The sequence below is a fragment of the Lontra canadensis genome, unplaced genomic scaffold, assembly GCF_010015895.1.
Source record: "Lontra canadensis isolate GAN:19392208 unplaced genomic scaffold, GSC_riverotter_1.0 scaffold16, whole genome shotgun sequence".
In the NCBI taxonomy this organism is placed as follows: Eukaryota; Metazoa; Chordata; class Mammalia; order Carnivora; family Mustelidae; genus Lontra; species Lontra canadensis.
Window position 1 is genome coordinate 6,195,723 of NW_022631010.1, and position 106,482 is coordinate 6,302,204.

General features: G+C 49.6%; 6 protein-coding genes across 11 annotated transcripts in view; 4 read left to right on the forward strand and 2 right to left on the reverse strand.

Moving 5' to 3' along the window:
- The first annotated feature begins 419 nt into the window (after window positions 1-419).
- On the forward strand, window positions 420-57,711 carry EBF4 (EBF family member 4). Of its 5 annotated transcripts, XM_032859039.1 has the most exons (19): window positions 545-648; window positions 1,159-1,280; window positions 11,218-11,374; window positions 11,598-11,661; window positions 11,766-11,821; window positions 13,400-13,473; window positions 14,449-14,517; window positions 22,557-22,607; window positions 48,705-48,786; window positions 49,588-49,705; window positions 49,793-49,926; window positions 50,022-50,148; window positions 51,727-51,815; window positions 51,969-52,034; window positions 52,136-52,313; window positions 52,392-52,580; window positions 55,121-55,318; window positions 56,575-56,650; window positions 56,898-57,711. In XM_032859039.1, exons 1-18 carry the CDS (start codon window positions 646-648, stop codon window positions 56,643-56,645), a joined length of 1,848 nt encoding a protein of 615 aa, XP_032714930.1. In that variant the 5' UTR covers window positions 545-645; the 3' UTR covers window positions 56,646-56,650; window positions 56,898-57,711. The 5 variants fall into 5 exon arrangements, 4 of the variants coding, with proteins under 4 accessions (XP_032714932.1, XP_032714930.1, XP_032714931.1 ...); XM_032859041.1 differs by lacking the exon at window positions 22,557-22,607 and having other exon boundaries at window positions 420-648; window positions 49,588-49,926; XM_032859040.1 differs by lacking the exons at window positions 545-648; window positions 22,557-22,607 and having other exon boundaries at window positions 1,144-1,280.
- A 9,503-nt stretch (window positions 57,712-67,214) lies between these two features.
- On the reverse strand, window positions 67,215-73,702 carry CPXM1 (carboxypeptidase X, M14 family member 1). Its single transcript, XM_032859042.1, has 14 exons — window positions 73,442-73,702; window positions 71,988-72,149; window positions 71,700-71,809; window positions 71,438-71,577; window positions 71,242-71,332; window positions 70,500-70,650; window positions 70,091-70,179; window positions 69,643-69,766; window positions 69,341-69,537; window positions 69,081-69,260; window positions 68,701-68,998; window positions 68,386-68,525; window positions 67,680-67,782; window positions 67,215-67,576 (listed from the first exon to the last, which is right to left on the reverse strand). The coding sequence occupies exons 1-14, from the start codon at window positions 73,623-73,625 to the stop codon at window positions 67,335-67,337; spliced, it is 2,211 nt and encodes a 736-aa protein (XP_032714933.1). The 5' UTR covers window positions 73,626-73,702; the 3' UTR covers window positions 67,215-67,334.
- Window positions 73,703-78,734: 5,032 nt separating this feature from the next.
- CUNH20orf141 (chromosome unknown C20orf141 homolog) lies at window positions 78,735-79,762 on the forward strand. The gene is given in 3 exon segments (XM_032859379.1): window positions 78,735-78,925; window positions 78,928-79,072; window positions 79,166-79,762. Coding segments are annotated over 3 exon segments (501 nt in total). The 5' UTR covers window positions 78,735-78,807; the 3' UTR covers window positions 79,404-79,762.
- Window positions 79,763-79,922: 160 nt separating this feature from the next.
- On the forward strand, window positions 79,923-80,651 carry TMEM239 (transmembrane protein 239). The gene is made up of 2 exons (XM_032859380.1): window positions 79,923-80,011; window positions 80,144-80,651. The coding sequence occupies exon 2, from the start codon at window positions 80,155-80,157 to the stop codon at window positions 80,611-80,613; it is 459 nt and encodes a 152-aa protein (XP_032715271.1). The 5' UTR covers window positions 79,923-80,011; window positions 80,144-80,154; the 3' UTR covers window positions 80,614-80,651.
- Window positions 80,652-92,568: 11,917 nt separating this feature from the next.
- PCED1A (PC-esterase domain containing 1A) lies at window positions 92,569-97,595 on the reverse strand. 2 transcript variants are annotated; one of them, XM_032859045.1, is made up of 8 exons: window positions 97,225-97,595; window positions 96,766-96,910; window positions 96,164-96,243; window positions 95,816-96,054; window positions 95,565-95,715; window positions 95,200-95,446; window positions 93,301-93,576; window positions 92,569-92,956 (listed from the first exon to the last, which is right to left on the reverse strand). In XM_032859045.1, the coding sequence occupies exons 2-8, from the start codon at window positions 96,887-96,889 to the stop codon at window positions 92,709-92,711; spliced, it is 1,365 nt and encodes a 454-aa protein (XP_032714936.1). In that variant the 5' UTR covers window positions 96,890-96,910; window positions 97,225-97,595; the 3' UTR covers window positions 92,569-92,708. The 2 variants fall into 2 exon arrangements, with proteins under 2 accessions (XP_032714936.1, XP_032714937.1); XM_032859046.1 differs by lacking the exon at window positions 97,225-97,595 and having other exon boundaries at window positions 96,766-97,161.
- Window positions 97,596-97,719: 124 nt separating this feature from the next.
- VPS16 (VPS16 core subunit of CORVET and HOPS complexes) overlaps window positions 97,720-106,482 on the forward strand; it is a 27,375-nt gene continuing 18,612 nt past the window's right edge. The window contains exon 1 of the mRNA XM_032859043.1: window positions 97,720-97,838. Coding sequence (XP_032714934.1) covers window positions 97,786-97,838 — 53 coding nt within the window. The 5' untranslated portion in view covers window positions 97,720-97,785. The remainder of the gene's footprint in view (window positions 97,839-106,482) is intronic.

The window sequence follows — 106,482 nt, forward strand, 5'->3', positions numbered from 1 at the left end:
GCGGCTCCCTCGCAGCGCAGCCCTGGCTGCCCCCTGCCCGGGCCTCCCAGGGCCCGAGGGTCCCTCCAGCTCCTCCCCGAGGCCTCGGTCAGGCCGCAGCCCCCAGCCCCAGCGACCGACTCGCCAGGATCCGCCCCGCCGCGGCGGTCCGGGCCCCGCCGCTCCTCCCCCGATGATGTCACGTCCCCGGCCGCCCCTCGGCCGGCCGCGCCGCCCCGCCCCCGCCTCCCCCGGCCCCCAGTCCCCTGGGCCCGCCCGCTCCCGCCATCCCTCCTCCCGCCCGCTCTCCCTCCCTTCGACTCCCGCTCCCCCGGGAGCGGCGGCGGCGGCGGCGGCGGGATGGCCCGGGCCCGCGGCCAGGCCCCGGGGAGCGGCGGCCGGCGGCGGCCGCGGCGGGGCGGCGCGGGAACCGGGCCCCGGGGGGAGTCGGCCGGGTTGCTGCTGCTGCTGCTCCAGGTGCTGCCGCCCGGGGCTGCGGCAGGGCCGGGGCGCCGGGGCACGCGGGGCTCTGGCGGCGGCGGCGTCTGCTGGCCCGGCGCTGCCCCTGCCTTTCCCCGGGACGCGCGGCTGCTGCTGCTCCTGCCGCCGCTGCCGCCGCTGTCGCCACCGCCGCGGAGCTCCGCGCCCGCAGCCTCCGCCTCCCGGATGGTAATCAGCGCCCCGCGCCGGCGCCACGGGCGGGCGGGAGGTTGGGGGGGGCGAGGGGGAAAGGGCGGGCAGCCCCGCGCCCCCGCCTCGCCGGAGGCAGCTCCCGGGGCGCTCGGGCCCCCCCTCCGACGACCGCGGCCCTGGGCAGCCGCCAGAGCGCGCCTCTGGGGCGCCTCCGTGCGGACCGGGTGCCGGCTCCGCTCCCGCCCTCCCCGCCGCGCTCGCAGTCCGCCCGCCGGCGCTCAGGCCGCGGGGGAATCCCTCCATCTCCCCGCCCCGCGCCCCGGGAGGGGAGGGGACAGCGCCGGCGCTCGCGGACCCGCTTTCTCCGAGGGAGCGCCCGGGAGGCGAGCGCGCACTGAGACGCGGGGACCTGGAGCTGCGCTGCGCTCCTGGAGGCGCCCGCTGCCGTCGGGTCTGGCTGAGCCGAGCCGCCCGCAGCCTCGGCGGGACCGCATTCCCGGAGGCGGGGGCGCCCACCGACCGCGCGCCCTTATGTTCCCCGCGCAGGACACTCTGCCCCGCGGCGGGCTGAACCTGAAGGAGGAGCCGCTGCTGCCCGCCGGCTTGGGCTCGGTGCGCTCCTGGATGCAGGGCGCGGGCATCCTGGACGCCAGCACCGCGGCGCAGAGGTAAGCGCTCGGGTTGGACGACTCCGCGCCGCCTTCGCTCAGCCTGCTGAGCTGCTGGGGCGAGGGGTGGGGAACCCTGACTCTGGACACTCGCGGCAAGCTCTCCCGCCCACCCTGCCCCGAGCGCCTCTGCTTGCTTCTGAGGCTTTAGGGCGGGCCGGGGCGGGGCTTCTGCAGCCTCTGCCGCTGTCCCAGCTCTGATTTCTGATTTCTAACTGTCGCTCAGGGGGCCCGGCGGTCCATGACTCTAGAGTAAAAGGTGTCCCCGCTGCCCGCAGTCCCTGAGCCATGACCCACAGCCACCGGCCGTCAAGTAACAGGCAACCCCTCCTTCGTGGGCAGTCCCAGTGCCTCTCCTGGTCCAATTCGAGGCTCTCTGCCAGGAAAGGCACAAAAACCAGCCCCCTTTCTGCTTTCCCACGCCCCTCAGAGTTGAAGGAGGGGTGCGTGTGGAGCCAGAGAAGAGGCTGGGGGGCTGAAGAGTGGGGAACAGGCGAGCTGGACAGTCACCTTGGCTGGAATGATTGGGGCTCAGGCCCCGCGCTCAGGCCCCGCCTCTCCTCAAAGTGGTTTCCTGGCCGGCCCTGGAGGAGGCAGAGGGTCCCTGGGAGCCCGGCATCTATGCCAACGCCTTTGCAGGAGTCTGGGCAGAGGGCCTGGATAGGGAATGGACTCCTGGGTTGGAGAGGAAGTTTAAATGGTTTGTTGGCCTGCCCCCACAGCACCTGACCATGGACTTTTTTGTGCCCCTACTTGTGAGCGGTCATGGGGCGCTGGTATTGGGGGCGGGGGGAGTCAGATATCCTACTGGAGTTCTCAGTGGTTAAGACTAAGGTGCTGCAGACTCTGCAGACCCCTGGGGACCTGGGAACTGGGCTTCCCCGAGGTCTGAGCCGCTGCTGGAGCAGCAGCCTGAAGGGATTCTGCAGGAGGGTCACCTGGGCACATGGGCCCAACAGTCCCATCCCTGGGCCTGTTCCTCAGTGGTGGCTTCTAGTCCAAGTCCAACCTCAGCCCTTAACAGACACACATCTTGTTTCCTGCGCCAGCCAAACCTGTTTCTGCACTCCTGTCCTTTGATGACTGTCAGAAGGGAATGCTGGGGGGTTCTTCCTGGAGCTCATCTCTTCAAGAGGAGAGGGGCTTGCTATGAATTAATTTACATAGTTTTACTCATGATATAAGTATATTCCAGAAAAATTGGTAAGCAAGAAACAAAATTCTACCTTTCTGATACAACTACTGTCAACACTTTAGTGTATTTCCTTCCCATCCTTTTTCCTATTCACGTGGGTTTTTTACTGGGCTGTGCAAACAATTCCGTATCCTGCCAGATTTTCTGTTGCTTCTGTTTTTGTATTTAATTTGAGATGGTCTGTTCCTTAATGGGGGCTCCGTCATTTTGTCCACCACCAGCTGTGGTGAGAGCTCCTTGTAAGAGTGGGTGAAGAGTTCCAAGGGGACCCCTGAGGCTTAGGGTTCCTGTTTCTCTCTGACCAGACCCTCTGTCCCTGTGTCAAGCCAGCAGGTTTGATAAGGGGGGAGCAGATACGAAAGAAGTGGTGCTCTTGTAGCCTGTATGGGTTCAGACGTGTGGGGATGGGGCCCTTTCCCAGAGGATCTGACCATCAGCAGTGTTGTCTGCACGTGGAGGAGGGGGTTCTTGAGAGGCATTGAGATGTCCCATCTGAGTCCTGGGGACCACATCTCTGGGACTCAGAAGGCTTCCCCAGTTGGAAGAGGGGCATTTCTTCAGGCCTGGGCTTCTTATTTGCAAGTCAAGAGACTTCTCTGCCTCAGAACACAGATTGGGAACACACCCCCGCCCCCTTTGGTTGACTCTGGACCACCTCCTTCCACTGAAGAGCAGGCTAATCCTTTCTCCTCATTCTTCCCAAAGTGGCCCATTGTATCTCCCATTTGTGTCTTGATCCCCGGTCAGTCCAGCCGGTCCTCCTCGGCTCAGGTCTTTCCATCCTGAAACAGCAGCAACAAACATTCCTTTCCCCATCCCTACCTCCCTCTTCAACCTCTACCTGACTTCTGTCCCTCTCACCTTTGGGAATTTTGCCCAGGAGCGCTTTTCCCCAAGCCTGCTTGGGATCTGACAGTCATCTTTGATGCCTTGCCCCACAGCCCCCTGATGGTCAAGGCTCCTAGATGTTTCTTCATGTCTGAGGTCAACTTTTAACAATGGCTCACCCCTCTCCTTCACCTCTTTCCTCCCTGGCTTGAAGGTTAATCTATCCCCGTTTACCACTGCAGCCTGCTATCCCACTGCCCCAGCCCCAGGCTCTCACCTCTCCCCCAAAACCATCTGCCATGTCCCAGGGGGACCAGAGCAATATTTTTGAAGAACTCTTCTCTGATCATGTCCTTCTCTGATTAAAAACTTCAGTCACCCCTGCTTCCTCCCAGGTATTCAGCACTCAGGGCTTACCACTGTCTAATCCCAAACTCCCTTCTAGCCGTTGGCACAATACTTGGCATCTAACAATGCCTCTTGTTGGCCCCAGCACCCACCTACCCACTGAATAAAGTCTTACAGTCTTGGGGACCCACTGCACCCCAGCACCTTCTGTATGTGTGCCCTCCCACCTGGACCTCAGGAACAGTTCTCAGCGCTGCCTAAGGATCCTGGCCACAGCCCAGAATCAGCAGTGCCCCACCAGCCCATGCCTTTCTTTAGGGCAAGGATGGGGGCTTATTCGTCCTTGTGTCCCCAGCACCAGGACAGGCTGGAGCAGTCAGCAGAGAGGGGGGCAACGAGTATCTGCTGAAGGAAATAGGAGTGCATGTTAAAAAGTTCCCAGATCCCTTTTTGTTGGGCTCCCCTCCCTATGTTGGTGGTCGCCAGCATCTACCTGACTCCAGGAACCAGATACTCATTTCCAGCTTTATGACGCCAAGTTTTACAGAAGGTGGAGATGGAGGAGACGGCCCCAAACCTGCCAAGATCAGTGAGGGAGGCTCTGCCAACAGAAAGGGAAGTTCTGAGCAAAAGAAGGGTAGGGGAAGAGAGGGGCTCCATGCCCTTGCCCTGGAGGCAAGAGGGGAGGGAAGGGAAGTCTGGCACCTCCAGGGCTGGCAGGATCTTCCCAGTGGGGAGCTCTAAACAAGGACCCCATGCCAGCCCCAGCCTGTGTTCCTCTTGCTGGGGTGCTCAGCCCAGAAGCAACTCTCCTCTCCTGATGGGATTCCCAGCCCAGGGAGACCCCTGCAGGACCCAAACCCGCCCTCGCCCTCCAGCAGGTCCCAGCACACAGACAGGCCCTGAGAAAGCCAGCTGGGCTGCCTTTCCTGTAAGCAGCTGCACGTTAGCCTCCCTGCTAGGAAATGCTTTTGTTTGCTTTAATAATTAATAGCCGCTCCTCAGCCTGGGACCTGGCAGGCAGGCCTGTGGGTGGGTGGCGAGGGGGTGGGCAGAGAGAAGCAGAGTGGGCAAGCTTTAGGTGGAATGGAGGGCAAGAAGAAGGGTGGGAGAGCTAGCTAGTGAGATCCTTTCCCTCCCTCCACCCCACTGGGGGGGCCTGGGTGGCTGAGATAACTTCCTGTGGCAGGTGAGCCTACCCACTGCCCAGCAGCGGAAGTAGGGAATATGAAGCAGCCCAAAGCCTCGCCTCCCGCAGATCCCTCCAGACACAGATTCAGAGCCTCCAGTTCCTCTCTCTGCCCACATGGTCAATGTGGGTGTGCCCCAGTGGGTTGCTGCTTTTATCTTCCTGGTTTGTAGCACAACTAGGGTCTGGGCCTGTCGGGCTGGGCAGGGTTAGGCCAATGGATCTAGGCTGGTGCCAGGAAGGCCAGGCCCAGTTTGATGGCTCCCAGCAGTCCCAGGGGCCCAGGGGAGGCCTGTAGGGAGCAGGGCCAGTGGGACACTTGGAGGAATAGTGGACACAGAGATAAAAGAGACCTATGTAGTGGGCTGGGATAGGGCTGCAATTATTAGCAGAACTTGTAGGGAAAGGTGAGACAAGGGATGAGATGCGGGAGACATATGCTTTTTGTTCCTTCTACCTCGTGGGGGAGCCTTCCCCCACTGCGGATGAACTTAGGGCTTGTCCCCATTTCCCCAGCATCCCAGATTCCCAGGCAGATAAGGTCCAAGCCGAGGCACTGCTCAGAAACTTGGGCTATCAAGGCAGGCAAGAGTTAGGTCAGTGGGGGGCTAATGGGAAGGGAGAAGGTCCAAGGATGCCTTTGGGGGGAGGCAAAACTCCAGCCTGGGCCACTGGTCCTCTGAGGGACTTGGGATGCTTGTTTTAAATTATTTGTATTTTTTATAAGCATATAGTCAGGCATGTAAGGAGCCCCAAGTGACCTCGTGAGGACAGAGTTGAGTGGCGCAGTGCTCTCCATACTAGAACCCCGTGGCAGGGTCCAGCAGCTGCTCTGGTGGGTCCTGCCCTGCCCTGAGAAGGAGCGTCTCCAGGGACCACTGGGACCCCCACAATAGCAGCCAGACAACCCTGCAGCCCCCAGCATGTCCCCACCCACATCCCCCAGACACAGGCCACCTGATGGCCCCGGCCGGGAAGGTCAGGTTTGTCCTTGTTGTCAACTTTAACCTGGATTCCCAGCACCGTACTCCAGAAGCCCATGCACACCCACGCTTGCTACAGAGCACGTGTCCTCAGACCATAAAGTAGCTGCGCACGCCAACGCTCGCCTGCCACTGTCACCTTTTAACTCACGGGCCATTCCAGAACAGAAGATGGGAACGCGGGTGAGCGGGCCAGGGTAGAAATATGAAAATGAGCGCTTTCCCCTCCTGTGTCTGGGTTCTTTGGTACAAGAGCAAATGCCCCGCCCTTGGCACACTCCAGAGTGGATGGGAAACTGTTTTGAGCATTTTGTTGAAAACGATCTTTTTAAGAAAGCCAAGAGATGTGTAATTCTTTTTGGAGCCTCACAAAAGTGATGAATGTGGCAGTTCTCGCCATTCAGCTGGCTTTATCTGAGAAAGGCGTCTGTGTGGCATGCTTCGTGCTCTAGTGATGGTAAGGGAACGAGATGTCTCTGAATTATAGGCCCCAGCAACTCATATACCTGGTGAAGCCATTCTTATACCTGTCTGCCAAGTTGCAGTCAGTCCCTTGGGCTGTAGTCTTACCGGCTTCTAACACACTGCAGGCCTCTGGATGGCTGGTGGTTGGTACCCCGCCATCTTGGTGAAAGGTCTGCTTCTGCTGCCAGCACCTGGTTCTGGAGACTTCCTTAGGCTGCCGGAGCCTGCTCTGCCCACTTGCATACAGGGCCAGGTGTACCTGAGAAATGACTTCCCAGGCCCCCCCCCCCCCCCCCCGCCACCCCGCCTTCCACCAATGACTAACTGGAGTTGGTGGATAACTACCCCAGCTCCCTCCCCCAAAGCGCCTGCTCTATTCTAGACTGTTTCCAGAGCTCCCAGCAGGACTGAGAAGCTGCAGTGGCCCACAGCGGTGACTTGCGGCACCCTTTTACGGAGTGCCTCTCCTTCTCTTTCTCATTCCCCAACCCCAGCCCTGTGTTTGCTGGAATCACTTCCCACTTAAACTGTTTGCATTTGAACCCTTACGTCTCCAGACTTCAGCGACTCTACTCCTGCTTCCCTTTTCCCTTTTAGATAAGGGATTCTTATCCATAGACATCCTTGCACTTGCTCCCTACAGCCCAGTGGGAGACTGCAGAATCAGAGACACCGGCCTTCATCCACATCTCTCTGTCTCTAAGCTAGCGTGAGAGCCGTGAGAGCCGACAGCAGCCACACCTCCCGCCTCCCACACGTCTGCACCCAGCAGGGGCTCTCTGACCTCTGGGCGTCCCCTGTGTCCATTTTCTGAGCTGTCTGCGTGTATCTCTCTCTCTCTTTCTTTCTGTTCTTTAATCCTGGTTTGTTTTCTCATTACAAGAGCATCAGCTCTTCCCAAGGGGGAGAGGAGCTGAAGTCTCTCCCCTCCCCAGCCCTCTCCCTCTGGGCCTTGTCCTTTATTTAGGCGTGCAGATTGGTCCCCTACTGCATGGTGGGGGTGGAGGCACACGGGGGACCCAGGACAAGGAAGGGATAGTCCAGAGCTACCCCCACATTCTTGCTGAGGTCCTGATCCTTCTATCATTGTCCGTCTCCTGTCTCTTGTTCCCAGGAAATACGATAATGACTTTCCAAAGCAAAACTTTTCTATTTCACCTTGAGCCTCTCTCACTGGTCCAGCAGGAGTATGAACAGGGGAGACTGGAGACAGTCACAGACCAGGAGCGGCCCTGGGTGTGCCCTGGGTCTTGCCCACTCTGCAGTCCTCTCCTGGTCTTGTGGTTTGGTGGGGGGAAGCTGGAGCTGTAATACTCATATTGTTCTGTCCTTGATCTTGATGGTAACCCTGTCTGGAAGCTGGAAGCTAGCCACCTGTCCCGTTGTTTTGCCGGGATGGGTGTGAGCCCCAGAGGATGAGGGTGCCTCAGACCCACTCAGCAAGGTGGGGGGAAAACAGGATGATGCCAATGCCGGGCTGCCTTAGAAGAAGCAGAATGAGCTTCCCCCAACCCTCCGGCTTTGGGGTGGGACAGGCACGTGAAGCAATGCAGCCCCCTCCCCATCCCCTGGCCAGCAGCACTGGATACTGGTCCACAGGCCCCAGGCAGCAGGCAGTGGTACCTGCCCTCTTTCCTCTCCCTGGGTTTCCTGACCTCTCCCCCCAGGAATCCCCTCTTGTATGGAGGGCAGCCCTGTAGAGGGAGTTCAGCTTGGGACCTGGGCCAGACTCCCCAGGTCTGGTCTTTAGAAGCCTGGCAGGAGCTGGCAGGCAGCCAGGACCCAGGACAGACTGATATTTGCCAAGAGGGATGGTTGAGAGAGGGAATTCCTGCCAGCATCACTAATTTACTCTTGGCCTGGAAGTCCAGGGATGTCTGTGAAGGAAGGGTGTATAGAGCGGTGTAGGGGATTGGGTTGTTGCTCCGCATCGACCCCTCCCCTGTGAAGGCCCCTTTCTCTGTACCCTTCAGCCCTGCCATCTGAGAGCCTTCCAGGCACCTCTCCTGGTCTAGCTGACGGAATAAAGGGCAGAGTGAGAGATCTGGGAGGGCTCCATGAGCCCACCCCCTTCCGCCTTTTCTCCCCTCAGGTGGTCCTGGAACCTGACCGATGGAGCTTCTCTCCCCCCTCCCCCCAAACTGGTCCTGGGGCCAGAAGGAGGAGTCAGGATTGCTGCCTCATTAGCATATTCATCAGCAGTAATCAGGGACCTGCTGTGATCAAAGCTCTCCAGGCTTCCCTGCCTCTTGGCAAAAGGGAAGCTGGAGGGTCAAGGCTTGGACTTGAAAGTCCTTCTTGCCCTAAGGGGGAGGGGAGGAGAGGGCAGAGGAGGTGGGAAGCTGGAGGGAGAAAGGGGCACCTGTAGAAAGAACTTTTGGTGGGGAAGAGAGAAGGTGACCGTGGTCCCCTCCAACTTCTCTTGATCAGAGACCAGCAAGACCCATCACCCGATCCTGAAATCAGCATTTCACCAGGACCAGCAAGGCTCCCAAGCAGGCTTAAGGAGGTGGAACAATTGTTCTTTGAATGTTTATGTATTTACTGTAAGATGTATGAGTAAAAACACAAGCGTCTCAAGCCAGGATAGCCCAGTCATTATGGTTTTTGCATGAAGCAGAGTAAGAGTAAGTTGATTTAAAATTATAAGAACAGCATTAAGGAGTGATGCATATGGCGGATGTTTCCACAATGGCATGTCCCTGATGGGACTCTGGTCTGAATGGTTCAAGGCAGCTGTACCATCCTCATGCTCTCCTCTGCATCCCTGCAGGGGCTTCTCGCTTTCCCACCCCACTGCACCCTCCCCATGGGTAGCATCTTCTAAGCCCCGCTGGGCCTCAGAACCTTCTGGTGGCCTTTCATTGTATTGCTCAAGACATCCCTCAGCAAAATTGGTGCAAAAAAAGAAAAAGAAAAAGCTCAAAACTCAGGAGTGTCAAACAACAAACGCCCATTGCCTCACATAGTTTCTCAGAGTCAGAAGTGAGGGAGCAGCTCGTGCTTCTCCTGAGGCTGCAGTCATCTGAAGGTGTCGCTGGGGCTGATTTTCTTCCAAGGTAGCTCATTCATACGGCTGGCAAGCTAAGTGCTGGCTGTGGGCAGGAGAGCTTGGTTCTTCTCCACAGAGACCCTCCACAGGGCTGCTCAAGTGTCCTCACAACATGGCAGCCAGCTTTGCCTCCGGGGGCTGATCCAATAGAGCAAGGCAGAAGCCACCATGTCTTTTATGACCTAACCTTGGAATCATCTGCCATCACTTGTGCCACATTCTATTGGCCGCAAAGACCAACCCTGATACAGTCTGGGCGGGCACTACACAACAGCAGAAATACCAGGAAGTGGGGCTCATGTAGTGCCATCTTGGCTACCACGCATGAGGAGAACCAACCTGAGTGAAGTTATGGAGGGTCTACTCTTGGAGTGTGTCCCAGGGCCCCCTACACACACTTGCACATGCTGTGAAGCCTCCTTTCCCAGCAATGGTGGCCATAGTTGCCTTTTGTAGAGGGAGGGTCTAAAGCCATGAGAAACCTGAGGAACCGTCTTTTCAAGACCTTGGCCCAGAGGAGATAGTCTAAACTCAGGACCTGGTTTTTGTGTCTCTCCAGACTTGGCACTTCCAATACAACTTTTTCTTCTCTTCACTTAACTTTCTAGAATCCGTGGTCCAGCCACACCAACCTTCACACGTACAGCCATTCCTCAAGCTCTTTGTTCTGCCCCTTTCCCTGTTCTAACTGTTGAGCTCCCATTCATTCCTCAAGAACCAGGGGGAAACCTCCACAAAGGTTTCTGAACCTCATTTCTCACAGAAAGAATTCACTTTTTTCTTCCTTTGTTTCTAGAGTTGTTTTGTTTGTTTGTTTGTTGTTATTGTTGTTTGTTTGTTTGTCTTGTGTCATAGCCTTCTGTATCTGTCTTCCCTCCTTTCCAGGCATTTAATTCTAATCCTACTCAGTGCCTTGGGTCCGGGACTTGGTACATCGCTGGGGCTGAGGAAGTATTTGGGGAATGGGGCCTTTGTTTTTCTCCTCCTGCTCTTGCCTGGTGCTGGCTTGTAAGAATCATTTCTTTTTCTTTCCTTTTTTTTTTTTTTCTAAGATTTTATTTTTAGGTAATCTCTACACCCAACATAGGGCTCAAACCCACAACCCCGAGATCAAGAGTCCCATGCTCCACTGTCTGAGTCAGCAGGACACCCCTTCTAGGAATCATTTCTGATGAGCCAGGAGACAGCTCTTGGCGAGGCTAGACCAAAGGGTCCTCCTGCCCAAGGGAGCCAGGGTATATCTTTCCCACCTTGTGAAGGCTGGTCCCTGTACTCCTGAGGGGTGCACCCTCTGCCTTCAAACATAGCCCAGGGTCCGGGCTGGGCAGAGCAATGGCCCTGAGCCAGTTTAATGTCTCTGAGAGCCTGAGGGACATCACCATCATCTCCCAGATGATGCCACAGGCTCACGAACACAGTCGTGGGCTGGGGTACCATGTGGGACATTTGGTCCAGAACCTCCTAGCTGCCCCCTGATGCTCTAAAGGGCAGTCACAGGAGCCTCTGGTCAGTTAGATGGGCGGTCCATACCTTTGGTTTTAGAGATAGATCAGCCTTTCAAAATGTGGGGCCCAGGGAAAAGCTTGGGAGGGGGCCGGGCAGGGGTGGGTGTCTCGGCAGCTGCCCACTCTGCCCCTTGTTCCCAAGGGAGCAGGCAAGGGTGACGTCAGTCCGGGGAGCCGTGTCTGGAATTGATATCCCGGGCAGGGATGGAAGGGCCCCAGGCCACCTGATTTCTGGTCTAGACTCTTGCCGCGGCAGGACGGTAACCTGACCAGCCTCCCCCCAAAACCTGGTAGAGGTGCTGGGGTCTTTCTCCCCGTCCCCCAACCCCCCGAGTGTGTCCGGTGGTTTGGCAGCCCCTTTCCTCCTCACAGCGGCGTGGGCCTGGCACGCGCACATTTTGAGAAGCAGCCACCCTCCAACCTCAGGAAATCCAACTTCTTCCACTTCGTGCTGGCCATGTATGACCGCCAGGGGCAGCCTGTGGAGGTGGAGCGCACGGCCTTCATCGATTTCGTGGAAAAGGACCGAGTGAGAGGCTCGTGGGCTCACAGCACCAGAGCAGGGGGGAGGAAGGGGGTGGGTTCAGGGAACCCCCTCCCATAGGGTAGATGGATGGACCATGGTGGAGGGGTGAAGTGGGGGGGGTGGGATGGATGGAAGGGAGGGAGGAAGGGTGGGATTAGGCAGGAGGTGCTGAGGGGAGACTGGAGGAGCCAGGGGAAAGCTGAGCATCCCCATCTTGGCGCTGCAGGAACCTGGGGCTGAAAAGACCAACAATGGGATCCACTATCGCCTCCGGCTGGTGTATAACAATGGTGAGTAAGGATCACTCCTTCCTGTGGCTCCTGGTGGGGAGGGTGTTGAGTGTGGTTCAATCACTAGAGGCCACAGCAAGCCCTCTCCACCTCCCCACCCTTAGGACTTCGGACAGAGCAGGATCTCTATGTGCGCCTCATTGACTCCATGTCCAAGCAGGTGAGCCCGTCCAGGGGATATTCAGGCCCGTCTTGCCCCCCTCTTGGACCCCATCTGAGTGAGCACCCTCACCCCTGGCCCCACCTCCCCCTTGCTCCTCATCCCCACTGGTCCAGCTCCTGTGGCAGGAGGCTGTGTGGCCTCGCCCTCCAATCTGGAAAAAAGGCCCTGTCTTAGGTGACCTCCCCTACAAGGCCAAACTAGACGGGCATGCAGGTGTGTGTACTTTATTGAGAAGCAGGAGTGAACCTTTCAGGAGAAGGCAAGGGAGGGAAGCAGGACAGAAAAGGCTGAGCAGGGCTCAGCCAGGATGTGGTTCCAGCTGGAGTCTAGTCTCAGCCTGATCCCCAGGAAGCTCTAGAGAAGGGATAGCAACAGAATCACGCCCCCTTGAGGCAAGGAGGCCAGGATTCTGTACCCTGTATCAGTCAATGGTTGTCTGGGAACCACTCCCATGGGGAGAGTAACCTTCCAGACATTTCCAAGCTAGGCAACTCCTATCTGCTGAGAGCAGTTCTCAAGAGAAAGCCCTCACCAGCCTCCACTAACCACAGCTGGGGGATGGTGCCCTGGTCCACTAAGGGGGACTGGGTGGGGCCACAGAATTTCTACTGCAGACCTTTAGTGCTTGCTGGTCTAGAAGGTCACAGGAGGCTGAGAGGGCAGCATAAGGAGCTTGGGGAAATTGAAACCTGAGTAAATCCTGATGGATCCTGCACAAGACAGGGTCCCAAGTGTCAGGGCGTTTCAGAGAAGTCGTGCGTGCTGGTAAGGAGCAGGGCTGGGTCACAAATGGGCCCATTAGTGGCCCGGAATGCAAGGTGGAGACGGGCTTTCCAACAGTCTTCTAGCAGCCTCCACCCAATCTCAGGGCAGGGGAAGAAATGGTTTCTTTCTAGAAAGCCTGTGGCCACTGTGGTCTGGGAGGTAAATGAGGCAGCGGTCAGTGGGACTGTGTGGAGATAAGTGTGGAACGGGTGGGAGGAGGTCTGGAGAGAGAGAGGGACCCCACCAATGAGGGATGGCCTGGAGGCACAGGGGGGACATAAAGTGGGAAACTGGAGCTACAGTTTAGGGAGCTCCCTCCTTGCTTCGGGGCAGAGTAGAGGCCAGGGAGCTGGTGGGGAGGCTGATCCAATAGCACAAAGGAGGCACACTGGCCTGGGATGGGGAGCGAGACTGGTGGGGAGAGCCCAGAGGAACAGTGCTTGCGAGCAGGAGGCAGAGATCACCTAGGGCCTTGGGAACAGTGGAGATAGGAGTGTGTCTACCCAACCAACAGCCCGACCTTTTGGTCTGGGGACCTCCCCAGCCCCAAACAGAGCTGGCTCTGGAAAAAGCTGCCTGTGGACAAACAGAATCTATAGACCCACCTCATGCCACCCTTGCCCACCGCAGCCCCCGTTGGGGTTCCTGGTTTGGGGAGCCCGGTCCCAGCTCCTGCTCTGCCTTCTTGGGTGCCCCAGAGCAAGTTGGAGGGCAGGATCTTCCCTGGGAGTAGGGCCCATCTCTCCCCTGCACTTGGACTTGAGAACAACCTCCTTCCTCTTGAGTCTGTGCATTCCTCCTCTCCCCCAGGCAATCATCTATGAGGGGCAAGACAAGAACCCCGAAATGTGCCGCGTGCTGCTCACCCATGAGATCATGTGCAGGTGAGAAGGTTTGGGACACTTGCACCTTTGTCTCTGGGTCCCCACCGGGCCCTGCCCGGAACACTGCCGACACAGCCCGGCTCCTCGAAGCTCCCTCGGGAAGCCAGATGGGGGGAGGCAATGCGGGAGGAGGGAGGCCCTTGAGCACAGTGCTGGCTGAAGAGAGGATCCTTGAGGCCCCATTAGCCTGGCCTGTTTATGTGGCTTCTCCAAGTGTTTTTGTAAGACAGGCCTCCTGCCACCACTGGAAAGCTTAACTAATAAAGCTCAGGGGAGGCTTGCTGAGGAGGGGGGGCAGGGCTGGGCCTCCCGGATTAGCTTAGAAGCTAGAGAGAGGAAACTTTGCTGCCTCCTGGGTGAGCCTCAGGGTGCTCCCTAGGGGAGGTGGGGGTGAGGCGGACACAGCTCTTGGCTTCCCTTCCCCATTACCCCCAGAGCTTGGCATTTCTAAGTAAGGTCTCCCCAGGAGATGCCCCTCACACGGGGTCCTGAAAAGCAGTTCCTCCTGAATGGAAAAGAGAACAGTGTTCAAAAATCTGGTTGGGACCCTGGCTGCCCTTGGGAAGAGTAGTGACAAGGAAGGGGCGTGGGGAGGCTTCTGTGGCACTGATTGTGCCGTCTTTCTTGACTGGATGCTGGTTACACGGGTGGGTTCACTTTCTGTTAATTCCTGAGCTGCATGCTAAAATCCAAGCCCTTTGCTATGTGGGAGAGACCCTGTAGGTGGCCTGCAGCCTGCCTTTACTGAATCCTCCAGGAGTAGCATGCCTTTGGGACAAGGGTCTCCTGGCCAACCTGGCTCTCCAGGTCCCGGTGAAGGACCCTTCTCCCGAAGGCTCCTGGAAGTGAGGCCCCCAGACAGGGATTCCATACTCAGAGACAGGACGCAGCACCTTCAACCGGAAGCACGTGTGCACACACACTTGCGCACACGCATGCGCACACAGACACACCTTCTCTCTCCTCTTCCTCCAGCCGGTGCTGTGACCGGAAGAGCTGTGGCAACCGGAATGAGACGCCTTCTGACCCGGTCATTATTGACAGGTAGGTGCTGGGAAGGAGGTCCCCGGGAGACCAGGGCGCAGAGCACGGGGGCACACGCACCGCCCCCCATTGGTGGCTGTAAGCAGAGAGAAACTACCAGACACGAGGAAGCTGCCACCCCTGGCCTCTACAGGAAGCCTCTGGTGGTAGACTTCCTGGGGCTGGGCTTAGGAGTTCTGCTCCCTGGGGAAGAAAGCCGGAGGGCCAGGGCCTGGGGTGAGGGCGGGGAGGGAAGGAGATGAACCAGACCCCAGAGAGGGGCTGGGAGGACGGCTGGGAGGATGGACGGGCTGGCATGGGAAAGGCAGGGGAAGCCCGGCTCTAGTCCCGGGTCCACCTCCACCTCTCGCTGCTTGCCTTGACTTCTCTGCACTTCCGTTTCCTTCCATTGAAAAGTGGGGACATACTTGGCGCATTTCAGTCACAGGACTGTCAAGGTGATGGGTGTAAAATGCATTCTCCCACCATGACTTCTTTAAAATTATTTTTTCTTTTTGAAGAGCAAATGCATAGGTAAGGTACAAAATTCAAAAGGTACAAAAGAGGATCCCATCCTTATGTACCAGGGACTTTTGTACCGTTATGTTTTTAAAAAATTTGTAACTGTATGTCTTAAAGATCACGCCATATCGGAACATAAACCCTGCCTTACTCCTCTATTAGAGAGAGCACATTCACAGGAGCAAAAATTCAAGTTTAAAAGAGTTTAAAGCAAAAAGGCTGCCACCTCGGCGTCTCATCCATCCATTGCCCTCCAGATAAGCAGCCTTTGTTAGCAGTTTCTTGGCCATCTTTCTTGACATTGTCTACCCCTAGACAAGAAAATACAGATACATATTCTTTTAGTACCTTTCCTTTTATGTTTCTAAAAATGCTGGCGTCCAAAATGTACCTTTCAGCACCTTTCCTTTTCTCTAAGAAACGTGCCTATCTGGGAGGTTATATCAGGACACAGGAAGTCTCTTTCCTCTTTTTTGCTACTGCAAAATATTCCACGGTATGGATGAACTATAATTCCTTTCAATCGTCTGCCATTGCTGGATGCTTTGGCCATTTTTGTTCCTTTTAGGAGATCAAATATACTGCAGTGACTTACTTTGTCCCTGTGTCACTTTGCACATAGGTGCGTTCATAAGAAGGATATTATAGCAGCAGAATTGCTGGGTCAGAGGAGATGTGCGTTTGTAATTTTAATAGTTACTGTCAGTTTGCCCTCTGCGGAGATTACACCAGTTGGTATTGGTACCAGCAGTTTTGAGAATGCCTGTTGTCCACACTCTGGGCGATTAGAGATGTTGTTATTCTTTCAACAAAAATTTTTTTTTATATTCACCCCATGCCAGTGTCTCTTCTATATTCTGTGGATTAAACAGTGACCAAAACCAAGACAAAATGCTTGTGTTTATGGGCTTAACAATCTAGTAGGGGAGATGGACGTGAACGGAATGAATGAAACGTAGATTCTGTTAGATGGTGGTAACAGCTAAGGAGAAAAGGCAAGCATCAGGAAGGATCTGAAGTGCCCAGGAAGGGAGGGGGTGCAATTTTAGAATGTTTACAGAGAGCCTCCCTAAAAAGATGACATTTGAGCCAAGACCTGAAGGAAGGAAGGGAGTGAGCCATGTTTGAACCCGGGGGAAGAATATTCTTGGCTGGAGGGGACCTGATGTGTTTAAGGAACAGTAATAAAGCTCAGGTGACTGGCGTGAGGGGGACTGTAGGAGGAAATGGTGTCAGGAAACCAACAGAAGGGTTAGAGGAAGGCAAGACATGCAGACAGGGCCATGTAAGTTGCATATAGACCATTATAGGGAGTTTGGCTTTTATTCTGAGTGGCATGGAAACCAGGGGTGGCGGGGGGGTGTTTGAGAAGAATGAAATGACCTGATTTATATTTTAGCAAGATCACTCTAGCTCGTGTGTTGCCGATGACCTGTAGGAGGCAAGGATGGAAGCACAGAGGTGAATTAGGAAGCCAGCACAGTTATTCAGGTGAGAGAAAGTAGAGGCTGTTAAAGAGGGGGTGTTAGGAGGTGGTGGCAGGAGGTGATCGAATATATTTTGTGGACAGAACTAACAAGATTTGTTATGGAAGGAGAGACAAAGTGACAGAGAAGGAGGGGGAGTCAGAGATATCCCAGATGTCCGACCTGATCAAGCTAGAAGGACAGAGTTCCTATTTACTGAGGAGAAAGAGATTTCAGAACAAGCAGGTTTGGGAGCAAGGAAGATCAGGAGTTTGGTGTTGAGATGCTTAGCAAACATCCGGGGTGCGGGGGATTAAAAGCAGGTGAAAACATAAGTACAGATCTCGAGGGAAAGGTTCAGGCTGCAGATCTAAATCTGAATGAATGAAATCATCAAGGGAATGAATGCTGAATGAAAACAGATGAGGTCCAAGAACTGAATCCTGGGCTGTTCAGTGTTTAGAAGCCATGGAGATGTGGAGCCAGTGAAGGAGAACAAGAAGGAGTGGCCAGGGAGGCAAAAGGGGAATCAGAGGATTGGAGTGTTCTAGAAGTCCAGGTAAGAAACTATTCCAAAAAGGAGGAAACAGTCAACTTCAACAAATGGTTCTCATGGAGATGATAAAAAGACTAATTTGACCATCACATTTAGCAATGAGGGGGACAATGGTGACCTCAACAATAGCTATTTCAGTAGAGTGGAGGGGCAGGAGTCTGGTAGGAGGCTGTCTGAGAACAGAAGAGAGACTGGAGGCAGTGAACAGAGGAACTCTGGGAGTTCTGCTCTAAAGGGATCAGAGAAATGAGATGGGGACAAGAGCACAGTGTAAGGCCCAGAAAAAAAAAAAATATAGCTTCTTCATATGCTGATGAGAAAAACCAGTGGGAAAGAGGGGAATGATGATGCAGGAGAGGAAAACTGCTGGAGCCATGTCCCGTAGCCAGCGAAGGGCATGGGATCCAATGCACCGGTGGAGGACTGGTTTAGCTGGGAGTATGGACAGCTACCCACGGACAGAGCAAGGAAGTCAGGGAGCCTGGGCCCAGAAGGGGGCAAATCAGGACACCCAGTGTGGGAGCTTGCAGATGCCATTTCCTGATTGCTTTGTTTTCTCAATGAAATGGGAAGCCAGGTCAACAGTTGAGCATGGAGATGGTGAAGGAGACACTAGGGCCAAAAACAGGTGTCCAGGAGATTGAGTGGACCATGGAAATGTTGTGTGATTGCCAAGCAGCACTAAGGGCCTGCCTGAGGTTTGGGGTCATGAATTTGAAGTGAGAAATTTCTCCAGCCATGCTGAGCAGTGGGAGTACAGGTGCGGGACAGGTGAGTGGCTGTGTGTATGCAGAGATCAGGGTTTGCCAGGTGAGTACAAGGAGATATGAGAGGGCAGGAGAGTAAAAAGCATGTGCAAATGGTGTTTGCAAAAATGGAACAAGAAATTTAAGGGATAGGGAGAAGGATATGGGAGACTGAAGAAAAGGCCGGATGAATGGAATGTAGGTTCTGATGGAGCCAAACAATTTTTGAAGTTGTGGTACCAGAAAGGGGTTGAGCTGGATGTTAGAAGATGGATGGTTAGACCATGGGTTGTCTATAGGTAGACTTATTCGGGGAGATTGCATCAGTAAGATGTAGCCAAGGGAAGGTAAACACGAGGTCAGTGGAGGAAAGATGCTTACGGAATGCAGAGGACAATGTTTTGGAAGAATTCTCTATCTATGTTCATACTGAAATTACCACAAATTATGACAGGATCATTGTTCAAGTGTATATATAGTGATGCAGCAGGAAAATCTTCAGAGTGAAGGCAAGTGACCTTGGGGTTGAGAAATGACTGCAACAAGCAGTGGTCGCCATACTTTTTTGTCTTTTTCCATCATCGAAGTGAACTGTGGTATCCTGGTGAGTTTCATTTCTCTTACTGTAAGGTTGAGCATGCTTTTAGGTACCTAAATTCTATTTGTTTTTCCTTTTCTTGGAACTCTTTTGTTTCCTTTGCTTCTTTTTCTATGAAGGACTGGCTTTTGTTACTGATTTGTAGAAGTATGTATTAAGGAAATTAGCCCTTTACATGAGTTGCAAAAATTTTCTTTCTAGTTGATTGTTATCTTGTAACTTTTCTTAGAGTGAAACTTGCCCAACCTCTCAATCTTTTAAGTACTCCCAATTTTTGTCATATTTAGAAAGTCCTCTCTCACACCAAAATTATTTTTAGAACTTCATCCTGTGGTTTCTTCTGGTCCTTTTATGGTTTCATTGTTTACACTTAAATATTTGGTCCATTTGAAAAAATATATAAGTTGTTATGTCTCATATCATACATACAAAAGAAAAATACAACAAAATGGAAATTGAGAAGCATTAATAATTATTGTACACATGTGAACTGACCAACAAACTTAAAATTAGAACATTAAAAATATTACTGAAGCCCTCTCTATATTCCTTCACCATCTCATCATACCACTGCCTACCCCTCTTCTAAAGATAATAAGTAAATTGAGCTCTGTGTTCACACACAACTCTAAAAAATAATTTACGACATATTGTAAACACTATGTCTGGTCGAGCTTGTTTTTAACTTTATAAAAAGGATATTATGTTGTAGTAGTCTTCTAAAATGTTCTTTTTCAATTCAGCATTATATTTTTAAGATTTTTCTGTGTTGCTATATTTATAGTTGGTTGTACTTTGTTTTTGCTATTATAAGCAAAACTGCCCTGAACATTCTTGTCTGTCTCTCATGATTTGAACAGGTACAAGTGTGTGTTTAGGATGTAAACCTAACACTGGAACTGCCAGGTCATAAGGTGTGCCCATGATTAACGTTAGGAGTCAACGTCAGACCATTTCCAAGATGGTTGTCCTGAGCAATGCTCCCATCTAGAGTGACTGAGTTCCTGTGGCTCCACCTCCTCACCAGCCCTTCCTAATGTCAAATTTCTTAATGTTTGACAGTCTAGTGGCCACACAGGGACTTTTGTGGACACCTTAATTTGCATTTTCTTGATTATTAATGTAGGTTGAGCATCTTTTTTTGTTTGTTTGTTAGTATTTGCCTTACTTCTCCTACTAAGTATATGCTAGTCTTTTTTTTTTTAAGATTTTATTTATTTATTTGACAGAGATCACAAGTAGGCAGAGAGGCAGGCAGAGAGAGAGAGGAGGAAGCAGGCTCCCCGCTGAGCAGAGAGCCCGATGTGGGTCTTGATCCCAGGACCCTGGGATCATGACCTGAGCCAAAGGCAGAGGCTTTAACCCACTGAGCCATCCAGGTGCCCCTAAGTATATGCTAGTCTTTTGCCCATTTTTCTTTTTGAATTGTTTGGAGGATTTATACTGATTTAAATGGATCTTCATAAATCCTAGGTACTGATCCTTTGTCAGGAAAGTATATTTGAAGTATCACAGTGTAGTTGAACTTACCAGTATTTTCCTCGTGGTTTTTACTCTGTGCTTTATTTAAGAAATCTTTCCCTATTCTGAGTCATTAACTTATTCTTCTATATTTTCTTCTAAAGGTTTTACAGTTTTTCATTTTACATTTAGGTTTATAATCCATGTGGAACTAATTTTGGGGCATGGTATAAATTAAGGAATCAATGTAATTATTTTTACTCATGAATCACTAATTATTGTAGTATCATTTATTAAGTAGCTCACCCATTCCTACTGAACTGTAGTACTATATTTATTCTAAATCAGATTTCCTTCTACTCATGGGTCTGGTTCTAGACTATTTCTTATGTTCCTTTGATTTATTTGATAATACCTGTGCCAACATCACCTTGTTATAATCACTATAGCTTTTTTTTTTCTCAAAGATTTCATCTATTTATTTGACAGACAGAGGTCACAAGTAGGCAGAGAGGCAGGTGGAGAGAGAGGAGGAAGAAGGCCCCCCGCTGAGCAGAGATCATGACACTAGCAGAAGGGAGAGGCTTTAACCCACTATACCACCCAGGCACCCCAATCGCTTTATAAGAATGATATAAACAAGTGTGTAGGGCAAGTCTCCTATCCTGTCTTGTTCTTGAGGAGAGTATTGCATTTTTTTGACCTTTTGTGTTTCCATATAAGTTTTAGAGTCCACTTATAAAATTACACACACACACACACACACATCTTTTTTGGGGCTTTGATTAATATTACAGTTAACTTATACATTACTTTGGAAAAGAATTCACATCTTTATGCTACTGAGTCTTCCTATCCATGAATATGGTTTATCTCTCTACTTATGTATATTTTCTCTAATGCTTTCGGTAAAGTTTATAATTTTCTCAATAAAGGCCACATGCACTTAACTTTGTTTCATTTAATTCACGCATTAAATAAATATTTATTGAGCATCTACTATGTACAAGACATTGCTCTAGGCTCTAAGAATACTAGAGTAAATAAAGCAGACAAAAATATCTGTTCTCCTGGAGGGAGAAGACACAGGGGAGATAGGCAACAACAATAATTCTAAGTATGTCAGAATGTGATACGTGGAAAAACTAGAGAAAAATAAAACTGGTCAGGAATTTGGGGATTAGGCAAATGTGATTTTTAAGTAAAATGATCACAGGAGGCCAAACTGAAGGTGGAATTTGAGGAAGGATCTGAAGAGAGAATGAGCCTTTCAGGTGTATGGGCAGCTTATTTATGTTTATATTTATATTTTGTTGCAATTACAAATTATATCTTTTGTTATATTTTCTAACTTGATAGTGTACAGAAATGCAATTGATATTTGCATGTGAATCTTTGTCTTTATATTTGTTTTGCTTTTTCTGTGTAGATGGCCATCTTATGCAAACCATAACTTTTTTTCCTGTCCAATCCTTTTTTTTTTTTCAATATTTTATTTATTTGAGAGAGAGAGAGTGAGAAAGAGAGCATGAGCTGGCAGGAAAGGCAGAGGGAGAGGGAGAAGCAGGCTTCCCACTGAGCACGGAGCCTGACATGGGGCTTAATCCTGGGACCCTGAGATCATGACCTGAGCTGAAGGTAGACCCTTAATGGATTGAGTCACGCAGACACACCCCCTTTTTTTTCCTTATTTTATTGCTCTGACTAGAACCTCAAGTACAGCATTGAATATAAGCAGTGCCAATGGCATTCTTGTCTTGTGTTTGATTTTAAAGAAAATGTTTCCAGTGTTTCACCAAAAAGCCATTTGGTAGCTATACTCTATCAGGTTAAAAAAGTTTGGTAAGCAATTTTTGTTTGGGTTTTTTTTTTTTTTTAAAGATTTTATTTATTTATTTGACAGAGAAAGATCACAAGTAGACAGAGAGGCAGGCAGAGAGAAAGAGAGGGAAGCAGGCTCCCCGCTGAGCAGAGAGCCCGATGCGGGACTCGATCCCAGGACCCTGAGATCATGACCTGAGCCGAAGGCAGAGGCTTAACCCACTGAGCCACCCAGGCGCCCTGTTTGGGGGGTTTTTAAATCATGAATGGATACTGAATGTTACATGTTGCTTTTCTCTGTATGTATTGAGTTGATGAGATAGCCTTTCTCCTTCAAACTATTAATGCAGTGAATTTCATTAACAGTTTTCCTAATCCTGAATTACTCCTGGTATAAACCTAACTTGATAATGGTTTACTATATTCTCTATATGCTGCAGGATTTGCACTTTAATAATATTTTTAGAGTTTTTGCATTTATGTTCAATAGTGTTTGGCTTGTGATTGTCTTATAACGTCCAGGTATGAGTTTGACAGTTAGTGATATACCAGCCTCAAATAATTAAAAGGGGAATGTTCTTCCTTTTACTATTTGCTGGATGAATTTGTATGAGTTTGAATATATCTATTCCTTGTATGATCTGTTCCTTGAAAATTTGTTATAATTTGCCTTGAGTTTTCAGGGATGAAAAGGAGAGAATTTTTAAACAGTTGACTCATTTTTTTTTTTTTATGGTCATGGACAATTCAGGCCTTCTGTTTCTTTTTTACTCTGTTTTGGTGAGTTATATTTTTTAAGGAATTTGTACATTGTACCAAAGTTTTCAAATTTATTTACATAAAGTTGTCTGTAATGTTCTCTTATTTTTTGATCTCTGTTGTATTTTTAGTTATGAACTTTTTCCATTCCTGATATTGTTTGCAGCATATCTTTCTCCTTGGTAAGTTTTGCCAGCAATTTGTCACTTTTATTCGTCTTCTAAAAACAGTTTTTGGGGCACCTGAGTGGCATAGTTGGTTAAGTGTCTGCCTCTTGGTTTCGGCTCAGGTCATGATGTCAGGGTCATGAGATGGAGCCCCACATTAGGCTCCACACTCAACGTGGGATCTGCTTGAGACTTTTTGCCCTTCTCCCTCTGCCCTTTCTACTCATGCTCTCTCTTTATCTCTCAAATGAATAAATAAATCTTTAAAATATATATATATATATATACATATATATATATATATATATAAACAGAGTTAAAGTTTTATCAATCTTTTTCTAATGTGTGTTTGCTTTGCATTACATTAATTCTGCATTTATCTTTATTTTCTCCCTTCTTCATTCATTGGATTTATTTTGTTCTTTCCTAATTTCTTGAGTTAGATACTTAGCTCATTAACTGCTTACCTTCTTCCTTATGAATACAATCATTTAAGTCTGTCATATTTCCTTAAAATACTACTTTTCCTGCATCTCACCTTTTCACATCTCACATTTTTATTACCACTCAGTTTCAAGGATTGTTAAATTTCTGTTATGACTTCTTTTTCAATGCACGGGATATTTAGTGTTGTGTTTCCTTATTCTTCATTTTTCAATTAACTTTATGAGGTATGATCAGTATGCAATAAAATGGACATAAAGGGGGTGCCAGGGTGGCTCAGTGGGTTAAGCCTCTGCCTTCGGCTCAGGTCATGATCCCAGGGTCCTGGGATCAAGCCCTGCATCGGCCTCTCTGCTCGGCAGAGAGCCTGCTTCCCCCTCTCACTCTCTGCTTGCCTTTCTGCCCACTTGTGATCTCTGTCAAATAAATAAATAAAATCTTTTAAAAAATGCACATAAAGTATACAATTTGAAAAGTTTTGACATATGTATATACTGAAGAAACCATCACCACAATTAAAATAGTGAACATATCCTTCATCCCTAAAAGTTTCCTCATGCCCCCTTGGAATCTCTCCCTCTCTCCCCTTACCTCTATCCTCAGGCAACAATTTCTCTGCTTTCTGTCAATATAGGTTGGTTTTCCTTTTTTAAAATTTTATATAAATGAAATTATACAGTGTGTGCTTTTTTTTTTATCTAGGTGTTCTCACTCAGCGTAATCTTTTTTTGTGTGTTTCATCCACGTTTTTGCATGTATCAATAGCTCATTTATTTTTATTCCTGAGTGGTTTTCCATTGTATGAATATAACAGTTTTTGTGTGTGTGCCATCATCTCTTGATAGACATTTGGGTTGTTTCCAGCTTATAACTATTATTAATAAAAGCTTTACAAACACTTATGTACAAGTGTTTTTATGGACAAACATATTCATTTTTCGTAAGTAAAATCCTTGGAGTAGAATGGTTGGATCATATGGTAAAAGTATGTTTAACTTTATCAGTAATTACCTAACTGATTTCCAAAGTGGTTGTGCCATTTTACATTCCCACCAGCAGTGTATAAGAGTTGTAGTTCCTGTGCATTCTCATCAGCATGAGAATAGTCTATCTTTTAAAATTTTAGCCATTCTAGTAAGTATGTGGTGGTATCTCATTGTGATTTTTAATTTGTACATCCCTAATGACTAACAATGTTGAACATCTTTTCATGTGCTTATTTGCCATCCATATATTTTCTTTGAAGAAATATCTGCTCAAATATTCCACCATCATCCCCCCTTTATATTGGATTGTTTTATTACTGAGTTGTAGGAGTTCTTTATATATTGTGGATACAAGTCCGATATCTATTTTATAAAAATTTTTTCCCAGTGACTTGTCTTTTCATTCCTAACAGTGTTATTTGAAGAATACAAGTTTTTTAATTTTCATGAAGTCCAGTTTATAAATTTTTTCTTTTATGTATTGTGCTTTTTATGTCATAGCTAAAAAATCTTAAATCAATGACCTCAGCTTTCATTCAAGGAAACCTGATAAAGGAAATGAAATTAAATCAAAAGTAAGCAGAAGAAAGGAACTAATAAATGTCAAAATAGGAAACAGATAAACAGATAAACAGGAAACAAATAAACAATAGAGAAAATCAATGAAACCAAAAGCTGTTCCTTTAAGATCAATAAAATGGTTAAACCTATAGCCAGACTGATCAGAAAAAAAAGAGAATACATAGTTTGCCAATATCAGAACTGAGAATGGTGACATCACTACAGATTCTAGATTATTCAGTTGTTTTTTAATTATTTCATTTATTTCCTTTGTTGGCTTATTAGCCAAACTATTTTGTTACTTTAGTGATTGCTTTAGGGCTGAAAGTACACACCTTTAGGTTAGTGTAGTCTACTTTTAATTACATTACTTCATGTATAGTATGCTATTCTTGTCATGAATTCTATTTTTTTTAAAGATTTTATTTATTTATTTGACAGAGAGAGACACAGCAAGAGAGCGAACACAAACAGGGGCAGAGAGAGAGGGAAAAGCAGGCCTCCCGCTGAGCAGCAAGTCGATGCGGGGCGCAATCCCAGGACCTGGGATCATGATCTCAGCCAAAGGCAGATGCTCAGTGACTGAGCCATCCAGGCATCCCAAGAATTCTATTTTTATATGATATAAAAATCCATAATACATGGATATTTTTGTTTAAATAATTATTTTTAGAAATTTTAAAAATATGAAAAATATACATTTACCTATGTAGTTACCATTTCTACTGCTCTTCATTCTTTTCTGTAGACCCAGATTTCCATTTTTCTTATGTCTGAAGGGCATCCTTTAATATTTGTTTGTATTTTAACTGGATATGGAATTCAAGGTTGACTTTTGTTGTTAAGGTGTTGTTCCACTGTCTTCTCTTTTCCATTACTCATGAAAAATCTGGTACCATCATTGTCTTTGTTTCTCTGTGCATAAACATGTCTTTTATCTCTGGCTGCTTTTCATATTTTTCTCTTTATTATTCATTTTTTAAAGATTGTATTTATTTGGGGCAGCTGAGTGGCTTAGTGGGTTAAAGCCTCTGCCTTTGGCTCAGGTCATGATCTCAGGGTCCTGGGATCGAGCCCCACATGGGGCTCTCTGCTCGGCCGGGAGCCTGCTTCCCCCTCTCTCTCTCTGCCTGCTTGTGATCTGTCTCTCTCTGTCAAATAAATAAATAAAATCTTTTTTAAAAAAGCTAAAAAAAAGGTTGTATTTATTTACTTTAGAGATAGAGAAAGTGAGTGGGGGAGCAGAGGGAGAGGGACAGGCAGACTCTGTGCTGAACCCAGAGACAAAAACAGGGCCCAATCCCAAAACCCTGAGATCATGACCAGAGGCAAAATCAAGAGTTGGATGCCCAATCTACCGAGCTACCCAGGTGCCTCTCTTTATTATTCATTTTTAACAACTTAATTATTATATGCCTTGGTATAGTTTTTCTTCATATTTCATGTGTTTGGAGCTATTGATCTTTTTGGATCTATGAGACTACAGTTTTCATTATACTTGGAAAGGCTTTTTTAAAAGATTTTTATTTATTTATTTGAGAGACAGTGTGAACAGGGACAGGGCAAAGGAGAGGGAGCAGCAGACTTCCCACTGAGCAAGAAGCCCAATGTGGGGCTTGATCCCAGGACCCTAGGATCATGACCTGAGCCAAAGGCAGATGGGTTAACCAGCTGAAACACCCAGGTGCCCCGTTTTGGACAGTTTTTTGCCATTATTTTCTCAAGTATTTTTCTGTACACCATCTACCTCTCCACTCCTTTGGGAACACCGATTACTCCAATTACAAATGCTAAACTGCTTGAGGTTGTCCTGCAGCTCACTTTACATTTCATTTTAGAGGATTTTGTTTCGTTTTGTTTTTCATTTTGGATAGTTTCTACTGCCATGCCTTAAGTTCACTAATCCTTTCTTCGGTCCTGTTTCATCCATTGTTAATCCCTTCCAATATATATATATATATATTTTATTTAAGATTTTATTTATTTATTTACTTATTTGACAGAGAGAGAGAGAAAGAGATCACAAGTAGGCAGAGAGGAAGGCAGAGAGAGAGGAGGAAGCAGGCTCCCTGCTAAGCAGAGAGCCCGATGCGGGCCTCGATCCCAGGACCCTGAGATCATGACCTGAGCCGAAGGCAGAGGCTTAACCCACTGAGCCACCCAGGCGCCCTCCAATATATTTTTTATCTTAAATGTTGTGGTTTTCATCTCTACAAGTTTGATTTGTATATTTTTTTTAATATCTTCCACATCTCTGCTTAAATGTTTTAATTTGCCAAATTCTGTTGTAATTACTTTTAATGACTTTTTCTGCTAATTCTAATATCTGTGTCTATTCTATTTTAATTGATTGATTATTCTCATTATGGGCCTTATTTTTTTGCATCTTGGCATGCCTGGCAGTCTGTAATTAGATGCCAGACATTATGAATTTTTCCTTCTTGGGCTATGGATATTTTTGTATTCCCATAAATCTTCTTGAGCTTTGTTCTGGGATGCAGTTAAGTTACTTGTGAACAGTTTGATCTTTTTGAGTCTTGATCTCATGATTTATTAGATGGTTCCACAGCAATACTCAATCTAGGACTAATTATTCCCCACTACTCGAGTAAGACCTTCTTGAGTACTCAACCCAATACCCCATGAACTCTGAGTTTTTCAAGTCTAGCTAGTAGAAACAGGCACTAGTCCCATCTCTATGCAAGCACCAGGACTGTTCTCTGTATTCCTTTTGGGTAGTTCTTCATATGCACACACTGATCAGTACTCTACTAAATACTCGAGGGGGACCCTTCACAAGTTTCTGGTTTTTCTTTCTATGTACTTCTCTCCTCTATGAGGCTCTGTCCTATAAGTCTAGCTACCTTGGGACTCTTCAGTGCATCTCCTCAGTTCTGGGGCCTCCTAGCTCTGCCTTAGTTCCCCCTCCTGTGCTGTGGTCTGGAAACTCTCAAAGCGATAGTGAGACATTTGTTATGTTCACCTCATTTATTTCCCATCTTTTGGAGATCACTGTCTTTTGTTATCTGATGTCTATTACCTTGAAAAATGTTTTGTACATTTTGTCTTGTTTGTTTTATTTTTAGGCCATAGGTAAATGTGGTCTCTATTACTCCATCCTGGTTAGAAGCTGAAGCAGAAGTATGGTTTTTAATTCCCAAACGCGGTATTTTAAAATTTATTTTTGTTATTAATTTCTAACATAATCGTGTGTCTAATAAGTCTAACACTTTGTATATATGTCCATTTAATCAATACTTTTTAAAGATCTTATTTATTTGTTTGAGAGAGAGAGTGAGTGAGAGAGAGCACAAGTTGGGGGAGGGAGAGGGAGACACAGACTCCCCACTGGGCAGGGATTCCCAACCCAGGGCTCCATCCCAGGACCCTGGGATCATGACCTGAGCTGAAGGCAGATGCTTAACTGCCTGAGCCGAAGGCAGATGCTTAACTGCCTGAGCCACAGGTCCTCCTAAATCAAGATTGAGTGGTGAGTGGCTCAGTTGATTGGGTGTCTGCCTTTGCCTCAGGTCATGGTCCTGGGGTCCTGGGATCAAGCCCCACATTGGGCTCCCTATTCGGTGGAGAGTCTGTGTCTCCCTTTCTCTCTGTGGCAACCCCTGCTTGTGTTCCCTCTTTCTCTGTGTGTGTGTCAAATAAGTAAATAAAATCTTTAAAAAAAAAAAAAAGATTGTTAACTGTATCGTCCAGTTCTGTCTTTATTTATCTTTTTCTGCTTGACCTATTAAAAATTGAGAGCTGAGATTATAATCTTCACTTGAATTTTCAGCTTATCTTTATCTTTCAATTTTATATATATGTGTGTGTATATATATATATATATATCAATATTTATATATAGTAATATCAAAAATTGATGGAACCCACAAAGATAGGCCAAAAGTTCATGTGGAAGATTAATATATACAATATGTAATTAATAATATATATATTGGTGACTATTTTATTGAGTGTGGAGAAGTTTTAGAATCTTATAACTTTTTTCTGGGTTGAACTTTTTATTGGCATTTATTGGTCCTTTATTTCTAATATATATTTTGCTTTAAAGTTCATTTTATCTAATACTATTTACAGACTCTCTTAACTTACTTTTGGTTCTATTTGGATCATATACGTTTATTCATCCTTTATTTTCAACCATTATGTGTCCTTATGGTTCAAGTATTTCTCTTTTAACAGCGTATTGCTGGATTTTTTTTTAATTGTATTTATTTATTTGAAAGAGAGCGAGTGAGAGAGAGCATGAGAGGGGAGAAGGTCAGAAGGAGAAGCAGGCTCCCCATGGAGCTGGGAGCCAGATTCAGGACTCGATCCCTGGACTCTAGGATCATGACCTGAGCCAAAGGCAATCACCTAACCAACTAAGCCACCCAGGTGCCCCGGATTTATTTTTTAAATCCAGTCTATTTTTTAACTGACAAATTTAGTACATTTTCTTTATTGAGATTATTGATTTATTTCAACTATCTTACTTTGTGCTTTTTATTTGTTCCACCTCTTCTATGTTTGTTTTCCTTTCTTACTATATACAAAAATTGAGAATTTTGTTTGATGTATGTGTTTCTTATGCATTTTTCCCTCTACTGATTTAGAACTTTATTCACTTAATTTCCATTCTTTTAGTTATTACCCTTGAAATTTAGTATGTATTCTTAACAAAGTCTTAATTTCTTTCCTAATATTGGAATCTTGGATGGTGGTGTGCTGGAGCTGGCTCATATCAGTTCACAAGAGCTAATTATTAGTATCTCTTCTCAACTCCATATTCAATGACATCACACTGGTAGCTTGAAATCAGTCATGGAGGGAACATATATAGTCATGGAAATCAACAAACGTTATAATCATGGGTTCCCCCACCCGGAAATTATTGTTGAATATTTACCAACTCACCACTGATCTTAGACAGTTCCATTACCCTGCCCTATTTATAAGACATGTGGTCCAGAATTTTAATTCTTTTAAAATTCCACACATTGGGGGCGCCTGGGTGGCTCAGTGGGTTAAGCCTCTGCCTTCCGCTCAGGTCATGGTCTCAGGGTCCTGGGATCAAGCCCCACATCAGGCTCTCTGCTCAGCAGGGAGCCTGCATCCCCCTCTCCCTCTGCCTGTCTCTCTGCCTACTTGTGATCTCTGTCAAATAAATAAATAAAATCTTTTTAAAAAATTCCACACATTGTTATTATTTTTAATTATGCATGAATTTTTTTTCTTTAGATTTATTAGGGTTTTGTTTTTTGTGGGTTTTTTTTGTTTTGTTTTTGCTTATCTTTTTTTTTTTCCTTGTATCTTATAACTATCTCTGGGGTCCCTTTCTCTCCTTCTGAAGTACATCTTTTAGAGGTTCCTAATTTAATAAAGATCTGTGGTGGTAAACACCATGCTCACTTTTGTTTTACTATCAGTGTCTTTATATCACTGTCTTTCTTGAAAGATGGCTTTCCTGGGAACCTAATTCTATATTGATAGTTAGTTTTTTACTTAGCACTTTGAAAATGTTTCCACTGTTGCTGTTGAAGAGTGCAGCATAACTGTCATTCTTTTGCCAGCAAATCTTCTTTTCTCTCTGTCTGTATAGAAGAGCTTCTCTTTGTTTTTTGTTTTTTTAAGATTTATGTATTTTTTTTTAAGATTTTTATTTATTTATTTGACAGACAGAGATCACAAGTAGGCAGACAGGCAGGCAGAGAGAAGGAGAGGAAAAAGCAGGCTCCCCACTGATCAGAGAGCCTAATGTGGGACTTGATCCCAGGACCCTGGGATCATGACCTGAGCCAAAGGCAGAGGCTTTAACCCACTGAGCCAGCCCAGGCTCCCCTTCTCTTTGTCTTTGGAGTTCTTCAGTTTACTTTAATGTGCCTGGTTGTGAATTTTTTTTATCCTTCTTAGAGTTTGTTGATCTTGTTTCTATGGATTTATATCTTTCATCACTTCTAGAAATTGCTCAGCCTTTGCCTAATTTTACGTCTTGGTTGTATTCTCTCTTTTCTCCTTATGGCACTTTTTATAAATATCTAACTGTACTTTCATTTTTTAAATTAACATATAATGAATTATTTGTTTCAGGGGTACAGGTCTGTGATTCATCAGCCTTACACAATTCACAGCACTCACCATAGCACATACCCTCCCTAGTGTCCATCACCCAGCCACCCCATCCCTCTCACCCCCCTCCACTCCAGCAACCCTCAGTTTGTTTCCTGCAATTAAGAGTCTAATATGGTCCATCTCCCTCTTTGGTTTCGTCCTATTTTCTCCTTATGGCACTTTAAATGAAACTCCAATTTAGATCTTTAATCCTATCCTCCACATATCCTAAACAATTGTGTATGTCTGTCCTATTTTTCTCTTTATACTGCATCCTGGGTAATTCTTTTTCATTCATCTCCTCACTCACTAATTCCCTTTAGCTGTATCTAAACTATTGTTTAATTTATCCAATGAGCTACTAATTTCAGTGATTTTATTTTCCATTTCTAAAAGTTTTATTTAGTTCTTTTTCAAATATGTCTGTTTACTTGTGGGGGGTGTCTCTTGGTGCTTACTAATTTTTTTAATTAACTTTTTGTTTCTTTAAAATGTTTGTGGTTATTTTAATTCAGTACTTGGTAATTCCAGTATCAGAAGTCCTTGGGTTCTATAGCTATTGTTCATTACTTCTGCTGACTCTTATTTGTGATGGCTTGTTTCTTTCTTTGATGTTTTTGTTGTTATTATTGTGGTAGTGATTATTTTATCTTATTTTAGCTCACATTTGGTTGAATCACATCAGGACCAGAACAGGCTATGCTCTCCTCTGGAAGGATTTGTTTGATTGTACCAGGAGGAGGCAGTGCTACCAAACTGAGACCTTTCTAGGATCTTCAGAGGATTCAGGGACCTCATCTGAAGTGGTCCCTATTCTCCATCCCAGTGTGTTTGTATTGCCATTTGACACCAGTACAACCCTAATATTTGTGCTAGCTCATAGTTCATAGCTCCCACTTAGATTTCAACTTCTTTTTTTTTTATTTTTTTTTTAATTTTTTTTTTTTTTAAAGATTTTATTTATTTATTTTTACAGAGAGAGATCACAAGCAGGCAGAGAGACAGGCAGAGAGAGAGGAGGAAGCAGGCTCCCCGCTGAGCAGAGAGCCCGATGCGGGGCTCGATCCCAGGACCCTGAGATCATGACCTGAGCCGAAGGCAGCGGCTTAACCCACTGAGCCACCCAGGCGCCCCTCTTGTTTTTGGTTTCTCTCTTTTTTTTTTTTTTTTTTTTAATCCTTGGATTTTCCTTACTTTTGGCTAAAACTTCAGGATATGGTCATATTGGGAAGGCACTTTATTTATTTATTCATTTACTTATTATTTAAGTAGACTCCATGCCCATTGTGGAGCCCAGTGCAGCACTTGAACTCATAACCTTGAGATCACCTAAGCTGAGATCAAGAGTTGGACACTTAACTGACTGAGTCAGCCAGGTGCCCTAGAAAGGCACTTTAAAGATATGTAGTCTAGGGCGCCCGGGTGGCTCAGTGGATTGAGCCTCTGCCTTCGGCCCAGGTCATGATCTCAGGGTCCTGGGATCGAGCCCCACATCGGGCTCTCTGCTCAGCGGGGAGCCTGCTTCCCCCCTCTCGCTCTCTCTGCCTGCCTCTCTGCCTACTTGTGATCTCTGTCTGTCAAATAAATAAATAAATAAATAATTTTTTAAAAAAAAAGATATGTAGTCTACCATAATACTGGAAGAGGAAATCATCCATTTGGAATTTACTCTGGTTAAAGTTAGGAAGTATGGGTTCACCTAAGACACCTGAGTGGCTCAGTCAGTTAAGCATCTGCCTGTCTCAAGTCCCCTGCTCAGTGGGAAGCCTGCTTCTCCCTCTCCCTCTGCCTTTCCCGCCAGCTTGTGCTCTCTCTCTTGGTCACTCTCTCTCTCTCTCTCTCAAATAAATAAATAAAATCTTAAAAAAAAAAAAGAAATATGCGTCCACCTGTATTTTTTTCTGATAGCTCCTGTTGTCCCAACAACAATTATTGAATAATCCATCTTTCCCCTACCAATTGTAAATATCACCCATGTTGTATTCTAAATGCAATTATTTGCATTTCTGGACTTTCCATCCTATATCATTATTCTGTCTATTTATTTATGTGGGAGTACAATGCTTTTAAATTTTTGAATATTTATAATACTTTTTAGTAACAAATCTAGTGCTTCTCTGAATTACTCTTATGTTTTAGAATTTTCTCAACTATTCTTTTATTCTTTTTTTTTTTCTTTTTGAGAGAGAGAGAGAGCACAAGTTGAGGGGGGAGTAGTGGGGGCAGAGGTAAAAAATCAAGCAGACTCTGTGCCGAGCATGAACTTGACATGGGGCTTGATCTAACAACCCTGAGATCGTGACCTGAGCTAAAATCAAAAGTTGGATACTTAACCGACTGAGCCACCCAGGTGTCCCCCCAACTGTCCTTAACTATTTTTTATATTAACTGTATAGTCAGATTGTCTAGGCCATAAAAAATTACTTACTGATATCATTTTTTAAGTTGTGGTAAAAAAAAAAAAAAGAGTAACAAAATTTACTATCTTTATCATTTTAAAACATACAGTTCAGTAGTGTTAAATATATTATCATTGTTGGGCAACAAGCTTCCAGAACTTTTTCTTTCTGCAAAACTGAAACTCTGTATCCATCAAGCAACAACTCCCATTTTCTCCTCTCCCAGTCCTGGTAGCCACAATTCTACTTTCTGTTTCTCCAAATTTGGCTACTTTACATACCCCATATAAGTGGAATCATACAGTATGTCTTTTTGCAACTGGCCTGCTTCACTTAACATACTCTTCTCAAGCTTCATCCATGTTGTAGCATATGACAGGATTTCCTTCCTTTTTAAGGCTGGATAGTGTTCTGTTTTACATACGTACCACATTCATCCATCAGTGAACATTTGGGTGCTTCTATCTTTTGGCTATCATAAATAATGCTGCTATAAATATGAGTGTGAAAATATCTCTTTGAGACCTTACCCTTTGGATATATAACCATAAATGCTATTGCTGGATCATATGACAGTTCTTTTTAAAATTTTTTAAGGATCCTCATACTGTTTTCCATAACAGGTGCACCATTCTACCATTTCATCAAGAGCGGACAAGTGTTCTAATGTCTCCACTTCCTCACGAACACTTGTTTTTATAGTAGCCATGCTAATGGGTGTGAGATGATATCTTATTGTCTTTTTTTAATATTTTTTTATTTTAAATAATCTCTACAACCAACGTGGGGTTCAAACTCACTACTCCAAGATCAAGAGTCACATGCTCTACTAACTGAGCTAGCCAGGTGCCTCAGTATCTCATTGTTTTGATTTGCATTTCTCTAATGATAAGTGATGTTAAGCATCTTTCAAAAGATGGCTTATTGGCTATTTCTACATCATCTTTGAAGAAATCTCTATAAAGTCATTTATGCGTTTTTGTCACTGGGTTATTTGGTTTTTGTTGTTATTGAGTTTTAGGAGTTCTTTATATATTCTGGATATTAACTATTTTTCAGATATGTGATTTGCAGATATTTTCTCCCATTCTGTAAGTTGCCTTCCACTCTGTTGATTGTATGTCATATTTACTGAGATTGTGTTTAATTCAGATTAACCTAGGTGGAAATGAAATCTTTACAATGCTAAGTCTTGAAAGTATCGTGTGAAATGTAGCTCATTTATTGTATAAGTGGGAATAAGGAGGGTTATTCAAGTCTCCTATTCCCCTGTTGATCTTCTGCCTAGTAGTTCTGTTATTGAAAGTAGGGCGTAAGAGTCTTCAATTATTGTTGAATTATCTATGTCTTCCTCCAATTCTGTCATTTTTTTATTTCTTGTATTTTGGAGCTCTATTATCAGGTGCATATAGGTTTATAATTATTTCTTTCTGACAGATTGACATTTTAACATAAAATGTCTTTATCTCTTATAATAATTTTGTCTTAAAGTCTATTTAGTATGGTATTAATAAAGTTGCTCCTGCTGTCTTCTGTTTGGTTTTCTTGATATCTTTTGCAACCCTTTTATTTTCTTCCTATTTCTATCTTTGAATCTAAACTGTGCCTTGCATAGATATCATATAGTTAGATTATGGGTTTGTTTGTTTATTTATTTATTAAGATTTTATTTATTTATTTGACAGAAAGAGGTATGGCAAGAGAGGAAACACAAGCAGGGGAGTGGGAGAGGGAGAAGGAGGCTTCCCACCAAGCAGGCAGCCCAAAGCAGGGCTTGATCCCAGAATCCCAGGATCGTGGCCTGAGCCAAAGGCAGATGCCTACATGACTGAGCCACCTAGGTGCCCCTAGGTTATGTTTTGTAATCCATTCTGCCAATCTCTGCCTTTTAATTTGAGTACTTGATCCATTTGCATCTAATGTACTTACTGATAAAATAAGATTTATGTCTGCCATTTTGCAGTGTGTTTCCTATCTGTCATATTTCCCTATTCCTCTATTATTGCCTTTTTGTGTGTGTTAAATTGATATTTTCCAGTGTACTGTTTTAATTCTGTTATTGTTATTACTGTATTTTTAAGTAATATTCTTAGTGGTTGTTCTGGGAATTACTATTAATATCTTGATTTAAAACAATCTAATTTAGGGGTGCTGGGTGGCTCAGTTGGTTAAGCATCTCATTTCAGCTCAGGTCATGATCTCAGGGTCCTGGAATCAAGCCTAGCATCAGGCTCCACTCTCAGCAGGGAGTCTCTTTCTCCCTCTCCCTCTGCCCCTCCCCCTACTTGTGAGCACCAGACTCTCTCTCAAATAAATAAATAGAATCTTTTTTCTTAAGATTTTATTTATTTATTTATTTGACAGACAGAGATCACAAGTAGGCAGAGAGGCAGGCAGAGAGAGGGAGGGGAAGCGGCTCCCTGCTGAGCAGAGAGCCCAATGCGGGGCTCGATCCCAGGACCCTGAGATCATGAACCGAGCTGAAGGCAGAGGCTCAACCCACTGAGCCACCCAGGTGCCCCTAAATAGAATCTTTTAAAAACCAATCTAATTTAGGGGCATCTGGGTGGCTCAGTCGTTAAGCGTCTGCCTTCAGCTCAGGTCATGATCCCAGGGTCCTGGGATCAAGCCCCGCATCAGGCACCTTGCTCAGTGGGGAGCCTGCTTCTCCCTCTCACTCTGCTGCTCCTGCCTGTGCTCTTTTGCTTTCTCTGTCAAATAAATAAATAAAATCTTTAAGAAAAAAAAATCTAATTTAGACAATATCAACTTAGTTTCAATATATGTAAAACAATGCTCTAATACAGCTCCATTGCCTCAATTCTCCTTTGTTAGAGCCTTGTCAGTCAATCACATTGTATTTTTACACATTATAAACACATCAGCACAGTTTTATAAATACTGTGTCTATTAATATTTATTTTTTTAAAGATTTTATTTATTTATGTGAGAGAGAGAGAGATAGAGTCAGGGAGAAAGCATGAGCAGAGGGGAGAGGCAGAGGAAGAACCAGACTCCCAAGTAAGCATGGAGCCTGATGTGAGCCTTGATCCTAGGACCCTGGGGTCGTGAACTGAGCCGAAGGTAGATGCTTAACCATCTGAGCCACCCAGGTACCCCATCCACATTAATACTTCTTGCAAGAAAGAACTAACTTCAAGAAAGATCACTAACAAGTCAGGAATTCTCTCAATTTTTGTTTATCTGAAAATGTCATAATTCATCTTTCATATTTATTTAATTTTTCAAAAATTGATGCTTCATGTTTAAAGGATAGTTTTGCTGGATGTAGAATTTTTTGTTGACAATCATTTTCTTTCACAACTTTGAATGTCATCCTTCTATTATCTGACCTCCATAGCTTCTGATGAGAAGTCAGCTCTTAATCTCATGAGGATCTCTTGTAGATAATTGTTGCTTCCCAGATTCTGTCTTCAGCTTTTGACAGTTTGAGTATGATGTGTCTACATTGTGGATCTCTTTGAGTTCATATTACTTGGAGTCCATTAAGTTTCTTGGATGTGCAGGATAATGTTTTTCACCAATTTCAGGAAGTTTTTGTCAATTATTTCTTCAAACCTTCTTTCTGCCCATTTCCCTTTCTTCTTTCCTGTTGGGGCTTCCATTATGAATATGTTAGTATGCTTGATGGTTTTTCACAACATCTTAGATTCTTTTTACTCTTCTTTGTTCTTTTTCCTTTCTGCTCTAGAACTAGATAATCTCAACTGACCTATCATCCAATTCATTGATTTTTTGTTTTTGTCAATTCAGATATGCTGTTAATTTTATCTAGAGATTTTTCACTTCAGTTATCCTTTTCAGCTCCTGAATTTTTTTTTAAGATTTTTTTAATTTATTTATTTGAGAGAGAGACAGAGGGAGCACAAGCAGGGGGAGGGGCAGAGGGAGAGGGACACGGAGAGTCCCCACTGAGTGGGGAGCCCAGTGCTAGGCTCAGTTCCACAACCCTGAGATCATGACCTGAGCCAGAGTCAGACACTTATCAGACTGAGCCACCCAGGTGTCCCATAGTTCCTGAATTTAAATGTGGGGGGTTTTAAAAAATAATTTATATCTCTTTATAGGTGTTCTCTATATGGTAAGGTATTCTCATACTTTTCTTCAATTCTTTTAAACATGGTTTTCTTTAATTCTTTAAACATGTTTAGAATGGCTGATTAAAGTCTTTGTCTAGTAAATCTAATATGTGGACTTCTTCAGGGACCATTCATATTAATGCTTTATTTCTTGTGTATGGGCCATACTTTCCTGTTACTTTGAATATCTCAAAATTATTCATCAAAAACTGGGCATTATAATAATATAATGTAATAAATGGAAATCAGTTCCTCCTTCCCAATGTTTGTTGCAGTTAATCTTTGTTTACTTAGTGACTTTTGTGGACTAATTCTATAAAGTCTTGTTGTGTGTGGCCACCAAAGTTTTTGTTCAGTTAGCTTAGTGGTCAGCTTATGATTGGACAAGCATTCTAAATGCCTTAAACCAATTTGTCTTTAATCATTTGCCAGATCATTTGCTGCATATGTTTTGCATCATTTCCTGCATATGCATGTTGTCATTGTTCTAGCAATTTACAGCCCTGACTTAAACTCTACTTCCTGTTTGTGCAGGTTTTAGGATCAGCCAGAGATGAGAGACTAGGGCATTCCAAGATCTTTCCTGAACATGTGCTCTTCCTTGCACATGGACATGACCTCCTAGATCTCTAGGAATATATGAAAGTTTCTCAGAGTCCCCCTATGAACATGTCATTCCCACTTTTTTCCTTTACAGGTTTTGGCCAGACTCTTGTTTGCCCCAACTACTGTCACTGCCTCCAGCAACAGCAATGTTAAACTATTGCCAACGGTTGTTTTCAACAAACACCCTCAGGATAGGGATTTTCCCACTAAGCAAGCTCTGGTGCAGCTCAAATGACTATTCCTGTGAATGGGGTTGTCAGGGAGCTACCAGACAGATCAAATAGTGACAGTTGTCTGAGAATACATATTGAGAAGCTCTAGTCTTTTTCTTGTAGTAGCTACTAGGCACTAGTTTTCCCAGCTGCCATGGTTGCAATGCTGCTAATTTTCAAATCTACTACAGAGCTAGAAAGAAGGGGATGATAATAGGGCAAATGAAAATACTGCAAAGCTCTCTGTTATTAAGATTCATTAGTTTCTCTTGAGTAAATACTCCTTGGTTTGTGCAAAACTTTTGTTATTTCAAGTTCTGAAAAAGTTTATTTCAACAGTTTTAGTAGTTTTTTTTAAGATTTTATTTATTTGACAGAGAGAGATCACAAGTAGGCAGAGAGGCAGGCAGAGAGAGAGAGAGAGAGAAGTAGGCTCCCCGCTGAGCAGAGAGCCCGATGAGGGGCTTGATCCCAGGACCCTGAGATCATGACCTGAGCTGAAGGCAGAGGCTTAACCCACTGAGCCACCCAGTCACCCCTATTTCAACAGTTTTTGCCTTTGTTCCTCTTGGTGTTATCAGAGAATAGATTTTCACAGCTCCTTTCCCTGCAATTCTCAAAGTTCTATGTCTGCAACTGACATTTTTTATCTAAGTACAGGATTTTACTTTCCTATTAAATGTGATTTGGGGGCTTTGGTCCAGTATTCATCCAGTCAGAGTTAATTTTGACTGTTGAATTCCATCATGAATCAGTGAGCACCAGGTGTGAGGCAGGTACTGTGATGGATGACTGGGGAAAAACAGGAAAGTTTAAACAATGATTCCTGCCCTCTGAGAGCTTACAGAGCAGTTGAAGAGATGAAACATAATTGTTTAAGCCTTTACATATGATACAAGGAAATAGAGATGAACGTAAAGCTTAAAGACAACACTGTCAATAGAACTCTGTCCAAAGATAGAAATATTCTGCACTGATGAATGTGGTAGCCAACAGCCACATGTACCTTGGGCACTGGGCACCTGAAATGTAACTACAATGACTGAGGAACTGGATTTTTAATTTTATTTAATTTTAATTAATTCAAACTCAACCACACGCAGCTACCATGTTGGACATCACAGCTCTAAGACTAATGATTTTCTTGATCAGCCTAGTGTGAGAGTGGGTGGGAAGCCTACAGCTCTTCTCCTCTGGCTCAGAGGGGTGGACTGGAGCTGTGGGCTACGATGCATTCTGGCATGTAACTGTGCCTGGTGCGCAGTGATTTTGTAGTGATACTGTTGAAACAGGCTGTGTCTGAGCCACCTGGAGGAGATAAGCTTTAGTTTCCCCTGTTGTGGGCAAACTTAAACCCCAGTCTCTAGGTCAGGCACAACCTGACAAAGGCAATGATAACAAGGGGTTGTGAAGGCTGCAAAAGAATCAACCTTCCTTCTTAACCCAATGGTCAATGCAGGATTCACTGTTTTTCTCCACAGCCAATAAACAAGTTCACAGTAGTGTCCATCTCCTTCCACTCTTTCCAGTAGGGTCTCTTTGCATCCACGGTGATGCTGCAAGTACATGCTTCTGTCTGGGGCCCATTCTGGCAATTCTTCTTGGGGTCCTGGAACCTCACTGCTGGGTCAATGCTGAGGTGGGACTGAGGTTCCCCTCTTGCCTGCAGAGTGAACTGCACTTCCTTCCCCACCCCACTCCTTTCAGAGCTGGGAGCATTTGAGAGAGAAGCAGAGAGGGTTCATGTGAGACTCCCCCATGACCCTTAGGGCTCCCCAAACCACCCCCGAGGGGCCACCCAAGGACAAGGGTCTCCAAGCCACCCCCTAATTCAGAACGGGATTTCTGGAAAAACCTCACCCAGGCTAAGGCAGGAGGGGAGCTATGGACAGTGCCCCCAGAGGAGGAGAGAAGTGCAGGCATGAGGAAGTCGGGGGGACCACAATAGGTGGAGTGGAAGGTGGCTAGCAAATTACCTGTCTGCAATTTCAATGATAAACTCTCTCTGTAAATTTAAGGGTTATTCAGAGTTGGGAGATTCAAGCCAATGTGGAATGTCTGGCCAGATGACTTGGAGCAAGGCCCCCACCTCCCTCAGCTTCAGTTTCCTCATTTCTAACAGGGAACTGACTCTTAACCCACCCCATAGGGATGCTGCGAAGTTAAGTCCGATGTACTTATGCAGGGCCTGCCATAATATCATATCTTACCCCAGCCCACCTTCACCCTGATGGCCCATCTCAGAGAACTAGCCTCAACAGCACCAAGAAAGTCACTTAGAGCTAACTGACCACAGTCACAGATGAGCAGGAAAGGAGTCTGAGCCTCTGCCAGGGGTCCTGGGAGGTCTGGGGCTGGAATGGAATTGCCTCTGAATGGGAAGGGAGCAACACTCAGCCTTCTGTCCTCTCTGTCCTGGGTAGCTTGGCACATTAAGGAAAGTGTCAGGCCTTGCTGACCTCCAGCCTCTGCCTCTCTCATGATTCATAAATAGGAGGTACCAAGGTTTCTGCTCACCCACCCAAAAAGCCGGAAGAACTCACAACTTCTCTTCAGTCTATGGGACCCCTCCGTTCCCCTTCATATTCCCAAATTACTTACAAGCACATCTCCCTCCTCTATGGATTACATATCTGTCCATCCCTCCCGTTCCCCATCCCTCCCACCTTTTCTCCATCCCTGCTCCTCTTCTGTTCTTCCCTTGGAGTCTAGCATCCTGCATTCACAGAGGACTCCCAAGGCTAGGGGGTGGGGGGGATGCAGGACATGTGTGTATGTCTCTGTCCACATGGGCACAAAATGGGCTTCATGCTCAGGTGACCCATGGTAACTGTGCTCCTGCCTGGATCTGGTGCTTCACGTGGGGTGCCCAGAGACCTCCCATTAGCAGCCCCTCTATCCCACCATCCCTCCCTCGGGAAGTGGAGTCACCACCGCACTTCATGGGCAGCTGGGGGCCCCATATCAGTCTCTTTACCACCTCTCCCCCTCTCCTCAGGCCCCATGCCCAGCCCTGAGGTTTGGAGAGCCTAGTAAGTGCCCTATCAACATGTTAATCAAATTACTTAGGAGCTAAAATTGACGCTGTTCATTAATTATACAAGATTATGCTAATTGCGCATGCAAATGCATGCAGGGGAACAGAAGGTGTTCAGGCGCATGGTGGGCCATTAGCATAGAGGATGGGGTGCGGGTGCATTGGCATGCTAATGTATGCGCCCCAGCTATTTATAGTCCCCCAGCCCATCTGCACTGCAGCCACCTCTGCCCCAAGTAGGGATCATGGTGGAGAGGCCAGGTCTAGGCCTAGCAGGTGGCTGTGGCCCTGGGGACACTCGTCGTTGGCTGCTGCCCCAGGCCAAGATCAGGAAATAGCATACACCATCCCCATCTGGGCCACCCCAACCTGGGCCTGGATTATCACACCAACCCCCTTGCTTACCATCCCTAGGTGCCCACTTCCCTGGAGGCAAGACACTTCCCAACGACACAGGCAATAAGGCACCCTCTGCTGACTCCGCATCACTCACAGTTTCCATAATCCCGCAGGATTTGATGCCAAACCCCCAGACCATGGTCCATACCCATTCTGCTCCACCTTGTCAGGTACCACGGGGAAAAGTGTGCCATGCATGCCCCCAGTCCTTGGGCGGGACTGTTTATTCCCTTTGCAGGAAGGGCCCTTGCCTCTTCCTCCTCTTTCAGGGAAAATGCCCCTGGTCTTTCAAGACCCCAGATGCCCAAGATGAAATGCGACCTGTAGGAGCCCGCCCAGCTCTACCAGGCACAGTGGCTGGGGCACTTACACTGGGCAAGTTGTGTCCACCACTCTGTGGTATTGACTGGGCTTCAGGTTTCTCTCTTTCCTGCTGGATTGTAGTTTCCTTAAGACCTTGTTCACCTCTAGATTGCACTGCCTGACTCATGTAAGGTGGTTAATACATCTTTTTCAGTGGGTGTGTTGAATGAATGAGGGAATGAATGGTCCAGTCCTCTAGAAATTCCTAAGCCCTTGAGCTGGGGTCAGGGAGCAGCAGACAGGGAGGGACAACAGGGCACAGACCCTGCCTCGAGAAGATGTTCTGTTTCTTCGGAGGTTCATGGGCTCAAAGGCAAGCCCTTTGGAGTCCAAATGAGCAGAGGATTCCCCTGGCCCCCATTCCCCATCCCAGGCTGTAATGCCAGCTGTAGACTTAGAAATAAATATCCAGGTTTATTCTACGCTTTTCTCCCAATCTGCTTTTTCTCCCAAGGTATTCTCAGGACGCTTGTTTGGAAGATGCTGCCCCAACCTGTGTATCTGTTCACATCACTTCCTCTTTCTTGATCCGTACTATCCCATAGAGTCAGTAGCCCTGAGGCACATGTGACTCTCAGTTTAAATTAAAATGAAACAATGGGGCACGTGGCTGGCTCTCAGTGGAGCATGGGACTCTTGATCTCGGGGTTGTGAGTTCAAGTCCCACGTCGGGTGTAGAAGATAACGTAAAATCAAAATCTTAAAAAAAAAAAAAAGCAAAGTAAATAAATTAAAATGAAACCAAACTGGAAACAGTTTCTCAGTCACACTGGTCATATGTCAGGTGCTCAGTGGCTACATGTGGCCAGTGGATATCATTTTGGGAAAAGCTCCGTCGGACCGCGCTTGTGATCTACGCGTCCCTTCCCCCACTCCGGACAGTCCTGTGGTTGTGAGCATCCTTGGGCTTCATCCTGCTCTTTCATTTACTAACAGCTTTGTCTCTGGAAGTGGGAATGTGATTCCTGCTCTAAGGGAGTCTCCTGTGGGACATCAGGAGGACAAATGTGGTGCAAAACTGTGACATGGTATCTTAGGATGAGATTCCAAGAAGCAGAGCTGGAGATGAGGGCACTCATGAAAGGGGTTTATTGGAGGAGAGCTCTGGGAAGAAAAAGAGGGAAACAGCAGCTACAGGAGCAGCTTAGCAAGGAGACAGTCTCCGCTGGAGTCTGGCACCAGCCTGAGCCCTTGGGGAGTTCTGGAATATGAAAAGCACAGGGAGTTGGTCCCCCATGTGATGTCAGTCTGTCTTTGGCTGGGGGCTGCTGGCGAGGAGCTTACGCTTCTGGCTGAGGATAACTTGAGGGGAGTTGGGGGAGCTGTGAGCCCTTTAACAGCCAAGGCTCACAGCGTTCGGGGGATAGGTAATCCAGCAGGCATCCCCCACCATGGTGCCTGGACACTGCTTTCCACCCCCTGAGAACCCAGAGTTTGCAGGTGGACTCCCATCACTCACCTCCACGTGTTCCTTCATGGAGTGTCTTCTGAGGAAAGCACAGTGCTGAGGGGCTCTCCTTATGAGGGGAGGGGTGACACCCCTGAGAAGTTACAATATACATCAGATGTTTGCACCAGAGTCACATTCAACCCAACATTTGCTTCCGTGGTAGGGATTATTCCATTGACAGGGAAGGTTCATTTCCATTTCATCTCACGTTGTTTGTACAGGGAGGAATAAGAAGCATCTATAGGAATGACGAGGGAGGCGAAGCTACGTTCAGGACGCGGTAAGGGCAGGTGTGCGAGGGAACTGCTCTTACCTTTCGCTGAAATCATAGGCGCCCGAGGCATGATGCTTAACTACCACCCTTGAATTGCCTTATTAGCTGGATGACCACAGCTCTTCCTCTGGTCTTGTATTAAACTTTTAATAATGGGAATGTTGAACATCTAGGCCAGAAGAGAATAACGAGCCACCAGTACCCTTCACTGAATTTCAACTCTTGGCTCGTCTTGTGCAACTGGTCTTTAATCTTGGACACCTGCTCAGACTGAGAGCAGCGGTCACAACAGCCAGAGGCCTCCAATTAGGAGCAAGGGGTCCTGAGTCTCTTTTGCAACCTTGCTGCATTTGTGACCTTGGGGAAATGGCCACGAAATGGCTAAACATGTCCCGGTACAGCCTGCCTCTCAGGGCTCCTTTTGAATGAGGCTTGCTCGCCAGCCCCAGGGCTGGGGCAGGGTTGGACTTCGAGATCCCCAATTAGAGGAAATTTTCCATGACTCTTGTCAGTATCCGGGGTTCACGGAGTCCCGAGCTGGTATCCAGACTTTGGCCTTTATGTGACTTTGTAGTCTATTCTCGTTTACCCTTGGTTTCCTTATCTGTAGAGTGGGGATGATCGCCGATCTCCACCACCTCAGGGTTATGAGAAGATTAGACAAGGTAATGCCAATGGTGAGCTCAGCAGAGTTCCAGGCTCTTGCTAAGTGCTTGAGAGATTAGGCCTGGATCACTTTTTACTTCTGCCTGTGTGTAGTTTTGTATTTTCTTTGTAACTCATGCTTGTATTTTTAGTATTTTTCTTATAGTAATTCTAATGACCTAATGGCAGGTCCCGGAACTTCACCTCTTTCTTGTTCCTCTTCCTGTGAGGCCCAGATGAGGAGTCGTGCCCTCTTAGAGCCTCTTGGTCACCGTGGGTCTGGGCCTGGGCACAAGTCCTTCACTGACCCAGAGAGCATCCTAAAATGCTCACTCTCCTTGGGGATACTTAGGTCAGCCAGGGCTGTGCACTTGACCAGGGTCCTGGGATCGACCCCCACATCAGGCTCCCTGCTCACAGGGAACGTGCTTCTCCCTCTCCCCCTGCCTGTGCTCTCACTAGCTCTGTCTCTCTCTCAAATAAATAAATAAAACTTTAAAAGAAAAAGTTGCCAAGGTAGCTACAAAGCTAGTTAATGTCTATAGAATGATACAATTACAAACTTCAGGGCAAATTTCTCTACCAAAGTATTTACTTCTCCCAATAAAAATCATTTGCATCATATCATTTTCCTGCAAATTAGCACCACCTTTACAGAATCTAGACCCGATCAATAGCAAAAACTAGTCAAAGTTACATTCCCCTAGAGAATTAGACAAGACTTAGGTGGTTTTGGGAACATAATACTCTCGAGCAGCACTGTCCAATATAAATGCGCAATCCACAAGTGTAATTTTAAATTTTCCCTAGTAGCCACATTTTAAAAACAAGAAAAGGAATTGGTAGTATTAATTGTGACAATATATTTTGTTTAATTCAATATATCTAAAATATTATTTCAACATGTAACCAATACAACAATGTTCCTAGTCAGCTATTTTATATTCTGTGGGTTTTTTTTTTTTTTCGAAGTAAGTCATTGGAATTTGGTGTGTATTTTATTTTATTTTTTTTAAGATTTTATTTATTTATTTGACAGAGAGAGAGAGATCACAAGTAGGGAGAGAGGCAGGCAGAGAGAGGGGGGGAAGCAGGCTCCCCGCTGAGCAGAGAGCCCGATGCGGGGCTCGATCCCAGGACCCTGGAATCATGACCTGAGCTGAAGGCAGAGGCTTTAACCCACTGAGCCACCCAGGCACCCCTGGTGTGTATTTTATACTCACATCTCAATTCAAACCGCACTGCAAGGGCTCAATGCCACACGGGGCTAGTGGCTGACGTATTGGATAGTGTAGCTCTAGGAGGCATCAGAATCTCAAATTTAGGAGGCATCAGAATCACCTGGAAGCCTCATGAAAACACAGATGGCTGGGCCCCACTGGAAGCGTTTCAGCTGGGTCAGGGGTAGGCCTGAAATTCTGCATTTCTAGCAAGTTCCCAGGTGTTCCCACGGCTGCTGAGCCAGGAGGCACACTTTGAAAACCACTGTTCCAGGATGACTCGGAAAGGACTCCTGCTCATCATTGTGCCTTATTTTCCTCTTGTGGGTAATTTTTCTTAACACCCCTGAGGCTGGTGCAGATTCAGGGGGTACACCACGGTAGCATCGGGGGCCCTGGGGACTGTTGACATTGGTTCATCCCCATCTGGCTGGGAGCAGCCTCACGGCCCATCAGTGGGCAGTGACTAAGACCAGTTGCTGGTGTTGACTGAGTGCAGCTCTGAGCTAGAAGTTCAGGGGGAAAGACTCACCTTCGACACAGCCAGGGAGGGCCCAGGCCTCGTGTGGCTAATTCTTCCTCAACACCACTGTGCACCAGGCAGAGATGTCCTGGGGCAGGTCCGCAGAGACAGAGGCACAGGCTGGACCCTGGGGCTCTTGGGGGGGGGGGCACTTCCTGAAGTCTAGAATGGCCAGAAAAGGCCGGTCAGACAGGGAGTGGGAACTGGTGTAGACCCAGAATAAATACCACCTGTGACTTATTTCTGGAAGTGAATGATACTGGAAAGAGAAAGGATGGGAAGACCTGCTGAGGAAAGGTTGAGGGGGCTCCCGGGAGGCAGGTGGGGGGACAAGCCGCTGCAGGAAACAGCAGTGAGGCCCTGGGAGGTCAGAAATAGAGGATGTCCCAGAGGCTGTCCCCGGAAGGCACCTCAGGAGATCAGCTGCTACTCTCCTGGTTCTCCTGGTGGCTGGAGATGGAGGTTAGAGATGTCACAAAGTGAGTCAGCACGCGGGCCAAAGCCCACATCTCGGGCCCTATCTCAGGAACCTGAGACCTGGACCTTGGAGGTTTGGGAGTGGGGTTGGGTGCGGCAGGAATGTGTGTGGATGTAAGGGAAGTGTGGGACACTCCCACGCTTGCATCATCAGTGATATCCAAGGGCTGGCATGAATGCCCCTGAGGACAGGGACTGCTCCTCTCCTGATGTCTGCCCTCCTCCTTCTAGCACCTTGTAAAGGACTGAGCCCATGAACGTGGAATTTAAGCGAAGTGGTCTGCACCACGTGTGATGGGGGGGTGTCTACATTTTATGTCATGTAAATGCAGGGCACACATAAAACGGTTACTGTAGACACGGGTGACACCATGAGGTGTCTCTCATGGATATTGGAAACCAGTACTGTGGCAGATTATGAGAGATAAATGGACTGTCTGTACTGAACAGGTGTGCTGTTGGGGAGCACTCGAGGTGACTGCACTTTGGGGTGACATTTTGGGTGTGCAGGGCATCTGCACTGGTCTGGCTACTGTTTGGGGGCATGTAAGCTGTCTGCACTGCATTGTATCCAGTAGGGGTGAGTGTGGAGGGTCTACATGGTGGGTGTGCCCTGTTTGGGGTCATAGGAGTTAAACGCATCTCACAATCCTCCTCTGTAGGGGTGTATAGAAGGTCTACACTACGTAAGAGTATTTTGGGGGGCGGGTGTTCGCTGTGGATGGAAATGTGTGCGGATGTAGCGTCCCTATAAAAAGGAAAACAAAGTGGGTTCCCAGAAGCGTATTCACTCCGTGGGGGGATATGACGGGCGGTCAGGTGTCAGCATTGTGGACAAGAGGCCGGGCCTGGGCGGAGGCGCATCTCAAGGAAATGACTGGTTCTGACTCCCATGAGGGACTGTCCTTTTGGACACCCCAGCCAGCCCTTGGGGACCTCCTCTTTGGGAACTTGCTTTTAAAACCAGTGACAAATCCTCTGAATGTGAAGTTCATGCTTGTGGGCTTTGGAGGCCACTTTAGGTAGTTAAGTTGGATATTCAGATTTGGGGTTCAAAACTAGGGGGTGGTGGTAAAATGAGGACATGCACTGGCAGAGCTCATGGAATGGCCCAGGAGGCAGGCCACATGCCGGGACCCCAGCCCCCGCAGACGTTTGCCCTGCATGCCGAAGTTGGTAAAGGGCATCTCCCCGGATGCTTGTGGGGTCCCGTGGGCGCAGAGGCAGAGAGTGATAGTATTTTGAGCTCACTAAGAGCACAGATCTGGAGTATTACACTTGTTTACCTCCCTGGTGGCTGGTAAGGCCGAGTCCCGCCCCCCTTCCCCCGCCAACTTCAAGGACCAGAGGACCAAGTTCTCATGTGCTTGTCTAAAAACCAGTCTCATCACTGCACATACTGTGCTTTTTTCCAATTACCATATGTGAAAAGAAGGTATTCCTTGTGCATCTGTCCAGTGTGTCTGACAGGTACACCGCGTGTGTGATGGGCATAGGCTCTTTCTGATGAGGTTATTGCTGTGTGTATAATGGGGTGTACAGTACATGCATGGGCGATCTGTTTGGGCAGGATGTGCCGTGGCAGGGAGCCTGCTATGTGTGAGCGAGATCTGTGCGCAAGAGGGCTGTGTTGGGGTGGGGGGGTGGGGGGCGGGTGGAACCTGCTGAGAAGGAGGAAGGGCAATCTACTTGCTATTTGTGATGACTGGACAGCATTTGCCATGACTGTATTTTGGGTAATCATATACAACATAAAGGGGTATATTAATAGATACACTCTTTCTGTGCATATACTGTATGAGATGGGCATACGCTGCACATATGGGTATAGACTCTGTGTGGGGGTAGTATACCATATGGGTACGATGACTATAGCCTCTATGTGGACTATGTATTGTGTATGCTCTGTGAAGGGTATACACAGTGCGTGATGGCTGTATTTTGTGAGTGGTCATATATAAGTCGTATACAGTATATAGGATGGATGTATTATTACAAGTATACACTGTGTGGGAGATAGTATACTCGGGAGGAGGGGTATGCTGTGTGATGTGGGTGCACAGCACGTGTGATGCACACATAGTATGCCACATGGTGTGGGATAGTTGTTGGGAAGGGCCTCCCTGGTGTGTATCAGGCATCCTGTGTGGAGACAGCCGGTGGTGGGAATAGGGAGTGTGCGCCTGGTGTGAGCAGGCAGAGGGGAGTCGCCCTGCTGGGAAGGAGCATGGAGACAAGCCGTTAGATCTTCATCCGTTTCCAGACCCCCCTACCCCAGCCTTTGAACTCTCCTACCACACCGTTTCAGGTTCTTCCTCAAGTTCTTCCTCAAGTGCAACCAGAACTGCCTAAAGAATGCAGGGAATCCCCGAGACATGCGCCGCTTCCAGGTGGGCCTGGGAGAGGGGTCCCCTTGCAAACCCAGCCCTTCCTGATGGGGTGAGTGGGGAAAACTGTGGTCCTGCCACCCCAGGGAAAGCCCCAGGGCAGCTCTCTGCCCAGCCCTGTGCTTTAGGGCCCAATGCCTGCTGGGGGTGGGGCAGTTCCATCTCAGCTTATGCTGGCTGCCAAGGGAGGCTTCATTAGAGTCCCACTTAAGGAGATGCTAATTGTGACATTTTTACATGATTAACGACCCAGCTAATTTGCATAGCGTGAAGCAGAGAGCAGCTGCCCTTAGTACATCCCCAACCTGCACACCCCTCTCAGGGAAGGGTGGGAGGAAGAGAAGGAGGCAGCCCCAGTTTCCTCCCAAGGGCGGGGGCTCCTGCTGATGGTTTCTCAGGCTGAGGCTGCCTCCCCCAACTCTCACTCCCACTTGCCTAAGACACATTCCTGCCTTGGAGCCTTGAGGATACAGTGCAGGATGCAGGTATGCCCCCAAAACAGTAGCCATTCTGCCCAAGGAGCCAGCGATTTTTTCAGGACTCTGGATTTTTCTAGTTCCTGGCGATCACTTCCCCTGGGCAGCCCTAGATAGTGCATCTGGGCTGTCACTTGACCTAGCTGCCTGTCCCCCCCCCCCCCCCCCTTCTATCAGTTCAGCCCCTGGGGGAATCTCTTTCCCACACCCATGATTCTGAGCTCCAACTGCCAGCCACCCTGGCCAAGTTCTTCAGAATTGCCCACAGTAGTTCCCTGCAGGTGGCCCCTGAGGGCCTAAGCCAGGCGGGCTTCCGCTCTCCTTGCAGGTGGTGGTGTCCACGACAGTGAGTGTGGACGGACACGTGCTGGCCGTGTCCGACAACATGTTTGTGCACAACAACTCCAAGCATGGTCGCAGGGCGCGCCGGCTGGACCCCTCTGAAGGTCAGGACCCCTGGCCCTTGGGCCCAGCCAGCCCCCAGTCCCATCCTTGGTGCAGGCCCCTGACCTGTCTCTTCTCCTGCCTGGCAGCTGCCACCCCCTGTATCAAGGCCATCAGCCCCGGGGAGGGCTGGACCACAGGAGGCGCCACCGTCATTGTCATCGGTGACAATTTCTTCGATGGATTGCAGGTCGTGTTCGGGAACGTGCTCGTGTGGAGCGAGGTGGGCCACCCCCGCCAGTCTCCCTTGGGGCCTCGCGGCTGGGCCCTCCCCTCGCCCCGGGCTGGAACCCGCAGGCCTCCCCTCTCCCCTCGCAGCTCATCACGCCCCACGCCATACGGGTTCAGACGCCCCCGCGGCACATTCCCGGGGTGGTGGAGGTGACCCTGTCCTACAAGTCCAAGCAATTTTGCAAGGGAGCCCCCGGCCGTTTTGTCTACACAGGTAAGGAGTCAGGCGGGGGACAGGGGTTGGGGGCAGACAGGCCCAGGGTTGCTGGAAGGAGCCCCACCCGGTGCCGCAGAGCCTGGGTCTCTGAGTTAGCCAGTATCTCAAGTTCGCCGCTGGATCCCTTAACCTCTCCTCCTTCACTGAGCTTCTCCGTTTCTCTCTTCAGCCTGACTCCTCAATCCCCTCCCAGGCTCGGAGTCTCAGCCCTGCCGGGACTTTCTCCTTGCCTATGGTCCTCCTCACCAAGGCACTCTTCACTCTTCACCCTCACAAATCACCCCCACCGCACACACACACACTCCTCAGGGTCTAGAATATCTTCCGGTGGCACATCTGTTTCAAAGATTCTCCAAAATGGGCTCGATGCTCCCCAATCTACCCTCGGTCTCTTGGTTCCCCAGCCACCCCAGTCTTCCCTCTGTGTGGGCATACACAGGTGAGCGGGCACGCGCACGGGCACACGCACGCATGTACACACACACTCGCACACACACACAGCCCCTGCAGAAAGCCAGGGCGAGAAGTTAACAGAGACCGGAGTATAGAATACCCCATCCCCTCTCTGTCTGACCACCCGCCAGGACCCTCTCCACCTTCCTTCTCCTGCCCTGCCCCAGCCACCCACTTGTCCCCATCCTACTCTCCACAGACAATCTCCTAGCCCTTCCCTGCACCGCACCAGACAATCGGTAGCTATCCTAACTTACTGGTAGGGAGTTGCTGTCCAAGGGGGTGGGGGTGGGGTGGCTGGAGCTGGGAACAAAGTGTGAGGTAGGTGAAGTTACAGGTGAAGGACCTCTAGGAGGCAGTGTGGGCTTCACTGGTCTAAGCCGAGACTGCAATGATGAATATGGAGGTAGAGCTGGGAAAGGAAAGGCAGTCCTGGAGAAGGAATGGCAAATGCAAAGACCTGGGAATGAGTGCTTTCCCTGTCCCGGGAAACAGAAGGAAATTCACCAAATCTGGAGTTGGTTGTGAAGAAAATGGGTAGGACTTTGAGGCTTGGTGAGTTGGTCCAGACCTGCCTGGAGAAGGAGGTCATGGGGATGCCTAGTCAGGAGTCTGCCCCCTGGCCCGCAGAGCCCTGGATGTGGGCCAGAGTCCCTTCCCCGGGGGCCCACACACACCTCTAACGACCAGATGCTGCTGGGAGCCCACCTGATTGGTGATAAATGGAGACTGTTGGAGTTTTTAACTTTTGTAATTAATATGTTACTCCTGATCATGCAGACAGAAAGCTCTCCCTCCAGTCCTACCCCTAGGAGTATAGAAACTAATACGTCTGTATGGTTGCCCTTTTTTCGAACCACAGATGGGATGGTATAGTGCTTGTGTGTTAATGCCAAGCACCTGGCACAGGGCCCGTCTCAGTAAATATTTGTTGAATCAATGAGCAAAGAAAGGAACAGAGAACACTCAGCGAACCGAACGTCGCTGACCCGTGTGTCCGAGAGTTTTGGGCTGGGCTGGTTGAAGGGGGTCTGTAGCGAGGCTCCCAGATTGGTTGCTGGCGGGCTTGGTCCTGCAGCAGGCGCGGGGAGGGGGTCCTCCAAACGCCGCCCTTTTCCCCAGCCCTGAATGAGCCCACCATTGACTATGGATTCCAGAGGTTACAGAAAGCCATCCCCAGACACCCCGGAGATCCCGAGAGGCTGCCCAAGGTACCCAGAGGGGCGTGGGGACAGGGATGAGGGTGACCTGTGGCCTCCGAGGGGGGGTGGTTGGCGGGGGTGAAGGGGCAGAGGGGACCCCGGGCCCCTCGGCCGCCCCCTGGGGCTGGCCCTCCGTCCCGCTGTCTCCTCCCCCGCCCCCAGGAAGTGCTGTTGAAGCGGGCGGCCGACTTGGCGGAGGCCCTGTACGGAGTGCCCAGCAGCAACCAGGTATGGAGCCTCCGCCTGCCTCCTCGCGCCGCCAGGCCGGGGACTCTCCCCCTCCCGGCGCCTGAGGCTTCCCCGGCCGTGCCCAGCTCTTGTCTTCGCAGGAGCTCCTCCTGAAGCGCGCGGCTGACGTGGCCGAGGCTCTGTACAGCGCCCCACGCGCGCCTGCGCCGCTCGGACCCCTGGCCCCGAGCCACCCGCACCCCGCCGTCGTGGGCATCAACGCCTTTAGCAGCCCGCTGGCCATCGCCGTCGGGGACGCCACGCCGGGCCCGGAGCCAGGTGCGTCCCGCTGCCCCAGCGCGCCGCTCCCCACCCCGCGCCCGCCCGCGCTGCGCGCCTGACCACCCTCTCCCGCAGGCTACGCGCGCAGCTGCGGCAGCGCGTCCCCGCGCGGGTTCGCGCCCAGCCCCGGCTCGCAGCAAAGCAGCTACGGCAGCGGCCTCGGCGCGGGCCTCGGCGGCTACGGGACACCGGGCGTGGCCGGCCTAGGCGTGCCCGGGTCCCCTAGTTTCCTCAATGGCTCCACGGCCACCTCGCCCTTCGCCAGTGAGTGTCCCCGGCCCGGAGAGCTGCATGGGGCTCGGCCCTGCCCCCTCCCAACCCAGGGCGGGTGGGGGGCTTCCGGCGACTCTCTCACCACCGTGGTGTGACCCGTCTCTGCTGTTGGAGTTCTGTCCCTCAACCCCACCCCTCGGCAGGATCCTGGACCCTGGGGCCGGGGCAGTTCTAGCACCTTTCGTCTCTTTGCCGATTTCAGCTGCACACCTAGTTTCTAGCCCTCCTCTCCTCCTGAAAGGGACCTTAACGGGGCTCCGGGGTATCCGGATGAAACCAGGCGGACCGCCACCTTTCCGTCTTTCGCCAGGACTTTGGGGGGGAGGGTGGCGCCCCCTGCCGGAGGCCCTAGGGAACTAATGGCTCAGACCAAATGGGCTTCTACCTGTCTGGGGGCGGGGAAACGGGTCGGGTGGGAAGATGTGGCTCCCTGCAGTCAGCTAGGGAAGAGCAAAGGAAGTCCGTGTGGTCGGACAGCTGGATTCAGGATTCAGGGTTTGAAAGCCCAAGGAGCTGTCATTTAACAAGTTACTTTATTTCTTTCAGCTTCGGTTTCCTGTCTGTAAAATTAGATCAGTGTCCCCCTGCCTAGGGTTGTTCTCAGATCTGAATGCGCCACTGTGCGTGAAATGCCCAGACTTAGAAAGGGTGCATGATTTCACATCGTGGGTACTGCTCTTCCTGGCTGTGGGTTTGAGCCTGACTCTCTCCTGGTGGCCTGGGCTCAGCTTCTGGGACCCAAAATCCCATATGCCCATGTTTACACAGGCCATGAACCTCTGCTGTCTCTACCTAAACCCCTGTGTCTCCTGGCTCTCTGCTCAGGCCAGACTCCTCTTCTTCCACTTCCTTCAGATTGGAACAGCATTCTTAAGGACTCTGGGTGCCCCTTGAATTCTAAACCCTCTCTTCCATCATACACACAGTGCAGTCAGAAGTGGGGAACCTACTGCCCCGGGGGGCAGAAGCCACCCCATCTGGGATCTCCCTGTTAAGCCAGAGGATCAAGAATTCTAGAGTAGCTTGAGCCCTGCTTCCAGCATCAGTTGGGAACACCCTGCACTTGCCTAAGTGTCAGTCCCATCTCATACCAGGTCTTACCCAGGTCCCCATCCATTCCCTGTGTTCTTCTCATTGAGTTGGCCAGGAGATGCCTGAAATGACATCTGTCTGCTTGGGCCTCCTTTTGGTTTTCTGCTTTGGCCACCAGCAACTCCCATTTGGACCCACAAATCCCAGTACTACCCAAGCTACAATATGTGGCCGTGAGCTCCCAGCTTTGAAAGATACAGTACATTTTCTGACATTCATCTCCAGCCCTCCTCGGAGCTCCACGGACCTCATCCATTAGCCGTGAGCACTGTCTTTGGGAGTGGGTGCTCCATGAGGCTGAGAACATTTATTTGGAACAGGGGTAGCCGTTGAAGGCATCACTTTATCCAAGGGGAATTGGGGGTGGTGTGCTCTGATGCCAAAGGCAGCCTTCTCGAGCCATTGGTTTCTTTCAGAAATCCCCCACCTCATGCCAGCTGCTTGGACAGCACTCAAATCACAGCCTTATTTGTATTCAGAAGAGAGAGACAGGGAAAGGGGTTTCAATGAGAACGTAGAAAGGAGGATCCAGAGGGGCCCAAAGCCCTAGGAGAGGAGGCCGCAGGAAGGAGGGGCAGCCAGAGCCTGGTTGCAGGAGGCTCCCTGGCTATTCTCAGAGGAGCGGTGAACAACCCTAGGTGCCCAGCAGGTCTCAAATAGGAAGATGTAAGGATGTGGATCTCTGTGTTTTTGTTTAAACTTGACTGGCTGGAGGAGGGAGATACAGGAGGCCTCCAGGCCCTGGCTAGGGGTGACAAGGACCTGTGTTAAGCTGGCAGAGAACAAAGTGCCCAGTGCAGGTGTGTGGGGAAGGTGGGGAAGGGAAACATATGCGTGGAGGAAGTTAGGGTATTTGTGTGAGTTAAGATCCTGGGCAACGACGCCATATAACAGGAAGCTGTGCGTAGCCCCCAAACATCCCGCATCCCTTGCCCCAGCTCTGGTATGAACCCTGATCTTTGACTCTAACATTGGTACCCCAAGGCCCACGAATGTTCCTTAGCATCTTGGAATCCCAGCTGCTTCCAGCAGGAACCCTGACCTGTTCTATTCCATCTGTTCCACATCGTTCACTTTTCAGGGTACCTCCCAATATTTGGTTTTGTTGTGCGTTCTGCTTTTGCTTTGATTTTGACCTAGTCTGGCCCTGGCGTTTGCAGCCCCAAGAAAGGGTCTTTAGAACCCCCAGAAGGCAATTACTGGCCCAGGACCCCAGGGCCTCCTAGTCGGCCTCTATACCCTGCCCGATACTGGTCTCCCCAGGACCCTCACTGCAGCCCCCTAGTGAGGTCTGAGCCTGATGCCTGGGTTAGCAGCCCCCCTGGGGCCCACTGCCCAAGCCAGGGCTCCAACCGAGCTGCTCACTCTGGTGCTGTCTCCCTGTTGTGTCTCCCACCACCTTCCCTGCTGCACCTGCCCCTCCCTGCCCCGCCCCGGAGTCATGCCCTCTAGCCCCCCGCTGGCCGCTGCCTCCTCCATGTCCCTCCCGGCCGCTGCCCCCACCACCAGCGTCTTCTCCTTCTCGCCTGTCAACATGATCTCCGCTGTCAAACAGAGGAGCGCCTTCGCCCCCGTGCTGCGCCCATCCAGCTCCCCACCCCAGGCCTGCCCGAGAGCCCACGGAGAGGGACTTCCAGGTGGGTGACCCGTGCTGCCCTGCAGCGGCAGGTGGACCGGCTGGGCTTCGGGGGCTTACTCTGTCCACATGTCACCAGAGCCTCAGGCTGGTTGGCCAAGTGTCTCTGGAGGGTGTAGAGCAGGGAGCTCTGCGGGGGTCCCAGGGTGTCCATCTGGATCCCACCTCCCTGGTCCCCATCGCTTGGGGTGGTCACCACTCCGGAGACTGTCCGTTGGATCCTTGACCAAGGAGGAGACTGGAATCCTGTTGGAGAAGGCCTGGAAACCACACCAAGGCCCCATCCCCACCTGGTTGAGCCCAGAGCAAAGATCCTCCACTCAGAGCTGGAGAAACCCTACACAGACTGCAGGCCTTTGACCTGGGCCTCCCAGCATGTGCGGGAGGGTAGTATACACCCTTGCGGGGTCTGGATCACTTAGGGGGTGGAAGGGGACTGACTTTAGATGAGGTTTAGCCCAGTTCCCACTTCCCCACTTACGGGTGTAGAACTGAGACGATGTTACCCCAACCACATGCCATTAGTGAAATGGTGGTCATTTGTCAGTTATTGATCTCCTTCAAGTCCACATCCAACTTAGCAAAGCCTGGGCTCTATACCAGGGGTATAGAGTGAGTCAAGGAGTCACCTGCCCTCAAATAAGATGACTCTTAGGGTGGGTTCATTAGGTGATTTCAAAGGACGCACAGTCTTTTGGTCTTTGTTTGGGGGGGGGGTTTGCCTTGTTTCCAAGTATTGGATAATTTTTCTTAACCTCAGTGTGTCTGGAGCTTCAAATATGAGTTTTGGGGAGCAGGGGGCCACTGATGTCTCCCACCAGCAGAGAGAACCGGTCGGGGGCAGAGGTTTCGGCAGGGGAGGGGAGGATGGAAGTGATGAATTTTGTGGATGTCTGAGAGGGAGACGCGCCCCTGCTGCATGAGGGGGGTCCATTCTCCAAGATGCTGACCTCTTTTCTGACCTGGTGCTCTGTTTCCTTTCCTTGACACAGGCCCTGCAGAGGAAGCAGGGCTGGAAAGAGGAGCCCAGAGTCACCTCTTTCCAGTGAGGGAGTTAGGCAGGCAAGGGCCTGGGGCTGCACCTAAGAGATCCAAGGGGCTCGCCTCACCTAACTAACTGTCTGCCAGGACCAGGAACAGCCCAGCACCTGCCAGGCTCTCTGCAGCTCTGCGTGCTGTCTCCAGCCCAGAGGCACACAGGCAGAGAAGGTCCCCAGGCCACACAGAGCTTATGGTTCCTGTCTTTGCTTACCACAGACCAGCCTTTTGAGGATTCCGACAAGTTCCACTCTTCAGCCCGGGGGCTTCAGGGCCTGGCATACTCCTAATCACGGTAGGTCTCCAGCTGGGCCTTGCTTCCTCTGGCCCAGGCCGAGACTCTGCAAAAGACATTACCCAGGGCGGGGCCCTGAGGTCTAATTCTCTCTCTCCGGGGCCTGTCTAGACAGCTGTCAGGGCCACACAGCCAGCTACCCCTGCCCACCCCAGCAGCCCAAACTGAACAGGCAGAGAGAAGGGGTTTCCTGTCCCGTTGCAGCCAGCCTTTTTCCAGAACCTTCTTGTCTCCCTCTCCCCACCAGGTCTGCCAGTGTTGCCCCCATTGAACCCGGACTGGAGGTCCCTCTGGGATACACACTCAACGTCCTGGACGGCAGCACAGACAGACGCTGAGCCAGGGCTCCAGGCGGACATCCACCCAAAGGCCTAAACAGGCCACCGTGTGCTTGAGGCCTCCAGTCCCACAGGCTTTTCTCACCTCCCTTCCTCTGGGCTGGTCGGAAGCCTTAGCACTGTGCTGATGCTCTCGGCAGGAGAGCATCCCAGGGGGGGGGTCCCAAAATGCTGGGCTTTCCTCACTGGGTCAGTTCCTCTGGAAGAGATGGACCTTGTGCAGACCGGACCATCAGGCGACAGGAGCAGGGGATGGGGACCATGGGGAAGAGGACAGCTCAGGGAGAAGTGGCCTGGGGAGGTCCTGTTTGTGTCTGACCCATCTCAGCTGGCCCAGCATCCCGACCTTGCTCCAGGGCAAGGGGTGGTGCCCAGCAGCCTCCCGAGGCCTGCCCAGGCTCCCATGGAGCTTCCAATGGCTGCTCGATCCCTGTGGCTGCCCCCTCCGAGGCCCGCACACTCATGCTTGCCACATATGAATCCCACCGGGGGCTTTGGGCATGGAATGTGCAGAGGAGGGAGTGCCAAGCCCCCTAAATGGTGGGTCTTCCTCCCAACGGCTATCTCATGGACTCTGGCCCCACTCACACATGACTCTGGCTGGCCCCGTAGTACCATGGAATGGGCCTAGCTGCCACTGGCCTCACATTCTGCTCTGCTGAGGTTGGAGAAAACAGAATAATAAACACAGCTGCAGGTGGCCACCTGGCCTCTCTGGCCTGCTTCCTTGGCGTGGGTCTTCTTTTCTCAGTGGTTCTGCTGCTCTCCCGGGGCCCCTCCCAGCCATGCCCCTGGGTGGCCTTCTCACATGTCAGGCTTTTTCAACAGCCCCAGAGTTCAGCTGAGCAAGGATTGCTTGCCCCACATCTGCTCGCAAGGACCATTGGGGGTGGTGGGCCAGCTAGCAGGCCTGGGGTCCCAGGATGTGGGCTCCACCCCAGGAGCTTAGACTGGGAGCATAGTCTGGCCAAAGAGGACTCCATCCCCCAGCTGTTGTCTGGCCAGGGCCAAGGCAGGGGTTGTCAGAGGACTGCCCAGGAACGAGAACGGCACAAATAAAGCGCCAGTCGGTTACACAGAGGTTCAGAAAAGAGATCCACTCTGAACGTAGGTCATGAGGCCAAGGCAGGGTAGGACGGCTTTTGGCCCTAAGGTTGCCTGTTTGAGCAGATCTCCACCACCTCTGCCCCCAGGCCTAGGCACCTCTGTCTCTCCTGTCTCATTTGGGAGGAGAGGTAGTAAAGAGGCTGGATTCTTGGGCTCATTTACCCAGCCCCCTTCTGGAATGAATTCCTGCCGTCCCCTGAGATGCATCTCCCAGATCTCAAAGGTCTGGCTGGCTGACTCTGGAAGCCACTCTTTCGACCCACTGTCCAGGGAGCCTAGCATCCAGCTCCAGGCCTCAGGCTTTACTCTCTTCCTGGTGGTCCTCTTTGGCTTTGGCCTCCAGAAGCTCCACAGCCCATGACCATATGCCCCGGGGTCCTCTGGACAAAATACACTTGCCAAGGCAAGATGGGCTGGTCATGCCCTTCAGAGGCCTCCACTGCCTTCTCTTGTGTTCTTGGTCAATACCTGGGGATTCAGCTCACTGGGGGCCCATGACCGGGAGAGGCTTCCATTCATCTCCATGCTCCCCTAGCCTCCCCATCTGTTCTTGCTTCTAATCCATGTTGCAGAGTCCCAGAGCCCGCCAGCCCACGCCCTGCTCCACACAGGCTCCAAGCGATTCCTGGCCCAGGTCCCACCCAGGCTAAACACCCAAAGAACTATAATATGCCCTGGATGCAGGGGGTAGCTGGGTTGTGGTCACACTCTGGTCCCTGGGGTGGGTCAGGTGCACAGTTGATAGAAATGGGATGTGAGATCTGTCTTCAAAGATCTCAAAACTGTCCTCAGGGGGCGCCTGAGTGGCTCAGTGGGTTAAAGCCTCTGCCTTCGGCTCAGGTCATGATCCCAGGGTCCTGGGATCGAGCCCCACATCGTGCTCTCTGCTCGGTGGGGAGCCTGCTTCCTCCTCTCTCTCTGCCTGCCTCTCTGCCTACTTGTGATCTCTGAGTGTCAAATAAATAAAATCTTAAAAAAAAAAACCTGTCCTCAGGCCACCATCCAACTCAACACTGCCCATCACCTCGTGCACAGAAGGTAGGATTAAATCAGTGACTAAATGCTGGATTTGGACGGAGCTGTGTCCTCCCTAAATTCATACACTAAGCCCTAACCCCTCCCTCCATGTGGTGTTTTTGGACCTAGGACCTTTAAGGAGACGATTAAGGTTAAATAAGGTTTAGTTTAGTCTGACAGAACTAGCATCCTTGTATGAAGAGGAAGAGACTCTAGAATCTTCTCCACTATGAGGGTACAGTGAGGGGTCCATCTATGGGCCAGAGAGAGCGTCCCCACCTGGAACTGAATCCACTGACCCCTTGATCTGAGACTTCTAACTTCCAGAACAATGAGAAAATATGTTTCTGTTGTTCAAGACATTCAGTCTCTGGTATTTTGTTATGGCAGCCCAGGCTGACAAATACAGTGTTCTTTCCCACGTGTCTCAGTTTGGATTCCCCTAGAAGCAGAACCTGAGACAAGTTCCCTGCTGGAGAACTCTGGGAGACAGTATAGAGCACACTTCAGAGCTTCCCCACCGAGTGGCAGAGAATCTGGGGTATTGATCCTCCAGCCCTCTGCAGTTGCCTGAGGACTAATCCCAGGAGATAAACTCTCTGGCACTTCTGGCCTGCCCTCCCACCTGGAGAGAAAAAGCCACCAATTAGGGTTTTGTTCTAGAATGTTGTGAGCAAGTACCAGAACCGAACTGTAAGTCCAAAGGGATATGGGCAAGGTGCCAAGAGCCTCTACTTCAAGCCCTTTAGAGAGAGCATCTTTCCAGAAAGTTCTCTGCCTTCCTCCCTCATATATTTTCCAGCAGAAGCAGGCTGTTGTGTTCTGCATCCTCTCCTGGGGACCTGGTAGCCCTGGACCTGGCAGCTGTTGGGGCTGCATTTAACTCAGGACCCACTGTGGACAGGCTCCACTGACTCAAGCAAAGGTAGACAGCAGCTTGGACAAGCCATACAGCTGAGTATTCTGCAGAATGCCCTTCTCCCCCACCCCCAACCCATATGAGTGGGGTCCCTCTTCTTCCCCCAAAAAAATCTCCCAGAAAAAATGGGAAGGGCCATGCATCAGGGGAAAGATGGTCTTTTCAATAAATGATATTGAGTCCATCGCATATTTATATGAAAAATTAAACTGGACCTCTACCTCACACCATACACAAAAATTAATTCTAATGGGTTGTGGATCCCAATGTGAAAGCTAAAACAATAAATTTCATGCCTTTCAAGGTGGACTAGAAGCCTTTTGCCAGAGTAACCTCCAAGGTTTGTTTTCCCACCGCATGATCAATTTTATTATTTTTTAAAGATTTTATTTATTTATTTCACAGAGATCACAAGTAGGCAGAGAGGCAGGCGGTGGGGAGGGGGAAAGCAGGCTCCCTGCTGAGCAGAGAGCCCGATGTGATTCAGGGCTCGATTCCATGACCCTGGGATCATGACCTGAGCCAAAGGCAGAGGCTTTAACCCACTGAGCCACCCAGGAACCCCTGCATGATCAATTTTAGAATGAGTCAAGTATTGAACATGTTTGAAGTGGTTAGAATGGACCGTCAGAATATCTTTTCTTTCCTAGGATGACTTCTCTAAATGGGAAAAAGTTCATGCATCATAGGGTCTTTCCCCCCTAGAATAGACAGGCTCTTCACAATGATTCGCCGAAGCTCCTAGCTCCTGAGCCTAGGGTGGCCCCCTCCTGCCTTCCTACCCACACCTATACCCTTGAGCTTCCTTCCTCTGCCACCGCTCAGTGGCAGAAACAAGACCCATCAGAGGATGGAAGGAAATGAGCCACCATCTTGAAGCTTGAAGTCTGTTGTTCACAAGAAGACCCCCAACATGAGGGTCCTAATGGGTATGCAGCAATGACCATCCCTGTGGACTCATCTTCCTGTTACTTCCTGAACCTTCTTCTCTTCACACTCATTGTGAGATTTAAAGAAGATTGGTTTTATTTAACTAATCTCTACACCCAATGTGGGTCTTGATCAAGAGTCACATGCCCTTCTGGCTGAGTCATCCAGGCGCCCCTCATTAGGAGATTTTTACCAGAACTTCTTAACTGAATATAGTCTAAGTTGTCAATCTTTTCTTTATGGTTAGTGCTTCCTGTATCCTTTTAAGGAAACTTACCTACCTATAAATCAAGAAGATATTTTTGAGTATGGTATGAGCTAGGAGTCAAGTTTATTTTTGTCCGGATAGTTACTTGGCTCAAGTCCATTTATTTGAAATGACCAACTTTTACCCCCTGCTCTGCAATTGGCACCTTTATCATGAATCAAGCACCCATATGTATATGGGTCTGTTCTGGATTCTCTGTTCTCATCCATTGGTCTTTTTTTTTTTTTTTTAATCTTTACCCCAATACTATCTTAAGTACTTACCACACTATCTTAAGTACTGAACTACTTGAGATTTGTAGTAAGTTTTGAAATCTAGTATGGCAAGTTGTCCTATTTAGTTCTTCATGATTATCTTGGCTACACTTGGTCCTTTGCATTTCCATATAAATGTGATATTCAGTTTACTAACTTCTATTTTTCAAAACATATTGAATTTTCCTTGGCATTGCATCTGTAAATTTATAGGTCAGTTAATGGAGAATTGACACCTTTAATATACTGACTATTTCAATCTATGGATATGGTATATCCATTTATTTCTATCTTTTAAAACTTCTCTAAATAGTACTTTATAGACCTCTGTCTTATACATCTTTCATTTATTCTTCAGTATTTGATTACTTTATGCTATATAAATAACATTTTCTTAATTTCGCTATTTGTCATGTGTATACAATTGATTTTTGAACAATAACCTTATATCCAGCAAACTTTCTTAACTCATTTATAGTAATACTTTATCCGTAGATTATCTTGGGTTTTCCTAACTTAATCCAATTTCTTGGATTTTCTTAACTACAAAGGACAATTTTATCTCTTCATTTCCAGTCCTTGTTTCTTTTTCTTGCCTAAATGCACTGGCTAGACCAATTTATTGGTCATAGACAATTCATTGTTGAATAAAAGGAGTAATAGCGGACATCTTTGTTTTGTTCCTGATCCCAAAGGCAAACTTTGGCTTTTCACCATTAAGTATCACATTTGGTTTTATAGATATCCTTTTATTTCTAATTTTCTTTAAAATTTGTAAAATTTTGGGGCACCTGGGTGCCTCAGTGGGTTAAAGCCTCTGCCTTTGGCTCAGGGTTCTGGGATCGAGCCCGGCAGCATCGGTCTCTCTGCTCAGCAGGGAGCCTGCTTCCTCCTCTCTCTCTGCCTGCCTCTCTGCCTGCTTGTGATCTCTGTCTGCCAAATAAATAAATAAAATCTTTTTAAAAAATAAATAAAATAAAATTTTTAAAATTTTGAATAGATGTTCAAATTTTATAAAATGCTTTTCTGCAAATATTTGAGGTAATCACATGACTTTCTCCATTATTTTGTTGACGTGCTGAATTACATTCATTGTATGTCTAATGACAAACCATTGCATTAACTGTATAATTACTTGTTTCATGGTAAACTCCCATCCTTTACCCAGGAGATACCATTTGTCATCAGGGAGTCCATTCCCTCTCTCCCTCCATCTCTCCCTCTCCCCTCAGTCCCTCTTTCTCCTACTCTCCCAGAAGGCACTCATTGGCCCTCACCTTCTCCACTTCTCAGGAAGTTAGGCTTCTGGGAAACAAAATGCAGAAACCAGCAGACCGCCCTGGTATTTCAGCCTGCTGTGCTACCTTCCGGGAGCAGGGCTGTAAACTCAACAAGAACAAATGTAAATTCAAGTCTCACTAAGTCATTCTACCTCCAATCTAACCTGCCTCTCCCCAGCTGGACTCTTGGCTCTGGGTCCCCTGTACTGGATTTCTATAAGGGCAATCTTGGGCCATCCATTCCAAAGACCTGCCTCCACCTACCTCCCCAAGGAAAAGGTGGCCAAACCTTGCATGGGAGCCAAGCGGCAGCCCTGGGGGGATGGGGTCACTCTGGGTTCAGAGCTTCCAGGACTGCCAAGGGGAATGGTGGGAGGGTTCTGAGTGCAGGACCCCCTCTGGAGACAGAATGGAAGAGATTTCCTGACTCTAAAGATGTAGAAGAGGCTTCTCAGCAGGACAATTACAGAAACAACACCCTTTTTTTTTTCTTTTCACATTCTTTAGGTAATTTTATTCCTTGAGAGAGGAGGGGTCAAGTGTTTAAAAGGGGAAGGAAAAATGCCATAGCAGGTCTGTTGTTACTTGGGGCCCAGCATCCCAGCATCTTGTCTCTTAAAAGCCTTTCCTTCCCCATCCCCTGCCAGCCTGGGAGTGAAAGCAGCTCCTGAGGCCTCCTTGGCTGTGCAGTGGGCCCCTCAGGCTGGCCTGACAGGGCTCCGGGGAGAGGGGAAGTGTGGATGCGTCCCCATGGCAAGGTTGTAAAGGGCTGTCTGGCACTGTGACCGAGGGACACTCCAAAGTTGGGCAGCCATCCCAGGAGTCCAGGAAAGCCCTCTGGCCTGGGCCCCTGTCCCTGTTGCCTCTCTTGGGGTTCCACTCACCTGGGAGCCTGGCTCCCCTCCACACATCCACCCACTCACCCAGCGTCCGAGTTGACCTTCAGGTGGTGGAGGAGGGTCTGGCCACTTTGGGGCTGGCAGGGACTCGAGCTCAGCCAGCTTTGGCTTCTGTGGTAAAAGCTGGTTTGTCTGGGGCTGCTCCCTAGGCCATTCTTGGAGCCAGGCCCAGCAGGCCCCCTTGCCAAGATAAACTGTGGCTGGTGGGTGTATTCTGGTGGAGTGGCTGCTGAGCGGGCCCAAACTTGGCAGGCCTCTTGGTGGTGCCCTGGCCTGGTCCACAGCACAAAGTCCCACAAGGTCCCGGGGGCAGGCCAGGCCAGGCCAGGACCAGGGACCGAGAGCCTATTTGCTGGGCATCTCTCTGCCCTCTTTGTTGACGGAGGCAGGGACATTCGCTCTCTTGGTCTCAGCCGGAAACCAAAACCTCAGAATGAAGCCTCAAGGTTGACCAAATTCCTTCAAACCTACTTCCTTGTGGGAGCAGTGCTGTAGCAGAAGATGGTGGAGAGGGGGTCGCAGGGAGCTCTAGGTGCCTGTGTGCATGCTTGCAGGGGTGTGTGTGCAAGTGCGGGCTGCCAGAGCAGAGAAAGAACCCCCACGAGGCCTCTGCTGCTGCGCATGGTATGAGGGGGCTATGCCGCCATTATGCCTCACGTTCACTCAGCACTTGCCACTGACCTGTCCTCTTAGGTGGGATTCCCTGGAACGGAGCTAAAATGGGGATCTGGGAGCATGTGAAAGTCTTCCCTGGAAGAAAAGCCGTGAGGGAGGCAGGACAGGGCAGGGCAAAGAGCTGAGAACGATCCCAGCAGGGAGCTCTGGAGCTTGAAGTTCACCCCAGTTGGACCAGCGGCAAGGAGAAAGCTAGAATACCTCCGGGCCAGTCAGTCCTTGGTCACAGGCTGCCAAAGCGGGACGGAGCATGGAACCCCTGTGTCAGGCAGCTCCCAGTCGGCCAAGAGCAGTACTTGGGGGAGGCCACCAGCTATTAGCAGACAACTCTCCCTTCAGTCAGGGGATGGGGGCACTGGCTGCTGAGAAGGTTCTCGATGGGACAGGAAGGGCCTCCACCCTAGCCATCTCTCGTACCTCCAGAACAGGGGCTAGGCCTTTGTGGGACCACTATTTCCTGGGTGGCAAGCATGCCCCTTGTGTTTCCAGCTGGGCTGTTTGGGAGTGTCCCGGGCTGTTGACAAACAAAGGGAAGGATCTGTGCGGGGAGATGGATGAGGCCGGCAGTGCTCAGCAGCAGAGGTGGACATGTGACCAGGGGAACCTTAAGAGCAGTCACTCACTGAGGAGGTGATGGGTGGTTGTCTCCACTGGCTCTGCTGACCCAGGCCCCAGGCTGTGGTCCCAACCCTCTTGTGCCTGTCGTTCCCCTCCCCAACCAAATTGGGCCATTTCCTTTCTCACCTCCCCATCAGGTAGCCCTTCAGCGGGTCCCAGTCCCTGGACTGGGGAGGGGGGAGGGCTGGCGGTCTTGCTGTCCCTCTAGTCTCCTTCCAAGACATCATCTTGGCATCAACACTTGCTTTCCTTGGGCCTTCCCTTTTCATGCCCAAGAGCCAATTTCCAAAACACAACAAAAAACACTGAGCCTGCTCTGTTCTCCCTCCGAACTGCTAAATCTGAAATGTACACAGAAAGGTAACTTTCTTTGCCCTGAAGTCAACTTTATCTGATATTAAGGTAGCCACTCCTGCAGCACCTGGCTGGCTCCCTGCCTGTAGCGTGTGGCTCTGATCTCAGGGTTGTGGTTCGAGCCCTGTGTTGGGTGCAGAGATTACTTAAAAATAAAATCTTTAGGGGGGAAAAAAAAGCCTCTCCTACTTTCTTAATATATCCTTTTCCAGCCTTTTACTTTCAAGGTGCCTATATCTTTACACTGGAAGTGAGTTTGTTACCGTTTATAGCGGTGTCCCATCTTGTAATCCACTCGGCCAATCAGCTGGGCACTTGAGTGTACTTTTCTTTCTTTTTTTTTTTTTTTTTTAAAGATTTATTTATTTATTTATTTGACAGATCACAAGTAGGCAGAGAGGCAGGCAGAGAGAGAGGAGGAAGCAGGCCCCCCACTGAGCAGAGAGCCCGATGCGGGGCTCGATCCCAGGACCCTGGGATCATGACCTGAGCCGAAGGCAGAGGCTTTAACCCACTGAGCCACCCAGGTGCCCCTTAAGTGTACTTTTCATTATGTATATTAAACTCTGATGAATAAAAACAATCTCTTTGTTTGGAAAATGTGACGGTGTACATGGGGACCTGGAGGTGGGAGCAGGGAGATGGGAGATGGGGGGCTGAATTCCTCCCAGTGATCTGAGACTGAAAGAGTGAGAGGGAGACACAGAGACAGCTCAAGAAACAGAGACAACAGAACAGCCGAGCACTAGGCACGCTTACCTAACAGGAGGCTACCTGGATGTCTTTGTGCTGAATTTACATGTTAGTAACTGCCCCATCCCTGACCTTACAAACTCTCCTCTGAATCAGTGGGCTGGGTGCCTGATAAATGCATTTCAGAGGTTTCTTTGCAAGCTAGGGTATAGTTAGGTTTTTTGTTTTTTGTTTTTCTTAATTTTAATTTCTTTAAGTACTTGCTATACCCAACGTGGGGCTTGAACTCATGACCAGGAGATCAAGAGTTGCATGTTCCACCGAGCCAGCTAGGCATCCCAGGTACAGTTAGATTTTGCCAGTGGGTTGGAGATTACAAAGTGGCAGGAAGGGAGAAATTATTCTGCTTCAGGCTCTGGCCATGGCAAGCAGTCGCAAGTGATCACAGGTGGCCACAGGAGGTCTGGAGCCCAGTTTCTAGGTAAAACTCCCTTCTCTCTTTTCATCATCCAGCTCTTCCAAAACTTTATATCCAATGTCCAGCATTACATTTTTCTCTGCTTGAAATCCCTGAGTGAGTGATTTCCCTGGAAAGACACAGGCTGACACATAATTTGCCCCTCAGTCTAAAAGAAACGAATCAAATCTTGTCATTTACCAACCCTCTCCAAAAATGGCTGTCGAAAGAAATTCAAACATGCCCAGCTGTCCTGTCTTCCTTGGCTGGTCTCTCCTGCTTGGAGCTCTCTGTCCATACCCCACACTTGGTTCACCTCCCATCAAACCTCCGAGAACCTTCACATCTGTTGCATCCTTGATGTCCGAGTCCCTGCTTAATGGCAGTATTTCACACCCAAGTATGTAAGCCCATCTGTGCTCCCACAGCAACTGGCCTCCGCCTCAGCATGCCTCACACCGCACTGAACTGTCCCCTCTCTTCACTGGGAGCCCCAGGAGGTTGGGAGGGCCTGGCTTATCCTTGACTCCTTGCATGCTTGGCCCTGAACACGGTGCCTGTGATTGTTGGATGAGCTGCTCTAGTAAGCCCTAGGTTCAGGAAGAACCCAGGCGGGATCTTCTTTCCACACCATTTCTCCAGACGTCAGTCGATGAAAGCAAGCAAATATGCGAGGAATAGGATTGGGGAGAAGGGGAAACTGAGGCGTGGCCCAGCGGGAGGACCTGGGATACAGAGACCACAGGAAGACTGGCTGAGGTGCCAAGTAGCTTTAATGAGCCTGAGCACCTCTTCCCCCATTCTGTCCCTCCCTCCTTCAGTTCCGGACAGGTCCAGCCTGCCCAAGGCTCGAGGGCTCTTCCCCTAGACACATGTTAATTCTTCTGTCCCCTCAGCCGCTCCAGCCGCCTCCGAAGGTCTGGGGGCACCTTGGCCCCGGCTGCCAGCAGCTCTCGCAGTCTTTGCTTGGGAGTCTTGGTGAGGTGGAAATTGCAAGGCACTGGACCCTCTTCAAAGGGAACCCAGCAGTTCCTCGTGGCTGTGTGATAGCCCTCAGCACTGGCGGTCACCACATAGTCCCCTGGGGTCAGCAGACGCCAGTAATCCCCGCCCCATGCTGACAGGAGTGAAGGACAAGATCAGGATCCGGGGACTCTCTGCTTCTGACCCAGCCAAAAGCTGCCCCCTCCCACACCTCCGTCCTCCCCTCTCCCACACACCTGTCGTGACATCATGGTTAATCCCTTCCACAGCAATGACAGCATCGGCAATCCCCAGCTCTGTGTCTTTGTCCCGCACGACTCCCGTAATGCCCATTCTCACCTGTGTGGGGGCAGGGGGGAAAAGCTATCAAACCCCTTCCCCTTCTGCTTGTGAATGTGACCTTCACTTCATTTTCTGGCTCTGTTCAGGGCAAAGTCGGGGATGGCAGGTCTATGCTCCTAGGTGGCCACACTCTGGTAAAAATAACTCCCGACTGATCAGCTGCAGGTGGATGGGGAGCTATGAACACCCGGTTGGAAAGCCTGTCTTTGGGTTTCCCCAAGTTCAGCAACCTTCGGTATCAGGCTTGTCATTTTGCAACCTTTGGAAATTACACTTACCTAGCCACTACAAGGGATACAGGTCCCGCGGAACAGGAAGCACCCATGCCAGGGTCCCCCCACCCCCACACCCCTGCATAAGGGGTCTCTTCTGGGAACAGTTCTCCTGGGACAGCTCTGGAACAGCTCTACGGCCTGGGACTAGATAGCTATGGGGTCCACTCCTCCTGGCTCATGATGTCGGAGGCTGTCCCGCCGGCAGACTGTGCTTCCCATGGGGACCGTGGGAGGCCCCCCGATGGGAGCTGCAGCCCCGGAGGGACAGCGGACAAGACTGCAGCAGTGACATGGGCAGGCCGGGGCAGAGCAATTCGGATCCCACCTGTTCCAGGTAGGTAAGGAGGGCTTCTTTGTTGTTCTCCCACTCCTGGGGCAGCTCGTTCTCGTGAGGAAATTTGTCACAGGACAGCTCCACGGTGATCTCGAAACAGTTGGTGTGCAGGTAGCTGAAGTCATTCATACCTAGGGTTACCACAGAGGCTGGAGCCTGGGGGACAGGGGGATGGGAGCCCGGCCCTCCTGGGGCCTTCCTCAGGAACACACTTCCCCAAGGGCACTGACACTAGGTGGACGGAGCAGACCACCTGACGGGGGCAGGGCTACAGGCACAGGGCTAACTCTATCCTGAGGCACATACTCCCAGGAACCGTGTGCCAGTCGGCGCCGTTGATGATGTTGCCGAGGGAGGAGAAGTCCTGGCTGTGGCAGGGTCGGCGGTCTGGGTCCTGCATAGCCCAGTTAGTGCCTGCATAGACCGTGCTGAGCCAGCGGAACACAGCATCATCTGGGGTGGGCGTGAGTTCACGGGCGGCCCACGGGGTCCGGGTCATGTCGAATGGGTAGGACACCACGAGCTCACCCCCGTGGAGGTTGGCACTCAGCACAAAGGGAATCCGCTGCATCCACTCGATTACGGCTCGCGTTTCAGGAGCCACCTAGACAGGTGCGGGTCAGGCAGGGGCGGGAGAGAGACAAGGGCCCCCGGGGAGCCCTCCACCACAGGCCCAGAATACTCACAGTGGCGTTGGGCAGGGTGTAGTAGGTGGGCAGGGGCAGGTGATGATTGGGGACGGTGTCAGGCACCAACCCATCATCCTCTGCTTCCCACAGGGGCGTGTTGAGGTCGGCAAAATTATGGTTAAGGTCAATGCCCTGCTGGTTCCAGCGGCCCTCGGCCCAGCCTACCAGCTCCGAGCCCTGCGCGGAGAGCGGCTTGTTCAAGCCAAGGGGGCACCAGTGCAGAAGGGGCAGGGCGGCCCTCAGCCCAGCCAGCCTACCCGGCGGAAGGCAGTCTCATAACCGTCAGGGTTCATGGAGGGTAGCAGGTGAATACGGGTCTCGGTGAGCAGCCGGGTCACTCGCGGGTCCCCTCGCAGGTACTCGTGGCACAGGAACTGCATCAGCAACAGGAGCAGCTCCCTGCCCAGCGCCTCATTGCCATGCATGCCAGCCACGTAACGCACCTCGGGCTCTCCTGGGAACACGGCGCGGAGTGGGGGGGTGCCAGGGTTCGGAGCTGGCGCATGCGCACAACCCCACCCGGCGCCCGCCTCTCTCCCAGCTCAGAACCCGCCAGTACCCAGCTCGTGTTCGCCAGGCTGGTCCGACATCTCCATCACATACAGCTTCAGGCCCTGGTGGCTCTTCCCGATGCTGTAGACGCGGGTAATGTTGGGGCATTTCTCGTTCACCTGCTTCATCAGCTGGAAGGGCAGAGCAGTGTGGGGTGTGTGAAGATCAGATCTGACCAGGGTCAGATCCCACGTGGCCCGGGAAGGACTCACAGAAACCAGTGGTGGCCCACACACAGGGGGACATATAGGAGAGGAGCAGTTGCAGACCAGAAGGAAGGGAGGCAACATAACCAGGGGAATTTGGGGTAGAGTTTAGGGGTCAAGGGGAGAAAAGGGTGAGACAGTGGGGGAAGTGGGGACATGAGGACAGTCCTAGCAGGTTAAGCCCTGGTGGGAAGGGGACCTAAGATACACCGCTTGTCTCCACCCCGGCTCATAGGGGTTATGTCTGACCTTCCTCATGGCCTTGTAATTGTGATGCCGGAAGTCCAAAGGGTCAGAGGATCCCAGTGCAGGGGCCTTAGGGAATAGGTCATTTGGATCTGGTGGAGAATGAATTCATGGTAAAGAGCATCCGTGCTGGAGTTTTTTTTTTTTTTTTTTCTTTTTTTTACGTTTTTATTTATGTATTTGAGAGAGAGAGAGAGAGGGAGATAATGAGAGAAAGCATGAGAGAGGGAAGGGTCAGAGGGAGAAGCAGACTCCCTGCCGAGTGGGGAGCCTGATGCGGGACTCGATCATGGGACTCCAGGATGATGACCTGAGCCAAAGGCAGTCGCTTAACCAACTGAGCCACCCAAGTGCCCTCCCCCTGCCGCTGGAGATTTTACCCTGGTCATCCAGCCCTTGTCTGACTGCCCACCTGAGACCGGGCAGGCCAGGATCTCTGCCCGGAGGCATGACGCGCCTCCCTGAAGCCAGGTCTGGGGCAGCAGGCGAATGAAGCGGGCCACCTGGGGCTCGGGCAGGAGGTTCAGCACTGGTGTCTCTGGGTCTGAGTTGGCAGGAAATACCTGGGGACATCAATTGCTTTGGGGGGACTGCTCAAAACCCAGCAAGCCTGGCCCAGGGCCAGAGAAAGAACTCAGGCCTCTAAGCTCACCACCAAACCTACCCTGGCGGGCTCAGCTGGATACTGGCACTCTAGGACAAACACAGACCCCCTGCTAACCGGTAGCCCTCGGCAGCCAGGCTTTCTGGCTTGCTCATAGCTTATGAAATAGACCAACAGGGGCCCATCACTCAGCAGCAGCCAGTCCCACACTATAGTCTGGTATAAAAAGGGGTCTGTGAACTGGGACAGCCAGAGTCATGGGGAGGTGAGAAGTGGATTGGAGGCCCGTCACCAGAGAGGGTGTTCCAGCAGGAAGCTGTGGTATGAAGTGGGGCCCACCCGATGGAGAAAGTACCTGGGGAGGATATGGGCACGTTCCCAAGCAGCTTAGCCCCCAAGGCTGCCTGGTGGGTGCTACCCATTCTGACAACCCCCTTTCTCCTAGGATGCCAAGTGCACATCCATTCCTTGACCTCAGAGAAGCCTCAGCCCCACCGAGTACCCTACACGGTACGGGGGGGTGGGGGGCAACCACCACAGGACCACTCACCGCCTCCATCCCACTGCTGCGGTTCCTACTCGCCCACCACGTCTGACTGTCATTGCTGAACTGGACCTTGTATGATGTGACCCAGTCGTACCTGGGGCAGGAAGCGTGGGGAGAGATCATTGGTGGCCCCAGGACACCACGCCGCCCCCCTCCTGAGTCTGCCTGAGACTTCCTGGACTGTGCTAGTCTGCCTCACCTCCAGATGGAGTTCCTGCCCTGTGTGATGATGCCTGAGAAGCGGGTGGGGTGCCTAGCATCCACCTGAAACCACGGCTCGGTGTCCTGCTGCTCAGCACACCAGGCCCCGTCATAGAGGTCACCATCCTCCAGGCCTGACTGTGCACAGGACAAGGTGATCAGACCCAGCTGAACAGCAGAGATCGGGCCAGGGATGGGGGACAGGAAAGGGTAGGGAAGAAGTTCTAGGAGGTGCCCTGCTCAGAGCCAGGGCTACTGACCTGAATGTTGAGCCGTCCCCGGTGTGGTCCAAGACCAAAGGACTGGCTACTGGACGCCTCGAGCTGGCTGTCTGAAACTCGCAGGGACTCCAGGCCCAAAGGGGGACAGCCTGGGGCAGGGACAGAGCAGTGAGATGGGACCAGAGAGAGCATCCAGGGAAGGTAGGAGGCCAAGCTCACGCTTGCCTGTGTGCTGGGCAAGGTGGGGGGCATGCCTACGCCTCTGAGGCCAGAAGTGATGTGAGTATGCACCCCAGGGGCTGCAAGTCTGGGCAGGAGCAGCAGTACCTGGGTCCTGCTCCTCTGGGAGGTCAAGGGCTCCTGTAGTGGTGGTGGTCACCGGAGGCCTGGCAGTCACCGTGGGTCTGGGGCGCATTAGTTTCTTTCGTTTTTTCATAATGACCTTCTTCTTCTTGATGATGCGAACCCGGACATGTCCTTCTGAGGTCCCTGGAGACCATGGAGGCACAGAATGGCTGAGGGAGTGGTCTGCTAGCCCAAGAAAGCAAGCAAGCCCCTGGCAGCAACCCCCCAGCCCCTGTATCTAAAGACCTTCGCATGGACTTAAAGTCTGACCCCCACCTGCCTCTCCCACCACTTCCGTGGCTCCTTCTCCTTCTTGACATGACTGCATGTTTGGCCGGCCTCATCTCTAACCCTCTCCAGTGGAGAGTTACACCCAGCCCCTAGGAACTGATGGGTTGCTCCAAGGAGCTGAGTTTGGCCTTGGCTGACCCTCTCCATCACACCATCCACCACCTCTGATCTTATTGCTTAATTCCCAGTCTTTGAGTTTCAGCCCAGGAGCCTTCCTTAGCCCTAGACTCAATCTCATGCTCCAAAGCCCAAGTTGGCCTCTATCGCTGCATCTGCCCCCTGGGCTGAGATGTCCTGTCCTCAGACTGTCTGCCCCAGTGCTCAGGCTTTCCATAGCTGGACCTGTGTCCTGCCTGACCTGTAGTACAGCACCTTAAACAGGCTGGATGTTTCTAGTTCCCCTCACTCCCAGCTCCACGGGTACTTCCAGAATAGGCTGTACATTTTTGTATCTGGTGACCCAGGCCTTTCCACATACAGTTTCCTTTTCCTCCTCTCTCTTTAGCTCTTCCTGACTCAGAGAGATCCACCTTTCAGGACCCAGTTCCACTTGCCTCCTCTGAGAAGCCCTCCTTGATTGCCTCCTGTTGCCATCCTCTTCCAGGCACTCAGAGCTGAAGTCAGGAAGTCAGGCAGCCTGTCTCTCCCCGACCCCTGCCAGTGCCCCATTCCTCCAGGCAGCTGGCAAAGAGGAATCTCCTGCCTTGCTCTCCCTCTTTCCTTCCAGCCCCAGCCCTCAAGCTCTGTCCTGTCTAGCTCTGCACCTTTTAAATTTTAGTCTCAGGGCTTTTGTCTGTCCCTCTTTCTCCCCTTCTCCTGGCTGGGTCTCAGTTTCCTCATCAGTGAAAAGGTTTGGGGCTGGAGGAGGCAGCATCCTACTGGCTCCATCCCAGGACTGCTGACTTGGTCTGGCTGGGAACTGGGACTGCTGAGTCAGCAGCCATAGCAAGGGGGAGGGATGGAGGGAGGGAAGGAGTGGATGTGTAAGTGTCCGGAAGGGTCGGCACACAAGCTCCAGGCAGGGGGAGTGTGTGAGCTCGTTGTGTGCGTGTGTCTGTCGGGGAAGGGTGGGCACACAGCGGACGGGGGGGAGAAGGGTAACCGGCCAGCCCGAGAAGCGGGGGGCCCTCGGTCGGGGCGCTCACCGTTATCCTTCCCCGCGGGCGGCTGGACTGGGCTGCTCTGCGGGGCCGGGGTCGAGCCACGAGCCGGGCCCCAGGCCTCGGTGGTAGCGGGCGGCGCAAGTCCCAGCACGGAGGTGCCGGGCGTCCGCAGACCCAGACCGACGGCAGGCGCGAAGGCGGCCAAGGCGAGCAGGAGACCCCACATGGCGAGATCCAAAGGTGCGGACGCGCGGGGCTCGCGTTGGTCGGTGGGTTCGTCTCTTCCTGCCGGGTGCTTTGGAGCCCCCCGCCCCTTCCTGCCGCCGCCACACGCCCCCTGTGGCTCCGCCCGCCCACAGCCCTCTCGCTGGCCTCGGACCCTGGAGGGGAGGGGAGAGGAGGGGAAGGGAGGGTCCAGGCAGAGCGCGCGGGGCGGACCCCCGGAGCGGCCGCCCCGGGTCTCCGCACCCACCGGCTCCGCCCCGCCCCCTCCGGCGTCCCGAGCTCACCCGCCCCACTCTGGCGCTGTGGTCTGCGGTTCGCACAGCCCCTCGGCACCCCTCCCTGATTTCACTAAACCCTATGAGGTGCCCGGCCCACAGTGGGCACCTACTTTGCACCGTGTACCACGCCGGGCGCTTTGCACATGGCCTCTCAATCAAACCTCATTTTACAAACAGGTAAACTGAGTCTCAGAGCGCCCTACTGACTTGGCCAAGGTAGCAAAGCTGAGAACTTTGGGGAGGAAACTACTACCCGAGAGGGAAATCCATCCAGAGCTAGAGGCCCCCTCCCAGGGCGGATGGGTCAGAAAGAAGAGGGGAAACCGAGGCACGGGGTGGGGCGGCGAGCAAGGGGAGAACTAGCCCGCCCTCCAGGAATCCTGAAAGACAACTCTAGGGGCCCAGCCAGAGACCGCGCTTCCCACCGCCAACCCCCTCCCCCGGCTCCGCCTCTCTTCTCTCCTCCTTCTCCTTCCCTCCCCTCCTCCTTTGCTCGCTGGCTGCCACGTTCCGGGGTTACATAACTCGAGGAGAGAAGCCGGAGCAGATACCCAGACGGCTGGGGACTGAGGTGGAGGGAGCACGGCCTGATGCTCGCCAGTTCCGCCCTCTCCGCCGCCTCCCCTATCCCTGCCTCATTTTCCTCTGGGGGCCGGCAGCCTGGGTCTCTGCGGGCGGGGGCTGCCCCAGATCCGGGGATTCCAGAGCACAGAGCCTTTCCCATCCCGGTTCGCTAGCCCTCTTTAATTCCCCCATGCCAGATCGCCTCCCAGAAGGATGGCAATGGGTCCGCTCTGCGCCTCTGGCCGGTGCTTTGTCCTTGCGAGGAGCCCGCAGGGGAGATACTGCCATCCCCACCAAGGAAGCGATGGCCAGACGTGGCCAGGAAGTCCTGGAGCATGTGCTGCCCTGAGCGATGATTTATTTATTTATTTATTTATTTATTTATTTTTTTGCAGGGTCTCTATGTAAAGAATTTGAATCACCCCAAATCACCACACCGACGGCCCAATCTCAAGTGATCTCTTGAAAGAAATCCCACGCCGAACCCCTGGAACTAGGTCCCCAGGGGCGACCTCACAGACACCAGCTCTGGAGCCCCTCGAGGTATCTGGCCCAACCCACGCACTCTGGATAGAGAGCCCCTGAAAGGAGTAACCGGGAGAAGGCCCACGTGGTACCTCTTCTGCCCTGGAGCGCCCTACCTGGATAGCTAGGTCCGAGGCACCAGAGGGGGAATTAGAAAAAAACACCGAAGGAGCGCCAAAGCCAAGGGTTCGGGAAGCGCTGGGCTGGCCGGGTCAGGGGTAAAAAGACAATATTGTACACTGAGGTTTCCTTCCGGGGTGTGAGGTCAGGACAGGCTCCCATAGAGCTAGAAGTGAGTCTGAGCAGGTCCTGAGGGCTGCTCCCCTTACCTCGAAAGACCACTCTGGCCACTACTCTGACTCTGGCCCCAACCTCACCCAAGTTTGCCAGGCAGGTGTGAGGGGGTAGAGGGGGGACCAGGCTAGGACATCTCAGCCTCCTGAGGCTCCCACCCACAGCAGCTAAATCAGGTCAGGTTCTTCCTCGATTCAGTCCCTGGGGGCTCACCTGTGAAGCCCTTCATGACAGAGTTCTTCCCCACCCACACCTTTCCCACCTCATCACCCTGGGCTCTTCTCCTGGCTCGTCCGCCTCCAGCGCACTGGCATCTTAGCAGTACCTCCAATGACGAAGGGAGATAATACGTGTTTTCCTAGGTGGTCCTGAAGGTAACCAGATGAATTAAAAGAGGGAAAACAACTTCAGACAGTCCTCTTAGTCCCACATAAATGGATGGACTAAAACAATATCAAGAAAAGAAAGGAGGCTATGTGTTTGGCTGCACAAAGAGAGTAGTAGTGGAATCTACTGCCTTCCTGGGCTTCCTAATCTTCTGTCCCTTGTGCTGGGGCAGAACGTACTCTGCCCTAGGTGTTCTCCCTGTGATGCAGGTGGGCATTAATGGGGACTCCCTCCTATGGCACCTTGGCTACATGCCCCGTCCTCTGCTCACCACCTCCCACAGCTATCTCTCTTTTGTACATCAAGGTCTTCGAGAGCCCTGCCCCTCAAAGTGTGGCTGAGGACGAGAGCACCAGCACCTGGGCACATGTTAGAAATGCAGAAATCCCACCCCAGACCTACTGATTGAGAATCTGCATTTTAATAAGATCTCCAGAGGATTCAACCCCAGGAGATTCAAGGGCACATTAAATAAAGGCTGAGCAGCACAAAGAGACTTAGAGCACCTCCATCTAAAATGCATGAGATCCATAACTTTCAAGTTTGATGGTGTTTGATGCTGTCACTGGAAATTGGATCTCAAGCTACAAGAGCACATACACATAACATTTGGAAATTGGTATTTCATTCATCCTGGGAGGGTATATTCCTGATCTCTATAATATGATCCTATATTAATTTTCTTTTCTTTAAATCATTTAACCAAAATACAACAGAATACAGTTTTGTTTGTGTTTTTGTTTTTTAATTTGACACAGAGAGAGATCACAAGTAGGCAGAGAGGCAGGCAAAGAGAGAGGGGGAAGCAGGCTCCCTGCTGAGCAGAGAGCCCAATGTGGGGCTCTATCCCAGGACCCTGAGATCATGACCTGAGCTGAAGGCAGAGGCTTAACCCCCTGAGCCACCCAGGCACCTCAACAGAATATAGTTTTAAAGGTAAATCCCATTTAAGCTTGCAATAGAAGACTCTTTTGTATGCTTCTCCATTCTCAGATCAGCTACTTTTAATTGTTATTTCTCCTTATATTTAAGTCTATACCTCTGTTGCCATTTCTTAATTTTTCTATGTCTAAATGTTATCTTTAGGTTTCCTGCTATGGAATTAAGGATTTTGCTTTCCTACCACCCTCCCCAACACGTATCCCCAAGCACACCAACAAACTCCTTCCATCCTTCCAAAGAGCTAAGTCACTGGAGTCAATATTCAGTGCTTCTATTATGACCATGTAAATATTATTGTCCAACTTTTTGTGTTTCTGAAGTTAGCAATTGTTTTGTTTTATCATTTGTTTGGTTTTCTAGGCATCAATTACTAATTTAATCCCAAAGCGACCAACAGAACTGAACATTTTGAACATCTCTAAAAACCAGAGATAATCTCATTTTCTTCTGGAGACATGCCTCCTGGAGCATCTGGCTTTTGATTCCAGCCCGGGTTGTTTGCTTTCTTCACTCGGAAGCACAGCTGACACCCTGAACCTCTTTCATCATTGCTTTCCTGTGTTTAGCCTCATTTCTTTTTTTTTTTTTTTTAAGATTTAATTTATTTATTTGACAGAGAGAGAGACAGAGAGATCACAAGCAGGCAGAGAGGCAGGCAGAGAGAGCGAGAGGGGGAAGCAGGCTCCCCGCCAAGCAGAGAGCCCGATGTGGGGCTCGATCCCAGAACTCTGGGATCATGACCTGAGCCGAAGGCAGAGGCTTAACCCACTGAGCCACCCAGGTGCCCCTAGCCTCATTTCTTGACTCCCATATTGTCCCCTTAGTTTAATGCCTTGTTACGCTGAAACACATCCTACAGTAGCTTTCTAGAAAAGAGTGTATGTGAGGTCAGATTTTTGAGAACGTGCATGGCTTAAAATGTCTTTATTCTACTCTCATACTTGAGAATCATTTGGCCATATCTATGTGTTTAGGTTGGAAATTATTTTCCCTCAGAATTCTGCGGGCATTGCTTTATTACTCTGGGAGGAGCCAGAGCAAAAACAATCAATGAATGGTCCCAAGAGCCAGGGGCATTGGCTCTGTGTCAATGTCAAGTTCACCAGGCTTGAGTCTTTGGACAGGGGCGGCTAGAGGCAGATATGCTGCCTGATTCCTGCATCTCCTCTCTGAAGGACTGTATGGCCACTATCCCCCTCCACCAGCCCCAACATTTTTCCCCTGAAGTATGATATGTGGACAAGGATTCTGTTCTAAGTTACGATCCCCTTCACTCTAGCCTCGTAAGTCACGAATCTGAGATGGGCTGGAACCTCTGTAGCCACCAGCCATTTACCAATCATCATGGGGATAGGCTTCCTTTTCAGATGATCAGTCCCTTCCTAATATGTTCATGTGCCTTACTTTCATTCTCAGAGGGTAACTCTAACCCTTCAGTTCGGGGGTTACTATGTTGCAGCCCTCTTACATTATCGGTGCCGTTTCTGGAATCCCAGTACCTGGAACACTTCCCACAGACCACAGGGCTTAGAAACAGCCCCCTCCTGCCCCACCCTGTAGCAATCCCATGGGAGCCCAGCCCCAGAAAGTCTCAAGATGCTTCCTGGAAGAGCCTGTCTCTTCATTTCAGGGCTTCAGTCCTGAAAATTCCCCCACAGGGGCCCACAGGCAGCCCCCAGCTCTCAGGGGAGAGAGAGCTGCCGACAGGAAGATTGAATGATTGCCCCTGGACACAGAGCTCTGGGAACCCACAGGAGAAAGAAAGCAGCCCTTCCCCTCTTGCTCAACTGCCCACTTAGAATGCCTTCCTGGTAACTCAGATCCTCGCTGGGGCGTCCTGGGGCAGAGAATTTGCCAAGGCAAGAGGATGAGTCTTGGTTCTCAGAAATCACTGACTCCCTTCTGCCTAAGTCCTGCATAAGCCACCAACTGCTTAGGAGGCCAAAACCAGCAGCAGCCCCCTCCGTACCCCAGGGCCCCACATAGCAGTAGGTCACAATGCCCCAGCTGCCCAGTCCCAGAACAGCTGACTGAAGAGGGAGATGAGGAGGGTGTGGTGGGGGTGTGTGTGGGGTGGGGGAGATTCCCATGGAGCTGTCTGGTGTGTCTGCTAGGGCCTCGCCCCCTCCCACACACCCACCCACCACCACTCTCTCCCAACACTAGTCCTTCCTGTCACCTCCACCTCCCTCCATGACCCAGCTCTGCTTACCCAGGCCCAAAGCCCTTGCTTATCCTATCCCAGTCCCTCCCAGAGGCCTGCGTACTGGGGAGGGGTCCCGTAGTCCAGCGGGTCCATGTATGTCCCCCTGGGGCCTAGAACGGCCCAGCTCTGGGACAGCGTCTTAGGGTGGGGGGCACTGGGCCTGATGATTTGTGCAGTCTCTTCCCCAGCTGGCCCAGCCTTGCTGCTGCTGCTGCTCCTGGTCACCTTCCTGGCCTTTGACCTGCTCCACTGGTGAGTGCAAGCAGCCTGGCAGGCAGACAGGAGTAGGCAGGCCAGCAAGAGGTCCACTTCCCGAAGCCCAGCCACCACCCTCTCTCTCCATAGGCCCACAGGCCGCCCCCAGCCACAGCCCACACTTCTCCCGGGAGGCCAGAGTCAGGGGGCCGGCGAGGGTCCAGGACAGCAGGCGGCTGTACTCCCACCTCCGGGGGCAGTCACGGGACAACTCAGCCCTCAAGAGGCTCTGCTCCTGCTTCTCCCGGGCCTGGGGCTGCTCCTGGGAGTCCGCGGCATGCCCTCGGCCCTGCTTGGCCTGGCTTTCTGCCTCCAACCTTGGGCCTGAGCGCCCTCCAGAAATACACTGGCCGTGCTGCTTCCCCAGATCACCTTTCCCGCTGTCCTGGGTTGAGCAGACAGTAGGGTACCCCTTTATCTCCGGCCTGAACTGCAGGGGACTTTTGGTATCTTGGTCCAAGTCTGAGACAGAAATAGAAGGCGAGCTAAGGGACAGGGAGCCCGGGGCAGGCGATGGCAGCCACCTCTGAGCTTGTGAGTTGGGGATGGCCATTCTGGCCTCTTCTGTGGTTCCAGAGAGTGAGTGTCTGGAAAGACTTACAAGAGAACAGAGTGGGACTGGATATTAGTTAGCAGGGTGGGAACAGGGACCCAAAGAGGGCTTCCCACAAGAAAGCATGAGCATCTGCCTCTATGGGCTCACCAGACCCCCCTGACAGCCTGGCGGGTCCATGGAGAGAGATTCAGGTGAGCCTCCCATCCTGCAGTGGCTCCTCTCTTGGCTGGACCCCACCCCCCCCGGGTCACAATGGGGATCCTCAGCGGGGTGGGGGGCAGGCCAGGAAGGGGGTGAGGGACACTGGGGGCTCTGCTTGGGCTCCTAGGCCATCCTGGGTGCTGCAGGAAGCAACATGACATAGGGGGCTCTGCCTAGAGGTAAGACCCAGGCCCCAGCTCAAAGCCCCGCCCATGCATGCTGGTACCCTCCCGACCCCTGCACCCCCATCTGCCTGGAGGTCCCAGGCGCCTCCAGGGCTGCTGCTGCAGCTGGCCCGGCCCTCTCCCCAGGTGCACCAGCCATGACGCAGCAGCCGCAAGTGGAGACAGATGTCATCGGGGCCGGTGAGGGGCCACCTCGGGCCGTGCCCTGGTCGGCCTGGGTCACGCGGCAGGACTGGGTGCGCTGGTGCCTGTGCTACGTGCCTCGGAGCTGGGTCCAGTGGTGGGCCACGTCGGGCTGGCGGCAGCCACTCCAGCGTGTGCTGTGGGGGCTGGAGGGCTTCCTCTACCTGCTGCTGGCCCTGATGCTCTGCCATGCGCTCTTCACCACCGGCTCCTACCTGCTGAGCTCCTTGTGGCCCGTCATGGCCGCAGTGTGGCGCCACCTGCTGCCCGCCATCGTCCTGCTGGTGCTCAGCGCCCTCCCCACCCTGCTCTTCTCCGCCTCCTTCCTGCTGCTTTTCTCCACACTGCTGAGCCTCGTGGGCCTCCTCACCTCCATGCCTCACCCAGACTACAATCAGGACTTGGACCAATAGAAGGGCAACCCCATGCCGCTGCCTGTGTCTCTTGAGCCCTGGCCTAGGGCCTGAGGCCCCAGGGAGGGGGAGGGCAGTGGCTTCAGTAGCCCCCACCGCCACCCCTCCAGTCCCTAGCCCTGCTTGGGCCAGGTGTGATGTGGCTAGAGCTGGCCAAGGAGTCTGGCCTTACCTCTAGCCACCTCCCTCCAGCAGATGTTACAGGTACTTGGTGTGGGGCATCAGGGGCTTTGAGAAGAGGGGCAGAGCGGAAGGGTGAGCAGGGCCAGAGCTTGGCTGAGCTGTAGAGAGTCCCCGGAAGGGTGTGGTGACACCATGAGGGCTCCCTTAGCAACTGGCAGCGGCTTTTTCTTGAAGCGCACAGATGTCTCAGGTGCAGATCATTGAGAACTTCTAGCTAGGTAGCCCTGGGCTGGCCATTCTTTCCACTAACCCTACCTCTTTCCCCGAGCTCTAGAAAGGACCCACTGACAGAAACCTAGCAGAGAGAGGGCTGGCCAGGAGCCCCATGAGACCTCAACTAATTCACCTCCTGCTCCTTTCTGTCCAGACATCCCCCACTCCTTAGACTCCTTTACCTTCTGCCTCAGTGAGCATCCCCAAGTCTGGGAAGTGGGCCAACTAGGGTAGTGAGCATCCCAGAGGAGACCTACTTTAAGATTCCTAAGGTCTGTGATGGAAAAATGAACAAGAAGTCCCATCTCCCCACACAATATGTGGCCATGCCCAATTAATTCTTTTGGATTTAGTGGGTTCCAGCCCTGTCATGGGGTTGTGGTGAGTCAAAGGCAATACCATCTTTGTGTGAGGGACTTTGTAAAGACCAGAAAACTGTAAGATCTTATATTGAAGTCTGAGAATAATCTGTAGGCTCAAAGGGTCTTTTGACCCTGAAGGGGGCTGAAAGGGGAAGAGGAAGCTTCCCTAGGCCTTCAGAGAAAAGCTTCAGAGAAATGCATACAGTTTCGGCCCTCCGATGGTAAACAGGGGTGGATGGGTGTGGATGAGATGTAAAAGGTCATGTGACATGAAATCTCGAAACGCGCACATGTTGAGCTCTCCTGATTGTGAAATGTTTGGGGCTGGGGCCTGGCGCCAGGAGGTTCCTGGACAGCTGTGTGAATGGAGAAAGCAGAGCTCAGGGGTTTCTGTAGCTGTCCCGACTGCTGCTCACTGCTCCAAAAAGGTCTGGAAGGGGGCATCCCTTCATGCCCAGCATCCTGGCCCTTCACACAGCAGCTAACCCTCCAAACAAAACTGTGATCTGTTATTACCAAGCAAGGCACATGGGAGATAGTTTTACCCATGGCTCAGACCCACCTGCCAGACCCCTACCCAGTTCCTGACCCTCCCTGTCTTCTAGTCGTGACCCCACTGGATGTCTAACCCTAAAACTTCTGCTCCTGAAACCCTAGAACCAAAGTTCCCCTCTCCTGCTGCCTAAACATTCAGGCCATGGGAACCAGCCCCTAGAGCCTAAGTTTATTTTTGCTAAAACCCGTTTGCTGTGGGGTTTCATAACCACACAGGCCACCGGTCAGAGGCCTTCAGCGTTGGTGCCCCAAACCCCAGACACAGCCCTTCCTTACTGTTTCCTTGTGGTTCCGCCTCAAATGTGGCCTGGTAGGAAGGGCATGGCAGGACATGGAGGTGCTGAAGCCTCCTGGTTCGCATGAGCCTTGGGGTATTAGCTGAGGGTGGGTTTGAATCCCAGCACTGTTACTCTCTAGCTCCATGGCCCTGGTGGAAATTGTTAAACCTTCTTAAATTTCCTTTTCCTCGAGGGTAAAACCAAGGCAAGAACACCTGTTTTAGGGCCCCTGTGGGGCTCGTGGCATGCGGGCAAAATTCCTGGACTGGCTCCTCACGCCACACACTGTAACTATGCTATCCCATTTTAGAGATGAGGAGTCAGACTCAGGATCGCTGTTTGCCAGCACAAAGCCAGCTGGTTTGAATCCTGGTTCACCCCTGTGGGCAACTCCAGCAAAGGCGATGGAGGAAATACAACTGAATGGAAGACACTGGGGCTTCTTGATGCCTGTTCCTAAGAGTTCCTGTCAGGGATGAAGCCAGGATGCCAGTCTTGGGTCTCTCATGGACTTGGCTGGTCATTGCTGGCCAGCGACATCACTTAAGAGTCTCGGGGCCATTCTGATTAAGGGAGAGAAGAGGTTTTGGCTTGGACTGGGCACACTGTAGGGATGAGGGCAGGAATGGCTTGGGAAGAAGCAAGGAGGCCTTCTCCCCTTCCCCACATAAATATATACCTTCCACCTTCCTGTGTCTGCTGGTAGAGGATAAGGTGGTAGAGCTGGACTGCAGAGCAGATGGGCAATATTTATCGAACTAGATCAACCCATACCCTGTGACCCAGCAATCCAAAATGAAGTCCCAGAGAGGCCCATAAGGGCCTGGCTCATCAGAGTGGTCCCACCAGGACCAGAAGTATAGGTATCACCTGGGAGCTGCTAGACATGCAGAGTCTCAGGCCCCACCCCAGGCCTGTGGAATGAGAGCCTGAATTTTAATAAGATCCCAGGTGCTACACATGCACACAGATGTCTGAGAAGCACAACATCAGGGGCTGTGTTTGAGAGGGATGGTTGTACAATCAGTGGTGGTAGGAGATGGGAAAGGTAAAATAAGGTGGACGAGCACAGTGAAGGGAGAGGAAGCTATACCTATTGATCTGGAAATCATAGCACTGAGTGAAAAGAAACTCTGAATGAGAAATAATACAATCCCTTTTACACAAATTTAGAATGTATGCCAGCAAATCACCCCCCTCCCCGACACGTGAAAACAAAAGATAGAATGGAATGACCAATTCTAGAGGCAGGCAAGGAGAGTAGAGTATACAGATAAAAGGGAAGTGAGGGACCTTAGTATCAGGAACATAATTCCTGAAATTCCTTTAAATGTAGATAAAGTGACTTGCTTAGAGTTAAAAGGCTTAAAAATGCAAGCCTGGGGCAAATGGACAGTTTGGAATGAAGTTCTAAGCCTTTTCCTATTTGGGCCAAGAAAGGAGATCTGCTCCGTTGGCCTGAGTGACCTGGACAGCAGGGTCGGTGTCTTTGTTGGGCCTCCTGCACCACAGCCCACAGCCCGCTCCCAGTCACCCGCGTGGCCTGGCCAGAAGAATAATCAGATCAGGCAGGGGAGAAGGGACAGGAGCAGAGGGGGCATCAGCCTCGAGGGCCGTCGCATCTAAGAAAGCAGAGAAAGAGATATGCTGGGGGGCACCTAGGAGCAGGAGCGTCGGGTAGGACTCTCCTCAGCCCCATGTACAGGAAGCACCGAGAAGGAGCGGTCAGGACGGCGGGTCTGAGGTGGGGGTCAAGGGGGCTCAGGAGGGCACCACTGAGACAGTTGTCAGTGGCTACCCTGGGGAAGGTTGAGGGGTCCCTGGAAGGAGGGGGTGTGCGGCGCCGGGGGATCCTCCAAGGGCCAGCTGCGGGAAGCCGAGAGGGGAGGTCACTCCGGGAGAAGGAGGCAGGTGTTGGGCACTGCGCAATGTGCTCAGGTGCGCGGGAGAGGGGCCGGGGCGACTGCTGGAGGGCGTCCAACCGGGCGCGTTGCCCATGCGGGCAGAGCGAGGTGGTCAAGGGCCTGAGGCTGAGAAGGAAATGCTAAGCCAAGCTGGGGATCGGAGGCCTGTGGGTACCCACAAAAAGGAAGGAGCAAGGCATCCTCGGAATCGGCACCTCGCGGAATCCCAACTGGCGCCGGCGGCGACCGAGGATGCTAGGAGCGCCCCCTAGCGGAGATCTCCCTCTCCGCAAGGAAGGCAATGAAGGGTCGGGTTTGTTTGGGGTGTTGGGGAGGAAGGGAAGGGAGAGGTCTTTCTTCCTTTATACTGCCCCCTTGCCTTTCAAATATTTTCCATCTTAAAAATAAAGAACTTGATTTAAGATCTTGCTACTTCTACCATATTTTCTGGTCTGTATCTTTAAACCTCTCACAAAAGCCCCACAACATTTACAATTGATATGTGATACTGCATACTTGCAAAATACTGTAACATATATGAAAGTCATAAAGTCCTCTAAACTGAAGGATACCACATCCATCTAAAAGCCAGATGTTGGGGAGCCTGGGTGGCTCAGTGGGTTAAAGCCTCTGCCTTAAGCTCGGGTCGTGGTCCTGGGGTCCTGGGATCGAGCCCCGCATCAGGCTCTCTGCTCGGCGGGGAGCCTGCTTCCCCCTCTCTCTGTCCTCTGCCTGCCTCTCTGCCTACCTGTGATCTCTGTCAAATAAATAAATAAAATCTTTAAAAAAAATAAAATAAAAGCCAGATGTTATCAGTACCTTATCAGGCCTCTCCCTCTGCATTCATCAACTAACTGTGCAAGCTGAGGTTCCCAGACAATGGCATATGGAATTGCTATTCATAGACACCTTTCACTTGATCTTAATTTAAAAGAAACTCCTAAGGTGCCACCATTAAGAATTACGTAGATTACTGTAGAATCTTGAGAGTTAACCTTTATCCAGCTAAGGAAATTCCTTTCCATTCCTGATTAGCTAACAGTTTTTATTGTGAATAGATACTGAATGATAAAATTGTTTTGTTTTTCTGCATCTACTACAAGGACAACTTGGTTATTTTCCTTTATTCTTTTTATATTCTTTTATATATATGAATTACATTTTTAGGTGTCTTAATATTGAACTCTTCCTAGGAGAAAAACCCCATCCTGGTTCCTTTTTAATTGATGTATAATTCACACACACATTTTGTGTGCAAGTAAAATGCACAAATCTTGGAGGTACAGCTCAAGGAATTTTTACATACTTGTATGTGTGTCCATGTAACTGCTGCACAGATCAAGATACAGAACTTTTCCATCATCCCCAAAAGTTCCATTATGTCTTTTCCAATCAATACCCCCCCCTACAAGTAACCTGAGTCATGGTTTCTATCACAACAGATCAGCCTATTCTTGAAATCACACGGAACAAAGTCATACAAAATGTACTCTATTGTCTGGATTCTTTCAAGGTTACAACTGTGAGATTCACCCCATGTTGTTTCTTTCATCTCTCAGCAGTCTGCCCTCCTTTATCAGTGTGTACTATCCCACTGTAAGGGAAGCAACAACTTATTTATCTACTCTATTGCTAAAGGACATTTGGCTTGTTTCTAAGTTTGGCTACTATGAATAAAGCTTATATGAATATCCTTAGACAAGTCTTTTGGTAGACAAGATGCACTCATTTCTTTTGAAGTGCAATTGTTGGATCATAGAACATGTAAATGTTCCAACTTTAGCAAATGCTGCCCAATAATTTTCAAGGTGATTTGTACCAAGCAGTGATTCCACTGCTTTTTTTCCAGCCTATCCACCAAATTCATTGTTTGGGGTTTCTGCTCTCTCCTAGTCATCAGATACGGTATTTCCATTTGTTTCTCATTTTCATTTTTGCTTGGGTGATTTCTGAGAGGAGGAGGAAATACCAACTTTATCATCTTCAAACTGCACAACATCTTTCCTTTTTATTTTTTTCAAAGATTTATTTATTTTAGAGAAGGAGGGGGCAGATGGAGAGGGAGAGAACCTCAAGAAGGCTCCCCACTGAGTACAGAGCCTGGCTGGGGGCTCGATCCCACCACCCTGAGATTGTGACCTGACGTGAAGCCAAGAGTCAGATGTTCAACTGACTGAGCCACGCAAGCACCCTGAACTGCTTGCCTTTTTAAAGCCAAGAATGCAAGGGTGGTTTAACATTAAAACATACATATACACATAACAATGTAATTCACCATATTATCAAACTAAAAACTACATGTGATCATTTCAATAGATGCAGAAAAGGCATTTCATAAATCCAACATTCATTCCTCATTAAAAATAGAACAAAACTCTCAACAACCTAGGAATAGAAGGAAACTCCCTCAACTATATAGAAGGCATCTATGAAAAGTAGGGGTGCCTTGCTGGCTCCGTCAGTGGAGCATGCAACTTTTGAGCTCAGTGTTTTGACTTTGAGCCCCACTCTGGGTGTAAAGATAAAATCTTTAAAAAAATATTTAAAAATATTAAATATTTAACAGGATTTAAATATTTTATATTAAATAAAAATTAAATATTTTAAAAATTTTTAAAATAAAATCTTTTTTTTAAAGATTTTTTTTTTATTATTTATTCACTTGACAGAGATCACAGGCAGAGAGGCAGGCAGAGAGAGAGGAGGAAGCAGGCTCCCTGCTGAACAGAGAGCCCGACGCGGGGCTCGATCCCAGGACCCTGGGATCATGACCTGAGCCGAAGGCAGAGGCTTTAACCCACTGAGCCACCCAGGCGCCCCTAAAAATAAAATCTTAAAAAAGAAAAAAAAATAGCTGATCTCACAGTTGGTTAAAAAACTGAACACTTTCCCCTTAAGATTAGGAAAAAAGTATGTCTGTTTTTACCATTTCTATTCAACATTGTAGTAGAAGTCCTAACCAGTGCAATAAGGCAAGAAATATAAATAGAAAGCATACAGATTGGAAAACAAGAAGTGAAGCTATCTTTATTTGCAGACAACAGGACTGCCTATGTAGAGAATCTAATGGAATCTATAAAAAAGCTACTGGGACTAATAAGGGAATTTAGCAAAGTAACTAATAAGTACATGGTCACCATTATGACATAAGATCCATACCAAAAAAAAATCAATTGTGTTTCTCTGTACTGGCAATGAATGATCAGAAATAGAAATTTAAAAAACAGGATGCCTGGGTGGCTCAGTTGGTTAGGCATCTGCCTTCAACTCAGGTCGTGATCCCAGGGTCCTGGGATTGAGTCCTGGATCAGGCTCCTTGCTCAGTGGGGCACCTGCTTCTCCCTCTGCCTGCTGCTCCCCCTGCTTGTGTTCTTTTAAAAAAATAAATGAAATATTTTTTTAAAAAGAAGTATTATTTAAAATTTTTAAAAAATGTACTTAGAGGTAAATCTGGCAACAGATGTGAAAGATCTGTACACTGATAACAAAACGTTGTTGAGAGATATTAAAGAAGTCCTACATAATGGAGAGATGTATCTTATTGATGAAATGGATGACCCAATAATGCTAAAATGTCAATTTTTCCCAAATTTAATCTAGATATTCAATACAATCCCAATAAAAATCCCAGTACTTGTGTAGAAATAAGCTGATTTAAAAACTCATACAGAAGGGATGCCTTGGTGGCACAGTCCATTAAGATCTGACTCTTGCTTTCGGCTTAGGTTGTGATCTCACGGTGGTGGGTTCTAGCCCCATGTTGGGCTCCACGCTAGTGTGGAGTCTGCTTAAAACTCTCTCTGCCCTTTCCCCCTATTCTCTCTCTCTAAAGTAAATAAATAAACTTAAAAAACTCATACAGAAATGTAAAGGATCTAGAATAGCCAAAATAACTTTGATAAAGAAGAGCAAAGTTAGAGGACAAACACTACCTGATTTCCAGATTTACCATAAAGCTATAATAATCAAGAGAGTATGGTATTAGCATAGAGACAGACAAATAGGTCAATGGAACAGAACATGGAGTCCAGAAATAGATCCATTCATACATGTACAGCAGATTTTCAACAAAGGTGCAAAGAGAATTTAGTGAGGAAATGATAGTCTTCAAATAGTGTTGGAATCATTGGCTATTCATATGCAAAAAAATTCAATAACCTTGAACTATATACAAAAATTAACTCAAAACAGATCACAGACCTAAATGTAAAACCCCAAACCACAAACCTTCTAGAGGAAAACACAGGAGAATAGTTGTGACCTTGGGTTAGGCAAAGGATTCTTAGATATGACACCAAAAGTATAATCCATTAAAGAAAAATAAACTGCCCCTGATCAAAACTAAAATTGTCTGGGGTGCCTGGGTGGCTCAGTGAGTTAAAGCCTCTGGCTTCAGCTCAGGTCATGATCCCAGGGTCCTGGGATTGAGCCCTACAACGGGCTCTGTGCTCAGCGGGGAGCCTGATTCCCCTCCTCTCTCTGCCTGCCTAAACTAAAATTGTCTGTTTTTCAAAAGATACTGCTAAGAAAAAGACAAGCCATGGAAGGAAAAAGTACTGGCAAGCCATACATCTCATAAAGGACTTGGATCCAGGATAGAAAGTTCTCAAAGCCCAATAATAAGTCAAAAAAGGGAAAGGATGGGCGGAGAGTAGGAACAAACAATTTGAAAAGAAACTTTACCAAAGAAGATAAATAGATCGCCAATAAGCACAGGAAAAGACATTCAATTTCATTAGTCATTATGGAAATGCAAAGTAAAATCACACTATTTTAATAGCTAATATTAGATAGACTAATACCAAATGTTGATGAGGATGTGGGAGAACTATATCCCTCACACACTGCTGGCGTGAATATAAAATGGGACAACCACTATGGAAGAATATTTATCAGTTTCCTTAAAAGTTAAACCTACATCTACCGTATGATCCAGCCATTTCATTCTAAGTATGAGAAATGAAAACGTGTGTCCCTACAAAGATTTGTGCATAAATATTCATAGCAACTTTATTTGCAATAGGCAAAAACTAAAAATAACTAAAATGTCCATCAATGGGTGAACAGATAAACAATGGTACAGCCACACAAGAGACGACTACTCAGGTGTAAAAAAGAGCGAGCTACTGATACACGTAACAACATGAATTTCCATGTTGATCCATCTATCCAGCTAATTAGGCTGAGTGAAAGAAGCCATGTTAAAAAAAGGGTACCTATCGAATGGTTCCATGTAAAATTCTGGGAAACGCAAACTGATCCATAGTAACAGAAAGCAAATCCGAATCAGTGGTTCCTTGGTGTTGGAAGTAGGGAGATGTGAGGAGGTTGTGGGGAGAGAACAAGAGAAAGGTTTATGAAGAGGCAGAAAGATAAATTTCATTATCTTGACTGTGATGGTTTCATGAATGTATACGTCTCAACATTTATGAAATTGTAAATTTGAAATAGATGCAGATTGAGTTACATCTCAAAAAAGCAGTGTTCTTTGTTTTTGAAGCATAGGTCCACTTTCTTGTAGTCAATCTTTCACCAATTATATATGGTGGAGGTAAACACTAAAATGAACTCAACACACAATCTATGTAAGGACCTGGACAACACAACAGAAGGCAAGTTATCTACTCCTGCCAGGAAAATTTCAGTTTGGTTAAAATGTTTGGGAAAAAAACTCCAGTGATTTTTCTTCTCAAAACTTTTATTTTCCTTGGAAAATAAAGGCTGATATTACAACTGACGTGCTCATGCATCTTTTACTACTTTCAGGAATATCTTGGTATGGCAAAGGAAAGGATGTTGGAACCAAGATTCCAGGGGCTCCTGGGTGGCTCAGTCAGTTGAGTGTCTGACTCTTTTGACTTGGGTCATGATCTCAGGGTCGTGGGATCCAGCCCCATGTTGGGCTCTGCACTCAGCACAGAGTCTGAGATCCTCTCTCTCCCTCTGCCCTCCCCCTGCTTGCTCTCTCTCTAAAAAATAAATAAATAAATGAAATCTCTAAAAAACAAGATTCCATGAAAAAACACACACCAAGATTCCATGAACGAGAGGGAGTCTATATAAGATAGTTTTTTAAGACTTTATTTATTTGACAGAGATCACAAGTAGGCAGAGAGGCAGGCAGAGAGAGAGAGAGGAGGAAGCAGGCTCCCTGCAGAGCAGAGAGCCCGATGTGGGGCTCGATCCCAGGACCCTGAGATCATGACCTGAGCCGAAGGCAGAGGCTTTAACCCACTGAGCCACCCAGGTGCCCCCCCCCTTTTTAGAAGATTTTATTTGAGAGAGAGAGTAAGCGAGAGCACGAGCACGGGGAGGGAGGGGGAGAAGGAGCCTCCCCATGGAGTAGGGAGTCCAACATAGGGCTCCATCCCAGGACCCCAGGATCATGACCTGAGCCAAAGGCAGACGCCCCACTGACTGAGCCACCCAGGTGCTGCTATGTAAGATTGCTTTATTAAATGATTTGTCAATGGTCAAATATGGGTGGTTTTTGAGAAAATGAAGTTTGAGTTCTGTCATGCTTAACTAGCAAACTGTGTGCTTACATACTGGGAAAACTAAAATTCTCACCATTTTTACATCTCAAAACAAAGGCCAGGACACACTGTAAATGTATGTAATGACCTGTATGTGGCTATTTTTGAAGTTTCTTATTTCCCAGCCATAACCAAATAAAATCTCTTAAGAGAGAAGTCAAGCGCCTTGTACTATAATATGCTTATATGACCAAGTGAAAATAAAATAATTTATCTCCATTCTGCTCTTGTGGTAGATTTCAAGTCTGTGTTGGGAAGCGGAAGGAAAGGTTATGAAACCCCTGTGGGCAATGGCAGCTACACAGTGAAATGGGCTGGAGATGGGAAGTGCACAGGTAGAATGACGGGGACATGGAGTACAATGAACAGTCTCAAAGTTGCTTACAGAGAGAGTTCCAGAACTGGGATGGGGTTTGACGAGAATGGGAAAGACTCAGGAAGGATTGGTAAGGGAGGGGACAAGGAGTTTTTAAAGAATATGATGGCAAGCAATGGACAGGGCTGGGTGAGACTGGGTGAGACCAGGTAACTCATATTACTTTCTTCTTCTGACCATCAATCCAGGTGGACAATTTTCTCCAGCGACACTGAGAAACTCCAGAGCCAAAGGTGTGAAAGTATCCAGACAGAAAAAGGTTTTGAACAAAGGCAGAAAAGAGTGAACAAGGGGTTGGGCAAACTGAGGCAGCTGAGAGAATGAATCTTTGTTACCAAAAAGAAACAATCTTTTGCAACAGTAAAAATAACAAACCTAATATCTTAACTCCCTAACAAAAGGCTTTTTCTTTTTTTTTTTCTTACATGTTCCCTTACACTTTTTGTCTATACCAAAGAAAACCAAGCTTGTTTGTCTCTTTTGATTCTCAAATACCCTGTCGAGGTTGCTCTCTAAAAAGTTTTATTAATTCACCTTGTCTCTACCAGCTTCCCCAGCACTAGCGGGTTAATTTAACAGCTTCCTTTCATTTGCAATTCATTGATTGCTACCAACGGGCAACACTTTTCTGATGTGCTATTTCACCTCCTCTTGTGTGAGATATGCTATCCTTTGCCAAGGTAAAATTTTAGTAACAAGTATGGAAACTCAATACAAGAAGTCTGCGTCCCTCTCTTCCCTCCAATTCTACTTCAAGATGATTTAGTGGTTCTTCACATTACCCTATTTTTCTGCCCCACACTGCCTGTTGGCCTATTGATCCCTCCTCCTGCAATGTCACCATCTGGCCCACACTCTACCCCTGATGCTTAGTAGTGTCACAAACCTAGAGTCGGTACCACTTGTCAAAGCTGAAACCCTGTACTCTTTCTTAACTTCCTTACAGAGTTTGGCACAGCCTGCTACCCCCTGCCCCATCTTGGAATTCTCCCTCAGCCCCCCTCTACTCCCATCCCCCCACAAACAAAGAGGTTGGTCTGTGTTGCGTTTGCTACCATTGCACATTGTATCTATTAAATAGTGGATTTCTAATCAGTCTTCCACTTGAGTTTGGAAGCTTGTTCAGTCCCACCCACTTAACGAGTGCCACCATGTGCCAAGAGTTGTGCAAATAACTAAGGTATGTATGCACGTCCAGAAATAGATGAATGTTGAATGTATATGTGAATGCATAAGACTGGGAAATAGAGGTGAGAACTAGCCAGATCCAAAATTCCAAATAAAATACTGACAGTTTGAACTCAGCCCTAGCTATTTTCCAATCCCAAAGAGCAGCAGCCAACAAGAGACCCCTCCAGGATCTTTAGGCACACACCTGTGTTCTGGTAAGAGTGGGAATGAGTGTGTGAGATAGCAGGAAGGACACGTTCAGTGATTTTTAAATAGTGTGAGGTGAAAAAGCCAAGGCTGGAGAAGGCCCAGAGGCAGCTCCCCAACACTTCAGATCATGGTTTGGGAAACCCATCCCCTCACACAGGAAGATGCCACTCTGTTCTTCCATGCTTTTATTAGTGACAGCAATGGACAAGAACAATGTCAGGCATAACAGACACCCTGACCCAGCACTGGGGATGGCAAGCAGACCCTGTAGGGCCACTGGCATATCCAGCCCCAGACCAAGATCCAGTTTACCCAGGCCATGTCCCCGAATGGGCAGGAGGCTGTCTGTCCAGTTTATTTGTGTGGATCAGTCTGTCTGAGTGTCTGAGCCGCTGCCTGCAGGGCCCCCCCATCCTTGGCACGTGATAGGGGCTGCTGGGAGCACAGCGTGGCATCCCCCGGTGGACCACTGGGCCCCGGTGCTGACCATGGGGGATAGGGCCAGGGACTGGAGATGGCAGGGGGCCAGGCACAAAGTTCACTCCAGGGCCACATCCTACAAAAGAACCAGCCATTATCAGAGAGTGGGCTTCTGACCAAGTGAGCCCAGCTCTGCCTCCAAGCAGCTTTAGTCCTCCAGGGTGAGCTTCTCTGGGCTTCAGTTTCCCCATCTACAAAATGGCAACACCATTTCCCCTTCCACTAACCAGCAAACTGTGACAATCAACGGTTGATTAATGAGTCTACAGATGCTGTAGATCCAGCAGTGACTGGACCCAATCCTGGGGGCACAAGGAGCTACTGAACTCCTCTCAGTCCACCTGGGCATGGGAGGCAGGTGGGGGAAGGTGCACAGGGAGGCTAGGAGAGGTGGAAAGGGAGGTCTGTGGAGGCACCTACCTAAGTGGGATGACATCGAGAAGTCTTCTGTTGAATTATAATTGAAGAATTCGTGGGGTGGGAAGGGCTGGCCTGGGAAAAAAGGGGTGTCCTGGGGCAGGGGTGGAAACAAGGGAGGTGGCGAGGGCTGAGGAATGGAGTATGGGAAAGGCATGGGAGGGGGCAGGGGAGAGGGCTGGGGTGGGGGCAAGGCCAGTTGCTCCCCGAAGTCTGGGGGCTGCCCATGGCTCCCCTGGAACAGATGATCCGGCTCTGGCCAGTTCTCAATCCACGGGTCTAAGAACGGGATGGTTGTTTGTTTTAGGCCTGAGAGCCAGGCTGCCCAGAATTCCGGTTGTCCGCACTCTTAAACCTCTCTTCCCTCCTCTTGGAGAACAGGGCCACCAGGACGGGGCACCCTCTGCTTCCTACCCCGTCTTCCTCACACTGTCTCATTTCGGGCTAAGCCCAGTGTATGTTCCTTCTTCTTTGCCTTTCTCAAAGTCATAGATCTGCTTTTGTTCTAACCTTATGCTCCCCTCTAGAGCCTTCTCTCTTTGTATGCTTGGTTCCTGTATCTGTAGCTTTTTCTTCTCCCAGCTCCTCCCCACAGACCAAAAAATGAGCCTAAGAAGTCTTTTCTCTGGACAACATGAGACCCTGTCACTCTCTTCTCCCAGCAGTCCTGTGCCTTCCAAACTTCCACACGGAGTATTTTGCCCAGTTCCCATTCTCTCATCAACCGCTCCCGCCTCTAAACCCTGCTTCACTCCTTCAGCACTTTTCTGACTAAATGTAACCACTTCCTCTCTTCCTGCCAGTCATACTAAATGACTAAGAGCCCCTGTCCTCCCTGATAGTGCCTCTGCCCTCAGGTCCTTTTGTTTCCTCCATCAGCCCCTCTTCCCTTCCAACTCCACAGCACGGCCCTGCTTCTGCTCTCTCCTTCACAGCTGACTCTGAGACCCACAGCCCCACATTTCCACAGCACCTCAGAGGTCTGCCTGGACCAAACTCACCAATCACATCTTCCTACCCAACTCTTCCTTTTCACCTCCCTACTTCTGGACCTTCAAACTGGATTCAGAAGACCTAAGCCACCACGAACTAGCCTTACAACAATTAGGGCATCCCTCTCTTTGCTGGGGATAACAAGGAAACTGAGCCATTATATAATCAAAGTTCTAATCCACCTCCCCAAGGATCCAACGCCTGGCTACCAAGTCCTAGATTACCTCCGTGACATTCCTGGCCTCTCTGTGCCCTCACTCGCTCTAGTGCCGCTGTAACAGCCTTCTAACACGACTTGTGCCCCCAACTCAACAAACGCTATCCTGCAGGTACTATGGACAGAGCCAACTGTACCAGACCCCAAGGCCAAAAGGGACGAGCTGACAACAAGGTAGGAACCTTGCCCTTTGAGGACATGATCCAGGGGGAAAGCACACATGCAAACAGTCAGCCACCACATTCCTTTTGCGAGCGGGCAGGAACTGAGAGGCTTGACAGCACCATGTGAGGGGCTTCTTTGCTTCTGTAACATCGCATGATTGCCCTTCTTCCATTTCTGTCTTTCTACCCCCAGCCCCCATGCCTAGCTAGAAGTCCCCCCATTTCTTTCCTGTTCATCTGTGGGATAGGAGTCTTTTGACACGCTGCCTTATGTGCTCAAAGCTTATATATACTCACTCACGTGCAGAGATGATTATATGCTAGCGCACACAGAACCAGAACTTGGATCAAAACGCTGTTCCTGTGATCTCACCCTCCCCAGGGGATGAGAAAGGTGCACTCGGGAGCCACAACAGACCTTCGAGAGGCCTCTACTCCCTGAGTACCTCTGTCCTATTCTGGGTCTGAGCCCTATGCTCTAAGAACCCCCTCTGCATCATTCTCCTACCCCCTTGTGGCAGGGCTCACCAGAGGGATAGTCACGCTTGGGCAGCTCCACGCCCCAGGCATCGGCCACGTGGGTCAGAAGCAAGTGTGAGAGGTGGCGGTGAGCGTGTTGGTCCCAGTGGACACCGTCCCGGTGACGGTGCTGTACTGCGTGCCGAAAATGGAAGTGGAGGTCGAGGACATCAAAGCAGTGGTCCCCCGCCAGCGTTGCGCTGTAGAAATTCCCTTCAACCACATCCCTCCGCAGAGACCCCGCCAGGGGCTGGAGCTGAGTAAGAAAGTGCAGCATCTAAGAGCTGCACAATGAAGCAGGGTCGGGAGGGAAGGCCCTCTTATCTACCAGTCAGCTGCCTCCTCCCCCATCCTGAGGGGCCTCCGTCACTTGCCTCTGGCAGAAGGAAACCCCCAGTGACACGCTCCCCCAAGGGCATGGCCATGTTCCACACCAGCAGGCACGAGTCTGGCAACACCTGGTCCATGCGCACAAACACCCGCTCCAGGTTCTCCCGGTAGCTCTCCATCGAGCAGCGGCCATACCTGTCAGACAGCACATAGGGTGGTCAAGAGCACAGGGTGGACAGCCTCTGAGCTGTACCTCCACCCCCCAACCACTATTTCCCTCTCCCGCTGCCCCAACCTGGAGAGATCCCAGAGGCAGGAGTTGATGATCACCAGGTCCGGGGCAGGCCCGTAGGTCAGTTCCTCCAGGACGCCCTCGAGGTACTCGGAGTAAACGCGGGTGAGGAAGTAGAAGCGCACAAGGTGGTGGCCAGAACCCGAGCAGAACTGGCGAACCTCCCGGTACTGCGTTCCGTTGTGTAGCTCGCCCAGCTGACCCCCAGCCATCAGCTGGTCCTGTTCAAAGCTCAGCTCCCCCTGCCCACCCCCGGCACCCAGATGGTCAGACCCATGCTAGGGAAGAAGGCCCTGTCAGGCCAGGGTCTGTGCCCACCCACCACTGGCATGGCTACCAAGCTTCCCTCACCTTGGCTTTCAGCTGGGCAGCTGTGAGCAGTGAGTCCCTCTGGAGCAAGAGCACCAGGTCTTTGTACACAGCCCGCTGGACTGCAGGGAGACAGAGATCCTAAGGCTAAGACAAGCCTCATCCCACCCTAGTTCCTCCTAAGCCCAGGCCTTCCATCTTCCCAAGGCTGGGGCTGCCCACCACCACCACTGTGGAGTTCATTACAGAGGCAGGAGAAAAGCTGAGGTTAAAAAAATCCTGGTACCACCTCCGCCTTCAGGGGATACACTACCCCCAACTTAGTACACAGTGGCCCAAGATCACCAGGCAGTAGTCAGCTGGCCAAGTCACCCAGAAAACAACACAATCCACTGCTCCCATGAAGGAAAGTATGGGAGACTGTCAGGGGGAAAAATGCTGAGCAAGGATGGGGTAAAAAAATGTGTCGGACTACATCGATCAGGACTCCTGTGGAAGGTGCATGGGGAAATCAAAGACGGAAAACCCCCTGGACTGGAACAGACTCGGGGTCAGAAAGGTTTGGGTTCGAGACAAAGGATCCAGTCATAGAAAACAGACTGAAGGTACGGGGCTGGGTAGTGTGAACCTAGAGGGGCACTCACTTGAGTCCCCCAAGATGACCACGAACTTGTTGTGTAGCAGCTGCTGGACTTCCGAGGCCTGGAAGTGGACCATGGCGCTTCGCAGGGGGAGACGCGGCTCCTCGTTCTCCAGACAGAAGACCATGCCGCCGCGGCCAATGACGGGCTGCGGGGAGAGGCCACTAAGCAGCTCGCGGGCGGGGACTCAGGACAGGTCGGCCCCAGGGCCCGCCCCGGGATAAGTGAGACCTGCGCCGGCCCCTCCCGGGCTGCTCAGGACTACCGAGGCGAGGTAGCGGCGGCAGAGTGGGACCCATGGTGGCGTCTTGCCTCAGTCCCACCTGGCACCGGAGGCAGGGGGTCGCCAGCCCGCGGGCCACCAGGGCACCAAGGCGCTTTCCGCGCGGCGCCGCCCTGCGTGCGCCCAGCCACGTGCCCGCCACCGCCCCGCGCATGCGCGCGCCCGCTAGCGCCAATTACCGAGTCCCGGGGCGCTGCACCGTTCACCCACGCCCGGGGCAGGGCCGCGCACCGCGCGCCTTGCCCTCTGAGGGCCCCAGGCCTGGCCTCATGTTTCCCCGCCCGGGGACGCCAGTCGGTTCTGCACAGCCCGCGCCCAGCAGAACCCGTGCGTCCCGGTTAGCCGTCGGTGCGCAGCCCGGCGCCCAGCGCTCTCCATGCGTGCGTCGCGGCGGCCCCGACGGCGCCTCGGGCCTCGGCGCCTCGGGCGGCGACGCTCACAGCATCCACTTCCGGTCACCCATGTCCCGCCCTGCGCGACCCCCGGCGCCCGAGGGGACAGGAAGGCGGCGGGGTTGGCCGCGGCGGAGGGTAGGAGCCAGAGCTGAGCCCACCCGGGCGGGCACGAGGCCCGGGTGTGGGCGGGGGCGCGGCGGCGGCCAAATGTAGTTGCCCACACTGGTGATGGCCGTGGCGGCAGCCTCGCCACGTGACCCCGACGGGCGGAAGCGGAAGTGCCGGTCCGGAGCCCGTGCTAGGCGGGTGTCCCTCGGCGCTGCTCAGCCGCCACCTGCACCAGCCATGGACTGCTACACGGCGAACTGGAACCCGCTTGGGGACTCTGCCTTTTACCGGTGAGCCGCCCCGCCCTCCTGCCCACTGCTCGGCATACCCCGCTCCCCCGCTGGCTTGAGTCTTTGGGCCGAGCCGGCAGCGCGCGCCCCCGTCACCGTGGTCGCTGGGGTCCGCCCCTCGCGGGCTCACCCCCCCCCCCCCCCCCCCCAGCATCTACCGCTGAACGCACAGCCGCCTAATGGCCTGGAGGCCGGGCCTTCCCCAGCTCCAGGAAGGAAACTGAGGCAGTCACACCACGGTCACACGAGTAGGGGCAGAGAGAGCCCAAAGCTGAAGCTGAGATCTGTCAGCCTCCGGAAGGATGCTCAGATCACGTTGAGAGAGACGGCCTGTGGGTGACAGCGAATGTCCAGCCTCCTGCGGGGAAGTGCTGCCAAAGTTAGACTACAGTGGCGCTCCGCGGGAGGCGGGATCGCACGGCGGGCCGGGTAACAGCAAACTGGGAGAGAGGGGCGAATCCAGGGGCAGGGCGTGTGAGGACGCTCAGCTAGGGGTAACCCTCTCACGGGAGTCGTAGAGTCCTAGACCATATATCTATATATCTATATATAGATATACACACACACACACACACACACACACACACACACATATTTATTTATTTGACAGAGAGAGACACAGGAAGAGAGGGAACACAAGCAGGGGGAGTGGAAGAGGGAGAAGCAGGCCTCTCGCTAAGCAGGAAGCCCGATGCGGGGATCGATCCCAGGATCCTGGAACCATAACCTGAGCCAAAGGCAGAAGCTCAAAGGCTGAGCCACCCAGGGGCCCCGAGTCCCAAACTATTGATGTGAAGTGTAAACCGATCACATTATTACCCTGATGAGGACTTTTCAGCGGCGCCACTTTTTTGTGGGGTAAAATACAAACTCCTATTGGAACATCTGTAAGTCAGCCTCTGTTTATCTCCAGTTCCGTCTGCCCCTCTCCTACCCAAGTCTGGTATTCCAGTTGCACAGAATTACAGAACCCCAATACACCACGATGTTTCATGGCTTCCCATGTTTGCATCCAGCCTGCAGGTACTTCTCTGGGTACTGCCATTGCTCTTTTTATCTCACTGGAAAATTTTTGCTCATCTTTCAGGGCTTAGTTCAAGGGTTCATTCTGAAACTGTCCCCGATCCAGTCCCAGTAGAGTCAGCTGACTTTCCTTTGGGCCTCTCCGGCGGGTGTTGCTGTCTGTTATGGAAGGCGCAGTAGGGCAATATTTGCATGTGGTTTTTTCTGCTAAACTAAGTTCCTCGAGGACCAACATTCTGTTTATCTATGTCCAGTGCTCATAGAACGGTGCCTGTTATGTAGTAGTTGCCCAATAAAGTTTTAAAAATACTTTAGTGATTTCAACTAAAGGTCACAAAGATATTGCGTTGGGGTCATATTTCAACACAAAGTACTCTTGTGTTAGTGAAACTGTATGGCGATTTTTAGAGATCCTTTGCATTTGTTGTTTATTTGTAATTCTTCTGTCTTATAAATATGCCTATGAAATATGCAATATGAAAATGCAGAAATTTAATTTAAAAAGCAGTAAAGTCGGGGCACCTGGATGGCTCAGTGGGTTAAAGCCTCTGCCTTCGGCTCAGGTCATGATCCCAGGGTCCTGGGATTGAGCCCCGCATCAGGCTCTCTGCTCCGCAGGGAGCCTGCTTCCTCCTCCCTCTGCCTGCCTTTCTGTCTACTTGTGATCTCTGTCTGTCAAATAAATAAAATCTTAAAAAAAAAAAAAGGCAGTAAAGTCAGTAGGAAATAACAATGATTTCAACTGTTTTTCCAGAGAAGGTATGTCATTAGACAAAAGTAGCCACGTAACTTAGTGTTTCGTACATCATACACTTTTAAAAATATTAACTCGTGTTATTTTGGAAAATACATGTGACCACACAGGTTTGTTAAATCAGAGAATGCTGAAGATAATGACCTCATTACCACAGAGCTCCTCTTTATCACATGCAGTCTTAGCTTTGTTGGTATACCAGGAAAGATTTAAATGAGTGTAAGTGTGGAATGCCCGCCGTAGACGTGACCTGTCTGGGCAGCCTCCCCTTACCTGTGCTGTGCTGCCAGAAAGAGTAGAAGTCTAAGCCTTGCTCTGGAGGATATATGATTTTTGCTGATGGAGGAACTGTGTACTAGACACTATGTTAAGTATTTTATATGTATTAACTTGTTTGTTTCAAGACCTTATGAGGTATGTGTTGTTATTAGCCCCATCTTCCTGAGGCACAGAAAGGTTAGGTGCCCAGGTCACCAAGTAAGTGGTGGAGCCAGGCTTTGAATCCATTGTTCTTCTAGAACCTGTGTTAAAGCATAGAGGTTTTGGTTTTGGTTGTTGTTGTTGTTGTTTTAAATCGGGAAATATATAGCATATTCTAACTTCACCAGAGTGGAAATATTTTAAATGCAACTATTTAGTTTTATTGATATTTGTGCATAGCTTTATGGCAGGGCATGTTCCAATAAGTGAATGAATGACTGATGTAAGTATTGCATTTTGAGTCCTGTCTGCAGGTCAGGATTCTTTTGTGTTGGAAGTAATGTTCTGGAAAGCTCACTGAATTTGGGAAGGGAATGAGGGGGAATGGTTACTAGTTCTTATAGGGCTCCAGAATTTAAGCCATTTTTATCTTAAAAACCAACCTTGGATTAATCCTGTTAGTTAATTTTGCCCAACCCTTTTCAGGGCTGAATGTATATCAACCAATAAAAAGACATGGACTCTGGGGCACCTGGGTGGCTCAGTGGGTTAAAGCCTCTGCCTTCGGCTCAGGTCATGATCCCAGGGTCCTGTGATTGAGCCCTGCATCGGGCTCTCTGCTTAGCAGGGAGCCTGCTTCCTCCTCTCTCTCTGCCTGCCTCTCTGCCTACTTGTGATCTCTGTCTGTCAAATAAATAAATAAAATCTTTTAAAAATTTAAAAAAAAAAAAGACATGGACTCTGTCTGCTCTCATAGAGCTTACAGCCAGCAGGAGACACAGTTGATAACCATTAACGACTCAGTATTTATTTAATCATAATCAGTGTAAAGGAGAGATATAAGGTCCTAAGAGAGTACATATAATAGACTGGGAGGTTAGAGATAAAGAAGACTTAATGAAGGAAACAATAACACCCTATCCAGGGAATGAGTAAATGGAGGTGCAGGGAGTGTGATGGAAGAAGCGTATACAAAGGTCCTGAGGCAGGAAAAGACTAGGACACTCTCAATCATCTAAACAGAGCCAGTGTGTTTGGATTGCCAGGAGTGTATGTGTGTAAATAAGACTGTTTTGGAAGGAGCAAGCAAATATGGACACAAGGGTGGATATGCCTGGGAGAAGTTGATGGTGGAGAGCACTGGGGCAGTGATGTTGGAAATAGAAAGGGATGCATGAGAGAAGTATTTAGAGGACAAAATTAAAGGAAATTGTGATGGGTTGCACTGGGTAGAAAGGAGGTAGAGCAAGAAATTGAGGATGACTGGGCTTTTGGCTTAAGACAAAAAAGGAAGAGTGAGTTTTGTGGGGAAAGGTTTACCTTGGTTTTGGACACATTGCTTCAGGTACTTTAGTAGAAACATCCCTTACGGTAAGAGAAAGGAGACAAGATACATTATGTACTCCTGAAACTCTTCTTAGAGGAGAGATTGACTATTGTAGTAGGGATTTTTTTTGGGGGGGGGAGTAACATATAAACACAAACATTTTTTTAAGATTTTATTTTTAGGGCACCTGGGTGGTTCAGTGGCTTAAATCCTCTGCCTTCAGCTCAGGTCATAATCCCAGGGTCCTGGGATCAAGTCCCTCATTGGGCTCTGCTTCCCTTCCTCTCTCTCTGCCTGCCTCTCTGCCTACTTGTAATCTCTGTCTGTCAAATAAATAAATAAAATCTTAAAAAAATAAAAAAAAATATCTTAAGTAATCTCTACACCCAACGTGGGGCTCAAACTTAAACCCCTGAAAGCAAGAATCACGTGCTCTACTGACTGAGCCAGCCAGGTGTCCCTAAACGTGAACATTTTAAAAAATTGTGGTTAGGCGGCCCTGGGTGCCTCAGTCGGTTGGTCATCCAACTCTTGATTTCAGCTTGGGTCATGATCTCAGATCGAGCTCCGCATCAGGCTCCCTGCTCACTGGGGAGTCTGCTTTCAATTCTCTCTCTCTCTCTCTCCCTCCCTCCCTCCCTCCCTCTATTCCTCCCCCTCAAAATAAAACATAAAAATAAGTCTTTAAAAAATTGTGGTTAAATATACATAACATAAAATTCACTACCTTAACCATTCTAAAGGATAGTCCAGGAGTGTTAAGTATATTCATGTTGTGCAATGAAATCTCCAGAACTTTCTCATCTTGCAAAATTGAAACTCTATATCCATTAGATAATAACTCTCCATGTTCCCCCTCCCCCAGCCCTGGTAGCAGCCATTCTGTTTCCCTTTTCTATGAATTTGACTACTGTAGATAGTTCATATAAGTGAAAGTGTGGAAGTGGAAGCGTAAAGTATTTGCCTCTTTGTGACTGGTTTATTTCACTTAGCATACTTTCCTGTCCTCAAGGCTTATTCATATCATAGCCTGTGTCAAAATTTCATTCCTTCTTATGGCTGAATAATACTCTCTTGTACATGTATAACATTTTATTTATGCAGTCATCCATCAATGGATACTTGGGTTACTTCTATCTCATGGCTAGTATGAATAATGGTGCTATGAACATGGGTGTACAAATGTCCCTTTGAGACTATTTTCAGTTCTTTTGGATATATACCTGAATAGAATTGCTGGATCACAGGTTATTCTGTGTTTATTTATTTGAAGAACTATCAGACTCTTTTCCATGGCAGGCACACCATTTTAAATTCCAGCAACAGGGCACCTGTGTGACTCAGTGGGTTGGGCCTCTGCCTTCGGCTCAGGTCATGATCCCAGGATGCTGGGATGGAGCCCCGCATTAGGCTCTCTGCTCAGCAGGGAGCCTGCCCGCCGCGGGCCCCCCCCCCCCGCCTCTCTGCCTACTTGTGATCTCTGTCAAATAAATAAATAAAATCTTTATAAATAAATAAAGAAATACTATGGGGGCGCCTGGCTCGCTTAACTGGTGGAGCGTGCAACTATTGATCTCAGGGTTGTGAGTCTGAGCCCCATGCTGGGTGTGGACATTACTTAAAAATAAAATCTTAAAAAAAACTACACTGAAAAGAAATTTAAAAAAATAAATAAAAATTTTTAAAAAATACTACTAAAGAGCTCCTGTACATTGTTGCTGGAATTTTTCTCTGCCTACTTGTGATCTCTCTCTCTCCTTGTCAAATAAATAAATAAAATCTTAAAAAAAAATCCTTAAAAAAAATTCCAGCAACAATGTACAGGAGCTCTTTAGTAGTATTTTTTAAAAATATTTATTTATTTCTTAAAATTTCTTTTCAGTGTAGTATTTTTTTTTTTAAGATTTTATTTATTTGACAGAGAGAGAGATCACAAGTAGGCAGAGAGGCAGACAGAGAGGGAGGGAAGCAGGCTCCCCGCCAAGCAGAGAGCCCAATGCAGGGCTCCATCCCAGGACACCGGGATCATGACCTGAGCTGAAAGCAGAGGCTTAACCCACTGAGCCACCCAGACGCCCCAGTGTAGTGTTTTTTTTAAGATTTTATTTTTAAGTAATGTCCACACACAGCATGGGGCTCAAATTCACAACCCTGAGATCAATAGTTGCACGCTCCACCAGTTAAGCGAGCCAGGTGCCCCCATAGTATTTATTTATTTATAAAGATTTTATTTATTTATTTGACAGAGGATCACAAGTAGGCAGAGAGGCAGGCAGTGGGGAGGGGGAAGCAGGCTCCCTGCTGAGCAGAGAGCCTGATGCGGGGCTCGATCCCATGACCCTGGGATCATGACCTGAGCCGAAGGCAGAGGCTTAACCCACTGAGCCACCCAGGCGCCACATAGAGTATTCATTTTTGAGGCAAATTGGAGTCAAAGGATTTCAGGGGTGATGATGAGCTCTCTTGGGCCTTAGGATTTGGAATAGATTATTCCCCAAGGCTAGACTTGCTGTGCCCCTTCCACCCCAGTGGTCCAGCTTAGACCCTGAAGGCAAAGGCTGGAGATCACCTATTTTCATGCAAGGGCTCTGCTTGTGCTGCAGCAGAACGTACTTTTCCAGAAGTTCAGCTCCACAGCCACAGGGATTTCTTCAGTGTCTGAAGGGAGGGATGGGGAGGGGAGGGACTAGAACCAAGACTACGAGGGCTGCTAGGTTTAGTGATTTCCTGGTATTGGAATCCAGGGTCCATTTACTGCTGCTGAGATTTCCACTTCCAGGACCTGGGAGTAGAGGAGGAAGCTGTGACTCGCCTTCCTCATTGAACGTATGGCTGTCCTTACAAGAGTCCCCACCCCTAGGCTCTTCTGAGAGGCCACCCTCCCTGTTGCCCTCCACTCTGCTTCTGCAGACCCAATGCCACCCTTTAGGCACAGCCTGAGTCACCCGACTGTCCCTGAGAAGCTTTCTTTACCTCCAAGGCCTGGAGAGGTAGTCCGTGTTTTGTTGCTCTTCACTACTCCTGGCCCCCTTGGAGGGGCTCTGCCTCCTTCCCAGCCAGGTCTGTGTTGCTGCCATCCTCCTGAACCACATCCCTGGCCAACTGTTGGGACAGCTTCCTGTGCATCCCTGCTCTTGCCACTTTCCAGAGTGATTTTAGGGGCCACCTGGCTTCAGGCTCCTTGAGCTCTACTTGAGTGATTTTATCTACATCAGCCACCCACCACCCTGTGCCTATGTTCTTCCAGAATTGCTTTGCCTCGGAAGCATTCAATTCAGGCAGCCCCCATCCAACCGTAGGCTCCTGTCCTCACTGGTACTCTGATACCTCCTGATCCACCTGTCCTTGGACCTCACGGGGATCCCCATCCCTGGAACCCTTTGTTCTCTTCCTATGTACGTGCAGAGGCCCCTTCTATAAATGTGTCCCTCCCTGTCCAGCTTGGAGTACAGCCGCAGTCAGTCCTTTCAGTTTCTTGTCTTTTCCCTGACAACCTTGTTCCTTTGTCCTTCGGTTACTCCTGCCTGAGACAGAGCCACCTCCCAGTGCGCCAGCCACTCACGATCTTCACCTGTGCCTAGGCTGCTGCTCACTGCTGCCAGGCAGGCCACACACGGGTAGCTTGGGACGACAGCTTGGGATGACAGCATCTCGATGCCCCCCAGCCTCAGCTGGGCCCTCCTAGTCTTTTTGGGGGGGTTCAGCCTATACTTATCTCAAGGGCTCTGCTTTTCCTTTTAAAAGATTACACAAAGAAACAATGAAGATAATTTGGAAATACTGAAAATCATAGTCTCCTTGGCCCCTCCTCTCAACAGTTGACTTCGCCTCATGCTTCCAAGAGAACTGGAAGTCTGCATAGAAGGGCCTAGGCTTCCCCCTACCAAACCTGACCCTGTGAGGAGCTGTGCCTCTATCCCCCTGTCCTCCCAGAAACCATGTGCCATCCACCCACACCCTCCCTCAGCCACAGTGTTTCTCCAGCTGTTGTCCAGGCCCCCTTGCCTCAGAATCACCTGAGATGCTGGCTATGCAAAGCTTCCATGGTCAGACATACTCCCTTATCTCTGCGATGGGTCCTAGAAATTTGATGTGTATCTCCCCGTCCTAACAAAAAATAAACTCTCCCATTCCACAGGTCCCTCCTTGTCACCGCATCTTTTTCTGCCCATTCCAGCCAAAGGTCCAAAGATCACCATCTGCATTTCCTTCTGTTTTCTCTCTTCCTACTAATCATTCACTCTGGTCTGAGCACCTTGTTCTTAGTGACATTCTGTCACTTGAGTGGACAGATCTCTGGCCTCATCTGAGCTTCACTACCTGGAACACTGGAGAAAGATGAGTGCTCAATCACTTCTTTCTTGGGAATTGAATTTAACCTTTTACTAGGGACATCTTCAGGCATACAAAAAGTACTGCATCACCACCTGGGCTTAAAAATTGTTGTGTTGCAGTGTTTGCTTCAGCACTTTGGAGGTTAAAATATTTTATTAAGAAAAAGTTCAAATAGGGGCGCCTAAGTGGCTCAGTGGGTTAGAGCCTCTGCCTTCGGCTCAGGTCATGATCCCAGGGTCTTGGGATTGAGCCCCCCAGGGTCTTGGGATAAAGCCCCGCATCGGGCTTTCTGCTCAGTGGGGAGCCTGCTTCCTCCTCCCCTCTGCCTGCCTCTCTGCCTACTTGTCATCTCTGTCTGTCAAATAAATAAAATCTCTAAAAGAAAAAGTTATACATAAACAGAGTAATTTAGCGGACACCCATGTACTTCTTCCTGAACTGCAGTAAAGATCAATGCTGTCATTTTCTTTTCATCTTTCCCTTCCCCCTCTTAGACACTTTTGGGACTATCAAAAGCCAACTCCAGACACATCTTTTTATTTATTTATTTTTTTCAGATACATATTTTTTTTTTAAGATTTTATTTATTTGACAGAGAGAGATCACAAGTAGGCAGAGAGGCAGGCAGAGAGGAGGAAGCAGGCTCCCTGCTGAGCAGAGAGCCCAATGCGGGGCTCAATCCCAGGACCCTGAGATCATGACCTGAGCCGAAGGCAGAGGCTTTAACCCACTGAGCCACCCAGGTGCCCCCAGATACATCTTTTTTTTTTTTTTTTTTTTTTTTT

What these genes read in the sequence shown, in the direction of transcription:
- EBF4 (XM_032859038.1), top strand. Translation starts at nt 1,144, where the DNA reads ATGTTCCCCGCGCAGGACACTCTGCCCCGCGGCGGGCTGAACCTGAAG. An exon ending in CCGGCTGGTGTATAACAATG is followed by an intron (nt 11,662 to 11,765) that starts GTGAGTAAGGAT and finishes CCCCACCCTTAG; the next exon opens with GACTTCGGACAGAGCAGGAT. An exon ending in TTGACTCCATGTCCAAGCAG is followed by an intron (nt 11,822 to 13,399) that starts GTGAGCCCGTCC and finishes CCTCTCCCCCAG; the next exon opens with GCAATCATCTATGAGGGGCA.
- TMEM239 (XM_032859380.1), top strand. Translation starts at nt 80,155, where the DNA reads ATGACGCAGCAGCCGCAAGTGGAGACAGATGTCATCGGGGCCGGTGAG.
- CPXM1 (XM_032859042.1), bottom strand. Translation starts at nt 73,625, where the DNA reads ATGTGGGGTCTCCTGCTCGCCTTGGCCGCCTTCGCGCCTGCCGTCGGT. An exon ending in GGGGACGGCTCAACATTCAG is followed by an intron (nt 71,578 to 71,699) that starts GTCAGTAGCCCT and finishes TCCTGTGCACAG; the next exon opens with TCAGGCCTGGAGGATGGTGA. An exon ending in GCCTGGCGAACACGAGCTGG is followed by an intron (nt 69,538 to 69,642) that starts GTACTGGCGGGT and finishes CCGTGTTCCCAG; the next exon opens with GAGAGCCCGAGGTGCGTTAC.
- PCED1A (XM_032859045.1), bottom strand. Translation starts at nt 96,889, where the DNA reads ATGGTCTTCTGTCTGGAGAACGAGGAGCCGCGTCTCCCCCTGCGAAGC. An exon ending in CTGCCCAGCTGAAAGCCAAG is followed by an intron (nt 96,055 to 96,163) that starts GTGAGGGAAGCT and finishes GGGGGTGGGCAG; the next exon opens with GGGGAGCTGAGCTTTGAACA. An exon ending in GGGGTTTCCTTCTGCCAGAG is followed by an intron (nt 95,447 to 95,564) that starts GCAAGTGACGGA and finishes TTTCTTACTCAG; the next exon opens with CTCCAGCCCCTGGCGGGGTC.